This window comes from Lipophrys pholis (assembly GCF_963383615.2).
Source record: "Lipophrys pholis genome assembly, chromosome: 16".
Classification (NCBI taxonomy): Eukaryota; Metazoa; Chordata; class Actinopteri; order Blenniiformes; family Blenniidae; genus Lipophrys; species Lipophrys pholis.
Window position 1 is genome coordinate 23,683,557 of NC_137634.1, and position 144,179 is coordinate 23,827,735.

The 144,179-nt window shown below is 41.8% G+C and overlaps 5 protein-coding genes across 6 annotated transcripts; 2 read left to right on the plus strand and 3 right to left on the minus strand.

Annotated features, from left to right (window-relative positions):
- Window positions 1-15,230: 15,230 nt before the first annotated feature.
- On the plus strand, window positions 15,231-22,056 carry LOC308121709 (gem-associated protein 5-like). The gene is made up of 5 exons (XM_080483119.1): window positions 15,231-16,043; window positions 17,021-17,175; window positions 19,192-19,399; window positions 21,103-21,181; window positions 21,332-22,056. The coding sequence occupies exons 1-3, from the start codon at window positions 15,902-15,904 to the stop codon at window positions 19,318-19,320; spliced, it is 426 nt and encodes a 141-aa protein (XP_080339245.1). The 5' UTR covers window positions 15,231-15,901; the 3' UTR covers window positions 19,321-19,399; window positions 21,103-21,181; window positions 21,332-22,056.
- Window positions 22,057-41,225: 19,169 nt separating this feature from the next.
- Window positions 41,226-49,044, minus strand: LOC308121696 (hepatic and glial cell adhesion molecule-like; the record flags this gene model as incomplete). Its single annotated transcript, XM_080483101.1, is given in 8 exon segments — window positions 41,226-42,017; window positions 43,199-43,272; window positions 43,362-43,435; window positions 43,517-43,610; window positions 45,201-45,482; window positions 46,545-46,886; window positions 48,931-49,014; window positions 49,017-49,044. Coding segments are annotated over 8 exon segments (1,128 nt in total). The 3' UTR covers window positions 41,226-41,867.
- Window positions 49,045-50,493: 1,449 nt separating this feature from the next.
- Window positions 50,494-56,050, minus strand: cnot8 (CCR4-NOT transcription complex, subunit 8). 2 transcript variants are annotated; one of them, XM_080482603.1, is made up of 7 exons: window positions 55,976-56,050; window positions 53,728-53,916; window positions 53,448-53,641; window positions 53,162-53,323; window positions 52,800-52,944; window positions 52,626-52,736; window positions 50,494-51,800 (listed from the first exon to the last, which is right to left on the minus strand). In XM_080482603.1, exons 2-7 carry the CDS (start codon window positions 53,842-53,844, stop codon window positions 51,672-51,674), a joined length of 858 nt encoding a protein of 285 aa, XP_080338729.1. In that variant the 5' UTR covers window positions 53,845-53,916; window positions 55,976-56,050; the 3' UTR covers window positions 50,494-51,671. The 2 variants fall into 2 exon arrangements, with proteins under 2 accessions (XP_080338729.1, XP_080338730.1); XM_080482604.1 differs by having other exon boundaries at window positions 51,044-51,800; window positions 53,728-53,882; window positions 55,976-56,028.
- Window positions 56,051-57,477: 1,427 nt separating this feature from the next.
- On the minus strand, window positions 57,478-67,064 carry fam114a2 (family with sequence similarity 114 member A2). Its single transcript, XM_080483621.1, has 14 exons — window positions 66,826-67,064; window positions 65,146-65,376; window positions 63,778-63,877; window positions 63,589-63,690; window positions 62,948-63,045; window positions 62,731-62,865; window positions 62,491-62,655; window positions 62,282-62,405; window positions 62,126-62,211; window positions 61,790-61,873; window positions 60,971-61,095; window positions 60,811-60,883; window positions 60,674-60,727; window positions 57,478-59,465 (listed from the first exon to the last, which is right to left on the minus strand). Exons 2-14 carry the CDS (start codon window positions 65,350-65,352, stop codon window positions 59,361-59,363), a joined length of 1,458 nt encoding a protein of 485 aa, XP_080339747.1. The 5' UTR covers window positions 65,353-65,376; window positions 66,826-67,064; the 3' UTR covers window positions 57,478-59,360.
- Window positions 67,065-67,827: 763 nt separating this feature from the next.
- On the plus strand, window positions 67,828-76,828 carry LOC308121790 (microfibrillar-associated protein 3-like). The gene is made up of 4 exons (XM_080483269.1): window positions 67,828-67,947; window positions 68,508-68,788; window positions 70,457-71,181; window positions 76,698-76,828. Exons 2-4 carry the CDS (start codon window positions 68,551-68,553, stop codon window positions 76,743-76,745), a joined length of 1,011 nt encoding a protein of 336 aa, XP_080339395.1. The 5' UTR covers window positions 67,828-67,947; window positions 68,508-68,550; the 3' UTR covers window positions 76,746-76,828.
- The last annotated feature ends 67,351 nt before the right edge of the window (window positions 76,829-144,179 follow it).

Sequence of the window (144,179 nt, forward strand, 5' to 3'; positions counted from 1 at the left end):
CTGCTGGGGAGATGCTGAAGGGCACCAGAAAACGCCTTCTTGGACTTAGAACCCCACACTAACTCTGCTGTGATTGTCAGACGTGTGGGGTTTAGGGACAATGCGAGAGATTGAACAGGTGTTTGAATCATCTCGTCCCTCTGCTCTGAATAAAAGGCTCAAAGTTCACTTCTGTCTCCCTTGAGTCTCTACCTTGTTCCAATTTCATGGTGGTTGCTCGAGCTTCAAATGGGATGCTTTTGAGGCATTTTATACTTCTGAAGTTGCAGGTTTCCAATCTGTCCTAGTTTTATAATCTGATGGCATGTGATTGGACCACTGAAGCAGATCTTATTTCACCAATGCTGTCGCTGTCTGGCCTCGCGCCACTCATACCATGCACCTCCCCTTGTCAAGTCGGAACGCTCCTGCCTTGAGCAAATTGGAGCTGCTGGCCTTGTAGAAACCGTTGCGCTTTGGCCGAGATTCCTTTAAATGTCTGGTCTAAACCCAAAGCCTCAATTCCAGTTTACTGTTTTGGTTTAGTTGCCGTCACTGTAGAATATCCTGCTTTGTAAACATGGCATGAAGGAAATGGAAGCTGGGTTTTCAGTGCTTTTGGGATCTTGTAGCTTTGACTTTATTGCAGACTTGACTGTCTCAAACATACTTCTAAGACCATTTGCCATCAAGTAGATTACTTGGCAGTATGTGTTCACTCTTGGAAGAGACCAAGCACTATTTCATTAACCTTAGACTCGTGAATCTGGATTGCTTATGGTGGGGATTCATTAATCCTGAGCAACTGTTCCTTAATGTGCTCTGGTCTTCGACAAATTTGCCTAGTTACGGAAGGAGCCAAAATGGGATCCTTCACTGCAGCCTCTCAAATGATTTTAAGTCCTTGACAAGTAGGATTAGCTCTCCGCCAAACATTAAGGTCTTCGTTGCTTTCGCAATGCAGTTGACCACTAAAAATGAAGCTCTTGGTAAACATGCTGGCCTTCAATAATTGTTTTTCTTTAAGGGCTCATCTATTCAGGAAGGGTGCTTGGTCTCAGTGGGGAAGTAGTTTTGATAGAATTCCCTCCTGAACCTGCCTCGAAGGCAGAGCTCCACCACAAAGGGGAGGCCTGAATCTTGACACAAAGGACCTGTTTTCCTGGGAGTACAGGAGATGGTGGGAAGGAAGAGCTGCTTTTTTAACAGGAACATACCTGCAGTCAGAGGTGGTGAATTTCAGCTGTGATAAAGGAAAGAGGCTCAGTGCAGTAAAGGTCTCCCAGCAGTCTAAACCTACAACAGCTTAACAAGAAAATGATCCAGGGTGTCCCGAACTAGCCCAAACTGTAAGCTTTATGAAATTGACTGTTTACAATATAAATATATTTGACCATATAAACAGAACAAAAAAGAAATCAGGAAAAACCATTGTTTTCGTGTTTGCTCAAATCAAATATCTAACATCTCATATTACACTGGGTAACAAGTTTTGTGTAAATTGTCTTTTTCAACTGATTTATGACAATTTTGCACCGCTGATTCCGAAAATGATGTCCGTTTCTCTCGATCAGGTCAGATTTTTACGCAAAGTTGTTTTGAAGGAAGTCCGATCTCCTGATTGCATCGATTATATTTTTATGTCATCGGTTGATTTTTGTTAATATTTCTCACCAGAAAAAGGTTTTTGAGAAAGACGTGTTTTCCAACACAATGTATTAATTATGTTACAAACTTCGATTTCTATAAATTGAGTAATAGACATTGATAAAGGTCAGTACATGTAATTCAAACATTACGTCATCATTGTGCAAAATTCATGGCATGAACTTCAGTTTATTTGAACTCCTAGAATGTCTGTGGCATTGATCCAGATATCCACTTCTACCAAAATGTTAATATGTCCTGTGAATATTACTCTGAAGAAGAGTTAAATAGTAAAATGAAGGGTTTTTCATTGATCCACTTTAACAGCAGGAGCCTTTACAGTAATTTTGTTATAATTAAAGACTATCTTAAACAGTTCCAAGAAAAGTTTACTGTTGTAGCAGTTTTAGAGACGTGGTTGAATAATGACAAAGAGCTGGAGGATGGACTAGAGGGATATGAAATGTTCTGCCAAAACAGAGTAAACAGAAGGGGAGGCGGTGTTGCTATATTTGTAGTTTTGGGTTTTAAATGTAAAGTTATTAACAACATGACAGCTGCAATTGATAATCTGATGGAATGTTTGACTATTGACATTCAAGTGGAAAAGGCCAAAAACATATCAGTTAGCTGCATTTATCTCACACCAGGATCCTGCATTGATCATTTCAACACAAAGATTTTGGAAATACTTGAAAAACATAAAGAGACGGTGACTTTTGTTTTTGGTGACTTTAACATTGATTTACTAAAGTCAAATGATCATTTGAAAACTGCTGAATTTATCGACACGATGCTTAGTTTTGGTTTCTACCCATTGATCTTAAAGCCCAGCAGGATAACTACGGACAGTGCTACTTTGATTGATAATATTTTTGTAAATATAATTGATGGGAAGATAAATAGTGGACTGTTAATGGCAGATGTGAGTGATCATTTGCCAGTTTTTGCAGTTCTTGAAAGGAACAATAAGCTTAATTTTCCAGAGAAAATGCGGTCTCACTTTTTAAGTAGAGTGAAAACACCAGAAGCAATTGCAGCTCTTAAAATGGGATTGGTAAATCACGACTGGCAGGAAGTTTATGTGGAGGATACCAATGAGGCTTACAATGCATTTTTGGATACATTTATGACTCTTTACGACAGATATTGCCCTGTGAAAAAGTTTACACAAAATTCTAAAAAGAGGAGAAAGTTATGGTTAACAAAGGGACTGGAGAAGGCTTGTAAAAAGAAAAACAAGCTATATAGAGAATTTTTAATGCATAGAACAAAGGAAAAGGAGGATAATTATAAAAGATATAGAAACAAACTGACATCGATTATGCGATGTCAAAAGAAGATGTATTATGAACAATTGCTTCAAAAATATAAAAAAAATATTAAGGCTACCTGGAGTGTATTGAATGAGGTGATCAAGAATCGTAACGACAGGTGTTTTCCAACAAACATTGTTAAAGGTGACAATTCAGTGACTGAGGGTATTGAGAGCATGGTTAATGAGTTCAATGATTACTTTGTTAATGTAGGTCCTAATTTAGCAAAAGAGATTCCCCTTATAGATGGAAAGAAGGAAACCTTTAATTTAACTTTCAATAAATGTAACACAATGTTTCTGGGGGGAGTACTTGAAAGCGACATTTTAGAAATAGTAAAAGAATTTAAGAGCAAAAAATCTACTGATTGCCATGACTTCAATATGTCACTTATAAAAGAGGTTATTTATTGTGTCCTTGAGCCATTAACATATATCTGTGACAAATCCTTTCAAACTGGTGTTTTTCCAGAAAAGATGAAAACAGCCAAAGTGATCCCAATTCATAAAAAAGGAGACAAGCAGTTGGTCTCAAATTACAGACCAGTTTCTTTACTGCCTCAATTTTCTAAAATTCTTGAAAAATTGTTTGTAAAGAGACTTGATTCCTTTATTGAGAAATATGATTTATTGAATGACCATCAGCATGGATTTAGGCGCAATCGCTCAACATCATTAGCGGTGATGGAATTTGTAGAAAACATTGCAACAGTTATAGATAATAAGCAGTTTGGAGTAGGTGTGTTTATTGATTTGCGTAAAGCATTCGATACGATCGATCACTCTTTACTTCTGCAGAAATGTGAACGGTATGGCATAAGAGGGAAAGCCCAACTCTGGTTAAGAAGTTACTTGAATAATAGGCTTCAATATGTGAGCATTGATGATATTAAATCTCATCTTAAACGTGTAACTTGTGGAGTTCCACAAGGCTCAGTGTTGGGACCAAAGTTATTTATACTTTATATAAATGATATTTTTACAGTAAGTAATACATTAAAATATGTTATGTTTGCAGACGATACTAATTTATTTTGTTCAGGAGGGAACATAAAGGAGTTGTTAAAAACTGTAGAAATAGAATTGATGAATTTAAACAAATGGTTTGCTTCAAATAAGCTATCACTAAATGAAAGTAAAACTAAATTCATTTTGTTTGGTGGTAAAAGGCCTAATGTTGAGGTAAAACTGAATTTAAACAACGTTGACATTGAAAGAGTATATGAAACTAAGTTTTGGGGAGTAATAATAGATGATAAAGTTTGTTGGAAGCCTCACATAAAATATGTAAAACAGAAATTATCCAAATCTATTTCTATTCTTTACAGAACAAGACATTTACTGAATAAGAACTGCCTACATTTGCTGTACCTTTCACTTGTGATGCCATACATGACATATTGTGTTGAAATTTGGGGTAATACATATAAAACAAACCTAGATCCAATAATCAAACTGCGAAAAAGAGCTATTAGGATAATAAATGAAGTTGGATATCGTGATTCCACAAATCAGCTGTTTATAAGATCACATACAATAAAATTTTTGGACATTGTATATTCAAAAACATTACAAATTATGTTTAGAGTGGTAAATAAGACAATTCCAGGTTGTATTCAAAAATTGTTTAAACTAAGGCAGGGGATTTATAACCTAAGGGGTTTGCTAATGTTTGACACTCACAAAGTAAGAACTAATATCAGGTACAGATGTGTGTCAGTTTTGGGTGTAAAATTATGGAATGGACTTAATGATGAAATAAAGATGTGTAATTCTATGTATGTTTTCAAGAAGACTTTAAAGTCTAAAATTATCAAAGGTTACAATGAAATTTGATTGAATTTGATTTTTCAGTAGTAATGGAGTATTAGTGATGTTTTGTTGTGAATTATTCAGTTAATCCTATGATGGTACAGGATAGGCACAAATAAGCCTTGAGGCTTCAGCCTATTCCTTTTTTGGTTGCTGTCTGTTTATTTTGTAAAAACATGATTTTGTTTTTATTTTTTATTTTTAACCAAAATAAAGCATTCATTCATTCATTCAATGTTCAGTGGCAGGAATGTCTCTTCAGACTCCAGCAATAATCATCTATCATGACTGCATTTTGTTTTATCCTTGACGTTTTATTTAAAAACACTAATAAACCTTACACAAGTTTCCACGAGTATTTCCACACATGTTTGGATCTGACACACAGACCGTTGTAGTTTGTGAACGTCGTTGCAAAACTGTCGAACAGTTTTACCTTTATTAGGCTGGAATGTTGAGCTGTTCAGTACAGCCAATATTCATTATTATTTTTAATAATTATATTAATTATTGTAATTAGATCAATAATATAATATTTATACATATATTTGTGCAATATGGAACTGTTGTGATGAATGAATTTCCACATGTGGGATGAATAGAGGGTAAGTCTGAATTGTCCCTCCTACAGTTGTGCTCATAAGTTTACATACCCTGGGAGAATCTTTGATTTCTTGGCCATTCTTCAGAGAATATGAATGATAACACAAAAGCCTTTCTTCCACTCATGGTTGGGTGAAGCTATTTATTGGCAAACAACTGTGTTTACTCTTTAAATCAAAATGACAAAAGAAAGCACCCAAATGACCCTGATCAAAAGTTTACACACCCCAGTGACTTTGACCTGATAACATGCACAAAAGTTGACACAAACAGGTTTGAATGGCTAATCAAGGTTCCCATCCTGACCTGTGACCTGTTTCTTTGTAGTTAGTGTGTGTGTATAAAAGGTCAGTGAGTTTCTGGACTTCTGACAGACCATTGCATCTTTCATCTAGTGCTGCACAGACGTTTCTGGATTCTGAGTCATGGGGAAAGCAAAATAATTGTCAAAGGATCTGCGAGAAAAAGGTAATGAACTGCATAAAACAGAAAAGGGGTATAAAAAGATATCCAAGGAATTGAGAATGCCAATCAGCAGTGTTCAAACGCTGATTAAGAAGTAGAAAATTAATTGAAACCAGGTAGACCAGCAAAGATTTCAGCTACGACTGCCAGGAAAGTTGTTCGAGATGCAAAGAAAAATCTACAAATAACTTTAGCTGAAATACAGGACTCTCTGGAAAATTGTGGTGTGGCTGTTTCAAGATGCACAATAAGGAGGCACTTGAAGAAAAATGGGCTGCATGGTCAACTCGCCAGAAGAAAGCCATTTCTGCAAATGTCACAAAATATCCTGCATCCATTACGCCAAACAGCACACAGACAAGCCTCAAAACTTCTGGAACAAAGTCCTTTGGAGTGATGAGACCAAAACTGAACTTTTTGGCCACAATCATAAACATTACATTTGGAGTGGAGTCAACAAGGCCTATGATGAGAGGAACACCATTCCTACTGTGGAACACGGAGGTGCATCCCTGATGTTTTGGGGATCTGTGAGCTTCAGAGGCACATGGAACTTGTCCAAAATTTATGGCAAGATCATTGCAGCATGTTATCAGAAAATACTGGAGGAAAATTTGCACTCATCAGCCTGGAAGCTGCACATGGGACGTTTGTGGACATTCCAATATGACAATGATCCAAAACACGAGGCCAACTCAACCTGTCATTGGCTACAGCAGAACAAAGGGAAGGTTCTGGAGTGGCCATCTTAATCTCCTGACCTCAATATCATTGAGCCACTCTGGGGAGATCTCAAACATGCAGTTCATGCAAAACAGTCCAAGAACTGGAGTCTTTTTGCCAAGAAGAATGGTCAGCTTTGCCATCTGAGAAAATAAAGAACCTTATCCACAACTACCACAAAAGACTTGAAGCTGTCATTGATGATAAAGGGGGCAATGCATGGTATTAACAACTGGGGTATGTAAACCTTTGATCAGGGTCATTTGGGTGCTTTCTTTTGTCATTTTGATTTAAAGAGTAAACACAGTTGTTTGCCAATAAATAGCTTCACCCAACCATGAGTGGAAGAAAGGCTTTTGTGTTATCATTCATATTCTCTGAAGAATGGCCAAGAAATCAAAGATTCTCCCAGGGTATGTAAACTTATGAGCACAACTGTAGGAGGGACAATTCAGACTTACCCTCATTCATCCCACATGTGGAAATTCATTCATCACAACAGTTCCATATTGCACAAATATATGTATAAATATTCTATTATTGATCTAATTACAATAATTAATATAATTATTAAAAATAATAATGAACATTGGCTGTACTGAACAGTTCAACATTCCAGCCTAATAAAGGTAAAACTGTTCGACAATTTTGCAACGACTTTCACAAACTACAACTGTCGGTGTGTCAGATCCAAACATGTGTGGAAATACTCGTGGAAACTTGTGTAAGGTTTATTAGTGTTTCTAAATAAAACGTCAAGGACAAAACAAAATACAGTCATGATAGATGATTATTGCTGGAGTCTGAAGAGACATTCCTGCTGCTGAACATTCTAGGAGTTCAAATAAAGTGAAGATCATGCCATGAATTTTGCACAATGATGACGTAATGTTTGAATTACATGTACTGACCTTTATCAATGTCTATTACTCAATTTATAGAAATCGAAGTTTGTAACATAATTAATACATTGTGTTGGAAAACACGTCTTTCTCAAAAACCTTTTTCTGGTGAGAAATATTAAAAATCAACCGATGACATAAAAATATAATCGATGAAATCAGGAGATCGGACTTCCTTCAAAACAACTTTGCGTAAAAATCTGACCTGATCGAGAGAAACGGACATCATTTTCGGAATCAGCGGTGCAAAATGGTCATAAATCAGTTGAAAAAGACAATTTACACAAAACTTGTTACCCAGTGTAATATGAGATGTTAGACATTTGATTTGAGCAAACATGAAAACAATGGTTTTTCCTGATTTATTATTTTTTGTTCTGTTTATATGGTCAAATATATTTATATTGTAAACAGTCAATTTCATAAAGCTTACAGTTTGGGCTAGTTCGGGACACCCTGGATCATTTTCTTGTTAAGCTGTTGTATGTTTAGACTGCTGGGAGACCTTTACTGCACTGAGCTTCTTTCCTATATCACAGCTGAAATTCACCACCTCTGACTGCAGGTATGTTCCTGTTAAAAAAGCTCTTCCTTCCCACCATCTCCTGTACTCCCAGGAAAACAGGTCCTTTGTGTCAAGATTCAGGCCTCCCCTTTGTGGTGGAGCTCTGCCTTCGAGGCAGGTTCAGGAGGGAATTCTATCAAAACTACTTCCCCACTGAGACCAAGCACCCTTCCTGAATAGATGAGCCCTGAAAGAAAAACAATTATTGAAGGCCAGCATGTTTACCAAGAGCCTCATATTTAGTGGTCAACTGCATTGCGAAAGCAACGAAGACCTTAATGTTTGGCGGAGAGCTAATCCTACTTGTCAAGGACTTAAATCATTTGAAAGGCTGCAGTGAAGGATCCCATTTTGGCTCCTTCCGTAACTAGGCAAATTTGTCGAAGACCAGAGCACATTAAGGAACCGTTGCTCAGGAGGATTAATGAATCCCCACCATAAGCAATCCAGATTCACGAGTCTAAGGTTAATGAAATAGTGCTTGGTCTCTTCCAAGAGTGAACACATACTGCCAAGTAATCTACTTGATGGCAAATGGTCTTAGAAGTCTGTTTGAGACAGTCAAGTCTGCAATAAAGTCAAAGCTACAAGATCCCAAAAGCACTGAAAACCTAGATTCCATTTCCTTCATGCCATGTTTACAAAGCAGGATATTCTACAGTGACGGCAACTAAACCAAGACAGTAAACTGGAATTGAGGCTTTGGGTTTAGACCAGACATTGAAAGGAATCTCGGCCAAAGCGGAACGGTTTCTACAAGGCCAGCAGCTCCAATTTGCTCAAGGCAGGAGCGTTCCGACTTGACAAGGGGAGGTGCATGGTATGAGTGGCGCGAGGCCAGACAGCGACAGCATTGGTGAATTAAGATCTGCTTCAGCGGTTCACATGCCATCAGATTATAAAACTAGGACAGATTGGAAACCTGCAACTTCAGAAGTATAAAATGCCTCAAAAGATTCCCATTTGAAGCTCGAGCAATTACCATGAAAACGCGGTGGCCAAGGTAGAGACTCAAGGGAGACAGAAGTGAACTTTGAGCCTTTTATTTAGAGCAGAGGGACGAGATGATTCAAACACCTGTTCAATCTCTTGCATTGTCCCTAAACCCCACACGTCTGACAATCACAGCAGAGTTAGTGTGGGGTTCTAAGTCCAAGAAGGCGTTTTCTGGTCCCCTTCAGCATCTCCCCAGCAGCTTGATTCTTCATGGGCGGTTTGACGATTTTCACAGGGTCAACTGAAGCTTGAGTCTCTGCAACTGAAGAACGTAATCAGCTTTACAACTCTGAACTGCTTGACCTTTAGTTTTAAATTTGGTTCACCTACCTTTACTCTGAGGGCTGTCGGCTGCCGTCTCGTTGGTGCGACCGCTGTCGGCTGCCGTCTCGTTGGTGCGACCGCTGTCGGCTGCCGTCTCGTTGGTGCGACCGCTGTCGGCTGCCGTCTCGTTGGTGCGACCGCTGTCGGCTGCCGTCTCGTTGGTGCGACCGCTGTCGGCTGCCGTCTCGTTGGTGCGACCGCTGTCGGCTGCCGTCTCGTTGGTGCGACCGCTGTCGGCTGCCGTCTCGTTGGTGCGACCGCTGTCGGCTGCCGTCTCGTTGGTGCGACCGCTGTCGGCTGCCGTCTCGTTGGTGCGACCGCTGTCGGCTGCCGTCTCGTTGGTGCGACCGCTGTCGGCTGCCGTCTCGTTGGTGCGACCGCTGTCGGCTGCCGTCTCGTTGGTGCGACCGCTGTCGGCTGCCGTCTCGTTGGTGCGACCGCTGTCGGCTGCCGTCTCGTTGGTGCGACCGCTGTCGGCTGCCGTCTCGTTGGTGCGACCGCTGTCGGCTGCCGTCTCGTTGGTGCGACCGCTGTCGGCTGCCGTCTCGTTGGTGCGACCGCTGTCGGCTGCCGTCTCGTTGGTGCGACCGCTGTCGGCTGCCGTCTCGTTGGTGCGACCGCTGTCGGCTGCCGTCTCGTTGGTGCGACCGCTGTCGGCTGCCGTCTCGTTGGTGCGACCGCTGTCGGCTGCCGTCTCGTTGGTGCGACCGCTGTCGGCTGCCGTCTCGTTGGTGCGACCGCTGTCGGCTGCCGTCTCGTTGGTGCGACCGCTGTCGGCTGCCGTCTCGTTGGTGCGACCGCTGTCGGCTGCCGTCTCGTTGGTGCGACCGCTGTCGGCTGCCGTCTCGTTGGTGCGACCGCTGTCGGCTGCCGTCTCGTTGGTGCGACCGCTGTCGGCTGCCGTCTCGTTGGTGCGACCGCTGTCGGCTGCCGTCTCGTTGGTGCGACCGCTGTCGGCTGCCGTCTCGTTGGTGCGACCGCTGTCGGCTGCCGTCTCGTTGGTGCGACCGCTGTCGGCTGCCGTCTCGTTGGTGCGACCGCTGTCGGCTGCCGTCTCGTTGGTGCGACCGCTGTCGGCTGCCGTCTCGTTGGTGCGACCGCTGTCGGCTGCCGTCTCGTTGGTGCGACCGCTGTCGGCTGCCGTCTCGTTGGTGCGACCGCTGTCGGCTGCCGTCTCGTTGGTGCGACCGCTGTCGGCTGCCGTCTCGTTGGTGCGACCGCTGTCGGCTGCCGTCTCGTTGGTGCGACCGCTGTCGGCTGCCGTCTCGTTGGTGCGACCGCTGTCGGCTGCCGTCTCGTTGGTGCGACCGCTGTCGGCTGCCGTCTCGTTGGTGCGACCGCTGTCGGCTGCCGTCTCGTTGGTGCGACCGCTGTCGGCTGCCGTCTCGTTGGTGCGACCGCTGTCGGCTGCCGTCTCGTTGGTGCGACCGCTGTCGGCTGCCGTCTCGTTGGTGCGACCGCTGTCGGCTGCCGTCTCGTTGGTGCGACCGCTGTCGGCTGCCGTCTCGTTGGTGCGACCGCTGTCGGCTGCCGTCTCGTTGGTGCGACCGCTGTCGGCTGCCGTCTCGTTGAGTGGAGTTGCGGGCTTCCAGTCTTGCTGCACAAGTTTCACATGACTAATTGTTGCCTCTTCTTCCACTTCTTTGGTTCCTTGTTTAACTGGGGAAAGGAAAACATGAAACTCACGGTAGCCAGCAACACCATTGGCTCAATGTGACGTTATACTGAAGGCCATCTGCCAAGGTATCATTTCCACGACTTTGCTTACCTTGTTTGGCAATTCGCTCAAACATGGATTCCATTGACTGGAGAAGCTTCACCGTCTTGGTCATGGAAATATCACTGGCAGACGGTTCTGAAAACATGATGTTAGCATTAGCATTCAGTCAGAAAGTCACTCCATTAAGATTCTCACTAGTTAGCTTACCGCGCTTTCCCCTCTGCAGTACATTTCCCAGCCCCCAGGATCCTGTTGACATCAAGACGGTTATTATACATTTTAGTACCATAAAGCACAATAGAGCAACTAGAGTCATTAGCAGCAAAGCAAATTGGTGTGATAAGCAAACCTTGTGCCAGCAAGACAAGCAGCGCACAGGCAAGGAAGGCCCAACGTGATCCCATGGCTCCAGGTAGACAGTGATACTACAGACTGCAGGTTCCTGTTTAAATAGTCTGACTAACTGCCACAGGTGCTGCTCATCAGCTGTAATTGACTCTCGGGGGCAGAAGCACCGACTTCCACCAATCAGCTTCTTTCACTTGTGTGACCAAAGCCAACCCACATTGACCCACTTCACTGACAAATAGAATCCTCCAAATTAAAACGTTTCAATTAGGTCTTTTTTAAATCATTTTATTTGGTAAGCTGTGCACACTTCAGACTGTTCTAGAGGAGAACTAAAAATAATAAACTGGGCAGTGTAGAGCATGGTTAAAAGAACATGAGATATCATTGATCACAGCCTATCGATATAATAACTGTAATTCAGATTTCCTTCTTAAAACTTTTCTACAAAGAGTAATTCAATGCAATTATGGAAAATATATACATTTACTAAGAGTGTTAACATAAGTCAGGCCTTCAGAGGTGGATATTTATCCTCTGGAGTCCACAAATGTGCAAAACTAATGAAACCTCAACTGACATTTTATCTTACTGGGATCAGTCTTATCTTTAGGCTCAGAGTCGGTTGTAGGACGACATAGTATCATGAGCTCATCAGTGAGGAGACATCAAAAGAAATCCTCTATTTATATTCAGAAGTTAAAGTGGAATTTACCATCACAACTGGAAAATAATCATAAGAAATGAAGCAACAATTCACACGAGTCTCGTGTACAATTGACAGGAAAAACTTATTTTTCCCTGTACCAAGGTTAAATACCCCCGATATCCTGTTGATCAAGTGCAATTGCCACAGAACCCAATAAACAAGGTAAAAATTAAAAAAGTGTTTATCAAATTGCTGAAAAAAATGTAGAAATTGAAACCATAAACATTGAATATAGTTGGAATGTTCTCTCCAATGCTGCTTTGTTTTAATCATCAACACAATCAGTTGAGTTGAAAAACAAGCAAAGCAACTGAATCTTAAGTAAAGAAAGTGTGTAAAGTGTAGATCTGCTGCCCCCTGCAGGACTGTAAAGATACTGCAATGCAGACAGACATACTAAAGAGAGAGAAAGAGTTCAATTCAATTCAATTCAATTTTATTTGTAAAGCGCTAAATCACATCAACAAACATCTCAAAGCGCTTTTACAATGATAGAGAACAACAGAACCCAACTAAACCTTCCAAAGCAAGCAGGTGTAAACAAGCAACAGTGGCCAGGAAAAACTCCCTCGCATGGAGAAAAGTTCATCAGAACTCCCTCTTCAGGAAGAAAGCGTGGGGCGGACCCTAGACTCTGGAAGGGCGGCCATCCGCCTTGACCGGTTGGGGGGAGAAGTACATGGGATAGGACAGGGAGAGAGAGGAATACAAGAGGGAGAGAGAGAGTGGCAGACAGGCCAGATAAGTACTAATACTAAGAAAAGTCTATGATGAGCGTTGGTCTGATGATGAACCAATCTTAGTCTGGAGTTTAAGGGCCGTGCCGTTGCGGTGGGGTCCCGGTGCTGTGGTGGGGTCGGGTAGTAGGACCGTGGTAACTCCACTCTGGGAGTCTTGGGTCTGATCCCCTGGATCCTGCTCCCCTCCTGTCAGGGAGAAAAACAGACGGCGGCAGTATCTGGTGGCTCCAGTAATGTTGTTACACAGAGAGAAAGAAAGAAAGACAAGAAACAGAAGCTCCAAATGTAGAGTTACTCCCTTTAACGGGAGAGAGAAAATCCCCTCAGCAGTCTAGGCCTAGAGCAGCTCAACTTAGTGCTCCTATTTTATTCCTAATGATAAGATAAGATAAGACTTTGAGTACGTCTGAAAAGTCCCTTCTATCACCTTAACTATCGACTTTACCTTAACCCCGTGGATGACGTCACGGGGTTAAGGAAAGGTGTTGGGAGGCTTCCTGAAGGAGTTAGTGAAAGGCGATCACGTCAGTGTGGCAGTCGGACAGCACTTTCCCTTCGTGACGTCATAATAATGCGACGGCGGCACAAGTTAGTGACATCCGCCATGGTGGGGAAAGAACTAGAATTTCCCGAAAATGGACTACAAACACCGCATTTGAGTTTTATATGATTTGAAGTTGTTCAGGGCAGATTATTGCGTTGATAACTTACATGATCTGTTCCCTTTTTCCGACATCGTGAGTTTCCCTGAACGCTCGGATTAGCGATTCCCTTTAAATATTGTTGCCGCAAGGAATTATGGGGCAGCATGAGCTCGCCTCCTTTGCGAAAGGATGCATCAGTGGTTCCTAGGCTAAACGAGGCTCTAAAGGAAGCAACGAGCCTCATTTCCTTTGCTTATTAAGAATTCGGACAGTCCTTATCATGGCCGCCACACAGAACTCTTCCGGGGTTGAGGAAAATTGATAGATAAGGAGATAGGAGGGACAATTCAGACTTACATTCATCCCACATGGGGAAATTCATTCATCACAACAGTTCCATATTGCACAAATATATATATAAATATTCTATTATTGGTTTAATTATAATAATGAATATAATTATTAAAAATAATAATGAATATTGGCTGTACTGAACAGCTCAACATTCCAGCCTAATAAAGGTAAAACTGTTAGACCGTTGTAGTTTGTGAACGTCGTTGCAAAACTGTCGGCGTGTCAGATCCAAACATGTGTGGAAATACTCGTGGAAACTTGTGTAAGGTTTATTAGTGTTTCTAAATAAAACGTCAAGGACAAAACAAAATACAGTCATGATAGATGATTATTGCTGGAGTCTGAAGAGAGACATTCCTGCTGCTGAACATTCTAGGAGTTCAAATAAAGTGAAGATCATGCCATGAATTTTGCACAATGATGACGTAATGTTTGAATTACATGTACTGACCTTTATCAATGTCTATTACTCAATTGACAGAAATTGAGGTTTGTAACATAGAATTAATACATTGTGTTGGAAAACACGTCTTTCTCAAAAACCTTTTTCTGGTGAGAAATATTAACAAAAATCAACCGATGACATAAAAATATAATCGATGAAATCAGGAGATCGGACTTCCTTCAAAACAACTTTGCGTAAAAATCTGACCTGATCGAGAGAAACGGACATCATTTTCGGAATCAGCGGTGCAAAATGGTCATAAATCAGTTGAAAAAGACAATTTACAAAAAACTTGTTACCCAGTGTAATATGAGATTTTAGATATTTGATTTGAGCAAACATGAAAACAATGGTTTTTCCTTGTTTATTTATTATTTTATGTTCCGTTTATATTGTAAAATATATTTAGATTGTAAATAGGGATGTCCCGATCAGATCGGTAGATATCGGATCGGGGCCGATATTGGTGATATTGGTGATTTGTGAGTGATCGGGAATCGGCAAATCCAGCCGATCACGCCGCCGATCTAAAAAAATGTATTTAAAGTAAATTTAAAAAATAAAATAAAAAATTCACGTCAGCTGCCGTAAAGCGAGCCCCGTTTGCGACCTGTCGTAAACTGCGGTTAGCAGCATAAAGCCATTGAGTGGATAAAATGTCAGCAATCTTGAGGTATTTTAAGGTTGACAACAAAACTAGTCCAGCGGCCAGTTGTACTATTTGCTTCACCACAGTCCCGAGAGGTGGAGCACCAGAGCTTCACCACAGTCCCGAGAGGTGGAGCACCAGAGCTTCGTTTGACAAAACGAATTTGATAAGACATCTAAAAAGTAAACATGTGGCGGAGTACGCTCAGCAAATCTCATTCGTGGAAAAAAGATGACGTAATCGCCCCCCTCTCTTCCACCCACTGCGGTCCGCAACGTCGTCTAATAACCACAACAATCACGGACTACAAGCTCCGGTGGAGGTACCAGATCTGTCTGGGCTACCAGATCTGTCCGGTCGAGCTGCAGAAGCTAGAAGCAGGCGGAGCGGGGCCATAGATCTAAAAAAACTAGAGTAATACATACCGGTTTATGTGTTTTTGTACAGGAGTCAACTTCTAAATTTCTATGTGGTCTGTCTTCTTTTATGTAATGTCCTTTTTTGACCCACTTAATGCTGTAAAGACCTGTGATGGGTGACAGAGACATTCAGTCTGTGTCTCATGTCTCCAGCAGGTGAAACAATAAACTGAGTGTTTTCCAAGACTGAAGATAAATATTGTGGCGACATGAATGAGAAGGAATGTTCAGATATAATGTAGAGATAAGTGACTGTTTTCATTATATTACCAAATACATACACAATATTATAATATTGGACGGAGCGACAAAAGTAGAATTCTTATGAAAAAGTTTATCTATCGATCGATCCAGCCCGTAAACTCCGCCGCTGACAAGCTGGTAGGCTGAGCGCATGCGCAAGCCCCGCCCCGGACAGCTCTGGTAGCCCGGACAGATATGGTACCTACACCGGTCCAGGCAACATGTGAGAAGTCCAGTTTGGACTTTTACAAGACTTTTTATTTACTCAACATTAGGAGTGAAACCCCCCCGGAGGCGACATGCACGAGAGGTCGCTTCCCGCCTCTCCGAACTGGTACTGCTCGCGCTGCAGCGACGTCAGCAGCGGAGGTTTACTGGGAGTCGGAGCCAAAAGCATCATCTATTTGATTGATGTGTCTGCGTCCTCGTGCAGCGTCTCAGGTGGGTCTGGACACGCAGGTGTTTCACTACATGTGACCTTCAGGTACAAACCTGGTGAGATGCTGCCTGGCGGGTCTGATTCTCCTGGACTGAAGGTTTCACTCTGGTGTTCCACTACATGCGGCTTTCAGGCACTGATAGAATAAAAGGCTTGATTACTAACAATACTTAAATAAAACACATCATTTAAAAAATACATACAATCAGAATATTAGATTTGTAAGGTTCGTATTCTGATAAACTTGGTTAGATCTCATTTGTAAAGGTTTTATTTATTGTCATACCGTTCCAGGTGTTTATGTCCTATGACTCAACGAGACGTGAGTCGTAGCCTGAACACTTAATTTAAGTGTGTTTAGACAGACTTTGGGGAATATTGTGTCTTTGCTTTGCTGCTATAAACTTAAAGCATCTCGATTATTGGGTTTAATGCAAGAATTTTCTTTCATGTGAAACTGCTCAGATTTTTTAAATTTATTTTAATTTTTTGGCGTTGTATACGCTTTTCCTTTTGAGGAAAATCATTTCTTATACATTTAACCTCCTATTTCTGGACGCGGAGGGCCACCTGAATGTGGAGCCTGGAGAGCTGCTCAGGGTCAAGGGTCACGCTTGAGGACCCACAGTGGTGACCTGGGTCCTCTGTGGGAGTCAAATCTTTGGATTATGGAAGAAAGACAAATCAATGGTGCAGGTGATCCTGCTGTGAGGCAGCAGTGCTCACCACTGCACCTCTGTAGGGCTGAAGGTTCCGTCCAAGAAGTTTCACTTTACCAGAAGCACTTCTGCATTTGTTTTGTAGACTTTCTGCACACATTGAGAGCTTGTCCAGATTGTTCTCTTATTATCTGATTGGTCACGTTAGAGAAACAAAAGTAACACAATAAACACTCTGTTGATGTAAATTCTTGCATAAAGAAGCTGTTTCTCCCCCGTTTGGGAAACCATGGAGGTTTCACTCTGTGTTTTCTCTCCAGGTGAGCTGGTGGGTCATAAGGATTTCGTATCAGGCTTTTCCTTCTGTCATCACCCGGGACAGAGTCACATCTGCGTCAGCTCCTCCAACGATGGCAGCGTTCGCTTCTGGGACTCGAGCACTGCAGCTCTCATCCGGGAGCATACGGCTCATCAGGTGACTGTCACGTACACACTCAGTACTAGGGCTGAACGATTTTGGAAAATAATCTAATTGCAATTTTTTTGGTTGGATTGACTCACACCAGCCTTAGTGAAGGCCCGCCATTGGTTTGTACTGGTTTGGCCTACATTCTTTATTGTTGTATTTATATCTGACTCACGGTTTTATTATCCAATTTTTGCTATTACTGGTATTTATTTACCTGGTGATGTAGTTGTAGTCTGTTGTTGCACTATTTATCTATTTATTTATTTGTACTGTCTGTCCTATGCAACCTATTAATCGGTGGTGATGTATAATAGTTCCGATTCTTTTTGTGTCACGTGAACGCACCGTTACAGCGAGTTGGCCTGTGATTGGCTGAAAGTGGAAAAGTGGGCGGGTCATGTGAGCGTGCACTGCATGCACTGTGTGTGTGGTGTGTGTGTGTGTGTGTGTGTGTGTGTGTTTGGAGGAGAACGAAGGTTCAGTTTAATATAAAAAAGCTGCTTTACAGACAAGAAACTCGTTTTCCTTTCCAACGTCCTGCGAGACGTTACAATAGTAACGCAGTGACTTGGAGAAGTAACTTTAATCTGATTACGGTTTTGACATAGTGACACGTTAGATTACTCGTTACTGAAAAAAGTGGTCATGTAAGAGTAACGAGTTACTAATTAACGCGTTACCGCCATCACTGCTTATCAACAACTTTTCTCCCTGGCTGCAAGGCTTTTATTTTTCCATTCTGGCTGGGGGAGCGGTGTTATAATTAGCATATGACATCATAAAGCTCTGAAGTTGAAACCTTTATGACATCACATACATTATTATAATTAACATTAACAGCTTCATATCTGCAGCTTTATTTCAGTAATTTCACATCAACTGGTCACTGGATTAGTTTTTTGTGGTTTGAGACAATTTAATGCACAGATACCTTTACTTTGTAATCATTGTGACTCCAAGGACTGACACAGAGGCAACAAGGTTAGTACTTTTTCAACTCCAGAACGCTAACGCTAACGTGGAGGATTTTCTTATTGACATTTGATTGTGTGAATGCTGATTCTGAGAATTATTTGCAGTTTTTAACTTGCTTCGGCTCCTGCAGTCTAACCAATTTGAACCATTCAAGTATCAAAATGTGCAGCTTTTGTAAAACATTCATGCAGTGTTGTAAGTTTTTAATATACTTTCAACTTTATAAAATAGTTAAACTTTTTTAGAATGTTTTTTCCATTTAAACGGATTAGAATTAAAAAAAATGTTTCAATATTCAGCCTACACCTCTTTAAAACCTCCACCAATTTAAATGATTCAACTTTAAAACATTCCAATTTTCATTAATAAAACTTCTTTAAACCTCTTCATGTCTTTTACTTTTTTTTTCTCACTGTGATGCGGAATGACTATATGATAGCTAGAAATTTTGGGAATTAATCCAACTTTAAATCAGGGAATATCATAGTGTTTGGTCATATTCCAATTTTCTAATGCTTTTTATTTTATTATTAATGACAAATCAGGATTGCCTGAGACATTGTGAGTGACATCCTGAAGTGGTCTATTATCAATCTGACATAGATTGGGTTAATTTAATAATTTAATATCTTATTTTAACTTTAATTTAATGATAGCTGTGAATCTCCTTTTAATATCAGTCTGACTTTAGAGGGATAGGAACCCAGATGTGTTATTGTGGAGCACTCTTATTTTGGTTTGCCACATCAGATGTATAGCTTTTAATGGTCACTTGTTGAGAAAACCCAAAAACTTTCAGGCTCTATGACAAAAAAATAAGGTCTTGAATTGAAAACAACTTGAAGTAGTCGCAATTCACAAAGTAGTGTTGTGTTTTTCGTGTTAATGGCATCGACCTTCGAAAAAAAAGGTGGCCATCTTGGATTTTCACGTGCCTAACACCCTTTTTTTTTTTAAAGAATGGTCTCTCTTGAGCCTCTGTGCTGAATTTCATGCCTGCATGATTTAGTAAACTATTTTTGTACTTATCTTCGACACCATTTGCAGTCGGATCGACAAACCCTCGTGCGATTTCTCCAATGGCACAACAGTTTTTCGGTGCCGTGGCTCCGTTCCCACGCTCCATCTGGATTCATCCAAATGCGCCCCTTGACTGCTACGACGCAGTTTGCCTGAACATCTGGAGTGAAGCAAAGAGGGCCAGTGAGCAACTTCTCAGACCTCAGCGTTCACCTCATACATCTGCGAGTCAGAGGTGAGTCCGAGATGAACAGAAATCCCAAGCATGTAAACACACGATCCATTTAAAAAGCTGGTTCATAACGTTGACGTGACACAAAACGCCTTTACGCTGATTTCTCACACTTTTCTTATGAAGCTTTACTGCGTCAAGACGTGATTCATGTATGCATATGAGATGTGAAAAAAAAAAGACTTATCATTTCTTCGCTTTCCTTAAAAGTTGCTGTTTCTAAGAACTCTGTAAAGTCACACTCAAACTGCGAGTGATTCACATGAATTCCACCCACTTACTCATAAACGCACTATTATTCATACCGAATGAACAAACCTTCCACTTTTACAAACTATCATAATCTGCCTTCCATACCCTCAAACCTCATAACTTTACAATATATACCTACTCATTCTGTTATTTACAGTGGAGTGATAGGCCCCTCAGTACAAACTATTTATTATTATTTCTTGAACATAATAATCCAGTGTTCTTACAATGATACGTTTAAGTTATTGACCAATACTGTCAAAACATTCAGAAGTAAAATGTGTTCATCAGTGATGTTTATTGATAAGTAGGTTGTGGGTTCAAATACCGGCCGGTCTGTCTGTGTGGAGTTTGCTTGTTCTCCCTGTGCGTGGGCGTGGGCGTCCTCTGAGTCCTCTGGTTTTACTCCCAAAGTCCAAAAACATGCATGTGAGGTGAACTGGTGTCCATCAATTGCCCCCGAGTGAGAATCTGAGTGGTTCTCTGTGTAATAAACCATATAAAATGTCCCCACGTTCTGAAAATCCATTCTGTCTGTATTCAGAAGTTATAACTTTAGATCATTTCAGACTTCTCATTGCATTTAAACAAGCCTTTTATTTTCCTCGTCTTTAATGTTATTTTGAAAAGAAAAGTGGCCCTTTCATAGAGGTGTGGTTTGTTTTGTCGTTTTCTTTGTAAACGTTGCCGTTTTGAATTATTAGCTGCCTTTTTCTTCATCTCAAAGCCCATGAGCAACAAGCGTAACAGTGGATGGACGATGGGTTAATGAGGAGTTGAGTCTTTTCCTCAGCCGGACGGCACAGAGGGAGACCAAGCGTTTGGTTCTGAACACGCTGTGTGAGCAGGACAGGAAGCAACGCCGTGATGACGTCAGTGTTGATTCAAACAACAAAATTCTGATTTAGTCTTTGTCTTCTGAGTAACACAACATTGTTTGAGTATTTATTTTTAGAGATATATTTTGAAATAGATAGCGTAACATATTTTGACCGGAGCGTCACATGACCTCAGTGACCAGCTCTAAAATGCTTGAAAATGGACTCAGAGGCAGCTGGAGGCAGGTTGAACAGGAATCTGGTGGTGTTCGCTCAAAACAATTACATTTTTTTTTTAATGGACGTTTTAAGCTCTGCCTGTACAGTAAAATATGTACTGGGCGTGATGTAGATGTGTAAGAAGACTCGCTCTGACCCTTCCCAACTTGTCCCACGAGAGCAGCTCTGATTGGCTCCCTTGTCCATTCGTCCCGCCCTAAACATCGTCGTCTCGCTTTATTCCGCTGACTGGCGTCAGTTATGTTTCCTCACAGTCTTTGTCTTACTCTTTAATTTCTTTTTTATTACGATTTCATCCATGGAAAAAGTTTGTTGATATTTTTCGTCATAGTTTTATTTAATGAAATGAACACTGGCTGACTTCATCCTTCTCTTCTCTTCTCTGCCGGGCCTCAGAGACCCCCGCAGTGTCCTGGATGCTCAGGTTCTATGGTCCCAGATGGAAAAGGGACAGACAGACGAGACAGTAAAGTCGGTGAGTTTAACCTGGCTTTACGTGGTGTTCCATCATGTCTTTATTTTTATTTTATTTTTAACTATTCATCTGAAAAAAATAAAAATAAAAATGTGGGAGTTAATGACAGTGATATTTAGTTTTGTTTTCCCTTCACCGTCCCGTCGGCAGAAACAACCAGGAGATGAACAGAGGCACGCAGAAGATTCCCTGAACAGGGTTTGGGCCCCTCTGTTCGGCAGAAGAACCTAACGGGGCTCCGGACCCGAGCCTCAAACTGTGAGGAAAGACCGTGTCTCCCACGTCCCTCATCTGCCGGATGAAGTTCATCCCCCGCTTCCCCTTGAAACCAGCGTGCGTCCCTCGGTGGCAGCGTGGTTTCCCAGGGACAAGAAGAAGAAAATAAAATCCTTCTTAATTTCATGGAACCTGTCAAACGTCCATATGTTTTGTGTTGAAATACTTCAATCTCTTCATGATTTCACCTCGTCAGTCGGTAAACACAATCAGACCAGGACTTACAGATTGGTTAGGAATGTTTAGTTTAGTGAAGGAATAACCAACAAATCAATCAACTTTTCAACAATATTCTGTCTTTGAGATTCACCTGTCCATGTCTCTGGTTTGGTGAGTGAGGGTAAAGCTCTTTTTAACTGATCAACCCGGTTTCTTTTGCCCGGATGTAAAACTTTGTGACGCTGCTTGTGCAGAAACTTTCATCATTCCTTTCTGAGGTTGACTGCAACACTGATATTAATGACACACACCAGGTTTAAATCTTAAAGAGACAAACATCCACAACACACACTAACTGACTACACAGTATTTGAATCTCACTAATCCCTTGATAATTGAGCATTTGGTAACTTTTTAGATGTATTTGTATTTAAACAATGAAGAACAATAAAAGAAAAACAAATAAGCATATGGTGTGTTTACTGTCAAAACATATTTCAAGAAATATTGTGTATTTTTCATAATGATGTTAAATATGAAGAAACTGAGCACGAGTGCTTTGACATGTCTGGCCAGGGGAAAGGACCAATTATTTAAAGGTTTGAATTAAATATCTAAGAATAATGAAAACGTTTGCAGCTTTGTGCTATCACACAATTCAAACTAAACATTTTGTAATATTCAAACCCTGAATTTGCCGTCAAATACAAAACAGTGTCAGCGGTGGCCCCCAGCTCAGCCTCAGTTTGACGTGCCTGGTTGGACCTAGTAAGAGTGAAAAGAGTCCAGAGAGCAACTGGATCAAACTTGATGGGGTCGGGGGTACAGATCATAAACCTCCAGCTCCGCTGTCAGGGATCCTGCAGGACGGTACAGAGACAGGAAAGAGGCACGGATCTGTGAAATGTCATGAACGTCTGTGGGGAGTGACAAGGGGGGAAAGTAGATTTCACACTGAGGTTTTAGGAGAATTCAAATAAGTTTAGTTTTGTTTACGTAGCATTGATTAGAAGATGTTCATCTCAGGTCACTTTAACAGATAAAAACCAGACGATGTGATTTTTAGAAAGCATAAATGACACTGAGGAGGACAAAGTCTCTTTTACTTGGGAACAAAAGAAAAAAAAACAGTTGCAGAAGCAGAATCACAGGTGGAGAAAAGCTCAGTGCAAAAAATATATCGTCCCAGAAATCTAAACCTGGAGCAGCTTAATTAGAAAATAGTTTTAAACTTTGAGTTTTATCAAAGAGGGAATCCTACCGAGGGTTCGGCCTTGAGGAAGACACATGGCCAGAGGGAGATTCCCCATTTAGGCTGCATTCCTATTGTCTTGTTGCCACGTGGCACAAGTGTCCCTGTGCAGGTTTTGGTCCAAATCAATCAAATAAGCAAATTGGGAAAACTTCCAAAACCACCAACGCATTCCCAGTGGTCCCAGCACAGCAGGTGGCCTACGACCAGCGCTGGACTTCCCAGACTGTGGCTCACAATGCAGGCGGATCTCAATAAAGTGATTTTTTTTTTCCACTTAAAATGCATGAAAATTTTACAGTTTGCATTAAATTGAGCTAATTATGCAAATCTAAATATTTCAAGCCCTTTATTATTTCAGCTTGTAAGTCGTGATGATCAAAAACACGATATCTTACATTTGTAGAATATCTGGATCAGATCCTTTTCCAGGTTTTTTAAATCATAAAAAAAAAAATCAAGTCAGAATAATCAGAAAAAAAGATTTATCGATTGGATTTCAATGTTTGTGTAGCCCTACGGTGCTTTTCCTGCTAGTAGGAACTCTTAAGATTCGAAGGTAAGGCTATCTAAATCTAGATTCGATGAGGAGGCTGGTTGTATATACATCTAACAGTTTAATAACTGGTAGATTCCACTCCAAAAGAAGCACATGACAACAGATTTAAGTCTTAGTTTGAATTAGTATTCGTTTTTCCAGTTCTTTTTTTATTTTTTAAGTCAACGTTTCATTTGAAATAACACAACAAATGTACAGATCAGCAACAATATAACCTCTGAGATCTCAGGAAAGAATAAAATAAAAGACAAAAAAATATAAAGGTGGGTACCAAATAAAATTTACCCCTGAGTGCACTCAAATTAGGATCCGTAATACTCAGTGTCCATAAAAAAAGGAAGAGGGGAGGGAGAGGGAGAGGGATACCCCAGTGTGACCGTTGCAGCGCTGTTGGACGAGGAGATGGATCAGGGAACCAGGCACCAGGGCGAACGAAGAGGAATCCAGTTCAGCAGAACCAAGAATCAGATCCAGACGAATCCTCTAAAGAAACCAGTCTGCAGAACGTGCAGAAAATTAACTACTAATCAGTCTTTGTGTTCTTATTCATATTACATAGTCCATTCCTCAACTCAAATTTAGCTTATCAGCTGAGATAAACAAAATAAAACAGTATTACAATCAAAGTTGGCACTCAATTTACACATAATAGTATTTATCTTCAATACAATATAAATCATAGTATTGTAACCATCTTAACATACACAAAACAACTCCAGACACGTGCAACTTCTTGTTCACTGTCATTTCTTCCATGAAAGGTGATTGTCCAGGCGAAAGTAAATAAAAAAAGTAATCACTTCACTCTTTCCGGAGTCAGGTTCAACAATTAACACTCTTCTGACTGGTTTTCCTCGTCAGCAAGGTTCACAATTATGTTTAGAGTCATTTCTTATGTTTTAATCAGCATCCCTCGTATGCTAATACACAGGAAATGTAGTCAGGACTCACCAGGATAACCACGTTTCTAAACGATTTTCTTTTAAGTTTCAAGGAGTTCCAAACATTCACAGGTGCTCTCGGTTTGTCTCTCCACGATGTGCTTAGCTTAGCAAGGTGGATGCCAGAGAAAGAAAACAACGAAGAAGTGTGCAAAGTGTGTTAGTGCACTGCCACCTTTTGGCGAATCTCAGAATTACACTTCATTCATTTTAACAAGTGTTTAAATCAGACTCTATTCTAGGATAAGACAGTGGCAAAATAACAGGGTTACATCTGATTTAGTGAGGGAATAACTGACCATCAATCAACTTCCCAGCACCATTCTTTCTTTGAGATGCACCAGTAGACGCCTCTGCTCACAGGAGTTGGAGTAAGACTAACTTTAACTGATCAACTTTTTTATTTCCAGATGTTAGACTTCGTTCACAACGCAGATCTTGATGCTCGATTTCTGCTGGGATCTAACTGTTTTGCATGATCATTCACGTAACATTTTAAAGGGGACCTCTGCCGGGTGAACGTGATCAGTTTTTGAAACCCCAGAGCTGATGGGCAGAAGACGGTGTGAAGTCACGGTGAGCATGCTGTTAAGGAAAGTAAATGTGTATGGAACGCCAGCCAGCACCAGAGGTTGCCAGATGTGACTCATCAGTTCCAGCCTGAATAACGTGAAACCCAAACGCCTCAATAAAAACCGTCCTAAATCTCAGCCTGTGTAGAAATAATGTTAAAACCCTAACCCTAACCCTACATCAGTTTAATGGGTTCCTGAAGATATTCACAGACGGTTCTAAGGATCCTGTTCCTGGGAAAACTGGGATTGGAGTTTTTGTTGCTGAGCAGAATCTGCTAACCAGCATACACATATCACACAATATGTCTATTTTCTCCTGCTGAACTTTTAGCAATTCAAAGAGCTTTTGACATTTAGAGCGTAATAAACCAAAGAACAATGTCATATGCTGGGATTCTGCTGCTGCTTTGGTGGCATCAGATGAAGGAGCTTCTAGAGCTCGACCTGATCTAGTAAAGGAGATCCTGCACTGCCTTTCAAGAATTGAAACGTCCAGTTCTCATGTTTGTTTTATGTGCAAAGTTAACTTCCTGATAGATTAGCGAAAGAATCTTTGAATAAATAAACAATAGAATTTAATGTTCTAATGGGTAAAGGGGAATGAATTAGCATCTGTAAGCTGGAGACAATGTGAGAACAGGACCGGGATCAGGAGCAGAAAGGTCGACATTTTTATTCTGCGCAACCTTCAGTGAAAAGAGAGAGAGATGACGTTATTTTAACCAGGCTGAGATTGAGGCATTACAGTCTGGCAAGCAGTTTAAAAGTGATTGGAAAACATCTGAATGGTTTGTGTGAGTGTGGGGAATCAGGGATGGTATTTCATGTGTTATTTCGCTGTAAGATAAACTCTTGTCACAGGCACAAGCTGTTTGAAGATCAGTCTGATCTGGGTCTGGAGCTGTCTTCCTTAAAAACAGCTTTAGAGTTATGGGGGGACTCTGACTCCTGGGAAGGCAGGGTTAAAATTCCTCCACGCGTGGTACGAGAGGATTTGAGCTGGTGGAGTAATATCGTGTTTGGACGATGGAGGGCAGCATTATGCCGTACGGCGTACAGCCTGCACGAAAGCCAGAAAAAGAAGCAGCGACTCGCGAGAGCTTTGCGTTTTGGACTAACGAGGCTTCCGTCGCCGGCTGGCTTTACGACACCACGCTGACTTTACGGCAGTGATCGTAGCTAGCATACACATATACACTAGACGCCGCACCGCCTGTGTCCGCCCGCCGCTCCGACACGTCACAGCGGCCGCCATCTTGTGAGTGGCAAGTCTGCCCCGTCAGCCTAAACAAGTCCATGTGACAGCGACGTGTTTTCTGAAGAAAACCACGCAGATATACATTTACATGACTGTGAAGAATCATTGCTTTTGTAACAGGTCTCAGACTGAGCACCTGTAAACAGATAAGGTTTCCTGTAAAACAGGAGAAATGATGAGACAGGCGACCGTTGCTTCTTTACCATTGAACTTCTCTCAGCCGAATTTATTTACAAAGTTACAAGATTCAATTCATGCAATAGGTCTTTTCACACTCAAATATCAGTTTGACAGAGCAACATGCACAATATTCAAAACCAGAACCAAAATACACACTTTGTCCTGGATTCAGTGTATTACTGTACTAACATATTGCCATTCAGTATGTTAACTGAGTCACTATATACTTTATAAATACGAAAACAATAACATGAAACACCAAATGTGTATTTCATCTTACCTAGTGCAAATAAAACTGACATGAGCATATCACATTCCATAACTGTGGGTTTCGGATCAAGGCATGAGCTGAACATTACACAATTTTACACTTTTAACTACTTACGACACACAGACATACACATGAAACTTTAACATCTCATGAATTTACAGGTGAACAATATACTGTCCCTAAGAATCGTTTTTAAACTCAAAATAAAATGTACTGGAGCCAGAAACTGTGACGTGGTTTGGTCACAACAAAATAATAATACCGCGACGCCATCTTGAGCCACACACGACACACGGAAAAAACGTATTTTTCACTTGTTCTGAAAACCACTCAAACATTGACAATACTTTCCCAGAATCGATCTAACATCTTCTTTACATGTATAGCACCCACACGAGTGATTATTAACATTTGTATTACTCCACCAACCTGTAAAACAGGAGAAATGATGAGACAGGCGATCGTTGCTTCTTTACCATTGAACTTCTCAGCCGAATGAGGAAGTCAACGAAAGTCCGCGCACAAGGAGGGTCCCAAAGGAAAAGCACGGCGCAACACTGCCTCCTGCTGGCAACACTGGAAAGCTCTCAGTGCATCAAATAAATAAAGTTTTTGGTGTTCTCAAAACCTAATAATTGGCCATTTGGGCTCATCTTAATACATTTCTTTGACGGAAATAATCTTTCCAAATTAAAACAACCAAAATTTCATAAAATGTGACGATACATTTAATGGGCGTCACACTAACATCTTGTTTTTAGAGCTGTCTGCCAGTGATATTTCCATGACTAAGACGATGAAGCTTCTCCAGTCAATGGAATCCGTGTTTGAGCAAATTGCCAAACCAGGTAAGCAAAGTCGTGGAAACGATACCTTAGCAGATGGCCTTCAGTATAACGTCACATTGAGCCAATGGTGTTGCTGGCTACCATGAGTTTCATGTTTTCCTTTCCCCAGTTAAACAAGGAACCAAGGAAGTGGAAGAAGAGGCAACAATTAGTCATGTGAAACTTGTTCAGCAAGACTGGAAGCCCGCAACTCCGCTCAACGAGACGGCAGCCGACAGAGGTCGCGTCAACGAGACGGCAGCCGACAGCGGTCGCGCCAACGAGACGGCAGCCGACAGGTCTCAAAGTAAAGGTAGGTGAACCAAAAGTTAAAACTAAAGGTCAAGTAGTTCAGAGTTTTAAAGCTGATTACTTTCTTCAGTTGCAGAGACTCAAGCTTCAGTTGACCCTGTGAAAATCGTCAAACCGCCCATGACGAGTCAAGCTGCTGGGCAGACGCTGAAAGGGACCAGAAGACGCCTTCTTGGACTTAGAACCCCACACTAACTATGGAGGTGAAGGGTTTTTAGGCATTAGAATCATCTCATCCCTCTGCTCTGAATAAAAGGCTCCAGTTCACTTCTGTCTACCTTGTTGAATTTCATTGTGGCATCATGGCAATTGCTGGACATTTTAAAGGGATGCTTTTGAGGCATTTTATACTCTATTCCGAAGTTGCGGGCTGTCGGCGGTGGCAAAAAGCTGGTCTGGTTCAAAGCCTGGCCTTGTAGAAACCTTTCCGCTTTGGCAAATTCCTTTGAATGTCTGGTCTAAACCAAAGCCTGCTCCATTCCGGTTTATTCTAGTCTTGGTATAGTTTCCGTCACTGTAGAACGTCCTGCTTCATAAACATGGCATGGAGGAAATGGAAGCTGGGTTTTCAGTGCTTTTGGGATCTTGTAGCTTTGGCTTTATTGCAGACTTGATGGTGTCTCAAACCTACTTCTCACTCCTTTGGAAGAGACCAAACACTATTGCATTAACATTAGACTCCAGAACCTGGATTGCATATGGTGGGGATTCATTCATATGTTCTCTCCAATGCTGCTTTGTTTTAATCATCAACACAATCAGTTATTTTGGAAAAATAAGCAAAGCAACTGACTCTTAAGTAAAGAAAGTGTAGATCTGCTGCCCCCTGCAGGACTGTAAAGATACTGCAACGTAGACAGAAATGCCAAAGAGAGAGAAAGATAAGACTTTGGGTACGTCCGAAAAGTCCCTTCTATCTCCTTAACTATCGACTTTACCTTAACCCCGTGGATGACATCCCGGGATTAAGGAAAGGTGTTGGGAGGCTTCCTGAAGGAGTTAATGAAAGGCGATCACGTCAGTGTGGCAGTCGAACTGCACTTTCACTTTGTGACGTCATAATGCGACGGCAGCGCAAGTTAGTGACATCCGCCATGGTGGGGAAAGAACTAGAATTTCCCGAAAATGGACTACAAACAGCGCATTTGAGTTTTATATGATTTAAAGTTGTTCAAGGCAGATTATTGCGTTGATAACTTACATGATCTGCTCCCATTTTCCGACATCGTGAGTTTCCCTGAACGCTCGGATTAGCGATTCCCTTTAAATATGGTTGCCGCAAGGGATTGTTGGGCAGGATGAGCTCGCCTCCTTTTGCGAAAGAATGCATCAGTGGTTCTTAGGCTAAACGAGGCTCTAAAGGAAGCAACGTTCCTCATTTCCTTTGCTTATTAAGAATTCGGACAGTTCTTATCATGGCCGCCACACAAAACACTTCCGGGGTTGAGGAAAATCGATAGATAAGGAGATATATGGAACTGTTGTGATGAATGAATTTCCACATGTGGGATGAATGAGGGTAAGTCTGAATTGTCCCTCCTACAGTTGTGCTCATAAGTTTACATACCCTGGGAGAATCTTTGATTTCTTGGCCATTCTTCAGAGAATATGAATGGTAACACAAAAGCTTTTCTTCCACTCATGGTTGGGTGAAGCTATTTATTGGCAAACAACTGTGTTGACTCTTTTTAAATCAAAATGACAAAAGAAAGCACCCAAATGACCCTGATCAAAGGTTTACATACCCCAGTTGTTAATACCATGCATTGCCCCCTTTATCATCAATGACAGCTTCAAGTATTTTGTGGTAGTTGTGGATAAGGTTCTTTATTTTCTCAGATGGCAAAGCTGACCATTCTTCTTGGCAAAAAGACTCCAGTTCTTGGACTGTCTTGCATGAACTGCATGTTTGAGATCTCCCCAGAGTGGCTCAATGATATTGAGGTCAGGAGATTAAGATGGCCACTCCAGAACCTTCCCTTTGTTCTGCTGTAGCCAATGACAGGTTGAGTTGGCCTCGTGTTTTGGATCATTGTCATATTGGAATGTCCATAAACGTCCCATGTGCAGCTTCCAGGCTGATGAGTGCAAATTTTCCTCCAGTATTTTCTGATAACATGCTGCAATGATCTTGCCATAAATTTTGGCCAAGTTCCATGTGCCTCTGAAGCTCACAGACCCCCAAAACATCAGGGATGCACCTCCGTGTTCCACAGTAGGAATGGTGTTCCTCTCATCATAGGCCTTGTTGACTCCACTCCAAATGTAATGTTTATGGTTGTGGCCAAAAAGTTCAGTTCTGGTCTCATCACTCCAAAGGACTTTGTTCCAGAAGTTCTGAGGCTTGTCTGTGTGCTGTTTGGCGTAATGGATGCAGGATATTTTGTGACATTTGCAGAAATGGCTTTCTTCTGGCGAGTTGACCATGCAGCCCATTTTTCTTCAAGTGCCTCCTTATTGTGCATCTTGAAACAGCCACACCACAATTTTCCAGAGAGTCCTGTATTTCAGCTAAAGTTATTTTTAGATTTTGCTTTGCATCTCGAACAACTTTCCTGGCAGTCGTAGCTGAAATCTTTGCTGGTCTACCTGGTTTCAATTAATTTTCTACTTCTTAATCAGCGTTTGAACACTGCTGATTGGCATTCTCAATTCCTTGGATATCTTTTTATACCCCTTTTCTGTTTTATGCAGTTCATTACCTTTTTCTCGCAGATCCCTTGACAATTATTTTGCTTTCCCCATGACTCAGAATCCAGAAACGTCTGTGCAGCACTAGATGAAAGATGCAATGGTCTGTCAGAAGTCCAGAAACTCACTGACCTTTTATACACACACACTAACAACAAAGAAACAGGTCACAGGTCAGGATGGGAACCTTGATTAGCCATTCAAACCTGTTTGTGTCAACTTTTGTGCATGTTATCAGGTCAAAGCCACTGGGGTATGTAAACTTTTGATCAGGGTCATTTGGGTGCTTTCTTTTGTCATTTTGATTTAAAGAGTAAACTCAGTTGTTTGCCAATAAATAGCTTCACCCAACCATGAGTGGAAGAAAGGCTTTTGTGTTATCATTCATATTCTGTGAAGAATGGCCAAGAAATCAAAGATTCTCCCAGGGTATGTAAACTTATGAGCACAACTGTAGGAGGGACAATTCAGACTTACCCTCTATTCATCCCACATGTGGAAATTCATTCATCACAACAGTTCCATATTGCACAAATATATGTATAAATATTCTATTATTGATCTAATTACAATAATTAATATAATTATTAAAAATAATAATGAACATTGGCTGTACTGAACAGTTCAACATTCCAGCCTAATAAAGGTAAAACTGTTCGACAATTTTGCAACGACTTTCACAAACTACAACGGTCTGTGTGTCAGATCCAAACAAGTGTGGAAATACTCGTGGAAACTTGTGTAAGGTTTATTAGTGTTTCTAAATAAAACGTCAAGGACAAAACAAAATACAGTCATGATAGCTGATTATTACTGGAGTCTGAAGAGAGACATTCCTGCCGCTGAACATTCTAGGAGTTCAAATAAAGTGAAGATCATGCCATGAATTTTGCACAATGATGACGTAATGTTTGAAATACATGTACTGACCTTTATCAATGTCTATTACTCAATTTACAGAAATCAAAGTTTGTAACATATAATTAATACATTGTGTTGGAAAACACGTCTTTCTCAAAAACCTTTTTCTGGTGAGAAATATTAACAAAAATCAACCGATGCCATAAAAATATAATCGATGCAATCAGGAGATCGGACTTCCTTCAAAACAACTTTGCGTAAAAATCTGACCTGGTCGAGAGAAACGGACATCATTTTCGGAATCAGCGGTGCAAAATTGTCTTAAATCAGTTGAAAAAGACAATTTACACAAAACTTGTTACCCAGTGTAATATGAGATGTTAGATATTTGATTTGAGCAAACATGAAAACAATGGTTTTTCCTGATTTATTATTTTTTGTTCTGTTTATATGGTCAAATATATTTATATTGTAAACAGTCAATTTCATAAAGCTTACAGTTTGGGCTAGTTCGGGACACCCTGGATCATTTTCTTAAGCTGTTGTAGGTTTAGACTGCTGGGAGACCTTTACTGCACTGAGCTTCTTTCCTTTATCACAGCTGAAATTCACCACCTCTGACTGCAGGTATGTTCCTGTTAAAAAAGGAGCTCTTCCTTCCCACCATCTCCTGTACTCCCAGGAAAACAGGTCCTTTGTGCCAAGATTCAGGCCTCCCCTTTGTGGTGGAGCTCTGCCTTCGAGGCAGGTTCAGGAGGGAATTCTATCAAAACTACTTCCCCACTGAGACCAAGCACCCTTCCTGAATAGATGAGCCCTTAAAGAAAAACAATTATTGAAGGCCACCATGTTTACCAAGAGCCTCATTTTTAGTGGTCAACTGCATTGCGACAGCAACGAAGACCTTAATGTTTGGCGGAGAGCTAATCCTACTTGTCAAGGACTAAAAATCATTTGAGAGGCTGCAGTGAAGGATCCATTTTGGCTCCTTCCGTAACTAGGCAAATTTGTCAAAGACCAGAGCACATTAAGGAACCGTTGCTCAGGAGGATTAATGAATCCCCACCATATGCAATCCAGATTCACGAGTCTAAGGTTAATGAAATAGTGCTTGGTCTCTTCCAAGAGTGAACACATACTGCCAAGTAATCTACTTGATGGCAAATGGTCTTAGAAGTATGTTTGAGACAGTCAAGTCTGCAATAAAGTCAAAGCTACAAGATCCCAAAAGCACTGAACCCAGCTTCCATTTCCTTCATGCCATGTTTACAAAGCAGGATATTCTACAGTGACAGCAACTAAACCAAGACAGTAAACTGGAATTGAGGCTTTGGGTTTAGACCAGACATTGAAAGGAATCTCGGCCAAAGCGGAACGGTTTCTACAAGGCCAGCAGCTCCAATTTGCTCAAGGCAGGAGCGTTCCGACTTGACAAAGGGGAGGTGCATGGTATGAGTGGCGCGAGGCCAGACAGCGACAGCTTTAGCATTGGTGAAATAAGATCTGCTTCAATGGTCCAACCACATGCCATCAGATTATACAACTAGGACAGATTGGAAACCTGCAACTTCAGAAGTATAAAATGCCTCAAAAGCTTCCCATTTGAAGCTCGAGCAATCACCATGAAAACGCAAGGTAGAGAATCAAGGGAGACAGAAGTGAACTTTGAGCCTTTTATTCAGAGCAGAGGGACGAGATGATTCAAACACCTGTTCAATCTCTTGCATTGTCCCTAAACCCCACACGTCTGACAATCACAGCAGAGTTAGTGTGGGGTTCTAAGTCCAAGAAGGCGTTTTCTGGTCCCCTTCAGCATCTCCCCAGCAGCTTGATTCTTCATGTGCGGTTTGACAATTTTTACAGGGTCAACTGAAGCTTGAGTCTCTGCAACTGAAGAACGTAATCAGCTTTACAACTCTGAACTGCTTGATCTTTAGATTGAAATTTGGTTTACCTACCTTTACTCTGAGGGCTGTCGGCTGCCGTCTCGTTGGTGCGACCGCTGTCGGCTGCCGTCTCGTTGGTGCGACCGCTGTCGGCTGCCGTCTCGTTGGTGCGACCGCTGTCGGCTGCCGTCTCGTTGGTGCGACCGCTGTCGGCTGCCGTCTCGTTGGTGCGACCGCTGTCGGCTGCCGTCTCGTTGGTGCGACCGCTGTCGGCTGCCGTCTCGTTGGTGCGACCGCTGTCGGCTGCCGTCTCGTTGGTGCGACCGCTGTCGGCTGCCGTCTCGTTGGTGCGACCGCTGTCGGCTGCCGTCTCGTTGGTGCGACCGCTGTCGGCTGCCGTCTCGTTGGTGCGACCGCTGTCGGCTGCCGTCTCGTTGGTGCGACCGCTGTCGGCTGCCGTCTCGTTGGTGCGACCGCTGTCGGCTGCCGTCTCGTTGGTGCGACCGCTGTCGGCTGCCGTCTCGTTGGTGCGACCGCTGTCGGCTGCCGTCTCGTTGGTGCGACCGCTGTCGGCTGCCGTCTCGTTGGTGCGACCGCTGTCGGCTGCCGTCTCGTTGGTGCGACCGCTGTCGGCTGCCGTCTCGTTGGTGCGACCGCTGTCGGCTGCCGTCTCGTTGGTGCGACCGCTGTCGGCTGCCGTCTCGTTGAGTGGAGTTGCGGGCTTCCAGTCTTGCTGCACAAGTTTCACATGACTAATTGTTGCCTCTTCTTCCACTTCTTTGGTTCCTTGTTTAACTGGGGAAAGGAAAACATGAACCTCACGGTAGCTAGCAACACCATTGGCTCAATGTGACGTTATACTGAAGGCCATCTGCCAAGGTATCGTTTCCAGGACTTTGCTTACCTTGTTTGGCAATTTGCTCAAACATGGATTCCATTGACTGGAGAAGATTCACCATCTTGGTCATGGAAATATCACTGGCAGACGGTTCTGAAAACAAGATGTTAGCATTAGCATTAAGTCAGAAAGTCACTCCATTAAGATTTCCTCACTAGTTAGCTTACCGCGCTTTCCCCTCTGCAGTACATTTCCCAGCCCCCAGGATCCTGTGGACATCAAGACAGTTATTATACATTTTAGTACCATAAAGCACAATAGAGCAACTAGAGTCATTAGCATGCCAAGCAAATTGGTGTGATAAGCAAACCTTGTGCCAGCAAGACAAGCAGCGCACAGGCGAGGAAGGCCCAACGTGATCCCATGGCTCCAGGTAGACAGTGATACTACAGACTGCAGGTTCCTGTTTAAATAGTCTCACTAACTGCCACAGGTGCTGCTCATCAGCTGTAATTGACTCTCGGGGGCAGAAGCACCGACTTCAACCAATCAGCTTCTTTCACTTGTGTGACCAAAGCCATCCCACATTGACCCACTTCACTGACAAATAGAATCCTCCAAATTAAAACGTTTCAATTAGGTCTTTTTCTAAATCATTTTATTTGGTAAGCTGTGCACACTTCAGACTGTTCTAGAGGAGAACTAAAAATAATAAACTGGGCAGTGTAGAGCATGGTTAAAAGAACATCAGATATCATTGATCACAGCCTATCGATATAATAACTGTAATTCAGATTTCCTTCTTAAAACTTTTCTACAAAGAGTAATTCAATGCAATTATAGAAAATATATACATTTACTAAGAGTGTTAACATAAGTCAGGCCTTCAGAGGTGGATATTTATCCTCTGGAGTCCACAAATGTGCAAAACTAATGAAACCTCAACTGACATTTTATCTTACTGGGATCAGTCTTATCTTTAGGCTCAGAGTCGGTTGTAGGACGACATAGTATCATGAGCTCATCAGTGAGGAGACATCAAAAGAAATCCTCTATTTATATTCAGAAGTTAAAGTGGAATTTACCATCACAACTGGAAAATAATCATAAGAAATGAAGCAACAATTCACACGAGTCTCGTGTACAATTGACAGGAAAAACTTATTTTTCCCTGTACCAAGGTTAAATACCCCCGGTATCCTGTTGATCAAGTGCAATTGCCACAGAACCCAATAAACAAGGTAAAAATTAAAAAAGTGTTTATCAAATTGCTGAAAATTTTTTAGAAATTGAAACCATAAACATTGAATATAGTTGGAATGTTCTCTCTAATGCTGCTTTGTTTTAATCATCAACACAATCAGTTGAGCTGAAAAACAAGCAAAGCAACTGAATCTTAAGTGAAGAAAGTGTGTAAAGTGTAGATCTGCTGCCCCCTGCAGGACTGTAAAGATACTGCAATGCAGACAGACATACTAAAGAGAGAGAAAGATTTCAATTCAATTCAATTCAATTTTATTTGTAAAGCGGTAAATCACATCAACAAACATCTCAAAGCGCTTTTACAATGATAGAGAACAACAGAACCCAACTAAACCCTTCCAAAGCAAGCAGGTGTAAACAAGCAACAGTGGAAACCAGGAAAAACTCCCTCGCATGGAGAGGAGTTCATAAGAACTCCCTCTTCAGGAAGAAAGCGTGGGGCGGACCCTAGACTCTGGAAGGGCGGCCATCCTCCTTGACCGGTTGGGGGGAGAAGTACATGGGATAGGACAGGGAGAGAGAGGAATAGAAGAGGGAGAGAGAGAGTGGCAGACAGGCCAGATAAGTACTAATACTAAGAAAAGTCTATGATGAGCGTTGGTCTGATGATGAACCAATCTTAGTCTGGTGTTTAAGGGCCGTGCCGTTGCGGTGGGGTCCCGGTGCTGTGGTGGGGTCGGGTAGTAGGACCGTCGTAACTCCACTCTGGGAGTCTTGGGTCTGATCCCCTGGATCCTGCTCTCCTCCTGTCAGGGAGAAAAACAGACGGCGGCAGTATCTGGTGGCTCCAGTAATGTTGTTACACAGAGAGAAAGAAAGAAAGACAAGAAACAGAACCTCCAAATGTAGAGTTACTCCCTTTAACGGGAGAGAGAAAATCCCCTCAGCAGTCTAGGCCTAGAGCAGCTCAACTTAGTGCTCCTATTTTATTCCTAATGATAAGATAAGATAAGACTTTGGGTACGTCTGAAAAGTCCCTTCTATCTCCTTAACTATCGACTTTACCTTAACCCCGTGGATGATGTCACGGGGTTAAGGAAAGGTGTTGGGAGGCTTCCTGAAGGAGTTAGTGAAAAGCGATCACGTCAGTGTGGCAGTCGGACAGCACTTTCCCTTGAAGATGTCATAATAATGCGACGGCGGCACAAGTTAGTGACATCCGCCGTGCTGGGGAAAGAACTAGAATTTCCCAAAAATGGACTACAAACACCGCATTTGAGTTTTATATGATTTGAAGTTGTTCAGGGCAGATTATTGCATTGATAACTTACATGATCTGTTCCCTTTTTCCGACATCGTGAGTTTCCCTGAACGCTCGGATTAGCGATTCCCTTTAAATATTGTTGCCGCAAGGAATTATGGGGCAGCATGAGCTCGCCTCCTTTGCGAAAGGATGCATCAGTGGTTCCTAGGCTAAACGAGGCTCTGGGCAAGACGTTCATTTTTACTGTCATTATTCCGCTCCCAATATCTAGGGGTAGAGGAGTCCACCTGTCAAAATCATCTCTGAGTTGTGTAGAGATCAGGTTGTAGTTTTCATTGTACAATTGAGATATGTCTTTTGTTAATTTAATCCCCAAATAATTGATAGATGTTGATTCCCAGTTAAATGTATATTAATTTTTTAGTTCCAATGGTGGTGTAAAATTGAACACTAAGGCCTGTGTTTTGTTAATATTTAGAGTGTAGCCAGACATTGCTCCATACATCTGCAAAAGATCCATTAATTTAGGGATTCCCAACACAGGATTCTTTAGACTAATAAGAACATCGTCTGCGTACAGACATATCTTATATTCTGTGTCTTTTATAACAATTCCTTCTAATATTGGATCCTGTCTTATGGCTTGTGCAAGCGGTTCAATAAACAAGTTAAAGAGTCCAGGGCTAGCTGGACAACCCTGGCGGCAACCTCGATGCAAGCTTATTTTATCGGAAAGGTCCCCATTAACTTTTACCCTGGCTATTGGGTGTGTGTATAATGTTTTAATGTTATTTATGAATTTCTCATGAAAGCCAAATTTTTCCATAACTTTATAAAGAAAATCCCATCCCACAGAGTCAAATGCTTTTTCTGCAACTAAGCTGAGCAGGATAGCCCCAAATTTCCTTTTTTCTACATGTTCAATGATGTGGAGGGTTCTTCTGACATTGTCCTGGGTCTGCCTGCCTTGGATAAAGCCTTTTTGGTCCTCATCTATTAATAAGGGCATCATTTCCTCCATCCTTTTAGTTAAAATAGCAGCATATAATTTATAATCCTGGTTCAGGACACTGATCGGTCTGTATGCCCCACATTCTTGTAGGTCCTTTCCCTCTTTTGGTATAATTGAAATATTAGCCTCCCTCCATGACGGGGGAAGGATTCCCTCCTTCAAAGTATGGTTGAAGCTCTTATGCAGTATTGGCAATAAGTCCTCTTTTAGTGATTTATATCATTCCCCTGGAAATCCGTCCGTCCCTGGAGATTTACATGGTTTAAGGGCAGAAATAGCTTTGCTTATTTCATCAACTGATATTTCTTTAATTAACTCATCATTATGAATTTTACCGAGACAGGGCAGGTCTAACTGATCCAGAAATTTTTCAACTTTGTATCCATCAAATAGTTTTGGTTGAGTGTAGAGATTTTCATAAAACTTCTCAAATGCCTTTTTAATTCCTTGTAGTTTATATGTGGTCTTTTTGGATATGGGGTCCCTCATTTTGTAAACTGTACTTTCTGAACGTTGTTTTCGCAACCTCCAAGCAAGTATCCTTGTGGCTTTAGAGCCTCGTAGTGTCGTTGTTTTGTAAATCTGAGCTTTTTCTCTATTTCCTCACAATACATCTTGTCAATTTCTTGTTTTATAGGTCTAATTTGTAACAGTAGTTGTGGGTCCTTGTTTTTACTATGTAGTTGTTCAAGATCCAAAAGGTTTTTTTTGCAGGTCCACGAGTTTTCTGGCTTTTACTTTTTTAAGAAAAGCGGATTCTGATATAATTTTACCCCTTAAGACAGCTTTTGCTGCATCCCACAATATCACTGGATTCACATTTCCATTATCGTTATCTGCTAAGTATGTTTTTATCTCGCTCTTCATTTTGTCCTTGAATTCAGGGTTGTTTAGCATACTTAAGTTCAGTCTCCAAGTTGTTGTTTTAAGCCTGCTGTCAAGATGTAATTTTAAGTAAACAGAGGAGTGATCTGATAGATCCCTTTGACTAATATTACATTCCTTTATTCTGTGTCTCTCAGAGGCATGCATAAATAAATAATCAATCCTTGAATAAGCATTATGTCTGCTTGAATAGTATGTGTATTCTCTATCTTGATTATGAAAGTCTCTCCAGACATCCATAAGACCTATATCCTGGACTCTTTTTTTAATCCATCTTTCAGTACAGGTGATTCTCCTTTTCGTATTAGACGTATCAAGTTTTTGATTTAAAATTACATTAAAGTCTCCTGCATAGATCATGACTCCTGCGGTTTGAAATTCAATAAAATCCAGTATTTTTTTTATAGAATGACCTTTTACTGTCTGAGGGGGCATATACATTTAACAAGGTCACCTCTTTGTCTTCTAATCTTCCTTTCACTATAACAAATCTGCCTTCTCTGTCTTTAGTTTCTGACAAAAGCTCAAATTGAACAGAGTTGGGCAATAGAATAGCCACACCCCTTTTTCGTCCAGTTTTAAATGATGAATAATAGGTATGCCTAAAACCCATATTCTTTATTTTTTCATGTTCATGATTCGTTAGATGAGTTTCTTGCAGAAATATAATTTGTGCCTTTTCCTTTTTAACTTTGGATATAATTTTACTTCTTTTAATAGGACTCGTCAGGCCATTCACATTAAGGGTGACAACTTTAAACTCTTTGTTATGCATTTATGAATGGAAGTTCTCTTATGTATGCATTCATGATCCCCAGAAACGAAGGAAAATAACTATGTACAACAAACAAAGCACAGAAAGAACAAAATAAACCATAATAGAACATTGTTTGGTCTTCCAACATTGAGGTGCTCCCTGCACCTCTTGTGTGGGGGATTAATCCCGCCGCTGTGTGGTGGGGCCCCCTAGGGTAACTTGACTGCGTGACTGCCATTTGGGCTGTGCACTGATCTCCACGTCTTCATATTACTAAATTAAATCGTATTGGGCCAAATAAAATAAAACTAGTCTTTATACACTGTATTTTCGGGACATTTAAGTGGTTAGAAAAAAAATAAAGTAATATAAAAAACAACAACAACCGGTACTTATTACTAAAATAGAAGTCAGCTTCAATGAGTTCAGCTTACCGTTGGCGTCCCGGCGTACATAGCGCTACACTCAGGGGTAGTCACCCCGAAATATCTACTTTAATAGAGGTGGGATGAGGTTATTTAGACGCCAGTTGGGTCCGTTTCAGCGGGGCCGGTAAATCCACGGAGTCCCTCCTTGGTCCGGTGTCGGTCCTCTCCTCTGTCTCTGCGCCGCCCGTCCTTCACCTTCTCCCACCGGGGGTTCGGCCTCGTCGCTGCTCTCGGGTTGCCCTCATTTCCCGGCGTGATCGTGAAGCCTTTGGATTTTAAATCCTGAGCGGCCTGGTCTGCGCTCTCGTAAGTGACCGTCCCTGACTCCAGGAATACACGCATCCGGGTCATCGGGGTGTGAAATCTGATGCCCGCCGCCTTCAAAGCCTTCTTGATTGGCAGGTATGCTTTACGTTTATCCATCACTCCGGTCGCATAGTCATGGTCAAAGAATATCCGCTTCCCTTCCACCGTAATGGGCTTTTTCCACGCCGCACTGATGATCTTTTCTTTAGTTGAATATTTCAGAAATCTTACAATAGTGGATCTGGGAGGGGCCGTGTCTGCAGGTTGAGGTCCAAGCGCACGGTGTGCACGCTCAATACCCAGGTCATTCATTACGGCGCTCTCATTCAGTTCCGTTTTTATAAGGTTTTCAATGAAATGGACCATAGAGGTCCCCTCGGCGCCTTCTTTAATACCGGAAATTCGGATGTTGTTGCGGCGGGAGTGTCCTTCGAGCTCTGTTATCTTTGATTTCAATTCGAGCTGAGTCAGGCGCAGCTCGTTTAGAGCCTCATCAACCTCCGTGCCGAGTGATTCCACCTCTTCAATGCGCCCCTCGGCCTCGTCCATTCGGCGTGACACGGTCTCTATTTTCCCCGCGGCCTCCTCCATCCTCCGGTTAATGTCTGCTCTCATCTCACCAAGCTGGTTCTTTACATCCTGTTGAAACTTAAACTGGAACTCCGATAGCTGTTTCGAAATCTTGTTTTCCAGTTTCTGTCATTGCTTTGGTCATCGTCTTAACGGCTAGCGCAGCCGCGCCAGCGCTAGCTACATCCTCCACATCTGTGTCTCTCCTCTCGCTCCTCAACGCCATGTTGCGGCCCTTTTCGTCTCCCCCTGACATTGGAACGTGCCGAGGGACACTTAAAGACAAAATCTCCTGATTTAAAGAGGGATAAGTGGAAGTCCAGTCTGGAGCCGAGCTCTCACGCAGCCATCTTCACCCACACGTGACCGGAAGTCCCCAGAATAAATATCTTTATGACGATTAAAAAAATCCGAGTTCATGTCTCTCCTTCTGCTGCAGCTGCATAAAAGCTTCTGGAGGTTGAGGAGGGTGACAAACGTCAGCTCATGATTAGGCCATAATTGGTCCAGAGGCCATGATTGGGCCGACCCGAAGGGCCAGAGTCCAGAGTCCAGAGTCCAGAGTCCAGACTACGAGGTGCCGATCAAGGCTGCTTGCAGCTTTAATTATTATTATTGGTACATTGAATGCAACTGGTACAGTGAGAGTATCTTCACATGTTGCTTTTATGAGTCATTCAATAGCATTGAATAAGGAAGTGTGCATAAATAACTTAACTACATACATTTTATTCAAAAAAATTGTTATTCCTCAGTCAGTATGTGTCAAATCTTCATAGTCACGCCAATACAGGGGGCTTTGCCACACCCGGCCAGTCACAAGAGCTCCAAGAAGCAACTAAAACAAACAGACCTTAGAGGATTTCACAGTTTATTTATGTATGTATAAAATTGAAACCAGACTTTGTCTTTCCCTTTGCATTGACACTGCTGTTAAACCATCTATTAGAAGTGAAAGAACAATTCATATTATTCCACAAAGAATCTGTTGGATATCACAGAAAAAAAAAAATCACACACATTGCAGAAGTACTAGTAGCAGATCCCAAATGCACATGACATTTGTTATCATCTGGACAGTTCCACTTTTCCTGACCCAACCTTCGTGCACACTGCTCACCTTTTGCAAAACCCTGGCCTCAATGTAATCAACAATGAAACAATGAAAAAGCAGGTTTCTAAGTCACTCATAATCATGATTCTTCCCAAGCTGTGCCACTAATTTTTAAAAATAGCTGATGTTCCCGATCCACTCTAATGAAGAAGAAGAAACAACATTGTAGAAACCTAGAAAGTAGAGGCGAGCTGTTTTTCCCGGTACAGTACATGGCGTTACGTCTTCCCACTGACTCGCAGACTTAAAGTCGACGGACGTTCAGGTGTTGCGATAGGAGGAGCGGGCAGGAGAGCCATTGGACTGGTTGAACGAGCCGGTGTACTTGGAGAAACCGTTGTAGTGTGGCGGGCTGTCGAATTCAGAGGGGGAGCCGTTACTGTTACTGGAGGAGTCGTCCATCGAGGGATCCTGGAAAACACCATGAGAACAGCTCAAATATAAAAATGTTTACACAGTAACGTGTAGTGTGGTAATACAGGAAACCATGATTTCAAGGTCTTGGTCTTGACTAGGTCCTGGGACACTATCTTGGTCTTTACCAGATTAAATGTTTGAAGCAGTAATGTAGTATCTATCCCGATCACTTCAATGGATTAGCGAGAGAATTTAAGAAAGAAAACAGCCACACTGATACATTTTAATCAACAAAACAGAATAAAAACTACAACAGGCACTTGGTAGAGCGCAGACCTTCACCAACACCATATTTGTTTGCGGAACTGAATTAGCATCACCAGCATGTTAGCTGTTAGCTCATGTCGATGCTAACTAGGAAGCTCAGGTAGCGACATCACTCTGTGAAACATGACTTGTCGCTATGGAAACGGCTCAGCTACCAGGTTATGAAGAGGCTGCAGGGCTTTCTGGGAGATGTATTAGTGCTGTTATTACTAGAAAATTTCACAAGGAAATGAAAGGAGATAAATGGGACATTTTGAAGTAGTTTTAAAAATTTGGGGGGATTTATTCAGAAACGGTTTGTCGTTAACGTCCCATAATCTAATCCATTGGTCCTTGGATGATGACAAAATCATCCCTGAAAAGTTCATGCAATTCAGGATGAGTAGTGTTTGCAAAATGTTGGTAATATACACAGAATAGATAAATAGATAGATAGATAGATGGATAGATGGATGGATGGATGGATGGATGGATGGATGGATAGATAGATAGATAGATGATAAATAGGTGAGTGAGTGAGTGAGTGAGTGAGTGAGTGAGTGAGTGAGTAAATAAATAAATAAATAAATAAATAAATAGATAGATAGATGCAGACGAACACATAACCTTCTCAGCCAACAAAGGCAGTACAACATTTTCCTCACAAACGGGCCGTTAGTGACAAACAAATGACGGCCGTGCATGCTCGTCATTCAATGTAGCACTTTTGTGCAAAAGTGTGGTTGATAAATGATAAATTCACAATATCATCCTCTTCCTACAGAAGGAGTCAAAGGCCGTCAGCAGGTCCTCAAGGTCACTATCTACTTGTGTTCATGTCAACATGTGTTGAGTCTGTTTTTAGTGTCTTGTTTTAACAGAGTGTCTGCTCACGATGTGTCGGACCTGACTGTTTGTGAACTGTTTACCTTGTGCTGGAGGATGTAAAGTGACGTGACTGAATTTATCCCGTTGTGCTCTGGAATCTTTGGAAGTCCATCATCTGTGAACAAATCGGCATCAGCGATACAGATCAAACATACGGTACAACATCTTTCACGTTCCATCTTCATAGCTGACATCACACTTCACCTGTGTGATCGATCAGCGAGCGATCCGGCCGGTCATAAAGCCTGGACAGATGTTTCTGAGGTGGATGTTTTGTCCTGAAAAGACAAAAGTAACACTTGACTGCATGTTTGTCTGTGATAAAACTGAGTTGCGACTGTTTTAAAGTTCGGTGATACTTTTTAGAAGGAGTCCAGCAGGCGCATATCGTCACCAGAGCGATGAGAAGGAAGATGCCTCCCGTGGAAAGGATGATGTAGAGAGAACTTCTCCCTGGAAACACACACAAGATTATGAAGTTACAGACGAGAGATTCATTCATTTATTTATCGTTTTAGTGATGCAGAGACTGGAGCCCAGCTCGTGGTGGGAAAAGATCTGGAGGAAAGACGGTACAAGGTCTTGACAGATGGCTGATTACATTCACACCCACAGAATCTGAGAGGCTTTTTTTGTGAAATTTGTAGCTTGAAAAACTTGATTTTACTGCCAAATTGACATAATAAAGCAAATTAAACAGGCCTTAAACCGTGTTTACATGACAATGTTTCAAGTGAAAAATGCATTATAATGATAATCATTTCAGCAGACACAGGTCCATACAGCACAAGAACATACAAGTACATAGAGAATGAAGAAAAAATATAATTTTTTTTTTATGAAAGACACAACATACTAAAGTGTGCATATAAAATGTTCAAATTTTTTGTAAATTGATGCATCTATTATGCAAATATCAAACAAAACTGTGCATGTTAAAACTTATACAGACTATAGCACCAGTGTCGTCTCAGTTTAGAAGTAAATCTGTTGCAGCTTTTCAATGGGCTGACCAGGACTTCTCCAATGTGGTTCTCGGACTCGTCCAGTCGACCCATAAAGCTAAACGTCAGCCGTCTTCGTCGTGCCTCACATGTTGGCACACCAGAGGACTCGAACCTTTGACTGGCACTATGCCACCTTGGAACTCGGAGCAGCAGCCTCAGAGCATCATTGTAGGAGCTTCTGCATGCTCCGCTTCTTGTAGCTAGACCATAAAGGAGCAGTGCATTGATTTGGCATTTTCATTTTAGAAAAGTTCTGCTTCTATGTGGCAACTTTTTGAAAACCATGTCTGTTTATACCGAAACGGCAGAAACTGTGAAAATGATGTCATTAGCACATTGGGCCACGAGTGGGTGCTGTTGGTTGTTTTGTAATGAAACCACACAGCAGAGAACAATAGACTCTAAACATTAACAACGGGAGAACACAGGCATTCTGGTGGACAGACCACCTAGTTGGATTGTTATTACAGTGACTGTCAAAATAAAAGTGCCAAGTCCAGGAGAATATGGACTGGGAGTCATGACACCACGGAGGAAAGGTTGTTCAGATTGTCTCTACTGAGCATGTGCAGAACAACTAGTTACAACGGCCGTGTTGTGCAGAAGCAGAGTTTCTTCATCGTTGCCGTTTTCTCCGTTTCCATGGAGACAGAGTCGGGGCGTTATCAAAATTTTCCACCTTGGGGACTGTTTTCAAAAAGTGGCTCCGAGCACCATTATTGTGTAAACAGACGCCCAAAATGCAACGAAAGTTTTGCGTTTTTACTTGAAAACATTAACTTGGCGAACAACTTTTTTTTGTGAGACGTTGAACAATAACTACTGACTCAAACGAATTAAGCCGTCTGATGCAATAAATAATCCCACAATAAAATTGGTGCAAAAGTTTATATCGAGAGAAGACATTGAGTTTTTCTAGAATCTCTGTGCAATATTGTAATCGCAATTTTCTATTGGTGAATAAAAGATCAACGTTTATCTGTCTGTCACGCTCTTTCATATTCTGTTCCTCAGACTGACGGTCAGCGTCACTCACTGTAGACGGTCAGTCGGAGAGGCAGGCTGCTCATGTTGCCCACGGGATTCTCCACGCTGCAGCTGTACAGGTCGTCGTCGGCCATCACCACCCGCGTGATGGTCAAGAACTTCTGGTCGGGCGACAACATGAACCTCGTGACGTTGCTCAGCGGCTTCCCGCCTTTGAACCACCTGTACGTGGTCCTGGTCCCGTTGTCGTGGGAACAGTTGAGGATGACGTTTTCACTCAGCTCCAGTATCGACGACGCGTCCATGTGGATGAAGGGCTTGGAGATCGACTCTGGAGGAGTGGACAGTAGACACACTTGCTGTTCAGCTGGAAACAATAGCAAAGTTATTTAATCTACCAAAGCAAAACCGTTTCCACTACTAGTATAGTATTACTAGTACTAGATTTGATTTTGTTGAAACGAGGAGGTAAAAGTCGACTCATGAACTCAGTTACTGAAGTAAATGTAAGAAAGCAACTGTTCTGAAATGATTAAGCTTTTTCGTTTACGAAAAGTTTCTCGTTTACATGGCAGCGCTTTGAACAACTGTCCGCTTCCACAGGAACTGCAAAAAAAGTATTTACTACAGTGGTGGTGATGCATGTCGGAGACGTTTTCAAAAGGTTTTCAGTGACTCCGAGCACCAAACGCAACGAAAGTTTTCTGTTTTGTCGTGGAAACGGGGGCCTGAGACCTTTGTCTTTGTCCTTTAACCCGACGGAGACAAACTGACTGCAAAGTCTGAGTAATAGAGTCGGAGGACTTCACATGATTCCCAGCATAGTTTCATCCACCCACTAGCCTCATTAACAGACCATGATACACCTCTGCACATGTGTTAAACCATCCATCATCCACGTTTGGAAAAGACCACAATTGTCCAGTTGGAGTGAAAACCTATCCAGTCCTACAGAATCATAAAGACGTGCAGCCGCGACAATCAGAGGACTGTCCTGCTCTTGTGATGCTTATTTCCCTCGTTCAATTTCACTGTCCTGGATGGACTCACTTCTTGTTGGCTCATTTACTGACTGCTGTTTGTAGTTCTGTCCATTGGTTTCCTGTGAATACTCACCCCAGTCAGACTCTAAAGGCCCCGTTTACACAAAAATTTCAATTTGAACCTTTAATTTACACGTAAATGAAGCTATAAGTAAGAGAAAAAGATTATATCTGAAAGCTCAAAGCCACAGTGGAGATTTGGGAAAACTCTCTTCGTTGCATCAGAAATGCATCAGAATTATGAGGAAATTGTTAAAAGATTTGCAAGGAAGCCAGGGAATATGTGTGAGAAATTGCTTCAATATGGCTAAAATCCTGACTTCAGTGTCACGCCTGGAGCATGCTCCTACCATCCACAGTCAGCGTGATGCTGCCCTCTCCTGGAAACGTGTCGTCAGTGATGGAGATCTCCACGTCGTACGTCCCTTCGTCGGACAGCCTGAGGTTGTGCAGGAGCAGAGTCCCGTTCTCAAACACCAGGATCCGGTCCCGGTACTCGGGCCTCGGGGTCCCGATGATGTCGGTCCCGATGGACTGCACCACCGTGACGGACTTCTCCCTCTTCAGCTGCCACTTGATGACGGGCGGGTCCAGGCTGAAGCTGTTGTAGCGGACGGACAGGAGGGCCTCTCCGCCTGCCGTTCCTCTCAGGAGACTGTTCGGGATGGTCATGTTCACTGCCAGCACTCCTCCTGCACAGACGCAGCCAAAACACACAGTGTTGCTTCAGTTCCACTACTCCTACAAACATACATCTTCTATAACCTGAGCCGGGGCGCTGGAGTCGATCCCAGCTCACTGCGGTCGAGGGCAGGATACACCTGGACAGCTCACCAGTCCATCACAGGGGAAACACACGCTCACATTCACCCCCAGGGGCAGTCTAGAGTCACCAGTTAACCTCACATGCATGTTTTTGTACTATTGGAGGAAACTGGTTGAACATGCAAACTCCACACGGAAAGGCCTGGCTGGAATTGGAAGCCACAACTTTCTTACCGTGAGGTGAAATCAGAAGACTGCAGCTCTGGAGTCTGTTGTGTACTCCATGAAACTTCCAGTGAATAAACGTTTAACTCATTTTGATTATATTTACAAACCAGCATCATTTTCAAAAGGACTCTTAACTCTTGGCTAAAAAGGGGATTTTAAAAAGGTGCAAGTAAAATGAAGTGAAGTGAAAAATAAATCCTCAAATGACTAGGATTTCAAAAAGAAAAATTATTAAATGGGGAAAAAAACAAACATGCAAAACTACTTTAAAATAGTTTAAATAGCTCAACAAGTCAAATTTGTTTAATAAACAATGCTGAAAGAGTGAAACTGCTAAGATCATGTCAAATGTAATGAAACGTTCGCCATCCTGAATTTGAATTAAAACCCCATAAATGCAGCATAAGATAGATTTTTTGTATGAAAATGAAACTTTAGGCGGTGTCGGCCTCATTTTAAAGGTTCAACTTATTTTTGCGGCTCCAGGAAAATTAGTTTTGGTGGAAAATCACAAAAAAACATCTCTTTGGTCCGAAAGCTTGCAGATCACTGATGTAGAGTGTTAACCACCGTTCCAGCATGCGGCCCGGCGTCAGAGCCTCACTGCCGTCCACAGTGTGGACATATTCAGCTTCAGTGTGCTGCACATGTTGGAGGAACTCCTTATTCATGCAGGTTTAAGAGAAACTGAGCTCTTTGTTGCTGTACGACTGTAAACAATCATGACCCGTCTGTGCACAAAGGCAAGATGTAAACGACCTTTAATGCGTTTCCTCATTCAAACATATCCATAACATGAGCGCCACACCCCATCGCTGCAGGAACACTGGGCCCACTGGCCTGGCAGAGCCGCATTTCCATGGCAGCAGCTGTCAGTCTCAGGGACGGCCCGGTTTTAAACCAACAAAAGTGAGGATTGTTTGTTCAACTTTGCTTCTTGGCAGTTCATGAAAAGGACACTGGGGGCAATCTAGACGCCATGCTGGCTCTGGAGAAACAGAGCGTCTCAGTGACTCGCCGCTGTAACAACAGCGGGTCAGCGATGACACGCAGCTGAAAGCATCTGAAGACAGCAGTGGTTCTGGTACAGCCCGTTGGCACAGTCGCAGTGATACTTGCGTGGGGTGGGCACGAGACTGTGAAAAACACCCACACAGTCCAAACTCGGTCTCAAATCCCGGGCAACACACAAACAGCGCCTTTGTGACGGTTCAATTTTTATAGGATTTATTCATACTGACCTCATATTTTCTGCCCACACACTTTGCTGCGGCAGCTAAAGATGATGCAATGTTATATAGCAATACATAACCTTCTATAAAATGATGTAATATTGTTCAAGATAAGCTGAGATGATCCAACCATGATGTGTTTAACCATCTGCATCTTCTGATTCCCCTGAAGAAAGACTGAAAGTGTAAAATCAACATGAACTGACTTTGTTTTCCAGGAAATCGTGCAAAAGCATCTCATCAGTTGCAGGTTTTATTAGTCTTTTTCCAGTGTTTGCATCGTCTGATTGTTTTTTTTTTTTTTTCTTTAACTAAACAGCTCGAGCTCAACAAGAGGGCAAAGGTCAGAAAGAAAAGTTATTTTCATTATTCAATAGATATTCCTAGATAATCAGCATCAATGTAAATGGTGTATAAAGTAAATTGCAATCAGATCTGCGCATGAAATCTTTCTTCGTTCGTCCACTCGTGCGGCGCATTAAACATCCGCAGAAAGTCAAAGGTCACATACCTGAATCGAAGAAACCAAAACACAGAAGCATTAAAATGTGGCGAAATGCTTTGGCTTCCTTCTCCGCCTTCATCTTGGGTCTGAAGCGTTGTTTTCGTCCCAGACGAGCAGCATGATTTGCGACTCTGGGCAGGACGGGAGGACACAGTCATTCATTCAGGCTCTGCTGGGACTGAGTACATGTTGTTCTCACAAAGCCTGCTGGACAAGCAGGACAAAAGTGTGTGTGTCTGGATATCTGTTACGTGTGTGTTTAGCAAGAGCTACTGTATATTTTCTACAGGAAAAAAAAACAAAAACAAAACAAAAAAGGAAAACAATCACGTTATACATCAGTGTGTGGTGTTTTTTTTTTTTTTTTTTTCAAACTTTGTCAAAGTGATAACGTAGGTTTATCATCTGGGAAGCATGATTTCATCCACACATATAAATGGTCTGCATGTTTGTCTTATGGAGAAAAGGAATGTCTGTCTCATATGTAACGACGACCAGAATTGTTATAGAACTTAACGTAATAAAACCCGAAATTAGGGAAGCACCGATCCACGTTTTTTCACTTCCGATCCCGATACCTCAATTTGGATATCTGCCGATACCAATACTGTTCTGATACCAGAGCTGTTTGCTTTAACATTATTATTATTGTTAAACTCCTCTCTACAGGAAAGTATGAATTGTACTAATGTATGCATGTATTCTCTCAAAAGACAACTTGAGGTTAGTATCAGGTCAGAAAAGGAAACAGGACAAACTATGTTTGTTCCATTGGGACAATGTTTGGGTCTGTGTGACGTCATCATCTCATAATAAACTAGTTTTATCTTTAAAACCTCAGAATCACTCGAGCAGTGATGCCAGTAACGTGTTAATTAGTAACGCGTTACTCTCATATGACGAGTAAAGTTACTTCTCCAAGTCACCGTGCGTCACTATAGTAGCGGCGAGTTTCTTGTCTGCAAAGCCGCTTTATTATCAAACAGAACCGGGTCAGTCCTTCGTTCTCCTCCGGACACACACACACACGCACACGCACACGCACACGCACACGCACACGCACGCACACACACACACACACACAGTGCACGCCGTCATCTGACCCGCCCCCTTCTCCACTCTCAGCCAATCACAGGCCAACTCACGCTGACGGTCGTAAAGTGGGTCAATGACTTATGGTTTGGAGTTGAACAGCTCAATTTGAAGAACACTGAAAGAAAGAGTTCTAAAACTCTGGACAATTTGTTTATACGTCTATCGATATACAGTTTGACATTTAGGTATAATTGCTGTTGCCCGAGTCATTAATAGTCGTCTGTTCTCTATAATCTGTAATCTACTTCTCTAATCATCAGTACAAAATAATGTATAATCATTAATCATATTAACATCACATTTAAATTCTTAAATCTTTTTACGTTGTTGACCAGTCACTACATTTTTGGTTTCATGACATTATATTTGATAACAATTGTGGTTGTTACAGCTCGGGCTCCACCAAAGTCCATAATGAGGATTGTGACCAGGAAGCGGCTCAAACACCAACCAGACTCAACAGACGCACTTATTAACGCTGGTGAGAAATTTTAATTGGCACACCGAAGTAAAAACTATTTTGATCGGCTGATTTGAAAGCAGTAACTGGTATTTGTTGATGGTTGTTTATCCTCTATGTACTTCTTAAAACATATATATTTTTTAAATCTGATCCCACCGTCATAAATGAATATATAGTCTGAGGTTATTCTCTATGCAGGTGAAAACTTTAAATCTACATAATGAAGACAAGGATATTAAGTAGAACAACTGCACTGGTTGTATTCACATTTATGAAATGTTCCGAGTCTCCTCTGCGTTTTAATCAACATTCATTTAAATGTTTCTGACGGCCTGAAATTAGCTGATGAGGATCAGATTTCTTAAAACCAGGAGTGTCGAAAACATCTGAGTTCAGGGGCCACAAACAGTCCCATTTCATCTCGAGTGAGTTGGACGGGTAAAATTGTATAAAGGTTATTATGGCACTAAGTCTTTGTTGTTGTTGTGGAGCAGAGTATACGTGATGAAAATGTCAATATTTTCACAATTCCGATGGAAAATTGATTGTATCTCAACATAAACGCTGAAGACGATCATTTAGTAAAAGGAAAACAAAAGATCCAATGCTTAAATCTTCACATTGAAAATACAAAACAATTTAATATACAACAGTTTTAAAACATGTCGGATGTAAAAACAACAGCAACGACAACGAGCGTGAACCTGGACTGTGTTTGGGAGGATGAACAGCACGACGGTGGCCTCACCTCACCTCACCTCGCCGAGGGCAGGTCGGGGGCTGCTGTTAAAAGTTTCCGGAAGTGGGGGGGAGAAAAAAAAAAAAAAAGAGCTAAAACATTTTTTATTTTCATCAAAATAATACATTTGGAATTTACAGGCCCTTCCAGCATGAACAGAGAGAGGAGTCCCTCCTGCAAGAAGAAGAGGTGATGAATCTGAGGGTTGTGGTCTAAAAGTCGCAGTACGATACGAGCTGGTCCCATGCCGTGGAGAGGAAATTTAAAAAAAAAAAAAAAAAAAAAAAGGTTGTGAATATTTGGCCGTGTATTCGGTAAAACACAACAAAAAAAAAAAAAAAAAGGAGCGGTCGGTTTTCACTGCGAGTCCGTCTGACAGTCACTCAGAGGGGGAGGGGCTGCTGGTTGGGTTTTAAAACAAGTGTTTCCTCCACTTGAAGATGAAGACGATCAGTGTTTGTTGTTGGTCTCCTCCTGGCCCGAGCTGGAGATGCCGTTCTGCGGCTGGCTGGAGCCCGAGCCCAGGCCGTACAGTCTCCCACAATACTTGGCGTCGTCGATGTTGTCCTCGAAGAAGAGCTGCACACGGAGACAACGCAGAGCTTAAACCAAGAATCCGCTTTGTGTTTTAGTTTCTCCTTCACAAGCCCCCAAAAGGACATTTCAACCTTTACAGCTGTTTTTTTGCTCAATGGTTCACGGTGGCTGGATGGACATGGAGTCTTCTGCTTCAATATGTTGAAAGAATTAAGTTCCGTCAGTGACCGAGATATTTGAAGTGAAGGTGTTCGACAGGTGGGCTTCACATAATCCCCCTTTTCTTTTTTCTTTTAATGACTAATGTGCTTTTTACCCCATTTTATTCTTTCGTTTTGCTCTATTGTTGTTGTCCTTTGACTGCGATTAGAATTGACTGACTACATAGAATAGAAATACTCGATTATTCTTCGTAGTGTTGCTCCACACAGAGTAATTACAATAGTAGTACAGGTATGTTTTGACAATATGCTGATGTGTTTGAACATGGTCAGATAGGGAAAAACCTAATAAACAAAGTTAAACAAAAGTAATAGTGAGAGCTGAGACTTTGCAGGGTTCATACAGAGGACAGAGGGAAGAAGAAGACGCCCTGAGACGAAACGAGGGGGAAGTAAAAAAACAACGAGGGAGAAGGAGAAGAAACGGAAGACAGAATAAAGAGAAAACTAAAAGGGAAAACCAGAGCTACAAAACGCAGTAACTGATGGTTCCAGAGTAATAACGGTAGACTCAGAAATAGATTTTATTTCGTTCCAGTTTCCTGAAAGTTGAATTGTTTTCTATCCACTCTGCATGAAGCCCCAGTCCTGAACGACCCGACTCCACCTGAACTGAAGTTGAGAGGATAGAAGAACTTCCTGTTACCTCTTTCATCCTGAAGAAAGCCATTCCTGTCAGCAGCGAGTCGGAGCCGGCCTGGTGCTGCCGGCCGATCCTCTTCAGCTCCAGCTGGTCGGCCACTTCCTGCAGGCCTCCCTGCAGACACACGGCAGATTAAAGACCGGCTCACCGGCTGATGGAACCTCTGGGCCGCCGTACCTTCAGGTTCTTGCAGCTCTTCATCAGGTACTTCACGTCGTAGATTGCGGGAAAAAACAGGTTGAGGATCTGGAAGAAGTCGTGTTCGTCTTCGGGGAGCCGAGCGTCCGTCAGGAGCTTCACCAGGTAGCCGAAGTCGTAGCCGCTGGAGAGCGAAGAGGAAGAGGAGGAGGAGGAGGAGGATTCAGCTCAGGATGCAAAGTGATTCTAAATCTCTTTTCTTTCCTCCAAATATCTATGATGACTTTACATGTTAATACTTTCCACTCTAAACATATAAATCATTTACATGATCTTTAGCTACGGCCAATTAAAGCACTTTTCATGTTTTGTTTTGTTTAAAGACTTTAAGCCGTCTGAACCTGTGGAAGGAGAGCCACTTGACGTTTTCACACAGCACCAGACCGGACGTCATGAGCAGCTCAGCGAAGTACAGAGTGTCGATTCCTTCCTCTTCGTGCTTTTTAAACTGCAGGCCCGAGTTCTGCAGCAGGTCTATGGAGTCCTGCGAGTACATATCTTCTCTGGAGGGAGGGAGGGAGGGAGGGAGGGAGGGAGGGAGGGAGGGAGGGAGGGAGGAAGGGAGAGCGATCAACACCAGAAACCTCAGTCACTCAGTAAACCACGGACTTCTTTAAAAGCACCTACGTTAAGTTGAACTTGAAATTGAACTGCCACGTGGTGGTGCCTGGGGGATAATCTCCGTCCTCGTTCATGAAGGTGAGGCCGAGCTGGATGATCTTCAGGAGGTCCACGTTGCAGCGGAGCAGCTGGTACTGGTAATCCACCGTGCTGCGAAACTCCCCGATGGGCCGGACGACCACCCCGGGGAACTCTGTGTCCTGGAGAACATTGGAGAAGTCCAGTCGAGTGTGAGGAACGTCTTTAAAACACCGAGCAGACAGATAGAACCTCCGTCCTCTCTCACCATAGCGATGTAGTTGTAGCTCTGAATAATCAGACGAATCTTCCTCATCTCTTCCTCCACATTGCTGGCCCAGACTTCACAGATTATCTGACTGGAATCTGTAAGTGCGGCTGGCATGTTGGCAGGTCGGGTGAAGAGCTCAAAGCTCAACGGTCCTGCAGGTGATCGGGCAGCGTGATGAACAAAACACTGGAAAGTATTAAAAAAAACAACAACAAACAGCATGTTAAAGCATTTTAAGGCTTGCAAACAACTTCTCAAGATATCAAGTAGTAAATTAATGACAACAACAAACTGTCAGCTGGAAAAAGTAAATGTATATTTTATCAGCAATACTATTAGTTGAATAATCTTAATTATGTCTACAAACAGTCAAATACATCAAGTTCTTCCCAGTCGAGACAGAGGTTTGAGTCATTTTGTCATCTGTGTGTGGAGAAAAGCATGAGCGAGTCCACAAAAAACTAAAAAACAAAACCAAGAGTTACAAAAGTTCAAAACTAATCAGAAATTCAGAAGCAAACACCACCTCACAGTAATCACATATAGATTTGTTTTTGGGGTTGGAGAGCATGTTTTCCTGAGCTGCGATAAGGAGTGTGTGTATGTGTGTGTTATGATACAAACAAGCACAGCTGGTTTAGTCCTGACTTAGTCGATAAGGAGAAAACAAAAACATATGAATGAAGTCAAGAGTCACTGATGACTGGAATCAAAGGTCACAAGTGTCTAAACATTTTAGAGAAATTCTTTAAACAAGTGACTAAATGTTTTCTGTTCAAACACTCGTAGCGGTTGTATTGAGTACGGGTGAGGGCAGTAGAATATAGGGGAGAAAAGGGGCTCTGGTCCTGCAGCAGTTACAGAGAACTACATTACAACATACTTTTATTCCATCAAAACAGACCGATGACCACAATGTTCAGTGTGAGCAGAGAATTTCTTCTGCTTTATTAACAGGCATTACTAATCTTTGAATTTTACACATTAAAGAACTGCAGGTCATACTGTTATTGTTGTTATCATGTGATTTCTGTCCTTCTCTTTCCACTCCGGTCCAATATGATGGCCTCGCCAATACATCAATGATATATCAATAAACCAGGAATTGAAATCTTATCATCAATTTCTGTTATCTATTCCTATCTCACTGGCAACTTTGCCAATATGCCACATTAATGGATGTTATCATCCTGTTGGATGAATTAACTGTGGAACCAGCAAATGCACAATAACATCAAGCATGCTGAAAATGAGAAAATCAGTAGTGACACATTTACTTTACATTAAATCAGGGTTTTCCTTCCATTCGACATGTTTGTGACAATATGAAGGCAAAAACATCCAGGTGAGGCTCTGTGTTTAAGGTCTTATAGCACATTACTCTGCATCGAGCTCAGTCAGAGGTTTTAACTCCAATTTATACATGGAAATAATCAAATATCCAGGTATTTGAGACATGTACAAAACAAGGGAACATACTCACTCCCTGCACATGCCAATCAAATAACTGTAAAGCTGCTTTTTCAGTGATTCTCACTACTTTTAAATATCTTTATTATGTTATTATTACAAACAGAAAACTGGAATATTACTACAATCCATGGAAGCAGCTCCTCCACATGTTCTGCCTCATAAATGTGACTTTTGAGACCATGTCTGTGGTTTTGAAGAGGCCTGGAACTACAACTGCATTTTGTTCAAAAGTTTCTAACTCAAAACAAGAAATCCACCTCCCACTGCAATCCAGCACAACACTTTAAAAAGACATAAAGAGTTGAAATGAAATATCTATAAGCATCCCCAATAATCTAATGAAGCGAGTTACACATTTTTCCAAACAATGACATGATTCTATTTTGTAAATAATCCAAAAACACATTTAAATTACTTTATTCGTAAAGTAAGTCTGAGTTATAAACACATCACCTTTGCTGCTGGAGGATTGTTTACTATCTCATGTTATCTAAAAAATCCCGCGACACACATGACAAGGGCTGCAAACGTTAAAATTGCAGCGTATTCTAACAGTTTTAACTCTTTATTGAGTACGCACTTTAAAATAACGAGGGACTTTAGCATTTAGCTTAGCACAAGCGGCTAACACGCTAACCACCACATAGGGAGAAAGCGACTCTCACAGAAGGATAAAAAACCCTCGTTTCAGTCCTTCTTATACCGATACAGCTCCGGGACCAGAAAACGCACTTAATAAAGAGAGAGGGGGGAACAAAGAGAGAAGTTTTACCGGAGACGAAACCAGCCGGGTTGGTGCTGCTTCTCTTCTTCTTCGCTTCCTTTTTGCTCACGCTTCTTCTTCTTCGTTAGTTTTATTTGTGACGTCATAAATGCCTACAACGCCACTTATGGATGACTGTGGGAATTGCAGCAACGGCAGCCCCAGAATTAGGGGTTACAGTTGATGACAGAACAGCAATATCACTATTGAAATGGTAAAGATTATTATCATTATTATTATTATTATTGTCAGTGCATAGAACCCTATTGAAACCGTAGAGATTATTATTGTTATTCTTGACCCAAAACAAACACGTTCTTAAGGGCCTTAAGTCAAATAGATGTTATGTTGAACAATCCATAAAAAACTTTGGTCAATACTTTTACAGATACTCACGAGAAGCACACATCAGAACTTTGCGGAGGTGAATTTTGAGTTTTTAAACAAACGGTGAATTCCAGTATGCCTGCGATATAATAAGAGAACAAATCCTTTTCAAAATGGAATTTATACGGGATAAATATTCGTGAGGATCCTGGATATTTTTTCAGTCCAGCAGGTATAAATGAAGGAATTGTCTTTAAATGAAAAATTGCTATACCAACTAACATTTGGGTTGCATTCATGAAGTGTCACAGTCACCATTTAGCTAAATGTTACTACGCTTTTTGCTGTTTTTTTATTGGTTTTTCCTAATTTTGATGGATTTTCCTGCTTTAGCTACTTTATGCATCTTTGGCTATTTTAGCTCCTTTCTGCTATTTGCAGCCATTATTTCCCTTCTTTGCCCCATTTTGTCTTTTTCACCATACCTGCTTTGCTTTTTTCTTTTCCTGAAAAAAAAAAATCTCCTCTGTAACTATAAATCTTTTGAATTCAACCATTTGTACTGTATTTTCTGTGTATTATTTGAGTAGTTTTAGCAATTTTATCTGCAATTTCATCCACGCTGGCCGTTTCACTTAATGTAGCTGGTATTTGACCCTTTTTGAAATACAGCGTGTGATGCAAAGAAAATAAAAATGTAAACAAAACGTTTATTTCCACAGGTGGCTCCAGAGTTGTAGGTTAACTGATTTCTCTTTTTATTGTCTCACTTCAGAGCTACAGAACCTGATCTTTTAAAAAGATGTTCTTGATAATAATAATTCTATATTAGCAATTATTTAGTGAGAAAGGGTTAAAATGAATTTATCTCTTAAAGATGTAAGAGCAACTTACTTGATTTATTTGAATTTCTTAGTATATTTGAAAGAAACGATCGTCCTTTGAAGATTTGCTGCTCTATAATATAGTTTGTTTACACGGATTAAAGTGGGAAATGTTTTGGTAAACATGAATAAAAATTTGTAATTCCCACAAAATTAAGACTCAATGAGAATTAATCCGTCACGATGAGTCTTTTAAACGCTCTTTGAGGAGTCGGGGAATAAAAATAGAATGACGATTGACTTCTGGTGGAGTTGAAATGTCGCTCAGTAAAAACACAAAGTGAAGCCGTGACGCAAACATATGAAAGAAGATTTATTCCAATCAGGGCATTGCTCAACACGTCCCCCCCCCCCCCAACAACAATATGACTCTTACAACACAACTGTGAGCATTTCTTTCTCTTCATGGCGGACGGCAGCTTCTTCAGAAGAGAACACCTGAGGTTACGCAGCGGTTCCGAACACGAGGTCTGAAGGCTCGGGCCCGGGGGAAACGGTCCGCCGTCTCAACGGGGACGAGTGGATCCGCAGCGGCGAGTTTGTGAACGCGAGCAGAGAACGACACACCGTTTTGTCGGTCGTTTCAAAAGCAGCAGGTTTTGTTTTTTTTCCAGCTACGAGAAACAGACTGAAGCTGGTCGTTGACTCCGTTACTTTTTTTTTTAAACCGAGATAAAGACGAGCCGCCGTTTCAGTCCAGGAGCCGCCGACAGAGCGGGTTTCACCCTGAGTGGGCCGAACCACTAAAATAAGGGTCATAATCACCTTTAAATTTAACCTTTGAAAGGTTTTCTTTGTTGTGGCGCTGAGTATACGTGATGAAAGTATTTTCACAATTACGACGGAAAATGGCAACGATCTCGACTTAAAGTCAATTTCAATGATGCCCAAACACACTAAACCAAAAGCTGTTGCATTGTGGGTGTTTTTACACCCCGACAGCGCGGCGTCCAGGCTAATGCTTTCATGGCAGCATGAGGAGTTCTCAGCTCGGGTCTCAGTGTCGCGTTGCTGGAAAAAAAAAATCAGTTTTCTTTGGAATTTGTTTGCTGGTTTGAGCGATCGGAGCCTCTTGCGGGACGTCTCCGGGCTCCCGGGCCCCCGGGCCCCCGGGCCTGATGTTTGTCACCCGAAGTAGAGGAACGAGCAGATCAAGACAGAAGCACGAAAAGAAAAATGACAAGAATCCAAGAAATAGCCACACATACGTGAAGAAAAGGCTGATTGTACACACAAGATTGAACCATTTGGTGGTAATAAAGGAGGTCTGGGCTTCCTTTTCCAGGACAGAGTCACTAAACATCAGGCTGCATATCGAGAAGGAGACAGAAAGTCTTAAACAACCTTCACACCATTTAAAACCGATGATCTGCACACGATCTGACCATGTTACCAATGCTGAGAGTTCAAGAAAAAACAAAACTGCATTCCAGAGAACCTGAAGTCATTGAAAGGTCCTGGAATCTGCAGTTTGTCACAGACCGACTCTCCTCATTGAATATTTGAATTCCTATGATTTTACCTTCTGAAGTGACGACCAGTATTGAGGTTGTAAACAGTCGATCTTTCTTATTTTATGACGTTTTCCTTAATAAATCTCTTTCTTTATTTATTCGCCTTTTATGCAGTTTTTTTTTTAAAGTCCTGTTTCATATGCGTTCCTTTGTAAAGCACTAAACTGTAGAAGTGTACTGGGTCATGTTTTTTGTTGTTCGGTTATTCAACAGAAACACGGGAGAAACGCTGCAGCAAACTTCTGTTTTCACAACACGAGAACTTTATATCTGATCTCGATCACACAGATTACTTCAGATCCTGATGGAATTCTAAGATAATTCGTCGGGTTTCATTTTTTTGTCACCTGTTGCGGGAGATTTCACTTTTTTACCGTCTCCTTGATGGTTTTGATCTCGCGATCCTTCGGTCGGAGCGAGGGAGAACCGTCGCCTCCGCTTGACGTCCGGCTTCGCGTTTTCAGGAGGTTGTGATGCGGACGCGTCGTCGGGAGCGTCTGTGAATCGGGGTTTTAAGCGAAGCGGCGACGCCTCCTCTTTCCCCCTCCACCTTTAACCGAGCGATGTTTCGGGCGCCAGACGAGTCGACGCACGGATCAGCACCAGGCGTTCCCGTTCGGAGCCGGTGGATCTTCTGCGGGCGAGCTCACTCACTCTGCTCGGGATCCGTTAGGACTGCCGCTCTGCCTCGGCTCGGCACTGGATGTGAGCGATCTCCACGATCGGCATGAGCAGCTGGAACGCATCCTGGACGTACGAGGCGCTGTTGGACGCCTGCGAGGAAACGGGAGATATTTAGTTTTATTCAAATTAATTTTATTTATACATTTCTTGACTGTTGTAGGAGTGGTTTTTTTTTTTATATCCGTGTGTTTTAAGGCATCGCTCAGTTCTCTTTTAAATCTTCTACCTCTTTTTATATCTCTTGCACAGTTTTCATGCAGTTTAATATTCAACCTCTTATATTTATAATTTGGCAGAAGCATGGATGGAAATCAGTTTTGTGGTTTTTAACAATAATAAAGACGAAGCTTCAAGTCTATTGAACATGTTTGTCCTAATTATGTTTTATTTATATATTTGAACTTTTTAAATTGCTTTCATAGTAAAGATATAAAAAAATATCTAATATAAAAAAAAAAATCTGTTTTTTTAAAATAGAAAAACATTTCAATAATTAAAAAAAAAACGTTTTCATTGATTTAGTTATTCATTTATTTTGATATTAATTCTCAGTTTCCTAATAATTAATATTCTTATTTATTAATTTTTTAATCAGATTTTTTAAAATTGTTTAAGAGCAGTTTATGTTTTAGTTTTTATTGGAAAATGATTAATTTAATTTATTCATACATCCATTATTAAATAAAAACGATGCATATTTACAGCCGATTTCTGTATGAATATAAAGAAAATGATTTAAAGTTCTTTAATATGTATCCAGGGTCTTCTCAAGTATTTTTGATCTAAATTCCTGACCGGTATTTTTAAAAAAAAACTATGTTCTCAACTCTTTTAAGCAACATGTTAATGTTTTTTCTTTTTACTATTACTACTGTTTTTACTTGATTTTAACTGCATTTTTAACCTGTATTGTGAAGTGACTTGATTCAAAGGCACTGACAAATAAAATGTATACTTATCAGTATTGTTACTCATTAAACAATTGAGTACCTTTGAAGCAACATCTCAAATATTACTAATTTCAGTCTGAACAGTGCAAGAATCTTCTGTTCTCCATGTATTACATGACACATGCAGCATATTCCAGCACGTTTTGTACATCTGAAACCTACAACAATATCTAGTTTTTACATTTTATACAATAATTTAAATCCGCCTCAGAAACAACCACCAGACTTTACCCTTGTGTGGAAATCAGAAAGCTTTACAAACACTTTATAGATATATATAAAAGAGCTGAAAGTGTCATGAGGTGCAGCAGATCGGACGTATGTTTGTGGCAGTGATGCGACACAAACCTCCAAAAAGACTCCGGTGATGAGCGGGTTGAGGACGTCGCCCTTCTCCTTGGACTGGAACGGTTTGGAACAGGGATTAGTGATCGGCTCGTCATTGACATGCAGAGGAAAGTGTGCGTGAGGAGAAGCTCGCTCACCCCGGCTGCTGTGAGGCAGGACGTGAACTTCTTCGACAGCAGGGAGATTTCTTTACAGAGGACCACAGTTAACCTGAACACAGGCGACAAGGAGAACGCCGAGTGAGTGACGGCTTCACAACAGCAGCCCGTCTCCACGATTGTTCCGCGGCGGTCTTACTGCGAGAGGACGCCGGCGTCGGCGCCGCCGCCGGAGAAGAGGATGGCCTCGGCCAGTTTGTGGAAGAGTTCGATGGATCGAGCCGTCAGCTGGGCCAGACTCCTGATGGCTGCAGCATGAACCTCCTGGAGACAGAATCCACACAAACACTCCTGAATATCAGCGAGGAGGGGGACAACAGGCTGCACGAGACGCGTCGGGACACGAGACACGTCGGGACACGAGACACGTCGGGACTGGAGTCGGATCGACTGAAACCGGATTCATAAGAACACAAACGGCCTCCGCAGGAACTAAACTCAATCCTCTGCTTCACTGCAGTTCCAACCACTCGTCTCCATATTTATCCTTCTCTAAAGAAGTTCAACCATAATATTTTTATTATATTTATTATTAAGTTTCTCTTTTTCTCTTCTTAATTATGAGGAAGCCTTACACAATGCCATTTATACATTATTAAATATTTAAAGATAAAGCAGCACCACTGCTGTCACTTCCTTCAGGATGAGGGAGGAGAATCTGAGCCAGGTCAGCTTCATTATTTAAATTCAATCTGTTGTGATTGCTCTGTATCTCGAGGCGAAATATGTCAATAACGTATGTTGTTTACATAAACCTAATTCAAAGACATCCAGTTCGGTTTTATTCAATCACTTGGTCATAATTTGTCTCTCTGAGTAAAAATAACAGATTTGTGGCCCTCAGAAACGCTGAAATGTCGAAATTGACTGATGTCCCAGACGCATTTGTTGCTTTGTGGATTGAACTAAGAGTGGTAACAACAACAACAACAAAAAAATAAAAAAAAAGAGCACAGACGTCCACAGAGTGCGTCTTCTGTTCGTCCTCCTCTTCCTGCTGTTTGCTCAACTCGCTGATCAGGCTGCAGCTGCTCTTACAGGCCTGTTGGGCGAGAAGGAAACACACTTCATCCACTGGCAGAGCAAAAAACTAATAAAATAAAAAAAAGGTCAGATCTCAACAACACGTGTCTTTTGGTCGTACTGAACATCGTCGGGCTTTGGGATCTGGAAAAGTTGCCATAACTGTACATTTTTTCTGGAGTTTTTAAACTCTGCTTCCTTAATGAGCCCATAACTACTTGTCCAGTGCTTCTCCAGTTTATTTCTGCTTCCTGCTTCATGGAACTCGTACCGTGCTGAGCTTGTCAACTGTTGCAGAGACTCTCAGACCCTCCATGGCCTCCATCAGATCCTTCTCGAACTCTGAGCCGTCTTCATCTGGAAACCAGTAACTCGTTAATTGACGGCGCGCATTGGCGTTTCGTTTAATTCCAGAGATTTTCCTCACCTTTCTTCTCGTCCACGTCCTCCTCGTCGAAGTCCATCAGGGAGAAGGAGTCCTTGATGTGGTCCAGTTCCTCTTTGAGCTGCAGCAGCTCGTCTCCCGACAGAGTCGTCAGCACCGACTTCACCTGCGATGAAAAGAAACATCAGGCGCCGACACGTTCGTTTCTCCACAGCAGGCGTCATATTTCACAGAGCAAAACGGCGTCGCACCTTTGACTCGCTCTCCCGGGACAGAATCTCCAGAGCCTCCAGGTGCGACAGACCTTGAAACTCATCAAACAGCATGCCGTAGTGAGCGACCGCCTTCCTGTCTGAGAGCGACGGGTCTTTCTCTGCCGTCTGCAGCTCCTCGCGCTCCTTCGCCTCCCTCAGAACCTGCGAGACGGCGGAGGACGGCGCGTCAGAAGGTCAGCGACAAGTCCGGGTCGGACCGGATCTGCCGAGAATCACCTGGGACAGCGTGGCGTTCCTGATCATCAGTCCTTTGGTCTTCTTAAAGCCCGGATCGCTTTCTGCAATCACGTCCATCGTCTTCTTGCCGATGAACTCCAGGGCGTCCAGACCGCCGGTGATCACCGTCTTCCCCTGCGGGGTCAGTTCAGCGGGATGAGTCAATGCTGCGTTCAGGCACGGGGGCTTCCTGCCCTCCGACGTCTGATCTACTCACGGTGCTCTGGACGACGCTGGAGAGCGATGAAAACATTCCCATGGCACTTCCCACTGCGCCGTCTGTGTCACTGCTGGCTTCGCCCACAGGAGCAGAATCTGACGGATAAAACATGTCGTATCGCGGTTACTCACGCTCACTCGGTTTGTCTGATAGATGCTTTTAATTCTCAATGGAACGGATAAACTGAAATACAGAGGCAGAATATATAAATCAATCTTCTTTCTGCTCCCTTTCATTCAGGAATTTGAAAACTTTTGTTCTGTATTGTATTGCTTTATTTTCTTTTTTTTACAATGAATGAAATTAATAAAGTAACTTTAAATTTGAAATTTTAACACTTTTCTTTGCAGTGAATATGTGAGGAAAATGCCAAAATTGTCACATAACCAAACATTTACTACTGAACATTACAGTCTCAACATAAAGCCAATTTTAATGAAACCTTCTGGTGCAAAATACAGTGAAATGTCCAGAAATCTTCTCCTGAAGCTGTTGCTCAATGCATATTTATTACTACCTCACCCTGACGCCATGGCTTTGAGGCTCGTTTGATAGCAGCTTCACCGTTACCTCTTTATGTGAAAGCGCTCAGACGGGAGGATCTCGTCTGTGCTTAAGTACAACAGTGGACGTCTCACCTGCCTGCTTCTGCTCTTCCTCCACCTGAGTGGACAGCTCGGTGGGACTGGGGATTCCCAGTGACGTCTCGGCCTTCTCCATGACCTGAGTGAGGCCTTGACCTGGATAGACACCAGAAAAGTTTGGCACAAAACAAAAAAACATGATCCACGATAACATGTTCAGGTAATGTGTTGGTGAATACTGACCCACAGTGGCGACGGTGGCGGTTGCTGTTGACAAGATGGATTTGCCCCAGCTGCCCCAGTAGCCCCACCCGCCCGGAGCCACCGTGGACTCGCTGGACGTCTGCGAGGCAGGAAATGGAAGGAGAGATCAATAAACAGGTTTTAAACAGAAAGAGAGCAGCTGTTATCTCCACACACTCAAAGTGACGGCTCAGCTTTTAGAATCAATAAGAACCGACGCCAGACAAATCTTATCACCAGTGTTGTGCAAGCCGCTGAAAACTAGGCCCCGTTTACACAACAGCCACCTGGAAAGTTCAACTTTTACAGAGACGGAGCATTTTTCAAAAAAGTTTGTCTCCGGAACCTGTTTTCAATGAAAATAAAATGCTACGGAAAGCTACTTTTCTAATTAAAACTACATGAATAACTACTTATCTAAGAAGTGACTTAGGCCTCGTTCACACTGCAGGGAAATGCGACCCAATTCAGTTTTTTTGCTCTGAGTAGTGACTCGTATCCGACCTGTTTCGTGGCCGAGTTAAACCTCCAATTCTGATGTTTTCACACCAGACCCAGGCCTCGTTCCCATGTGGTACCAATTCAGATATTTTTCTACATGCGACTGTTTCGTCATTGACGTTTGACTGACGTCACGGTAAAGCGCCGGAGGACGCGGCTCCGCCAAAATGTTAAAAGCTGTGCTCTCTTTTCCTCATTCTCTCCTTCGTCTTTCCCTCGTCACGTTGTCTCGAGTTTGTCGGCTCGTTTTTAACAACCACCTGAAAATGGATCTATATGCTGACCAGTGTTGCCAGATAGGGCGGTATCCCCCAATTGGGCAGCCAAACGCTCTTACTTTTTAACTTTGTTTGATGCATTTGTGTGTTTATGGTGTGTTCATTATCACACATTTAATAATTTTTATGGTTTTAACATGATTCCTACACAGGCTGAGATTTGTGCTGGTTTTTTAATGAGGTGCGGATTTTACGTTGTTTGGGCTGGACACAGTGAGTCACATCTGGCAACCCGGGTGCTGACCGGCGTGCCGTGTGCGTTAATGGTGTTCTCTGTGTGACTTCACGTCGTCTTCTGCGCTCTGAGGCCCGAAAACACCCGGTCCGACTACGTTCACACGGTGGGTCGCGTTTGAAATGATCACGCGAAAAAATGGGATCCCAGCAAAAGAAATCGGAATTGAGCTCAAAGCAGCAGAACATTATTATTAACATAATAACATATTTATTGTTGCTGTGACACATTAAGTGAGCTGTGAGCACTGATCCATAATGTGGATGTTTGTTGTAAGAAGATAAAACAAGTCACTGAGTCAATAACTACATAAATATGTTGTGAAATGAGTCGTTTCCATGGCCTCTTCCTCACCGTTGCTGGTTGCTCCTCTGCTTTTGGCGTCTCTTGTTCTTCTGCTGCAGGTTTTGGTTCGGGCCTCCTCCTGGCTCTCCTCGTCGGAGCCACGTCTGTCGAGACGTCGGTTGTGACGGGGGGTGAGGAGCTGTCCGGGCTCTCAGAGGGAGGGACCTCCACCTCCGGACCCTCGGCCGGGGAGCAGGAAGCTTCACTGTCTGACATCTTATCAAGCGTCCCGGTGCATGGCTGCAGATTAAAGAGGATTAATAGGCGTTCAACACGTCGCTGATATCACAACAGTCATGACTAAACGGTGCAGTTTGGTACAGAATTATAATTTAAATTCTGATTTGGTGTGGGCTTTAAACACACCGAGGGAAGGAGATGATATCAGCTTTCTGTATTTGTACCTGCTACTTCTTCATCACCCAACTGTCTCAATACAACATCCACGCTCGTTCGATGGCTCGTTTTTGGCTCGGCTCACAGATTTTCTTATGTGTTGTGTAATTCAGCTTCATTAGATGCTTGGGTTTTTTTTATTTTTTTCATGCATGGGCTACCTTTGAATCCATTTGTGAAAATTTGCAGGCTGGTCGGGGATTTGAAACAGGGACACTTGATGTGTCACCCTAAAGAGAAAAGAGTTGAAACTGCTTCACTGGCAGGGGAGTTAAGTCATCTGTCCAAAGTACAAATTTCAACACCACCCAAGAAAACAGCAGCCTATGTTTCAGGGGATCATTATCAGTACAGCAGGAGACAGAGGGATGAGGTTGCATGACAAAGAAGTCACTAAATTATGTCTTGCAAATACACAGTGGCTTGTGAAAGTCTTCAAACCCCTTGAACTTTTCCATATTTTGTCCCATTACAATCACAAAAAGTGGCAAAATGAAAGACATTGTTGAAACAAAGCCAGAAGAAGTCCTGCTGGCAGTTTGCCACAAGCCATCAGAGGAGGAGACCAAAACATCCAGAACACACCAACCCGCTGAGAAACATGGTGGTGGCAGCATCATGCAGTGGGGAGGCTGCCCAGAGATGATGGAAGTTGGATGGAACCAAAAACAGGACAGTCTTTGAGGAAAACCTGTTTAAAGTCTACAAAAGAGTCTTTTGCACGCCACACTTTTCAGTTTTTTATTTGTAAAATTCCAACGTTTGCAGTATTCTGTGTACAGAAACGTCTAAGTTTAACAGACTTATTTAGTGTAGAGACATTACATTAGATCTGTGGACTACATGGCTTTTGACTTTATCTAAAATAAAATAAAAACACAAAATAAGTAATAAAAAAATAAATCCTCATCGGATTAGATTAACAGGAAAGAGTCATCAAGACTGATCCATGTAGGAATAATACACTATTTAGAAGGAATTTATTAGGGAATTAAAGGACACTTATTCTTGTTTGATGAACCTGATGACAGGACATAAACGTAATAAAGAAGAGCTTAAACTTTGATCCAAATCAAGGTAAACAACAACATGAATCCATGCTGGTTTGTCTCCGTATTGTTATTATTATCGTGTTATTACCAGCTTTGCAGCGATTAGGAGCCAATTATGAGGCGCTTCACCTCCTCGTCTTTGATATCAGTTCGCTCACAGACTTGTTGGTTGTGATTCAAGCATTTTAAACTAATAATTTTATAAGAAAAAAAGGCAGATATTGTTTTGCTCTAAACTCACCTTTCCTTCGGTCCAGCTGTTGGATGCTAACAGCTAACGACTCTTCTCTCCGCCTTTTCCTTCAATATTCAACTCTCTGTTCAATGTCAGCTTTGTATTTCAGCTCCTTCACGTAAACCTAATCTGAGTTTACCACTAAAAGCTTTAACACTCCCAGTTTTCTGTCTGTTTTTGTGTCTCGGGATTAGCCACGTCACATTTTATCTTAACGAGCAAGCGAGGCTAACCGGACGTCGACCGCGGGCCTTTTCGCAATAAGAAGACTCGTGAGCCCACGTCGTCGTTAAAGTCAAGAAAATTAATGATACAGCAAATATGTGAATATGAAACAATTTATACGACCTGGAAATGTTCGATGCATGTTTTTAAAAGGGCCTAACCCAAGACTCACAGACTTTGATTTTTTATTTTGAAAATAGTACCTCTTGCAAACAACCGGAAATAGAAAATGAGTAAACGCCATGGCAATTCCAATAAAAAAAATAATAGGAAAAATACTGAACACGACAGCATTCGAAGTTTGCAATAAAGCAACTAAATCAATAAATGAATTATCTAGACCAAAGCAAACGTCGTAGACAAGGGTGGTGCATGTAAATACATTTTATACTCTCTTAAAATCTCTTAGGGCCTAAATACTTCTCAGATTTACTAGTAGAATATGAAACGCCCAGATCCCCGAGGTCCTTGGGGAGATGTTTACTAAATGTCCACAGACTCAGAGGAAATAGTATAAAATAATAGAATAGAAATACTTTAAGAACCCCCAGGGGGAAATTCATTGTGGTGCTGCTCCACACAGAATATCAATCAGACAAAATTAAAATTTAGAAAGAAAGAAAGAAAGAAAGAAAGAAAGAAAGAAAGAAAGAAAGAAAGAAAGAATATAATAATATAATATATAATAATAATATTAATAATAATAATAATGCAGCCTGCTGAAGGAGTCACGTGATCTCCCACTCCGCAACACTTAGCCACGCCCACTAATTCACCTGATCCAGGAAGAGAATGGATTGTACCGTTTGTACAGTTTATCTATGAAGGAGAAATGATCCATACGTCGTAGTTTCGTTGAAAAAAAACGTAGTTTCATGTGGATTTGGTTGCTTTCTGCTGCAGGTGAGACTAACACTTGACTTAAACCTCGTTATTGTGCCATAAATGTTTGGTTTTAATGCTCATTTAATAGAAGAAAGCACATTTCAATTCATACAGCACACACAATGTTGAGTTTATAGATCTCTTTTATAGTGTTGTATTATCTTGTACTATCTCTGTGTCTTCCTTTCACAGCAGTGTTTCTACTGATTTTAATTCAACATCTTTGTAATTAAAGTGTTCTTTCCAGACATGTCATTTTTAGTTTTAATCATCTGTGGATTTATCACTTTTCTTTCCTTTTCCTGCTTTTAACAGACTGCTAGTCAGCAAAGCAATAAGAAACCCACGAGTTATGAAAAGTGTTACGTGAGTAGAACAAAAAATGCAATAGAAGAGTGTTAAAAGAAAAAAAAGAACATTAAATTAGACCGTGACATTTCAGATTATTCCCCAAACAAGTGCTCGACATAGAAAGAAGCAAATCTTTTAGGATTGTTAGGAGCACAGATGTTGCATGACAATTAAAACTGTGGCTCGCCCTGCACAAATCCGTCCTGCTGACTCTTCCTGTTTTACAGGTTTGTCTCGTCTTGGTTGTGAGCTGAACACTCCTCTGTCAATATGTCACTGCGCCTGTCACACCTGGTACTCGCCGTGCTGCTGCTGAGGGCAGAGGGAGCTCACAACCGGTCCGAGGAGGCGGCGTCACCCAGCATCCCGGAGACCAGCAACAGGAACACCAGCAGCCACATGGTGGTGAAGGAGGGCTCCAGCGTCCTCATCCAGTGCAACGTGACCGGGAGCCATGAGGACATCAAGTGGTACAACCCTAAAGGAGCTCTGCTGGATGAAGAAGCAGGTGAGCAAAGAGACTAGGACATTCACCGTGCTTCACTTGGACATAAAGGAAAGATATTAAAACAACACTTCCTTCCTCCCTCCCTCCTTGCAACATGAAATATTTAAATAAAACTGTGAATCATCCAAACAAAAACAGGATTATAGTCAAGAGAAACCATAAATGGATTTCCCTAGCACCGTTCAGACGGAAGGAAATTCACAGTGTTTTAATAGGAGATAAAAGAAATGCATTAGAACAGGGAGATGAAAATCTAAATCCATTAGATTATGAAAAACATTACAACAAAGTGATTAAGAACAGTATTAAAATGAGAATAAATGACTATTACAATGAGAGTAATAAAATAAGTAAAATGCATTGTTTATTGGAAAGCCTGGACAAATAATGGTGTTTTAAGTCCTGACTTGAAAGAAGTGATTGTGTCAGCACGGAGTTTGTTCCACAGGTGAAAAGCGTAGAAAGTAAAAGCTGTTTTAACTTGTTTCTTCTGATTCTGGTAACTCTGAGTAACCCTCTGCGGTTTGGATGTTTCATATTCTAAAAGTAAATCTGAGGTTTATTCTAGCCCGCTGAAAATCAATGCATGAACAAGTTTCTCTGAATCTTTTCCAGTCGGGTTTTTTTGTTTGTGTGACCTGGTTTTTCGTGGCTTTAATAATGATCTCTTCTTCTTCTTCTTTTGGGTTTAGCGGCAGTTTGCATCCAGAAAGTTATCACTGCCATCTGCTGGCTCTATCGATCTACTTTACTTTTCCCACCGCTCAAACTACATGTCAAATCATCACATTTGCCCCTAGTTTTCTAAATCAACAATTATATAATGCATCTACACAAAAGATAAGTAAGGAGCAGTCTAACCATATAGTTTCTTAACTAGAAAATGGTCTGAATATAGTACTTGACAATACTAAGACTATTTCTACTGGGGTCATGTGATCACTTCCATGGCTACTTGTTCTTCCTTTTCATGAAGGTAGTTTCTAAAGACGTTCTTACATTGCCCAGTTTGATTAGGACCGAGGTTCTCTTCAAGAAAAATGTTTTTGTTTGGATGACGTGAACACACCCACAAACGCTGAACCGTAGCTAACAAGCGATATCTGACCCCCTTGAAATGCTAGGTCTCGCTTCGCTTGCAAGCAAACTTTCTAGCGGGTGGCGGGAAAGGACATGACATAGTGCACAATGCAGTCTGGGTAGTAAATTAAAGTAAACTGAAGTTGGAAAATATCTCGCGTTCAGACTTGGAGTAATGAGAAAGAAGTAGTGAAAAAAGTGTTAATTGATATCTGGTCTCAGGACTTTATATCGCAGTTGTTTGTGGCTACCAATTAGCCACGAGCTAACTAGCCTAGCCACCACGGGCTAAAGTGGCGCGACTTCCGCTTTCGGTCCAGACCAATCAATGGGCCGTGTTTTTTCTTTACATCCTCTCTGGTCAGTGGTTCTTTCAGGTGACAGCGCCCCCAATGAGCAGCTGTTGTCATTGCGTGTTTGATCCGCTCTTTAAAGTGAATGTGAACGCCACCTGAACCACATGAAGGTGTGAAAATTCTCGGCTCCCCTCCCTTCAAGTGAATTGAGTCCTGGAGTATCCCAATGTGAAAGGCCCTTAATAAAAACTGGCTGGATGAATAACTTTCACTTTACGTGCTGTAACTGCAGGTGGGAAGTGGCTGACTGCGGAGAAAGGCATCCTGAACATCACCACCGTCTCCTTCCAGGACCGCGGCCGCTACACCTGTGTGGTCTCCAGCGGCGGCGGCGTCTTCAGAAACCACACCATCACTCTGCGTGTGGCCCACACCGTGAGCGGCCTGGGCTTGTACTTCGTCATTGTGTGCCTGGTGGCCTTCACCATCACCATGATCCTGAACGTGGCGCGGCTGTGCATGGTCAGCAGCCACCTGAAGGAGACCGAGCGGGCCATCAACGAGTTCTTCCGCACCGAGGGCGCCGAGAAGCTGCAGAAGGCGCTTGAGGTCGCCAAGCGGATCCCCATCATCACGTCGGCCAAAACCGTGGAGTTTGCCAAGGTCACGCAGTACAAGACGCTGGAGTTCGCCCGTCACATGGAGGAGCTGGCGCGCAGCGTGCCTCTGCCGCCGCTCATCCTCAACTGCCGCGTGTTTGCAGAGGAGACGGCAGATCAACCGAACGCTACGTGTGACCCGACGGCGCCGGAGGGGGCGGCGCTGCCGGGAAACAGACCGGCTATCGGCCCGCCGGACTCCAACAGAAGAGCAGAGGAACAGGCGCTGTTACCGGGTGACAAGCAAAGGCGAGACAGTGTCGACGTCAAAGTGTCGGTGCACACGGTTTCTGAGAAGGTTCCCGGCGAAGGCAACGAGGCCGAGATGAACCTAACTGAGCTTCCGTCCGGCTCGCCGGCAAGTCCGTCTCCTGAAAGCAACGTGTAGCGTCCTCTCAGCTACACATTTTATGGTGTCTCAAACCTTTTTTTGTTTTGTTTTGACAAATGTTAGGCCCCCGATTACTCGACAACGTTTTCAAGTGAAAACGTAAAAACCTTTGCTGCGTTTTGGCCACTGAAAAAACTTTCTGAAAGCGACTCCCAAGGTGGATCCTGTTTGAAAATGCTCCGTCTCTTTAGAAACAGGGGATAATGCTCCTGCGCACCACGGCCATAGTAAATAGTTCTTCTGCACATGCTCAGTAGAGACAATCAGAACAATGTTTCCTCCGTGGCGTCACGACCCCCAGTCCATATTCTCCTCGACTTGGTAGTTTTATTTTGACAGTCGCCGTAATAACAATCCAACTTGGTCGTCTGCCTACTAGATCGTCCCTGTACTCCCATTGTTAATGTTTATAGTTTAAAACAATTGACATGAGTGTGCGCTTTCAGTACACAAACAAACAACTGCACCCACTAGTGGTCCTACATGAAAATTACATCTTTTTTCTTTTTTTTAACTCTTGTCCTGTTTTGCAGTTTGGGCAAACAATATCATATGATTGAGAGCCGTCCAGTGTCAGAACAGTTTTTGCTCTTGCAACAGGAAGAGACCTGGAGTCTCCTCCTGTTGCTGCCTTTATTAGAAGTTGGCATGGCTGCCGTACACGACCTGTCGTACACGCCATCATTTTTAGCGTTTCAGCCGTTGCCATGTAAATGGACATCGTTTTCAGAAACTTTCCTGAAACGAAAACACAAAAAGGATTTTTACTTGAAAGTTTGTCATATAAACGAGGCCTCAAGTGACTTTACTTGCTGGGAGTTGGAAGTTAACCGCTGCACCACTCCAGCTGTTTACACATTAACACACATGCACTGACATTTAAGCAACAGATTCAGATTTTCTTTCATGAATCTGACTCTTTTCTGTATTTTTAATTTTTTTTCCTTTTTGGGGAAAAAATGCATTGATTTAATTTAAATGAGGATAATGTTGCAAGTCTGTGAGCAAAGTCGGCCCCTGCAATGTCCCACAAATCCAATTCGAGATCCAGTCATCGCTCTGCTAATGATGGAAGCTCAGGATTGGTTTCATTTTTTTTCCTTGTTCAATGAAATGCAGGTACGGTGGGTTCTCCTTACTTGCCCATTGTAGCAGCAGATATAAGAGCTCATTATCCTCCTTCATGTGTCATTTGCTGCTCTTCTCTTCGGCTGACAGTCTGTCAGCTTCCACAGAGCAAAATGTTGCAATGAAATCTCCTACTTTTCATCACTCCCGTTGTGTTCCCGTCAGTGCGTCCTGTCACTCAGATGAAATAATCTCTGCAATGCCTGATTGCCATCTTACCGTCTTGCTTGTGAAGGTTTTGCTTTGTTTATAGGGACTGTACTCAGCTGGAGGTTCGATTTTTGCCGTAAACACAGGAAAATAGAAAATAATGCACATGAATTTGATAGAAATGGTGGAATATTAAGCTACATGTTTTACATTAGAGCTGTCGAACAAGACATGAGATCGAAAATGTTCTTAAATTTAGTATAAATATGAAGATCCATGTGTTATTTTGGTGTGTTGATATTTCATTCAGATGGTGAATGAGCTCTGTCGTAATAATGACACTTGGCAATCAGACACCGACCTCACAAATGGTTAAATTGCAATTATTAGTTATTAATTCATACATTTTGCGTTTCAAACATGCACAGATGTAAATATATATAGGTTGTGTATATTCTGGAAATGTGATCCCCAAAGCTGAAACGCTATAAATTTAAGATCTTGAAAAGAATACAACACAATAATTGTTTTTTCCTGTAGAAAAGTGTTGCATTTGGCGCTATACAAATAAAATTGAATTGAATACGAAAGTAGTATGTTGCTTCAATGGTGTGAAACTCGTTTTAGTTTAGGAGCCACATACAGCCCAGTAGTGGTAAAAAATGGTGCCTTAATAAGTTTTTCTTTGTTGTGGTGCCGAGGATAAGTTTTTGAAAAAAATCTGTTAATTATTGGAAAATGACTACAATCGAAACCTTCTGGTACAAAATACAATGAAATGTAAAAAAACCCAAAACTTTTCCTTTAGCTGTTGCATTATGGGTGTTTGATCCCCCGGTTCAAGAGCCAAGAACAGAAAGAATTGAGGTCACACGGCTTAAACTGTTTCTCAGAAGAAGGAAATCACATCATATAAGATGTGTAAACTTGTGATTTGGGCGATTTGAATGGGGCTCATGGGTGGAAGTGGGTTCACTTTTAAAAGTGTTCCAGGATAATTAAATACCACGAGGAGGAACGCAGTTACATAAGATAAAACCTGGAAATGTTTGGTATTTCTGCCCTCAGAGGTAAGAATGGCGGCGAGCCACAGAGTGGAGCTGTTGGCTCAAACATGCCCCACACACGTCCTCTCTTTTTACTGCTGCTGCTGCCTCCAGCCGTCCCGAGAGGTCGCAGTTCACATTAGAAGGTGCAGATGAAGGCTGGAAACCAACCGGGAGGGATTTACTGCTGAAAGCTGAAGTGGAGGGCTTTCAGCTCCACATTTCAGCGCCACGCTCGGATGAAATATGGAAAAGAGTTGTGAGAAGCAGCTCCACTTGTTACCGCAAACCCAAGAAAAACCTTGAAAATGAACCAGAGTCATATTCAAAAACACTTCTGTGATATATTATGAATCAATACAACACCTCTGCGATGAATTTGCCTTTTTAAGCATAATCATGTAAAAAGTCAGTTATTTTTAACTAGTTTATCTATTTTAATAAAGGTTTTTTACTGTATTGACTGTTATTTTTTTTTCCCTTCTGTCTCCGTGGAAACAAAGGAAAATACTTCCGTTCTTCAATTACATCTCAATGGGGGTAAACACAACTTTTTAAATACACTCTGACTCCGACTCTATGGAAACCGAGTGTTTTGAACAAGTTGCGTTTTCCTCCAACTCCGTCTCCATGGAAATGGGGAAAATGCAACTTTTTAAAAATGCGCTGACTCTACATATTGCAATGTGTTTGAATAACATTTAACCTAACATTGTAATTCTCTGAACTTTGCTCACATTTCTCATTGTGCAGAATGAGGCATCGTCGAGCTTCGCCTGCACGCGCCGTTTTTTTTCTGAAGTTAATCTGCTTGAACGCAGCCACCTGTGAAATATCAGGTGGGCGAGCATCCCAAATAACAATAACCTTGGGCCTCCGTGTTGAATAAGTCGAAAAATCCATCCTTCTTCCTTTTCCTGTCCTCTCTGGAGGCGAGCTTATCTAAATAGAATTGATTGGCCCGAGTGATCATTCATCATGGCGAGCCAAAGCAGACATTTAGAGAGAGGGGAGGGGAGCGCAGGAAGATTTTAAGGATAGGATATTTCCAGAAGGCTCCCGTGTCATTGAAGTACACTAAATGGATTGATCGGCTGGGAAACGGAGGGACGGTGCATGTGGTGCATGTGCAGCTCGTTCACAGACTGGAGCATGTCTGATTGTGCACACTCACATGAATGACTGAAGCGGGAACGTGCGATAAATTGGCGCCTCTTGCATTTAAATTGCTTGTAAAAATAGAGCCAGAGGAATATTGTTCCTAATTGTATTTTGTTTCCAATCAGCCGGAAGGAACATGACGGAGAAGGAAAGAGCCAAGGGCAATGAGACACAATGAGAGAAGTCTTAAGTACATCCATAGTGCATTCTTGTAATCTAAGCACAGAGAATCTATTCCTGCACTCCGTCATGTGTCCACCTATACGACTTGCCTTATTCCCGACGTTAATCACGGTATTAGAACAGTAACTTCACGAGGGAATCAGTCCTCTAAGTAGCTTTCTTAGTCCTTTTGCTTGCCCTCAGTTTGTCACATAAAATCAAGATTTGCACAATCAACCTTTTGCTGCCAATAACTCCTGGTTATTATGCTGCATCCTTGACCACAGGCTCAGGTTGTAACATTAATTTTCACAGCAAATTATGAACTGATTGGCCTCAAATTTTACACGGCATGCAGAGCCACATTAGCGTCATAGTAGACTTTCAGACTGTATTTCTTTCTTTCACTTTCAGTTTCCTTGTTTTTTTTTTTGTTTTTTTTGCATTGAAGACACATTTTTCATGTCTAAGTTTTAGCAGGTTTCTAGATCTTGCCACATTTTCACGTAGGTTCTAAAGTAAAACGACTTTAAATTCACCTCCAAATGAAATATGCACATGGGAATTGTCCGGGAAAGGTCGCAGCCTCATGCTGGAGTCCAGCACATGTGCCATCAAAGAGACGGGGAACTACAGCTGACCCCATTCCGTACCGGGTCCGACTGATACAAACGGCCCCGGCTGTCAGGGACTAATGGGAAATAATGGCCAAGGCAACTTCGTGGAGGGTCGCGAGGGACTGGGGTGAAGGTACCGAGGTCAGTGTCTTCCAAGGACTCCTCGCTTTGTTTGACAGATACATACAACATGAAATGAAAACATCTGGAGCGAAGGTGTGAGAGTGTGGAGCGATGGCGTTGGCCAAACAAGGTCAAGCTCAAGGACGATAACTAGGAGGAGATCAGTCGGACCGACTGTGGGCTCACGAAGCTTTAAGGGAGTCAGTCATCCATGCATGTGGAGCTAATCCCTGCTGACGATGGGAGAATTCATTCTGGACAGGTCAGCAGCCCATCAAAGGGCAAAGTGACAGAGACAATCACACACTCACATGGTCCGAGACGTCTACGTTTTCTGGAAGTGAAGCGGTTTTCACTCACGACTACTTTGTCAAGTGAAAATGGAAAACTTTCGTTGTGTTTTGGGGGGTCTGTTTATACAACAATCGTGATCACAGTCACTGAAAACGATTTGTCACAGTGGAAACGGGAAAATTGTACTTTTTGAAAATGCTGTCATTCATTCTCGTGGAAATGGAGAAAATGCAACTTTTCTGAAATGTTGATACCGGTCCTGGTCACCACGGCTGTAGCAGATAGTTGTTCTGCACATGCTCAGTAGATGGACAATAAGAACAAAATTTAGTCCGTGGTGTCATGACTCCCAGTCCATATTCTCCTGGGACTCGGTACTTTTATTTTGACAGTCACTGTAATAACAATCAAACTTGGTGGTCTGTCCACTATAATGTCCATGTTGTTACGTTCTGCAGGTGTATTCTGCTGGGTTGGTTTTTGTGTGTGCGTGTGTGCGTGTGTGCGTGTGTGTGTGTGTGTGTGTGTGTGTGTGTGTGTGTGTGTGTGTGTGTGTGTGTGTGTGTGTGTGTGTGTGTGTGTGTGTGTGGGCGTGTGTGCGTAGGTGGAGTGGACGGAGCAGGATGCACATCTGACACCGATGAGTGAGGCCACCCAGTATTTACGAACCGGGTTTCCAGGCTCTCATCGTTTACCCCCGCGGTACTTTGACTCGGCCCCTCGAGCTTTTTGTGTGACCGTTTGTTACTTCGTGTTCACAGATAGTTGGAGTGATCTATCTGTCTTCTACTCTCCTGTGCAGTCCCGGTGTGCTCCGCTCTGTCCTGCTCGGGAGATCGCTTCCCGGTGACGTCGAACCTCCGCTTCCACGCCACTCTCCGAAGATTACCAATCCGCTGGAAAGATCAACTCAATAAACCCCTTTTCCAACTTACCTTCCTCGTCCTGTCGGCGCTTCAATCCTCCACACACCACACCTGACACTTGTTCTCACATTATTAATGTTCAGAGCCTATTGTTCTCTGCTGCATGTGTGTGTGGTTTCATTACAAAAACATATAACAGCACCAATTAGTGGCCCAACAGGATAACTACATCGTTTTCAGGGTTTCTGCCTTTTCTGTCGAAACCAACATCCTTTTCAAAATGTTGCTGTATAAATGCAAAACATTTCCGAAACGAAATTGCATGGTTTTTGCTTTTTAGTTTTGGAATTGTGTCTCCCACTTGAAACGTTGTTTAAACGGGGCCTTAGAGTACCCATTGCAATACCAAGTTTCTTTGCTAGATGGTGTATTGAGTCACGTTAGTCTATATTCAGTCCAGAAACAGTAGAAGAAGCAGCAGGTAGTAAACAACAGTGGATAAATAATAAAGTCATTAGTACTGCTCCATTAGTCATGAGAACTGAACTGTGCTAAAGATAACATTAACTCATCGCTGCCACCACTTACACAAAGCTGGCATTACATAAATCCTACATATTGTATCTTCAAATTAAAACTTCATGACTCAATGATGGATGTAAAGAATTAGCCAATTTCAATAAAGTTGTGTGGCAAGTATACACTAAAAACAGAACATGTTGAATTCACACATTGTACTTTAATGCTGGACTGGTTTTTCCACAGCGGACTCTCTGCAGTTGCACTTTTAAAACATTCCCATTAATCAGCTGGATTCATACCAGCTGAATATTTTCTCTCTCAGCCACTTGTTCATTTGAAACCTGCAGGTCAACCATCACTCTGGGATAATTCAGATCACAACAGTACATTCTGAACTTGCCCACAGTCTGACTCATTCTGACTCCTAAAAGACAAGTGATGACTTAATTTTTCTGGAGAAGACAAGAAGCTGTTGGTCCAAATCTCATCTGTAGTTTATGTATTTCAGTGTGAGTCATTTATAAAGTCTATAACCTCAAACTCCTCATTTTAGAAACAACAGGGCTGGAGAAAATGAGATGGGTCTGTTCTATTTACTCAACTGATGATATGAGATACTGTTCTTTTATCTCTATAGTGCTCAACCTTGGTCATTCCATCCATCCATCCATCCATCCATCCATTTTATGTACAGTACAAACTAGACCAGGGGTCTCAACCCCGGTCCTCGAGAGCCTCCGTCCTGCATCTTTTAGTTCTCTCCCGGCTTCAGCGTACCCGAATCTAATGATGATGTCATCACCAAGGTTGTGAAAAAGCCCAATAACGAGCCACTCATTGCAGTCAGGTGAGTTGCAACTGGGAGAGAGCTAAAAAAAAGGCAGGACAGGGGCCCCTCGAGGACCGAGGTTGGACACCCCTGAACTAGACCAACGCAAAGTGCCGCATAATTGTGAAGTGGAAGGAAAATCAGCAAAAGTAAGTAAGTAAAATGCATTGATATAGCACCTTTCACGGATAAAGATCACAAAGAAAGATAAAAACAGAAATGAAGTCAGCAAAATCGTAAGTATATGTAGTAAAACTGATCAAACAGGAGAAACAGCTCGGGCTACATTCACACTGCGGGCAAATTATTTCTTCCGTAAACAGTGTAAACAGCGTTCTTGGCGTGACGTTGCGCCTTCTTCTGCATGCAGGTCAAGTTGGGTAACGACCACACCGCAGTCTGACGGAGATCGTGTTTAAAATGTAGTGTGAATGATCACGCAAAGAAATCATGTCTCAGCTAGGAATTGGAAGCAAGAAATACGTATTGCTTTTGTTCATGTATGTAGTGAGAAGTGAGAAGTTTGTACTTTGTTGAGCCTCTTAAACTGCAATCACAGCTGCAAGTCGTGTCGTGTCCGATGCACCTTCTCTCACTTCTAGTCTCTTGTGACTTTGTCGTCCGTTCTTCCTCTCTCTGGCTGCATTTACACAGCAAGTCTTGATGTCTGGATTATATTTGCTTCCTATAGTGTCATGCTGATGCCATGCCTAAGAAGTTTTCCAAACATTGGCAGGATTTTTAGGCAGAGAAAAAAAGAAAAAGGACTATAATTCATATGCTCCAATAATTTCCTACAGACGTCATGTGACCGTCGTGCCAGAGTGTCCTTCATACCTCTCGTTTTTTTACCGCGTGTTCACCATGCGACAAAATATGCTTGAAGGTTGCATATCTGATGGTGTTAGAGACGTGAATCAGATTCTTCCAGGAGAATTCCCCCCAGATTCTTGACTTTGTAAAAAAAAACAAAAAACCTTTGTTAACAGAGAGAGAGAGAGTGTGTGTGTGTGTGTGTGTGTGTGTGTGTGTGTGTGTGTGTGTGTGTGGCCCCTTGACCAGTGTGTGTGAGGGAGCTAGTCTAACAAGAAGCTGTACATAAAACTAACTGGCAATTAAATACAACAAGTGTTCCTCTCAGAAACTGAGCTCCATGTCCTGCTTTCCTCCGGCTGTGAGGCGAGGGAGGTAACCCTGAAGGTGAGGACAACTTCGGCCCCGGAGTAGAAGTTGGTCTCCGTTGTGTCGTCCGCCCACGGTCTGGAGACCGGAGCAGGAAGGGTTAACACTTTGTCGTAAACTGAGAACTAACATTTAACAAAAGTGCTTTCAATAAAATTTTATCAGAAACCGCAGGGTTTCCTCTCCATTCATTTAGCAGCCGCCCGGGGTGGGGGAGGGGTGCGCTCAGTGGACCAGCCATGTATTTTGGCTGCTAAAGCCAGTTTGAGCAGCAGCAACTCCATTTCACTGAACTGTTTTAGGCAGCGAGCCTCCAAACGTCATTTGGAAGGTCAATTTTAGAAAAAGACGGCCGAAAAAATTGCGCTTTGAACTCCTCACTGCCGGCCCGCACCTTGCAGTGAAGTGCCGTAAACTGCGTGCTGCCGTAAAGTGGTATTGGTGTTATGGTATCGAGTTGCAGTTTTATGAGTACGATTACGAGTACTTATGCCTGGTCTCGAACCGATACCCGTGGACAGACGACCAAGTTGGATTGTTATTATGGTGACTGTCAAAATAAAACTACCAAGTCAAGGAGAATATTGACTGGGAGTCATGACACCAAGGAGGAAACATTGTTGTGATTGTCCAGCTACTGAGCATGTGCAGAAGAAATATTGACTATGACCGATGTGTGCATTCGCGGTAGCAGCGTTTCCACCATCAGCAAGGAGACGGAGAACCAGCGTTTCCAGTAAGTGTCGTTTTCGTCCGTCAACACGGCGACGGAGCTGCACCGTTTTTAAAAATGTGCCTCTTAGTTGTGTTTTCAGTGACTACGAGCAGCGTTGTCGTGGAAACAGACACTCAAAACGCTGCGAAAGTTTTGCATTTTCACTGGAAATCCATTGCATTTAGCTCCAGCAGATTCCCTCCTGATTATTTATGAGTGCAGCGAGGAGAGACGGCGTTTCATGTCATCTTCCGACCTGCACCTTCAGAGTTCAGTTTTATTTTTCTTCTTTTCTTCTCCCACTGCACAGAGATGACAACCAAAACTCATTTACAAAGTCCCCCTTCCCTCCAGTCAGACTTCACACTGCAGCGGATCAGCTAACAACGCTCGCGCCCTTGTCGTCATTATGCTGGCGGTAACGGCCGTGCAGGACGGGTGCACTCCACGGCTCGGCCTCCCCTGCGCTGCGCGGCTCCACTGCGCGGCGGTCGGGTTAAAGATTGTTTCTCGGCACTGGCTCAGGCAGATTTACTGAGTGGCAGTCACACTATAAATATGCAATAAAGAAACTTATGAAATATTTATTGACCATCTTCTTCCTCCATCTTTTCCCAGACAGGTGGGATGTGCTCCTCAGTGAAATAAGACTCTGGAACCGACTGGATGACATTAATGTAATGACTGTGAGTTACTATTCAAGCCACTGTTCAAATGGAGGATTTTAGCTCGGGTTATATTTACATAAATCAGTCTAAGCCAAAGGCTTCACAGGCAGTCCTGGGCAAGAGAGCATTAATTTAGAGCTTGCCAACACGGGCTTCATATGAGCTGCGTGGCGGTACCGTTCTGTCATATTTAGGTCATGGCAATACAGTCTGTGCTCAATCTTCAAATATACTGCGACTGCAAACATGTTTACTATGCATGGGTGAGAGCGTGCGCTGGCATCAAAGACATAGAGAAGTCGCATTTACGATGTGTTGTTTTATTGAAGAAGGCTTTGGGGAAGCTATGGCTCAGTACAGTCAGTAAAGTTTTAGAGCTGCAGTAGCTTTTTAGCGGTTTTGCTGTCTGCATCGCGGGGGCGAAACGTAAGGCCCGCGGGCCAAAAGCGGCCCGCAAGAGGCTCCAATCCAGCCGAACCAGCAAGCAAATTGTTAGAATTTCAAAGAAAACGTTATTTATTTATTTATTTTTAAACAAAAGCTTAGTTAACATATTGTGGGATGTTTGACATCTGTTTCAGACACTCCCGGGGATTTTACATTTGCATTGGATGCGGAAACAGAAAAGTCTACCCTTGTTTTTGTGATGAGACATCTGCTCACACTATTGGGTGATGCATTCACTTGCCGTCTCATTCCAAAAGCATCATGACAAAACACTGAAAAACACTACATTTATTGCAGGTTTGACTGTTATTCCTGCACCAGCCTAACCCCCACACCCTTTGCGTCTCTCCTCACTTCATTAAGTGAAACTAGATGCTGACATTTAATTGAAAATTCTCATTTCTTTTGCAAGATTTTTGCCTGAAGTTGCAAGAACTTCCTCGAAAAGTTGCTGGAGCCTCTTTTCAGAAGTCACCTGAGATTAATACATGAATATGTTAATATTTAGCCGCTGATGAGCTGCAAATTAAAGGAAAGGCCCCAAACTATAAACTGGGGGCCATAATTAATGTGTCTGTCTTCAGCAGGGCAGGAAAGGTCATTCCATATTTTATACTGGCCTCTGCAGACTAGTGTCTCTTTGAATGAATATCAACTGAATTATTTGGAGAGAAAGTTAGACAGTGAACCACACAGTGGTGATGCGGTTTGCAAAACATGTCATAGCGCGAACACATGTGGTTTGATTTCAATTTTTTTTCTTCTAAGTGTGTGCATGTTTTCTTTCTCCTAAAAATCCGATCTCCTCCCACAACCAAAAGACATACATGTTAATAAATTGCTTTAAGCTGCTGTTCACATGGCAACGTTTTGAAAATACAGAGAACAGTATGCTGTCAACATTGAAGCTCCTTTCAACTGTTTTTCTTCATCGTTTTGGTCCACTCAGTATCGGTTTGTAAAAAATAAAGTGTCTCCACATGTGATGATGGTGTAGTAAATGTTCACTATGTTAGTGAAGCACTGTTAAATAGAGTTAAGAGCACACACTGCAGTTATTGTTATGAATAGAACCTCTCCACAAAGGGGCAGAACGATTTACTATGAGTGGAGTACACACACGCAGCAGCAGTGTTTCAGAAAAGTTTTCCCAATTTCCACGGAGACGAGGCATTTTCAAATAGCTCCATTTGTTTCTGTTTCCACAGATACAGAGTCAGTGCATTTTCAAAAAGTTGGATTTCCCCCCTTTTCCACAGAGTTGGATCTTTTTCAAAACATTGCGTTTCCCCCCATTTTTACGAAGACAGAGTCAGAGCACTGTCAAAAAAGTTTCATTTTTCCACGGAGAGGGAGTCGAAGCATTTTTGAAAAGTTGCGCTTTCCCCCGTTTTCACAGAGCGTTTCAGAAAGTTTCGTGTCGGAGCATTTTCAAAAAGATCCACTTTGGAAGCAGTTTTTAAAAAGTTACATTTTCATTGGCTCCACGCACCAATTTCATGTAAACCGATCCCCAAAACACAGTGAAAGTTTTCCGTTTGCACTTGAAAACGTCTTTGTTGCACAGCTTTCAAAATGCTGTATAAAGTGAAACTTTTGTGAAACAGAAATGATGCAGTTTTCAGCTGAACGTCGACTTTCCCCATTTCTCTTCTGTGGCCGTTGTGGAAATTGTGCTCGTCACCTGATCAACTTAGAGAAATAAAAGAGTCCCCGACAGAGCTGGTGTTTGTTTTTATTGAAGCTTCATTTTTTTCAAGAGGTGTGAAACTTGTACTCCAAACTTTTTATTTTATTTTACTATGCAACATAAATACAAGACAATGACAACAAAGACAACAGTGTAAGATGCCGAAAACACATTTGAACTGACATTTACAAATATTTACAAATCCTGTGTGTGTGTGTGTGTGTGTGTGTGTGTGTGTGTGTGTGTGTGTGTGTGTGTGTGTGTGTGTGTGTGTGTGTGTGTGTGTGTGTGTAAAATAACTGGAAGGTGTGGGAGAAGAAGAAATGCAGAAAAGAAATCTCAGCTAAGCACCGCCTTTTTGTCCATCGACCGAACGCACAGGTCTATTTCACCAGATATCTCAGCTGAGAGCCGCGATGTGTGATTTGTAGTTCTGTGACTCGTGTGGAAGAACGTCACATCGATACAGGTACACAAATATGTTTTTCACCAGATTTACTGCAACGATTGGAGGAAAAATATCAGCATGACTATTTTTTTTATCTGTGACTTGTAAAACAGGATTTGTGTACCTGTAATCAAGAAGCTGTGACTTTGTAAGTGTGGTGTTGTATTTGTGGAGCGAAAATAATTCTACAGGCACACAACTACAAATTCACTTTTACAAGTACACAAACCTTTTTCACCAATAATACCTCCATAGCCCGGGCTGTGAGTAGTATTTCATTGTGCTGTGGGGTCAAATTTAAGTTTGACATGTCACCTAGTAAACAGAGGGACGGGGATGAGGGGATGTTTCAGCTCAATGCGGTGGAGAGTGATCCTGTGACTTTATCCCAACACTGATTAACGGGTGTGAATGTAAATGTTTGGAGTGTTTTGTGCGCAGTGTGACAATTTCCCAGTGTAAAACCCATTTTAAACACTTTTTGACCTGTGTAGTGATACCGATGGAGAGTTTTATATTGAATTAGCTGTAAATTGGTAGTTTTAGTCATTGAGTAAACGTTTTTACCGATTCGGGTCCAGAAGTCAGCGTCGGGAGTGATTGCCATTGTGTGGATGGAATGTAAGTTGTTCGGTCTGAGTGGGTTATTAGTTTGAATATTTTGGAGAGAAGTTTCTTTTTTGTTGTGGGGATATTTAATAACTCTGAGGATTTAGATGGGAGGTCGGGGTTTATGGTTTTATTTCTTAGCTTTGATTGGGTGCATGATGGGAGCTGCAGATCTTTGACCCTGATGAACCTCTGGAAAAGGCCAGAGAACGGGACCAGTGTGTTGATGTGACAGATGTGCTCCAGGTGAGTGATGCCTTTTTCTGACCAAGGTGGGAAATTGATGTGTTTCTAATTCATGAGGAAATCAGGGTTATTCCAGATGGGGGTGAATTTGGATGATCCTAAGGGGGAGTTAGTGATTTTGTGGTATTTCCTCCAGGCTGGCAGAGTTTCTCATATTGTTCTGGCTCTGAAACATGGAGGCCGTTCGCTGTTTTCACTGAAGCTTCAAGGCGCAGGTCATACAAAGAACAAAGGTTTCTGCAAGATTGCGGGCAGATGAAATTCTCGCGTTGCAATTATCAACTTTCCAGAGTAAGGGAGTGCAGGAGGGAGGGGTCGAAGACACCCACAAGTTACTATTTGATTTTTCTAATGAACACATATGGTTCATCTTGACATTGCTCTTCTGAACATTCTGTCTCAACCAGGTTCTTTGAAACAGGTCATTGTTAAACCAGGGTGAGCAAGAATCTTTGTGCACACTTTACTCTTCGGCAATACATTTCATATTTGCCATTACATGATGCCGATGAAGTTCTGGTTTAGTTGGGTTCTGTTGTCCTCTATCATTGTAAAAGCGCTTTGAGATGTCTGTTGATGTGATTTAGCGCTTTACAAATACAATTTAATTGAATTGAATGTTGTCCAACTCCATATCAGTGTGTGAAATCTCAATGTGTCGTAAACCACAGCTGATCACATCTGGATATCATGTTATATATACTTTGTCCTACATCGCAAACTTTCAAATCTAAAAGTTTAGCTTTAGAAATTGTTGGAGAGTTTAGAAATACTTCAGTACTGGAACTAGCACAAGCCCGAAACGTACTTCTGGCATACATCCACATTTCTGCCAAAGTTTGATCGAATGAAACGCTTCAGCTTTTTCTTTTTTTTTCTTTTTTAAAGAAATGAAAAGAGCTGGCTGCTTTATCCAACATGGCACGGCTATTTGAGTGGACTCATGCAGAGACGATGGCGACTGATGAGTCGGATATGAAAGTTGAGTTTTGGGATTAAAGGAGGGTGTCCTTGTGTTACTCACAGAGCTGAAAGAAAGCTGTCTTTTCCTCTTTATGCTCATGAGACATCCTATCATTTTAATGCCTCATTTCTCCACCGTCGACAGCCTTGGGTTCATTTCTCTGATGTTCCCATTAGGCTCCCCTGAGTGGCTGCTCTTGTATGACATTGACAATTTGCGTAATGTCTCATTTCATGTATACCGCTCTGGAAAACCTGGAAGGATTCGGTCTGTTCGGGGCCATTTAGTCGTGTGGCGGTATACAGGAGTGACCACAACTGTTCAGGAGAACAGACAAACACCAGACATTTTTCCTGCTCAGTTTTGGGCTTTTTGCTGTTGAGACATTACTTTTACTTGAAGTTTACGTCTGACTAGGCTCCAGTGTCCCCCCCCCCCCCCCCCCCCCCACCAACGAATGAGGAAAAATTGCACCCTCAAAACTGAAATGGATGTTGGTGCGGACGAGGCGGCCACCGCATTTGTCATAATGGCTTTGTTTTATGGTTGGAGTCCCCGCAGCTCGGCCGGCGTGGCAGACGAGCGCCCGTCGGCGTCTGTTTGCTCATTTGGCAGCACTTTTAACGCTGCCAAGTTTTTCCACGAAGCTTTTACACCAGGAAAGAAAACCAAAAAAAAAAAAAAAAAAAAAAAAAAAAGCCACATGGGAACAACAGCTTGTGTAAACAAAATCTTAAGCGAAACCACCCACCCGTAAACAGCAGACAGCCACACACACGGATCCCAAACACAATTCCTCTGCCCCTCCACCTCTTAAGGCATTTCACAAGAAAAACACTTTTCTCCCTTGAAGAGCTCAGGAGCTCTCCGGAGCCGACGCACCGCGGGCGGAGGAGGTATCATTAACGGACGACTGAGCTGCCGAGATAGTAGAAGCAATTAGGAGTGTGAGTGCGCTCGTCTAATGGAGACACAAAGAGACGAAGCTGCTGAGGCCTGTCAACATGCAACGACTCACAAAGATTAGGTGTGAGATAATGAGATTACATAACAATATACGCTGAGTGGATTAAATACATTTTTCAAGACTTTAAGAACTACTGAAAGGCCACAATTCTGTCGGCAGCAGGAAGCACATTAAAGGCTCAGTGGTATTGGTTCGCACTCTCTTGCTTGGTCATTACACTCGTACAAACTCCTATTTTCAGCATTTAAATTTGGCGGAACATCCCCGGGTTTGTTGATATCTTGCGGTCACGGAAACACGAGGCATTGCGTCACAAAATCCCGTTTGTACACTCGATCTGGCAGGATCTCGATTTGCACTGGAAAGACGATCTACGATCAGATTCACAACATTTAAGACTTTTCTCGTGGCTTGAAGACTCTTTCTTTGAGAAAGTCTATTCATGTAAAGCACTTTGGCTTCAGCTGCAGTTTTTTTTTAAAGTGCTCTAAAAATACAGATGACTTGACTTGGATTAAATGACCCATGTCAGCACTTTAGTCCGATTACGTTGGACCACACTGAGTTTGATGGAATTTAAACTATTGCAAGATCGTTTTGTCTTTTTGAACTTAAGCCGCTATCTCAGCAGGTTCACAATTAAAGCATTATGTGTGTGTGTTTTTGTTTTTTTTGGGGGAGGGGGGGGGTGTTCCTCTGGGTATTACAATTTCCCTCCCACAGTCCAAAAAAACTGGGCAAAAGCCTGTCCAGGTGAATCCTGCCCTGCACAAAATAAAGAGGTATTGATGGATGAAGTGATTGTTTGATACACAAATTAGCATCAGTGATCACTAAAATCACATTAATTCATACTGAAATCGTATTTGGAGTATTTTGTACAAACTTCCGACATAATCTGGGTCACAATTTGAGAAAAGTTTGCACGCAGGTTGCGACTGTGTTGCAAAAGCCATCATGCAACAGTGAAGCAACAGTTATCCAGGAGAGACCCCCAGGACAACCAGGGGACTATTTTACAAAAAAAAAAAAAAATTTTAATAATCAAGATTTAAGTACTGCACTGTTGCTCACTCAATAGAAATATGCATTTTATTTTATTTTGTTAAATTCACCCTCCTTTCTAAAAAACAAATAAAAAAACAAATCATAAATTACAAACAACAGGAAGAAGTCAAGCTGGTAAAAACACCCTCCAGATATTATTCATGCTAATTTGTCGATAAAGGCTGTTGTTCACTTGATTACAGCGAGTTAAATTTAAAGACAGTTTTAAATCACTGGCCCAATGGGGAAGGTTTGATATGATTAAAACAAACTTGTGCAGTCAGAGGAGCTGATTTGTAGACGCTGGAATCCCCTTGATGAGGGAGTTTATTTGAACGAATAAAGCATGTCTGAATGGGGTGAATACATCGTATTGCTGCGTATCTTTGGCGGTGTACACCAGAGGATTTCCTGCTGACTTGTTTATACTTTTTATAAGCTCTGGATGAGCTGTCAGCTCGCTGGTAAAAAAAAATACCACCACAATAATCCTGCAAGTGCATTCAGCCAAGTGCACATTACTGTTGTGGAGGTGCTCTTGCATTACGTGTCATAAAAGTGTCAGATATATTGTCTGTTTACATCTTTCTGGACCAATGTGAGAAAAAAAATGGAATGGGATTCTCTTTTCCTGGCCTACAGACCGAAACTACAGACTGCAAATATAAACAGAGTTTAACCTGAAATGTCAACGGACACACATGAACTCGCACCCCTTTTCCGTATGTCAAGTTATATATGCAAGTTGTTCACAATGAATAATTCATCAGGGTTACTTCTTAAGAAACGGGTTTACTGCATACAGAAAGTAACGACTTACTAGGAAAGGAAATAGTTGCTCTCCGCAGTCCAGAAGTCGTTTTATCGGGACCGTTCTGCAACTTTTCATGTCAAAAGATAAAACTTTGGTTGCGTTTTGGGAGTTCGTTTCTGCAGTGCTTAAGGTCTGAAACAAAGAGATATCCCCTGTTTTGATACTTGGCTCCTTGACTTTTTTCGAGTACTTTATATATGGAAATAATCCGATATGAGATTTCTGGGAAAGCAAAGAAGTTTTAACTGATATGGCAGTCTTTCCTTGACTATATTGCAGACCAGAAGGATCCATTTTCAGACAAACATTTGTCCCTGTTTTTTGAAAACAATATGACTGTATAGACGGAGAACCATATATACCTGTGTAGTTTTTTTAATTTTGTTTTGTTTTGTTTCTGGGGGTTTCCTTTTTTGTTTTAGTTTTTCCTTTTTCCTTATAATATTAGTATACATGGTGTATCTGTGTATGTATGAATATGTGTCTGTGTATGTTTATATACATGTATTTTGCAGATTGTACATATTGTGATCACACCCCTGTATGTGAAGAGTGGTAGGCAGATCATGTTTTTGTTTGTCGCCTACCTCAATGTTTGGTTTTGCTTCAAACACAAAAACTCATAAATAAATAAAAACACCACAACGGCGCCCGGAGTCACTTGAAAACACATCTTTTTGAAAATGGCTCCAGAGGTGGAACTTTTTGAAAATACTCAGATTCCATGGGAATGGGGGAAAATGCAAAAACATTCATGTGAGGTTAATTTGTTGGCATTTCTGACTAGAAAAACGACTCATGTATGTAAATCAGCCTGTATAGGATTGGGGATTCTTGTATATAAACATATATTTTCAGAAAAATATACTTTCAATTATTTATTTAGATTAACAACAAAGGTTTTTTTTAATCATGGATATTTATGTGTATGTTTATGTTTATATGTGAATCACTGTGCGTATGTACTTGCACACAGGTTTTGGACGTGTCTGAAATAAACAAAAAAAAAAAAGGATGCTCTAATACAGCTTGTAGGTGAATATACAACTTTCGTTGACACAGAAATCTGTCATGTTTCTGTCAGTAGGTTCAATTCATACTTTATGAGGCGATACGCTGGAGTTTGTTGAAACTGTAACCATGAGACAACAACTGTGGCTAGAGAGTAACAAGCACGCAAATATTTCCACTCAAACTGATGCAACACGTAATAAAATGCAGAAGAGTTAAATAATAATGAAGTGTATCTTTCTTTTGCTTGATGAGACCACTCCTGTTTTTTCGCTGCTCACGGTGGTGGAAGTGTCTCTAATATGGTAAACACGGCCCCCTCCCTCCCTCGCCGACTCCCACTCCGACACGCTCCATATCGATTTCCTGACCATCCGGGTTCCCTTCTCTTCCCAATCTGTGAGCATCCCGAGGAGTCAGCTAATGGTGCGTTACTAACTCCGGCCCAGTCATCCTTTACATGCTGCTCTCACAAGAACCCCTTCGCCCTGAATATCCATCACTGCCGGACTGTATAGTAGCAGCGGGCCCGGCTCATAATGTATTTATGAATGCGGCCTGCGGGAGGCTCGTGCTCTGAATACTGATACCATCTTCAGATGTTGCATTTTTATCAGTTTATCACGTTATTCCCTCTCCGCCCTTTTAAGCCACTGTGCTGATATTCTTGTATTGAATCGTATCTGGGGTTTTTTTCTCCCCAAACTGCACTTGTTGCAAGTCGCAAGCTAAAAACGCTGACCCGGGAGCAAAGCAGTGTTAAAACGATAAGGGGAGTAAACATCTCGTCCACGAGGAAAATGTGTTTAAACTCTGTAAAGCTGATGCTCCTTTGATAAAGAAAAAGCTGTATCTTCTGGATTTTAGTCACACTATACATTGGGAGTAAAATGGCCAGAAGTAACCCCTGACACATAAAGTACCTTCTGGTAGTAATGCAGTGGTAATGTGATTAGGGGGGTAGGCGGATATTTACATCACACTTGGTGACATTGTGTTTTTTTCCAGGATTCTGATTGGCTATCATGGCATGATTCTCGTTACACTGCCCCCTACAGGTTTGGCTGCCCATAGTAGCTCTGAACCAGGTTTAGTTATTTCCATGTCAATGAAGATAATTTTTTTTAAACGTAGAGGGGGAAATATTTTTTTTAAACCTGGGTACCTATAAACGCGGCCTTAATGTTAATAACAGTAGGTGACAATCAACAGTTGTCCACCTTTTCTGCATTTATCGTCATTAGTTGTTAATCTTCTTCTTCTTCTTCTGGGTTTAACAACAGTTTGAGTCCATATATTTACATTACCACCATCTGCCGGTTCTATCTATCTTGTTTCCCACCGTTTTCTTCGTCCTTGATGACTAGGGCCTTTTTCCAATTCTTAGAACGCCAGTGTGTATTCGCATACGTCATGAGTAACTACTTGCATGGTGTCCTCGGAAGTATGGATCTCCTCCAGCATCCCTTGCCAAATGCATTTTGGGTAATTTGTCTTTCCAAGCCTACACAGGTACAGTGTCGATGCACCCCAGACAAAGTGGGTGGAGCGAGAATACATCCGGGTATTCCATGCATACTCTGTGACAAATGGCCTAAGAATTGGGTCAGTACTTGGTCTCCCACTGATGATGTGTCACGGGTACACGAGAACACAAGTATGGGCATTGGAAAACGGGCTGTTTCCCTTCTTCTTCTTCTTCTTCTTCTTCTTCTTCTTCTTCTTCTTCTTCTTCTTCTTCTTCTTCTTGACTTGGGTTCAACGGCAGTTTGGCATCTGTGAAGTTGCACTACTGTTATCAGCTGGTTCCAGCTAGTCCATACCATTCCCACTGCTCAAAAACAAGAAAGAAAGAAAGAAAGAAAGAAAGAAAGAAAGAAAAAAAGAAAAAAAGGTCGCAGTGTCACCATCAATCATTATCATAAAAGTATTTTTTACTTATTTCACGTTCTATAGGTCATCGATTGGTCATTTTAAACTCAGATATACATTTTACAATAGAGAAAAGAGACATGAACACCCCAGAAGGAAAGAAACTGATGAGAACATTTCCTCTTTTACCTCCTTCATGAAAAAGACTCTATTCATCATGATGTTGGAATTAAATTGTTCCACATTACATTCCTCCATGCTATGTCGATGTCAACATTATTAAAAATGGCAGTAATGAGGTTTGGTGCCCAACGTAGTTATTTCCAAATTGAAAATATGTAAACTGAAGCTCTCTTTATGAATCAGGGATGAGGTCCCCTGAAGAGACGGAGTATCAAAAGGCTGCAAGTTACACGCTGATGAAAGGACAGCAGGTCTGTCTTGTGTGTGCGGCTCTGACTTAATCAAAGTGGGCGAGTTCCCCTTTGATCAGAGCATGTGGCATTTCGTTTTTTAGATCCGCACCAGAAGTGTCAGTTTGAACAGCGATTCGGCCGCGATGAACGGAAACATGCTCTCAACAGGAACCGAATCGTTTGATGTTCCAATTTACTGCTTTTTTTTTTTTTTTTGTTCTCAGGCATGAACATGGCAAACATTTGCACCTGCGAGATTCCCTTTGACAGGTCCTTGATGAATCGATGGGGGGGGGGGGGGGGTAAAGGGGAGGATAATGGGGGGTGATCAGGGGATTGGAGTCAGGGGGTTTGGAATTCTTGTGGTCTTATGGCGAGGGGAAAGAAACCGTGAAGGAATCTGGTGGTTCTGCACGTGATGCTGCTCCTCACCGCACCATTTACTATGACTCTTTCAGGCCCCTTAAATGATCGAATGATCAATTTGCGAGTGAAAATGCATTGTTGTTGCATTTTGTTTTGGAAAAGTTTTGCATTCACACTGCAGTGTTTTGAAAATGACGTGTGTTTACATGTAAAATGCAGAAACACTGAAAATAATGTAATTTTCATATTAAGCCATTAGTGGATGCTGTTCTTTGTTTTTGTAATGAAACTGCACACAGAACAATACGCTAGAAACATTAATAATGGAAGAACACAGACATTCTAGAGGACAGACGACCAAGTTGGGTTGTTATTACAGTGACTGTCAACTATTAAACTACCAGGTACATCTTTTTTTTTTTTTTTAACAAAATAAAGGTTACACAAAAACATGAAACTTGATCTAAAAGAATAAAACCAAAACACATAAACCATTAATTTAGCAAAAGGTTGGGAATGTGGGGTAGCTAAGTGCTTTTATAATTTTCAGTAGTAATCAAGTCTCGTTTGTTTGTCATGGTTTTATGCATGTAAATGAGCCATTTGTCCCATTTTCTGGTAAAGTTGGATTCTAGCATTTTGAACTTGTATGTGAGCTTCTGCATAATAAGAATATCCTCTATTATTGACACCCAGTTTTTATGAATTGCTGCCATGAGCCTGTTGTTTTGTGATGGCTTTCTTGGCTGCTGCCAAGAGAAAAGTACATTGTTTCTGTAATTTCCATGGAAGCGGACATCGTTTTCAAAACGCTGCTGTGTAAAACTTTTTTTTCAAACGAAAACGCCAAAAAGATGCATTTTCATGTGAAACGTCATGTAATCGCTACTTAAAGCTCTTTGGTGCCCCTGAATAGGACCTGGCAACCACTCTGAAGTAAAATCCCTTGAGAAACGTCTCCCATTTGGAAAAAGAAAATCAAACGAGTGGCAACCGCGGGATGGATTGTCAAGTATTTCAATAGCGCTTTATAAAGTGTTGCTAAATATGCAACCGGATGGTTTATATTCTAGGAAGTTCAAAATGCTTCCTGAGAATTTACTCTCAAAACCATTTAAAACTCAGCAAGGTTGGATATAACCTTTTATGTTAGAACATCAGCGGCGCTCCAAGTACATCTTTATGTATTGACCAGATCTAAAAACTTTCTATGTTCTGATTGATTGATCACAGCCATTATGAGAGGCTTTCAGTACAGTTGCATTGTGTTCTGCAGCTGTAGGGTTTCTGATGCCTTCACTGGAGGAAACAAACATATAAAAGAAGCAGTAAATTAATCTCCTTATGTTGCGCCAGCTGCGCCTGATACACGGCGACATCAGGCAGCATCACACCTCACAAACAGAGACATGTGCCGAGAGAAACTTCCAAGACGTTCCATCTGATGCTCAGTTACTGGGGGGGTTAATGTTTAATTAATGCCATGAAGGACTTTCTTTAAAAGGGATGGAGGTTGTCGCTCATGTTGCGTCTGGAGGGAAACAGTCAGAGAGGGAAAAAAGCTTTGCAGCCTTGTCATCTTGATCTCCGGAGTCTCTTTGCGTCTGTATTGCACTCCACTCTCGGCCATCCTTCACTGAACCGAGCACCATGTGTTCATCTGTTCGAACCCTCGCTGTTGATTCAGGGGTTCATGATGAAAACATAACTGCTCTCCCTTGCCACCGCAAATGCCGTGAAATGCGTCTGCTGATGCGTGTGACCGCGTTTAGGAGTGGATGGGTTCATTGTCTTGTCTGCGAGCGCCGGGAATACGAGGTTGCATGCCTCAACACATAAGCCTGCGTGCATTAAGACGAATGCTCGAAGCTGCGTGTGTGTTTTGCAACATATGGCACCGAGGTAAACACAAGCTCGCAGCCCGTCTGACTTATTGCGGGCGCAGCTCATTAGCGAAGTGTTTGAAATCTGCCCGATGTCATGTGACTTCTGCGAGGGTATTTATTCTCGCCGTGGCGCAAACAGTGATGGGGTACTTCATTTTTAAGAGGGGTCACGCTTTTGCGAAGGTGAATCAACATGTTTACCGATCTGCAGAGAACCGAGTGTAGGTGGATTTATTTGTAGTCACACTACATACAAGTACAAAAGAAACTGTTAAAACACCTGAGAAATGCTTTGCCTGCGCTCACCCGCATATCAATCAGTCGTGAGCTATTTCTTCCCCCCTACTGGTCTCAGTTTTTCAGCGCCTGGCCTTGTCTCTCCCTGTGCACATGCCCTTTCAAAAAATCACTCAGCACACTATTGTGCTCCACTCCACAGCCTCTCTCAAACACACACAAGCTTTCTCTTACAACTCCTCACCTGCCACAAGCAAAACACTTCACAGTGTGAACGTGAAGCCAATCCCGACCCGGGATGAAAACTGCAGGGCAGACTGCAGTTGTTGGGCTCATAAATCTACTCAGACTTTGCTTTTATGACAAACTTTCTGTTAGTTACAGCAAACATTGGAGACTTTTGTGTGCTGGTCTCAGTCGTCGTTTTGCTTCATTGGGAAGTTTCGGCAATACAGACATGACAGGGGATCCACAGCCTTTCTTAAAAGGAATCTGAGTGGACTTTAAAGGAGTCATATCGCACAACTTTTCAACACTTTCTCATGGTTCCTATTGGTCCAAAAACATCGCATTCAAAGTTTTTTGCCCCAAATCCAGCTTGTCCTTGATTTTCAGCAAGTTGAACATTTGAACATTTGAGCCGCATTCAGAATCTGCGGGGTTTCGGGGAGCTGGACTGGCTCCGCCCCACATGCCCATCTTGGGAAGAGGAGGAAGTGCTTCCTCTCCTTATGCCATGTGCTATTGTTTACATTCTATCTGTCGCTACGTTACGGAGAAACGCCGTTCAACCAAACCAGTATGAACCAGAATGTGAGCCAGAAGGAGAAGCTCCTGAAGATGTTCCGCCTCTGCTGCTGCAGCAGGACGTTTCAGAAGGTTAGTAAAGCATATTGTGTGCAGGGTTGGGAAGGTTACTTGAAAACTGTAATCCGTTACAATTACAAGTTACCTGTCCAAAAAAGGAATCAGTCACTGACTCCAAGTACTAAAATAAAAAAGTAACATACCAGAGTACTTTTAGTTACTTTTGGATTACTTCACCAGCAAACATAAAAAATAAAGACAAGAAAGAATAGAATGTGTCATCTGCTCAGCGTATTGACAAATCTTATACACAGCTTTCTCTCTCGTTGGTTTTAATGTTGTTGGGTTTTTTTTTCGGACTCCATATAAATGTTTGAGAGGTTTGAGAGGTTTGAGAGGTTGTATCTGGCAGCATAAATCACTGATTGATAATAACTGAACAACCCGCTGGACCCGCGACTGAGTCAATGAGCAGACTTAAAAAAGTCTTAAAAGGCGCGTTTAGCCCCAATTAATACCTAAAACATGAGCTCCTCTAAGCGTTTTGAGAATGGCTGACTACCATCCACACAAGTAATGGTATTGACAGGTTACTGACAGGTTAGTGTGCTAATAAAACTAGTTGACAAGAGTCCAGGTGTGTATCAGTAAAAGTGAGCAGGTTGTTTCCTTCCTGTAGATGTTTCTTCAGGTTAGACGTTGACACACTTTCACGGCTGGGAGGCATCATTTGCATTGTACAGAGAGGATAAGAACCTTCTCCGGCTTCAAAACAAAATGATGTTGTAGTTTCCAGCCGGAAAATGCGTTTCTTTCCCCGGGAGCAGCCATGACCAGAGCAGCTGCTGGCAGTATCCATGGCAACGCGTCGTTTCAGGCGTGGGTTTGTTGTGGCAGTCTGCCTGAAAGTGTCGGGAAGTGTCGCAATGCCAGTGGACGGCACATGTGTCAGCTGCATTTCTCGTTTATGCGATCTGATTTTCTATTGAAATCCCGCCAAGTAATCCCAGTTTTTATCTAATATACCTGTAACGAGATTACACATTTTTTTATGTACTGTAAAGGATTACAGTTAAATTTTTATGTATCCTAATTACGTAACGCCGTTACATGTAGTGCGTTACTCCCCAACCCCGATTGTGAGTCTGACTATGTTAATTAGCTGCACTGAATATTTTCTTTACAAAGAAATGTGCTGTTTTAACAGCAAATAAATTACTATTCAGACCAACCTGAGTGACTATGCACTTATCTAACTATGTGCATGCCACACTGACATTGAATAATTTAATTATATTTTACGAATGATCATAATTAGTAGCAGACAGGAGAATATCCTGAGCCCCGATGAATCATAGAAATAAATAAGAAGATCACCTCACAGTCATCAAGCCCATACGCACACCTCAGACTCTGGAAAGCCTACATTTGATCTACAGTCTTAATCAGCATAACTTTGCAGACATGAACAATACCTCATAATAAACAAACAAAAAAAAAAAAAAAAAAAAAACTGGCCTCAGCTGTTGCACACTAACCAGCCAGTTGCTTCGAAAAGTAATATAAAAGCATGTAAATCAGAATATTTTACTTACAGTCACATTTGCAGTAGAGTCACGGATACTTGGTACAGATCCATGCTTTATTAGAAGTTTTGCAGCGAATCCAGCATCGTTCTGGCCAATGTTATGAAAACACTTGTCGATGAAGTGCTGGGAGTGACATAAAAACTTTGGGAGGTCTTGTTGATAGATTCCCTTAAAAAATAAAATTAATCCACTGGGTCCTCACAGGCTCAGACGAAGGCAGTAAAAATCGACTACTCTGCTCGTTGATACAATGAATAATGGTGCATCTGGCGTGTTTTGCTCGTATCTTCGCCATGTTTGTTTACCTGCAGCGGTAGTGAGGGTAATAAATGGAGCGCTCGCAGAGCTGCCTGGTTGTGGGCGGGTCAAAGGGAGTGTCATTCCCAGGCATGGGGACGCATATTACTATAGGAAAACCATTAGAAACTGAATTTTGTGTGATATGTCCCTTTTAAACAAAGATGATCAGGGAGCATTTATTAAGAGTGTGTATAAGTTAGTCTACCCGAGAACAGTGAAAGAAATTCTTAAACAAGGCTCTAACAGATTTACAACAAACATGTTTCATATACAACAGCTCTTCTGCTATGCTGATGACACCCAATTATAACCATGATCAGTGGCGACTGGTCATTAGGGGCAGGTGGGGCTGCCTTTAATTCTTTAAAGATTATCTACAATATTTTCTTGTCTGTGAATAAAACTTCCTCTTATAGAGCACATTATTACTGTGTGAGGACTGTACTCCCTGGTTATTGATCTCCTCTTGCTGTTTCAGGCTGTTTCCTCCTGATGCACACTGATGGTTAAATTAGTGTAGCTCGCCCCTCTCTCACCATTCAGTGTGTATTAGATGCAGTAAAGTGTAAGTGTTCATGCTCAGGATGTGGCTCCGTTCATTCAGATGCTGATTGGCTGGCGCTGATTTAGGCTCTGCTTCACAGAACCGGAGCGTGTCTCACGAATACCAGCTTGTTAGCAGCTGAAGCTAACTGAGCTGAGAAACTGAAGATAATAAGGGGTAAATTGAGTGATGTGGTGATGAAATCTTTCTAAGAATCCCTAATGCTGTAGCTTTATCGGTGGTCAAGCGGTAGAACTTCCATCCATCTTCTCCCACTTATCTGTTCCCAGGTTGCGGGGGTGGCAGTCTGAGCACTGTCACCCAGATCACGTTGCACTGATAAAGAACCTTTCCTGCAGGTGGTGAGCCCGCAGGAAGGTGGCGCCTGGCGTGGGACATGAACCCACTACCTTGAGATTGTGAGGCTCATGCTCTACCAACTGAGGTAGCCGGGGGCTGTGTTGGAACTTTCCCCTTTGAAACTGTGTGACGTGGTTGGATTCCTATTCTGAATTTTTTTTTTTTTATTTGATCTGCTATCTCCAAGGCTCAACATTTTTAATGGATCAGCACCTACATGGTTGTTATAATGTTGTGCGTAAAAGGTTGTTCACCCACTTTACTTTGGAATTCAGTGCTGTCACTACACCTGAAATAAAATCTTTGTTTTTTCTAGACCCTGAAAAATCAAAGCGAAGTTGTTAAAATCTACCCTGCAACTGAGGAAGGACTCAGTTTACCGCTGATTGAAATCCTCTTCATCATTTAAAAGTGACACAATATGCGTGTCATCGGCAAATTTAATAATATGAAAAAAAATTTAATTCCATGTATGTGTATATAAAATTAACATAAAATAGCAAAGATGAAACAGCCACTAGAAGAGTAAAGGATATTTGATAAAATGCTCATTAACTCACCAGCCAGCAAACTGAACCAGAGTCAATGTTCAAAGTGTTCACTAAAATAGCTGCTACAATACGTGGCTAGGTACAATTAAAAGCAGAAAAAAAGTCAAGAAAAAGCAGCCATACTAAGCATATTTATGGATGTCCTCTGTGTGAATGTGGTTGAAGAGTTAAAATGACATAATTCACACCTCTGTTAGCTCAGGAGGCAAACTGGAGGGGATCTCAGATACACACTACGGCCATACTAACTAGTTATTCCGCACACGCGGGAAGAGATGGACAATTAGAATAACGTTTCCCCCGTCGTGGGATGACTTGTCCATATTTTCCTGGGACCTGGTAGTTTTATTTTGACAGTCACCGTAATAACAATCCAACTTGGTCGTCTGTCCACTAGAATGTCCGTGTTCTCCCACTGATAATGTTGATAGCGTGTTGTTCTGTGTGTGTGGTTTCATTACACAACGACTGCTCCAACTAACTACATCGTTTTCAGCGTTTCTGCCGTTTCTATCTAAGGCCCTGTTTACACGATGTTTTTGCTTTTTAATTTCAGCAAGGTTTTTTGCATTTACATGGCAACATTTTGAAAATGATGTAGATAGCCTGTTGGGCCACTAGCAGGTGCTGTTTATTTTTGTAATGAAACCACTTACACATGTGCCTACAGAACAATACCCTCATGTCATGAGGTCATGACAAACATTCTTCTTATTGTCCATCTACTGAGCAAGTGCAGAAGAACTATTTACTACGGCTGTGGTGTGCATGCAAGGTAGCAGTGCTTCGGCCGTCTACAAGACGATGGAGTCAGAACATTTTCAAAAAGTTGTATTTTCAGTGTCTCCAACCACCATTATTCTGTAAACGGCCCCAAAAAATGGAATGAAAGCTTTGTGTTTTCACTTGAAAACATTGTCATGTAAATGGGGACTAATTCAAAATTAGCTCAATTACTTATTGACAATATAAAACCACACCAACATTCTCCAAAATAGGTGGCTTCTCCTCCCGTTTACAGCAAACAGCCTGTCGATTAGAAGATGAAGAAAAGTCTCATAGGCAGAAATTCCACAAACAGACAGCTGAGGTCAAGACAGGCCAACAACCCGATATGAGAGATATGATGTGTCAGCCCCAAAAGGCCGAGCGTCAGGATTCAGGTCAGTTCGGGGCAGATTCACCTCTCATCAGTGTGCAGGGAGAGAGACGCATCATCCTGCAGAGGTCAACGCTGAAAAGGTGAGTGGTCCTAATTGGTGGTGAAGTGCAAAGCAAAGTGCTGTGACTTATAATAAAACATGTCGGATTCAATCAGCTCAGTTTCACTGCAGCAGAGCGACACTATGTCGTACTTGAGTGGTTTTGATTGATCTCCCAATACAAGCTCACACTTACTCCCACTACCCTTTGCTCTTGGATGCTCACTCATCCCATAAGTGCAGAGACAATACTTACTGCTGTCATCACTCCTATGCGCCGTTGTGGACAAAACCGAAGCAACATACATGGAAGAAATACAGAAAACATATTTATATTGAACACAATAAACTAGAGTGAGGCAAAGTAAGTTTTGTTCATTGAATCTATAAAGTCTGACCAGACTAATTAAAGACATTTCCACCTTGAATACCACAACAATACTATATCATATCAATGCATCTTTAGTAACAGGCAATGTACCACAGGCCTTTAACCTTCTCAAGTATCACATTTCCCTCCGGCAACAAACCACAATAGCTGGCCCTGACACTCTCCTTTTCAATTGTTTTTGTCTTTATATCTTTTTATAATGGCAAAGCATGTTTCTGTCCAAGAAAATCCATTTGAATTGGACTTTGTTGGAGGTTTAGACATTTCACGAAGAGACGCTGCGTGTGACATAGTGACGGCAAAATGTAAGATTCAAACTACTTTTCTACGTTGTCTAATGGAAAAAAATCTTGTGGAAACAACATGTGGCGACGCATGGACATGGAAAGAAACATATGTGATGGTTTAAATATCTTTTTTATATTTGTTTGTAAACTACAAATGTGTTGTTTTTTTCCATATGACTCTTCAGCTCAGATTAAAGTTAACCATGGAGTCCCACAGGGTTCTGTGTTAGGACCTATACTTTTCAAATTATACATGCTTCCTGCGGGGAATCTTATCAGGAAAAATGCCATTAACTTCAGATGATACACAAACTCATGAAACGAGAAATCTTTTTTGGTGGTGGTTGGGGTGGGGGGCTGCCCCCTTGGCTCGCTCATCCTGGGTGGGCGTCGGGGCCTCGGGGGAGGCGGCCGCTGTGTCTCTGGGTCTCCTGGCTTGTGGTCGTTCTCTGTGGTCATTCGAGTGTCTGGGCATTGCGTCCTGTGGCCCGGGGTGGTGATGGTCTGCTGGACTCCGCCACGCCTGGACCAGACCTCAGGAGTCTTTTGGTAGCCCCACCTGCATGGGTGAAAATCACTCCGACTCTTGACAAGACCCACGACATGCAGAATCCTCCCTGGACTCACTGGGCAGAGCTGGAAAACACTGGTTAGTTTTATCTGTCATCTTGGTGGATCGAGACCACTGGCGCCATTGTAGACCAAACAGTAACAAAAACACACACACACACACACACACACTGAGGTATGACACTACCTTCCCTGATCCATAGTAAGTAATGATACAACCTTCAGCACTCACCAACACAAAGAGGGTGGAGCACATTACACCAACACAAAGATACAAAGAGGGTGGAGCACATTACACCCGGGCTCCACCCTCTCCACTGGCTGCCTGTGTGTCAAAGGATTGACTTCAAAATCTTCCTTGTGGTCTATAAAGCTTTGAATGGTCTCGGGCCTCAATCCATCGCAGATTGACTTGTAGAATATCAAACCTCCAGACCTCTGAGGTCCTCAGGAAGAGGTTTACTCAGTGGTCCTACAGTCAGAAACAAACAAGGTGAAGCAGCTTTTAGTTCCTTCGGCCGTGCTGAACAGGGACAGCAGCAGCGTTTCAGAAAAGTTGCGCTTTACCCCGTTTACATGGAGAATGAACCAGAATGTTTTCAAAAGTTGCGTCTTCAGTGGCTCCGAGCACCGCTGTCACGTAAACGGACACCCAAAACGCGACAAAAGTTTAACGTTTTGACTCCAAAATTTTGTAAAAAAAAACCCAAAGAACCTAAATCAGGTGAGACCCTGAACCAGCTGACTGTCCATCACAGAGAAAACAAGGTGAAACAGGCACTCACATATAAGGGCAACCTAAAGTAATCAATTAGCTTCAAATTTGTGTTTGAGGACTGTGGGAGAAAACCAAAGTGCCCAGAGAAAACCACACAGAAAAGCAACTTCAAATCCACAACCTTCAGCACAAGAGTGCTGACCAACACACTGTGCCACCTTGTTTCTTCAATCTGGCACCTTATCAAGTGATTTAAGCTTTCATTAATTTAATTTATTTCCATTTGAATAATGCATAGCATTGTGTTTCCCATTTAATAAGAGTTCAACAGTTGAGATTTTGAGTATTTGTTGATGTCATCCTCCGTGCAAAATGAATAAAAAGTTCCTTTGCTAAATAAAATGGGTTTCTGCATCTATTAATTCTGCTCTATCCCACTTCGGGTCTTGGTCAGGCCAAAGTCAGCACACCGTAAATCCTAGTTTTGTTTATTGGACTGTTTACTTTATGTTATAATCCATACCAGCGATTTAAGCTCTGCTCTGCTTCACATTTCAAGTCGCGTAATCAACAATTAATGCAAATCTAATGAAGTCCGTTTGGAACTTTTACTTCAAATTAATTCATGTGTGTGATTCCATTTCAGAGGGAATGCATAAAACAAAAATGCTAGCCTCATATCATGTACGGTACAGACAGGAATGACTCAGATTTGCTGCGCACGCACGCACGCACGCACGCACGCACGCACGCACGCACGCACGCACGCACGCACGCACGCACGCACGCACGCACGCACGCACGGTGCTTGATGGACAGTCTACCATCCACCTTCACAGTGATCGGTAGGAACCGTTTGTTGCTGCCGTAGAAAGCCGTCATGCAGAACAGCTCATTTGGGGCCTTGATCAAATTACAACCCGGCTGATTTAACCTGCCAGCAGCTTTTGTGCTGTTTGAGAAATCATCTGTACTCCGTCCCACATACGGATGAGTTCCTGGAAACGAGCTCCGTGGAGAGACAGCCTTGACGTCTCACGTCGACTGTCATCACTTGATGATGAAAGCAACTTACTCTCACTTTCACTCCCAAAAAAAAAAAAAAAAACCCCCCAAAAAAACCTTGTTTACAAGTCGTTATCTGGGAAGGAAATTACAAGCAACTAAAAGACATTTGTCATACGTTTGTGGCTGGCGCCTGTTAATATTCGTTTTCGTATTCGTCTCTGATGCCGACCATCTGTGTGTCAGTATGCCTCAAATGATCTGACTAATTCTCGCATCGAGTTTGATTTTACTTTCATTGTTGGACCTGCTGTTGTCTTCACTTGAACTCCCTGGGAAATATCGCCTGACGGATGAAAGCGAGGCTCGAAACATCTGTCACATCTGATTCTGATCCATAAGTGTGTTAGTGACACACGTAATTACGTCCGCCAAGGACCTAGCCAAATCGTCAACGGATATTTATCTGTTTGTTTGTATGTCTGTTAGCAAGATTACATCAAAACTACTGCACAGATTTTGTTGACATTTTTACCACCGATAGATCTTAGGTCATGGAAGATTCCATTCAATTTTGGAGCTGGATCGGGATTTCATATTATTGGCTTTTAAGGTTTACGTCAAAACTACATGACAGATGTTCACTAAATTTCACCACTCGCAGAGGTTTGGCCGGCGAAAACCCCTTTACAAGATAGGGGTGATCCAGATCCATTATATTTTCTGAGTCAACCTTCGGCGGACGTCAGAAATCTCTGATTGATCTTCTTACATGTATGTGTTTCACCACATTTCATGTGTTCTTTCTCTTCCATGTCATTTAGGAAACTATTGTTTGACGTGTTAAGAAGAAAATGTTTCAAGTGAAAACACATCTTTTTTGTGTTTTCATTTCAGTTTCACGTTTTCATGGCAGCGTTTAGTTTCGTTGAAAATGATGTCCGTTTACATGGAAACAGTAGAAAAGCTGAAAATAATAGTTAGCATGTTTGTCTTTGTAATATGATAATTATAAGAAATCTCTCCTGGATTACATAACTGTTGCATGTTGGCTTTTGCACAGTTGCAACCTGCGACTGTCATTGGTTTTTCTGGGATGTGCTGCCAATCTGTCCAAGGTATATACAGTTGAGTATATCCTGACTTTGTTTATGGTCATCTGGGATCGGCCCCTTGACCATGAGTTAGATAGAATATGGACGAATGGCTCGTCAATGGATTTTTAATACAGTCAAACCTCTAATGTAGGGGCGCCCTAAAATCCAAGGGCAAGTGTCCCTTGAAGACCGGTGTCCTCTCTTCGGAGGGACGGGTCAGGAGGACAAATGGTAGGACCAGTTGATATTGAACGAACCAAACACCAAATATGTTATGGTTATATAAAAGCACATAACTGAACCAATACAAAGATGTATACAATATAAATACATATATACACATGTATATAAGATAGGGATGTCCCGATCCTATCGGTAGATTTCGGCCCGGGGCCGATATTTGTGATTTGTGACTGATCGGGAATCGGCAAATCCAGCCGATCACCCCGCCGATCTAAAAACCCCCCAAAAAACCCCAAAACTTGTTCACATCAGCTGCCGTAAAGCGAGCCCCGTTTGTGACCTGCGGTAAACTGCCGTTAGCAGCCTAAAGCCATTGAGTGGATAAAATGTCAGCAGTCTGGAGGTATTTTAAGGTTGACAACAAAACCAGTCCAGCGACCAGTTGTACTATTTGCTTCTCCACGGTCCTGAGAGGTGGAGCACCAGAGCTTCGTTTAACACAACTAATTTGATAAGACATCTAAAAAGTAAACATGCGGCGGAGTACGCTCAGCAAAGACGATCATCTGTGGAAAAAAAGATGACGTAATCGCCCCCCTCTTCCCCCCACCGTGTACCGCAACGTCACCTAATAACAATCACGGACTACGAGCTCCGGTCGAGCTGCAGAAGCTCGATGCAGGCGGAGCGGGGCCATAGACCTATAAAACTAGAGTTATAATAGTGGTTTATGTGCAGAAGTGTACTTCTAAATTTCTATGTGGTCCGTCTTCTTCTGCGTTTTTGTTGTGTTTGGTGAGTCACAGCGCCCCTAAAGGCAGTTGGGAATTGGGTTCTTCTGATTGGTTTTACTGAATACTGTTTATGTTGTAGTTTTTTATAGTTTATATGTTAGTCAAACTGATTCACTGGGTTTCATTTAAATTTTTTTTTTTGTTTGCCACAAAATCCAGGTGAACTTGTTTAGGTTAACATAAATAAGAGATACAAGACTGCAGAGTGTAATTGTTGTTTTTTTAGTTACGACTGAATAAAGTTTAAATAAGTTCTTAAGTCATTCTGAGAAGAATTTTGATTCAAAACGTGAGTTTTACAATAATTTCTAGCTAAACAAAGCTTCTGCCAATAGTGCTTTTAGCTTCAGACATCTTAGTTGCTCCAAAAATAGACTATTGAGTATCTTTGCAATAGCAATGTAACTATCGGATCGAGAAAGTATCGGTATCGGCCAATTCATTTCTGAAAAATCGGATCGGTATCGGGGGCAAAAAGTGTCATCGGGACATCCCTAATATAAGATGTATACAAAATGATTATAACGTAAGATTTAATTTACTTCAGGGACTACATACAGTCCAGTTTCATTTTGAGTGGACCACACTGGTAAAATGCTGATATAATAACTTTTAAATTTACACTTCAAAGTTTTTCTTTGTTGTGGTCACAGTGGATGTAATGAAATTGTCTATATTTTTGCAAGATCAAACAGTTAGCACTGAAAATGATTACAATTTCAAGATAATGTAAATTTTTATGAAACATTCAGGTGCAAAATACTTTGAAATGTAAACATTTGTTTCCCAACTTTTAGAAATCCTATATAAGCACTTTGCTTGGTGGGACCAGATTGGAGCCTCTCGGTCGGTTTTTGCCCACGGGCCTCATGATCTCTGCTGTAAAGGCAAAGTGAAACTTTCGTGTTTGCAGAGAATGCGTGACGTCAAAATTGTCATCCACCCTGTGCGCTCGGCTCCGACCCTCTGCGATCGACCTGTGCGCGGACTGCGCATGTGCCAGAGCGACTAGACGCTTGTATGAGGAGATCCTCCGTCTCTGAACAATCACAATTTAAAAGCAATTAAAGAGCCAGACGGCTCAGAACTCCTGAAGTGAAACATAAACTACTTAAGGAAAAGGTGGAGAACGCCGGGCAGCAGAAGTGGAGATATTTTCAGGACCATCACGTTACGTTATGGAACGTTAAGGACGGGAACCAGGAGTGTAGTATGGACGCAATCGTGTATCACCCGCAGCCTGAATATTCCAATAATCGGGTCCAGCCCAAGTATTTTGGCCATCTTAGTGTCGCTCAGCTTGAAATTTACCAGGAAAACCTGTCCGTTGTCCACCTTCGGCAGGTTTTCCGCTCATTAAGGTGTGTTAACAGTTAAATGTGTGTTTGTGCACAGTGATGTGTCCGCCCAGTACAGGGTGTCCGCTCTTACCGGGTCCGCTCCTCAGAGGTTCTCCTGTATATGTCTTTTTTTGTTAGGTGGGAGTTTAAAAAGCTTGCTCCATTATCATAGCACACTTAATCTGATACGCAGAGTAAAAATCTAATTTCATCTTTCGTGATTTAATTGTGTACTGTATAACCAGGGGCGGACGTGATTTAGTTCCCACCACCAATAAAAGTAACTCAGCAGAAAGATTGATATCCAGATCAGGACAAAGAGCAGACCCTTCATTCTGCATGGATAATAATACCCTTTGTATTACATCAAAAAATTGGCACAAACCTAATCTCTGCAACAGCTGTGATTGATATCTCGTTGCAGGTTGAGCTTTTTGTAAACTCAGCACCTCTTGTACTGAAGGCATTGAATATATTAAACATAAAATATGAAGGTTATAATGACATTTTAGAGAGATGTGTGTTCGCCAAAGTCAGTCTAAAAAGTTGGCAATTTGATCCTGGCAGTTAGTCAGTATGTCAAGTTGTGTTTTGGGATCTATCCGTTTCCTTGGAAACGGACATCATTTTTTTGAAACACTGCCATGTAAACGCGAAACTTTTCTGAAACAAAAACCGAGGCGTTTTCACTTGAAACATTGCTGCACAATCACACACGCCCATCAATGGTAGCCTGCTCAAATCACATCCTAAAATCGTCAGTGTCACGCTCTTCCAGTGAATGTATATCGACATCCATTCCAATTAGCGTATTGATCTGATTGTTGACGGGATAAGAGGCTTCTTGTGGTGCTGACTCCGTTTGATATTATATTCACTAATAACCACCATTTATAACCTGTGTGGGGCAGAAAAACACACTATCGATCACCGCTCCCCACGGTCTAAAAACGAGTTTGGAGTTCAGTGATTAGACAGATGTCGTATGTTAAAGTGTTTTTCTCGCCGCCAGCCGGGATGCTGATTACACTCAGAGGTGAGCCGTGAGCCTTGCTGCTGATACAACTCATTTAATAGCACACTCTACGCTTTCACGGCCCCATTTAGATGATTGATTCTGGGCATCTCAACCAGCTCAGTTATGCATTAGTGATGAATGGCAGTGTGATTTAATATTCCCTGGTGGAGGTGCTCGGCTCTGTAAACAACACAACACCTGTAGTTTCTCCATCAGGGGAAAGGAATAGCTGATGTCAAAATAAACACAGAAGAATTTAAATAATGTCACTCCAGATAAATCTATGTTGTTGTTTGCAACAATCTGGGCACAGCACGCTGGTGCCAACTCATGCGTTTCTCTCCTGACTCACACTCGCATGCCTCATATGGCTTTTCTCACAATAAGCTGCAGTGTTTACACGTTTACAGAACTTCCTTTGTTTCAAATTAAAAGATACTGTTTCGATGACAGTATAGTTGACAATTAAGCCAATCAAACACTTGTGTCAAACAATATAAACTTCAAAATCTGAAGACAAAATCTAAATATTATTGATGTCAAGGTTAAACAGTAGTGGTCCTACTTGAATTGTCGTTTTTATCGGCTGGACGGTCACCTGATAAAACTACACGTCCTCACATGTCAACTGAAGCTCTGAGGAAGACTGCAGACACAGTTAAAACTAAACAATATCCTAAAGTACTCGTCCTAGCAATGAGCCCTGTGGTACTCAGAGGTGGAGATTTTCTGCTGTTCCAGTTTGGGAACTTGTTCAGGAGAGAAAAGGATTGGACGGAGACAGAGAGCAACAAATAGACAGACATGATGCCACTGCAGATGAATCGAGGCCGGAGGCTCAGACCACGAGTTTCCAGTTCAACTGTAAGCAATCTTTGGGGCGGGGCAGGCGGGATCTTGAATATAAGGATTTTTGCATGATCCGTGTCTCCTTCTTCATTTTTGGACTATTTCTGTGGCAGAGTTACAGCACCACCTATAAGCCTGGCAGATGTACTTCATAATTTTGAGTTGTTTTCATGGTGCCGTTTGGACTGGAAACTCTTTAAGAACGATGCAGGGAAGAAAGATTGTTTTGAGTCATGTGGACGGGGCATCAGACTGCAGGAGAGAGACAAGTTTGTCACATGTAAGAGTGAAACATGGAGTGAGAAGGGAAAGAAGCTCGTTGTTGGGCTCCCAGCGGTGTAAACCTAAAGCACCTTAACAAGAAAATGGTCCAGGGTGTCCTGAACCAGCCCTCACTGTAATCTGTATTAAATAGAAATGTCTTAAACCTTCAAAGTTTAGCTTCTAACTGAAACTGGGAGCTGGTGCCACGTGAAGGAGCCTGATAGCTGAAACCTCCCATCCCAACCACTACGGAACTATGGGGAATATTCCATACAGTTCTAATATTGTTATATATTCTGTGGATGAATAATCTAAAGGTTTACCCCCTTTTTCTACTCCGCTGTCATGCAGCAGAAAACGTAATCTCGAATGTCACACTTGAAGGTTTACGTCACGGCTGGTTGTCACGTAGACTGTAAGTTTTCCTCTTCATGTGAAGTATTTGTGGGTTAAACAGCTACATGCTTGAAGGAGATTCCTCTAATCTCCTTGAATTATACAAATAAGATGCAGGGAGAAATCACAAAAACCCCCCAGAGGGTACAATCACACAAATCCCCTGTAGCCTCAGCTGGAGCACAATCTGTGCTTCAACCATGATGGAGGTCATCTTGTTGCACGCTCTGTCAACATTATTTTTTATTATTTGGGTCTAAATACATATTTTCTTTAAGAAAAGGGATAATTTACCCCCGTTTGCTTAGAGAAGAATTTCTGATGAAACCTGCAACTGTCTGGCAGCACCGGCGAGCGCTTAACACCGTGCTGGAAATTAATTGTTTGGCTCATCTGCTCAAGTCTGGCGAGAAAATCTAAATCTCTCACTTTGAAGTGATTTCTTGGCAGGTAATGAGAGCAAAAGAAAACACTTACAGATTTCTTAACCATATGTGATGAGAGTTTAAAAAGCTCCCTCCTAAATGATGAGTCGTCCGCCTGTAGTGATGTTGAATAAAGAATCAGCGTTTTATCTTTTAATCCATATTTTAAAAACATCTTTGGATTGAAGCGCACAGATATTTGATGTGTTGCCACCATATCTTGTTAATTAAGAGCAGCTTTTGTTCATGCGGTGCTTTGTGTCTCTCGATGATACTGGATTTTATTCAAGTGAACGCTGTTAATACCCGGTAAAATGAATATCCTGAAAAATGATGGAGTACTCATACGGCTCTAATTATATCTTTTAACTTTCTCTCACTAACATTTTGGAAATATGGACCTTTAATCGTGAGCAAAGGATTTATAAAGTGATGGTTATTTGGGTTTTGGCCAAACTTTCTGCTTACTCTCCCTGGCCTCGTGTGAATTAGAGATGAGTCAGCGAACGAGTTAGTCTTAAGTTTGCCACTGGTATGTGCAATTTAGAATTTTCAATTTATGTGAACCACCAATGACATCTGAAGAGTTTGAGTCGTTCCACAGCACGCTCCATTCACGTGACCACAGCTTTAATACACACAGCTAACCTCGGCTACATCCACACTGCAGGTCTTGATGCTCTGTACCGATTTCTTGCTGAAGATAAATACGGATGCGACACCGGTCAGCGTGTGTCGATCCATTTTCAAGTGGCAGCGCGATTTGAGCCGACAAAATGACGAGACAAAATGACGAGAGAAAATGACGAGAGAAAGAAGGAGGAGATTGAGGTTAAAAAAAGGAGAGCACAGCTTTTAACATTATTGGCGAAGCCGCTTCCTCCGGCGCAGATTTGTGACTCAGTCTCACGTCAATTACGTGGAGGTTGCATACAAGAGACATGACCGTTCAGACGGCGATCGCATTGAAAAACATTAGATAGATATTTGGTACCACATATGATCGAGGCCTGGGTCTGGCGTGCAAGAATCAGAACTGCAACGTTCACATTGTCACAAATGGGTCGACTTTGCCAGCAGTGGTGAACGTAGCACAAACATTTAAGTACAATTTACGTGCACCGATTGATTTGACATGGCTTGTCTTTATATTGTAAGGGAGGAGACTCACACACACAAAGAGCAAATAAACCTCATGCAGAGTGAAGCCTTTGAGAGTGCAAACCATGAACAATCATGTAAACATGACAAAGTCCTGTAAAGGTGATACAGCTGCCTTAAACAACTCAGAATATAACAGTGTGTCACTAAGTTTGAAGAAGAGGACGTCTCCAGTCACTTGTCGCTTGAGGACTGAAGCATATTTTGTCATTTCAGCATGGACGTCGATTATTTTGCCTCACGGTGAACTTTTGACGCTTGCATAAAGTTACACCCGGAGCCGTCTCCTGTCTTTTGACTGACTGAATCAGGTATTCTCTGCATTAATGAAATCATTAGCATTATGCTGATCCTGTAATACCTGCGCTGGTACAGAACCCGAGTACACACTGAGATCACTGATCCCTGCGAGACAAAGACAGGCAGCAAGGTCGTCATCAAAGTTACGAGCCAGATTTATGGCTGGTAATTAATGCAACTTTTCAAGCAATCTTTGGCAAGAACACACAAGGCTCTGTCTATTATCCCAGGGCATTTTGGGAATATATCAGCATATTAAGTGGTTGACATTACAATTTATTATCAACACTGATTAGCTCCTGAATCTAATTACGCATTGGGAAGTCATGAGAGATGTCATTTAAGTACAATTTGAATGAAGAGAGAAACTAAAAAAAAAAAGACTCGAGGAAGGTGCGGGATTAAAATGAATCTCTTCCAGCAAAAAAAAAAGAACACTTATTTTATGAAATCCTTGTTCGTCTTGAAATGAAGGTTTTTAGAAACCTGTGTAGCTTAAGATATGACCCATGTGCTTGTGAAATGCCTCCAGGCTGAGCTGCATTTAGCTCCTTTGGTTGTATGTTGTAGGAACACAAAAAAAACCCAAACAACAAACAAAGCTGGATATCTCCAGCAAGCAACGCTTTTGAATAATTTGTTCGATGCTTCTATGTGGCGAGCAAATAACTGCAAAGATTAAGCAGTGAGTTTAAACTGTGTGTTCAAAGATCTACGGCTGAGTTTGGCCGTGCGTTTCACTTGTTTGATGCAAATTGTGAACCACTTGGGCGACGATATGAATATTAATGATGAGATTAGCAGATTGCTTAGAGCTGAAATGTGTCACGGTTTTTCATTAATATTCTTAATATCTCCATCAAACAAAGACTGATAGATTGTCAATGGTGCCTCGGTATCGTGTTACGCAGTGGTGTCGTTTTTCCTGGCGATGTACGGCAATACGTTAGAGTTTTTCTTTAAAGGGGTCATACTATCCAGCTTTTCAACACTTTCATATGGTCTTGTCAGTTGATTAACGTTATAGTCAATGTTTATTGCCCCAAATCCAGTTTTTCCTTGGTTTTCCCCTATTTGAATATTGGCTCATAGGAGCTGCATTCAGAATCTGCTGTGTCTGTGTGAGCTGGACTGGCTCCGCCCACACATGCCCATCTTGAGAAGAAGAGGAAGTTCTTCATCTCGTGGTGCCATGTGCCAGAGCAGGGGTGATTCGGAATAGTCCCTCCTATCTCCTTTCCTATCCACTTTTCTTTAACCCTCTGCAGTGTTTCAGCGGCGGCCATGTTAACGAATGTTCAAATTTTCTTCTAAAAAACATTTAAAGGGATCCGCTCATCCGAGCGTTCACGGAAACTCACGATGACTCAACGCAGATCATGTAAGTTACCAACTCAATAATCTGCTTTGAACAACTTTAAATAATCTAAAACTATATCCCAACTATGAATGTTATGCGGACGTTGTAAAAGGAACACAGTAAAGTAAACTTTTTTGTGCAGCCTATTCTCACTTTGATTGGTTTTTTTATTCACCTGGCAGCCTCTTTTCCTTTCATTTCAATTCAAACCTTGTGATATTTTAGATTATATCAGTGGTTAGAGACACAGCGGAAAGTTTTAGAAATGCGTTTTTTGTAGTCCATTTTTCAAAATTTGTAGTTTTTTAACCACGGCTGACATCACTAACCTGTGTCAGATTATTATTACATCACCTAGTGGAAGTGCGGTCTGATTGTCACAACAACGTGATCGCCTTTCACTAACTCCTTTAGGAAGCCTCCGAACACCTTTCCTTAACCCTGTGACATCATAAACGGGGTTAAGGAAAACCGGATTGGGAAGGAGAAAGGAGGGACTATTTGGAAGCACCCCAGGGCTGCCTAATTGTGGGAGGGGCAAAGGGAGGGCCTATCTTAATTGGGATTGGCCAAACCGCTGATGCCACTATATAGGGTTTGATTTCTGATTGGCTCATTGGAACAACACACTTTTAAAAAATTGAAACAAGCCAGAGAATGAGATGACAGACTTTCTTCACATCTGGGGCATCATTCCAAGTACGGGGACGATTATTGCTGTTGGTAAACCATTAGAAAGTTAATTTTGCATGATATGACCCTTTTAAAAAACAGCCTAGAAACACCTTTTTTTTTTTATTTGAAACAGTGGCAATGACAGATGACTAATTTGTGAAAATCCCTCCATAGTTTTTGCTCACATGATTTCAGTTTAATTTATTGGTTAGCAAGAGTTGCCTCGCCATGACCCGCCCAACTCTGCCTCTGATTGGCTCGTCAGCCCTCATGCTGCATGGTAAACATAGGCATTAACCAATCAAATCAGTGAACGCAGCGAGTAATAACCAATTAAGAAGCTGAGTATAGCAGGTCATTCTTTCATCATCTTAGGAAATAAATACGCAATTTGGTTCGTAGATACTGCTGAGTGGTGCATCATGGGGGATTTGGAAGACAGTGTACACAATGTTGACTGAAAAATAAGTCGCTGTACGTCGTATGCCTGCATGTACGCTGGAATACACCACTGATGTTATACATTAAGAGTGCAGGTAAGAGAAAAGTAGCTTGATTAAGTTTTAAAGGGCTTCAGTTGCTCTCATTTACAGCTTCATTCTTTATGGTTCTGCTCCGTCAATTCATCCTGTCTAAAAGAGTGAACTGCATAATGCTATGGTATAATAATAATGACATACCATACTGGTCTGAATATATATTTCTGTCAAAGCGAAAAGTGAGGTCGTCTTATATTCAGAGTCTAAGGAAAAAGAGCTATCTACTCTGTTAGCAACCTGAACCTAAAAAATGGAGCCATGCAGCGATCAGCTGGAGAAAAGTGGCTCCAAAAGTCAAATTAATCATCTCCACAGGAGGAGTTGTGAGTGTAATTTTAATCTGATGGTGATCAATGCAGCCGAGACTTCTAATAACTGTCCAAAATACAGAGTCACTGAAGATGGAGAGCACAAGAAGAGTCAGAGGAGATTGTACCGGGGTCCTCAAGGTGGTCGAGAGAGACAGATATAGGAGAAGGAATGACTACTGGGTGAGAACCATAAAGACACAACAAACATAATGACAATAACATGTGATTCAGCTGAAGGCATTGAAAGTCTCCAAAGAGCTCAACATCCCTGATACTTGACAACAAAACATGCAAGTGAGGTAAACTGGTGGAAAAGTAGTTGGTGTGACTGTTGGTGTCTCTGTGTTGGTCCAGTCATGGACTTTCTCACTGATGCAACCAAACTTCTCCCATAGCCTGGCCCAGTGTAGAAGATGGGTCGACATACACATGTCTGACTCACAAAAGGTTCTGAGACAACAGTGTTGATGTTTTCAATGTTGATTGTTTACAGCAGCGATGTCAAATACATTTGAGTTCAGGGGTCATATTCGCTCCAATTTCATCTTCAGGGGATCGGACGGGTAAAATAGTGCCATAATAACCTTTATATTTAAACTTTAAAGGTTTTCTTTTGTTGTGCAGAGTATACGTGATGGAAATGTGGATATTTTCACAAAACCAAACCATTAGTATTGAAAATGACTACAATCTCAACATAAAACCAATTTTAATGAAACATGTTGGTGTGGCATACAGTGAAAACTTATTCTATAACTGTTGCATTATGGGTGTTTTTACAAACTCTAACACTAACAGCATGTCTTTGAGGCTAATGCTAGTTTCTTTCATGGCAGCATCACCGATATCTCAGCTGCTGTGTCGCTACTTTTAAGAAATTTAAAATAATAAATATTATCTTTGAAACACTTACAATTGGCTTAGTGGTTAGTGGTTGGGCCGCTTCGGCCCACAGGCCTTATGTTTGACAAGTAGAAGGAGCAGAGGACACACTGATAGGATTGGTATTAAGCTGAATATGAAAGATAAATGGAGCGTTACGTGATTAAAGTACACAGTTCACTCATTCTGCTTATGTAACAAAAACATGCAGTTTGAATCAACACCATGATTTCTCACATGTTGCTGAGATTAAAGCCCCTTTCCTATAACAAATGGTCTCTGTTCACTGAATCAATAACGCATAAGACGTGTGCTGATTTAGCAGATTTTTTTTTCTATCTAAATTATCAGCCGAGCACACCATCTGCGTTTCATTAGGCTCTATGAAACCACTTTGATGGCAATATGTAAAAGATGAAAGAAAGTTAAATCAACACGCGCTCATGTGACATGCAGGATTGAAAGCGGCTATTTGCGCCGTGCCTCTTGTTCACGGGGGCGTAGAAATTGATTGGATTTGTCTTGCAGCGTGCTGCCAAAACAAAAGCTGCCAGTTGCTTTGGGGACCCACCGTGCCTCCGAACATCAATCAGCCACATACATGCAGATGTGCTTTGATCCGCTGAATTTCAGTAATAAGATGAACCTCCCCACCATAAAGCTACAGAGCTTCTCGAGTGAAAACGTATTTTGCATTTTCGTTTCAGACAGGTTTTGTGTTTACACAGCAATGTTTTGAAAATGATGTCCATTTTTAAGGAAACGACAAATATAGTTAGCATTCCCGGCCACTAGTTGGCGCTGTTGTTTCTTTTTGTAATGAAACCACACACGCATGCAGCAGAGAACAATTTGCTATAAGCATTAACAACGGGAGAACATGAACACTCTATTGGACAGACGACCAAGTTGGATTGCTATTATGGTGACTGTCAAAATAAAACTACCAAGTGCCAGGAGAACATGGACTGGGAGTCATGACACCACGGAGGAAAACACTGTTGTTATCCAGCTACTGAGCATGTGCAGAAGAACCAGTCACTCCGGTACAGTGCTAGTACTAGTGTTTCAGAAAAGTTGTGTTTTCTCCTGTTTCCATGGAGACGGAGTGTTAAGGAACAGTTGCATTTACCCCCATTTCCATGGAAACAGAGTGGGAGCACTTTTCAAAAGTTACGTTTTCTTGCGTGTCCATTCAGACAGAGTCGGAGTGCTTTCAAAAAGTCGCGTTTTCTCTCGTTGCCATGGAGATGTAGTCAGAGCTTTTTTAAAAAGTAGCTTTTTACCCTATATCCATGGGGACTGAGTGGCAGCCTTTTCAAATTAATTGTGTTTTCTCCTGCTGCCATGTTTTCAGAAAGTTGCGTTTACACGGACATGGACTCAAAGCATTTTAAAAACTTGCGTTTTCTCCTGTTTCCACAGAGTCAGAGCATTTTTGAAAAGTTCCACCTTGATGGCAGTGTTCGAAAAGTTGCATTTTTAGTGGCTCCAAGCAACATTGTCATGTACAGGAACGCCCAAAATGCTACGGAAGTTTTGCATTTTCACTTGAAAAAATTGCCTCAGACTGTAAATTCTTGCGAGTGACAAAGGTCATTTCTAACAGGCCGCATGAATATGACGTTCATTAGGCTGCCATCAGGTCGTCTCCGCAGCTCTGCAAAGATCTTTACTCAGCAAGAAAGAAAAAAAATCCCATACGAAGTCCCATTTATAGCATCTGCAGTCATCACAGTCACACTCCACTGCAATCACAGCTCACATCTCTGCCAATTTTCCCCACTGCTCTTTCCACTTTCCTCGCCCACATGAACTGTCCGTCCGTCCGTCTGTCTGTCTGTCTACCTGAAAGCAGCATCACGACGAGCGGTGACTTCCTCCACACCCATTGTGAAGAAGCACTTTATCATCCCACACACACTAATGGACTAAAAAGAACTGCTAGACGAGGACCAATTAGCATTTCTGTGCCAGACTTAAGCCCCTGAGAGTCCCGGGTCGTTTCAGGGTTTCCATTATGAAGGGAGATCCGATTCTTTTCATAGAATTTGCTTGAGCTCAGTGCATGGAAGCTCGGAACTTTGTCAAAGTGAGAAGAAAATGAAACCAATCCAAATATGTTAATACGTTATTAGTTGGTGGGAAAACCTTCACTGGCAGTGAATCCTGAGTAAAACTGGGAGCCACTTGTTCCTCCCATCGGTTTCAGTGGGTTTCTACGGTGGCGGTTCCTCGAGATCAGCCGGTCCTCCGACCTTCTCTGTGGTCAGCCAGGCAGCTCTGGGCCTCGGGGTCAGTCAAACCAATAGGATCCAACCAGAAGCACCTGTGTTTGTCTTTCTATCAATAGAACTCACACATTTTTGATGACTAACCCTTTATTTCCTAGGCCCTGTTTACACGACAGCAATTCCAAGTGAAAACGCAAAACTTTCGTTTAGCGGGTCCTTTTAGAGGACAGTGGTGCTGGGAGCCACTGGAAATGAAATCTTTTGAAAATAGCTCAGAAAATGAAACTTTTTAAAAATGCTCCAAGTGTGTCTCCGTGCAAACAGGGAAAACACACATTTTCTGAAAAGCTGCTGCTGCTGCTCTCTTAGCACCTTAGGCTTCGTTTACTCAACAACGAAAACAAGTGTATCACAAACCTTTCTCCACTTTTCACTGGTGTTTTTTTTTTACCGGCTCCCAAGGTGGAACTTTTCTTTCACGAGTGCGATTCCCCCCTGCAGGGATTGGCTATAGAGTGCTGTTACTGCGCATCCTCCCCCATGGTAAATAGTTCCTTCTGCTCGTGCACCAGTAAACAAAAATGGCGGCCCCATAGTGGTTTGACTCCCAGTCGGTATTCTAGTTTTATCATCCATATTGGAAGTTTAATAGTTGAGACTCACCCCTGATAGCATCCGATTCGTCATCAGTCCATACAAATGTTGGGTTCTCTCGATTTTGTTCACGTTTATTGCGTATTGTTCTCTGCATACATCTGTGTGGTTTTATTACAAAAAACAAGCAATAGCGCCCTCCCATGCCCGCCATACTAACCACATTGTTGTCTGGGTGTAGGCTGCTGCAGCGTAAACGCACCACGGTCAGGGTGTTGCCACATGAAACAATACCGTTTAAACAGGGACTAAAACTCCTCAGACACAAAGAGACGCTGCTGCTAAGATAGAAATCATTTCTTATTTTGTCTTGTGTCTGATGATCAATAACCAAACAAGAGAGGAATGTCAAGCAGCTCAGGAGCGTCATTTGGATCATGGCCCCTTCACACGACAACATTTTCAAGTGAAAACTGAAACTCTTGTCCGTTTACATGACAAGTGTTGGAAAATGGCTGTGTCGCTGTGGTAACAGGGGGAAAGCAACTTTTCGAAAATGCTCGGGCTCTGTCTCCGTGTAAATGGTGGAAAATCTGCTACTGATCATGCGTCTCTCTGCCGTCGTAACGATTTCTTCTGCACGTGCTCAATAGATGTACAATAACAACAGAGTTGTTCCTTCCTGCAGCCGGCCAGCATTCCAAGAAGAGGAGCCAGATAACACAGTCATGTTTTCTGATCACATACAAAAGTAGAAGAATATATAAAAATACATAATAAAAGTATATGGAAATTCACATCACTTCCAGTCCATATTCTTCTGGGACTTGGGAGTTTTATTTTGACAGTCTCCATAATAACAATCCAACTTTGTCGTCTGTCCATAGAATGAACAAGTTGGACATTTGTATGGAGTCCATACAAATGTCCATGTGCTCTCATTGCTAATGTTTATAGCGTATTGTTCTCTGCACGCATGTGTGGTTTCGTTATAAAAATAACCGAGAGCGTCAACTTGTGGACAGCGTTTCTGCCATTTCCATATAAACGGACATTGTTTTCAAAACGTTGCTATGTAAACACCAAACTGAAATCAAAACGCAAAGACATTTTTTCTTTTCACTTGAAATGTCATGTAAATGAAGCTCAATGGAAAAAGGTTAGATGAACATGGAGTCTACATGAATGCTCATTAACTTTTAGATCATGCACGCCCACATGGAGTTCTGCAGACATGGCGGGACACAATTGGCCATTAAACATGGCGCCTCACACGACCCTGTTTAAGAACTTGACAGTAATAGCTGCAGGTCTTTCAAGCAGCGACATTCAAATACAATATTCATTTATTAGTCATTCTTCTCAGAACCACAAACCATTCCTCCCAGCCCAGCAGCGTTCATACATATTTTAAAGAGCGGAGAAATGAAAACAAGAAGTGGCAAAAAGAAATAAGAGCAGCTGAGGTGAAAACAAATGGAGAATAGTCGAGTTATTTTATAAGCCGTGAATATTTGAATAAATAAATATATAAAGAGGCAAAAAGTAAAAGCAGCAAGTTTATACAGAGTCAAAGTGGTTTTCAAAGAAGTGCCTTGTGTTTTTGTGATGCTCTGCAGAAAGGGGCTGTTGTGTTGCCTGAAGGTGTGAACAGAGGACAGAGTGTGGAGGAGATGTGAGCTGCTGGAAGCTCTGCAGACGCAAAGCTGATGGTAGATGTCGAACAACAGAAGGGCACCAACGCTGCTCCCGGCTCTTTTGCCGAGTCTAATTGCTGGCATTCAAACTCGTACGAGGACAGTGACGCCGTTCGTTAATGAAATCGAAGAAGTGCTCTCACAGCGGGGGAATCGGCTGAGGTGAATGGATGAGCCTCGTCTCATCACATCATTTCCCCAGCTTGAGTCTGAGGCTCCGTCTGTTTACATGACAATGGTGCTCGGAGTCATTGACGTATGGAATCACAGGAGTGCCAAAATTAAAAGGAAATAAATGAGGAATGTATGACTACTCACCCTGAACATAAAGACCCCCCCCCCCCACACACACACACACACAGCCCTTGCTGACTTGCATTGTTTTGCTTTTGTCTTTTCCAGACGGCTTGACTCATCCAGTAAATGCAATGACAAAAAGCAAATGGAAAAGACAAAGCAGGAGAAGCATTGACAAGATGGAATAAGCAAAGACAAGATAGAAAAAGAATATGACTACCTCTGAATATTTTTTGTATTATTAATTCTCTTTATATTTCCACATTTATTTCCTTTTAATTTTGGCACTCCTGTGATTCCATACTGACAATGCAACCTTTTGAAAACGCTTCAACTCTGACTCCATAGAAACATCTGTTGCAAATACTTCTTCTGCACATGCTCAGTAGAGACAATCAGAACAATGTTTCCTCTGTGGTGTCATGACTCCTGGTCCATATTCTCCTGGGAGTTGGTACTTTTATTTTGACAGTCACCGTAATAACAATCCAACTTGGTGGTCTGTCCACTAGAATGTCTGTGTTCTCCCGTTGTAAATGTTTAGAGCTCGTTGGTCTCTGCTGCAAGTGTGTGTGGTTTCATTACGAAAACAAACAACAACATCAACCCATGGCCTGGCAACTGTGGCTAATTGTTTTCAGCATTTCTGTTGTTGCCCTGGAAACTGGAAAACGCTCTGTAAATGAAACACTTTTCTGAGATGAAAACGTGAAAGCGGTGAGTTTTAATTTGAAAAGCTGCTGTGTAAACAGGACCTTAAAATGTTTAAAAATGACCACATGCACGGTGCAAATAACATTAGTGCAAGCATACAGTTTAAAAAAGACTGGAGACTTCCATCTGGTGGAACTTTTAGTAAAATATCATTGTTGCTGATTTTTTAGAGGAATCCAGTGGAAGATCTCAAACCTAATAAATGTGAAGAAACCTCTAAACTTGCAGGAAAAATGGATGAGCACTAGATGAAACTGATTTAATTCAATGTTTTTCGAAGCATGCTGGATAATTATTTGCCTCGGTTCAATGAATATAGATTTCTAATCAAACCGACACAAAAGGCCACCTTGAACATTTTCAGATTAAAAAAATGCATGCTGTGAAAATGATTCACAATAATGTAACTAAATTGGTTTAAAGAGAATTAAAAAAATGTCAGGAAGGTCATTTATTTATCTGTTTTGTTTGATTTATGACCATAATCACGTAGTTGGACCCATCTGCATCTATAAGCAACTATTTGTTGAGCAAAGGGATGACAGTAAAAGCTTTGTTTCTTAACAAATACCACAAGTTGCACCGCGCTGTGTTGCTCTAACGCCAAAGTCTTCGGCACGTCAGGTGATTGTTTCCTCACGACAGCAGAGAATAATGTCATAAAAATAGAAAGCACGGCAGGTAAACCAGCTGAGCCGCAGCTGCTGATGCTGCTCAGATAGAATTGTTGAAAAGGTTAGAGGGCTGTTTATCACACACCCACAGAGACTGCAGAAAGAGAATAAAGCCAAACTCTTCCTCTCCCCGGTCCCCGAGCTGAAAACAAACGATTGTGTGGGGGAATAAATAAAGATGCCATCTCAGTAAATGTTTCCATTTATCAGTCAGCGATGAGGTTTGGCAACGTTTTCACAGTTGATCATTCTTAGCATGATGATGATGATGATGATGATGATTATGATGATGATGATGATCTGCTATCCCTGTAACGGGGATTCTCAAAAAGTAACTAGAAAATTCCCGGAAATTTTCTGTGCCTCTCCCATCCGCTTTGCATGGGACGTTGTGTCACAGTTTGTTTGCAATTTTTTTCCAGAAACAGCCGAATTGTTAATAAAAGTGTAGCAACCTATTCCAGAACATTACGCACATTTTCATTTTTAAACTTTCTTTTTTTTTTGGCTTTATTCCAATATTTACATTAATTAATATGAATTTATTTTGAGACCTTTCAAAGACAAATTTCTGACACCCTTTGGGCCAGACAATAAAAGTCTATCTATCTATCTATCTATCTATCTATCTATCTATCTATCTATCTATCTATCTATCTATCTATCTATCTATCTATCTATCTATCTGACATACAAAACATTTGAGGGCAAAGATTTTTCCAGTATAAAATAAAAATACCGTATCATCAGACAAGAGCAATGCACAAGTTGCGCAAGATTATTCAGTCTAATATACGGAGTCCTTAAGAGTTTTTGTGGCTATCCCATTGTTCCCAGTATTCTTCTCCTTTTTTTTTGTAGTCGTCGCGTAAAAGTCAAAATCTCCATCCTGTGAATCAGGTTTATGATGTTTTGAGGCAGTTTCATGGTGGCTGGGTCCTTCTACAGCAGCATTTGTTATTGCCTTTTTGCTCGCAACCATGATGATTCTCAGAAGGTTTGATGAGTCTCCTTTACTCAGACCTTTCGGAAGATTTCCCTCGTACATTGATATGAAAGAGAAATCCAGTACGATACCTCGGGTTTCTGATATTAGTTCCTCTACCTCCTTCCAGAATTATTTTTGAATTTAGGCAAGACCAGAATATATGAAAGCAGTTTACAGAAGCTGTTCCACACGGCCTCCAGCAGGACGCTGCTGAACATTTAGATCTCTGGTTTAGGGTAATAAAAAATCCAAAAAGATTCTTCCAACTAAAATCCCGCCATAGTAAGGAGCTTGTTGTTAAAGAGCCATTGTTCCAGAGTTGTAGTCATACGTCTTCTGAAATTACAATACAGCTTCTTTCTCCCAGCACTGTCTGATAAAATCTGTTGAATTCTTATTGTTGGACATAAAATGTTTGTATAACTTCCCAATAATGCATTATGTGTTTTTAGATTCATATGCGTCATTGAATATTTGAAATATAGATTATTTTTATTTACATCCATGAGTCTTAAAGTCTTCTTTAGACAAATGATTTTTCGCACGTTTTGATGTGCTTTTTGTGTCCGTGCTCCCAACAGAGCGGGACTAGTTACTCGTAGAAAAAAACGCCAGAAAAAATGTAACAAAATTAAACGGCCACCTAGGATAGTAATCTTGGCGCCTCGACACTTTGGCAGGAACAAAGTTAATGCCTTAATGGCAAATTTATGTTTTTCCTCATTCTGATAAGAACAAAAGATTCTGAAAACCTTTGTGTCGTCAGGTGAGTAGTGTTGTAGTACTCAAGAGTATTATAGCACTTTGGTAGTCCTAAGATGCTCTGGTCTTGGTCTTGGTCTCTTGGTCTCTTGGTCTCTTGGTCTCTTGGTCTCTTGGCCTCTTGGTCTTATTCTCTTGGCCTTGGCCTCTTGGTCTTGATCTTGGTGTCTTGGTCTTGGACTAGGTGGTCTTGGTCTTGGACTAGATGGTCTTGGTCTTGGCATTGGTCTTGGACTAGGTGGTCTTGGTCTTGGTCTTGGACTAGGTGGTCTTGGTCTTGGACTAGGTGGTCTTGATTGCAACACAATAGGTGAGTCACATGCTACATTATTCCTCCACAGCAGAGCATTGCCCTTCGGCTACCACCCACATTTCTCACCCCGACATTGTCTCTTTCAATTTATTTGCCTTAATATATATTTGAATCGTTGCAGAATATGTTTCTGAGTTTCTGAGTTTACAATGAATAAAGGACTGTATTGCAGGTTTTGCCTCTTTGGGAAGCAGAGCTGCAGGTGACATTGCCCTGATCAATGTTTGGAGACGTGCTTGACTGGAATATGAGCAACATACTCGATGATTTTGATGTACAATCTACTATCAAGTATAGGAAATTGTCAACTGTCTATTAAATTTACTAGAAAACATCAGTTGACTAAACGAAATCACAAGGGAGAGAGAATACAATGATATCCACTGTTAGTCATCAATCCAAATAGTTCAGGAGCAGCAAAGTTCCCAGCAGAGTCTCAGCTGGTAAAAGCTTTACTGCATTTCCGACGGACCGTCTGGTGTTTCTGAATGACTCTGGTTCTGCACAGCGCAGACTGCTGGCTTCTTCCAGACACCTTCTGACTGATTGTTCACCTGGGGTGCATCCTAATAGTCCCTCCTATCTCCTTTCCTATCTACTTTTCCTTAACCCTTGAAGTGTTTAAGTGGTGTCCATGATAATGAGCGTTTGAATTCTCAATAATCTAAGGAAAGGAGGCTCAGTGCTTCCTTTATAACCTCCTTCAGCCGAGGAAACACTGATGCTTCCTTTACCAAAGGAGACCAGATCATGCTGACCCACAATTCCTTGCAGCGACAACATTTAAAGGGACCCGCTCATCCGAGCGTTCAGGGAAACTCACGATGACTCAATGCAGATCATGTTAAGTTACCAAAGCAATAATCTGCCTTGAACAACTTTAAATAATCTAAAACTATATCCCAACCATGGATGTTAAGCAGATGTTGTAAAACGAACACAGTAAAGTTTGGTGATTTATTCACACGGCAGCCATTTCACTTTAGTTCCTCTTTTCCTTTCATTTCAATTCAAACCTTATAATATTTCAGATTATATCAGTTGTTAGAGACACAGGGGAAAGTGTTAGAAATGCACTTTTTGTGGTCCATTTTTGTGGAAATTTGTCGTTTTTTCACCACGGCTGACATCACTAACCTTCACATACGTCTGATTATTAATTTTTATTATTAATGCAGTACGTCTGTAACAACAATGTGATCGCCTTTCCCAAACTCCTTTAGGAAGTCTGCTAACACCTTTCCTTAACCCTGGGACCTCACGGACAGGGTTAAAGAAAAGTGGATAGGGAAGGAGAAAGAAGGGACGATTCGAAAGCACCCTTGGTCTGCTGCTGTGTCGCTCCCTCCCTCTCCCTGTAGCACAGGCGACTGCAGAAAGGTTCCTCCTCCACCAGTTTGTGGCTGAATGATGTTTGTCTCCTCTTCTGCATTTAGATTGACTCAGGACATTCTTCTCTCATTATTCTAATGACAAATCAAGAATGATTAGCAATAGCAGCTGAGAGAGCACAAGAGAAGTCGTCTGACTCCTTCAATCGCTGGGGGACACAAAGACTGCTTCATTAGTGGGAACCCTAAAGCCCCAGATAAGTTATATCTAACCTTTTCACCCTCTAGAATAAAAAGCCTAAACACCATAGAGGGTTAAGTGATGTCTTTTCACCATCCAAACACATTTTATTGTATCATTCTGGTCAAAAGTTATATTTGTAAAACAAAACATGAAAAGCAAAAAAACAACTTTACCTTTAAAAGTGCATCACATGCATCAGAAGGTAGTCACTCCAGAGGAGCGCAGTTATTTGTTTTTCTTCACATGATTCTCAGTGTTTTCTGTCCACAGTCGCACTGAACCAGGCACGTCATGCTTTAAATGAGCAAATACATATTCTCTGAAGGAGTCAGCTGTGAAGTTTGATCATCTTCCAGGATGCAACAACAACAACAACAACAACAACCAGTGAAGACAAAGATCTGTGGCTGGTCGTAATATCCATGACTTGGTTTAACTCAGGTTGGTCAGTCGACACCAGTTTCCCTCCGTCTGTCCTCCGGCTCCCGAAGACATTTTTAGCAGCCTTGGTGTGGATTGCATGAACCGGGTCAACAGCAAGGTTGACTGCACAACGAGGCTCTCCACTGAATCGGTCATGACAACTGCAACCAAAGTGCTTCGGTATGTAAGAATAACAGCTTCATGTACACTACTGGTGCCTTCGGGGTAAACATAAATAAATTAAGAAAACTATGGATGCCCCTTCCGCTCGAGTAGCATTTATTTGCAGGTTACGAGTTGAAGCAGACAGAATGTGGAAGTGGTCCAGGATATGACCTATTTCAGAATGAGTCATTGTTTCGGCGCAGCGCTGAGGCATTTTTGTTTCAGAAAAGTTTCCCCCTTTACACGCCAACATTTTGAAAACGAGATCGTTTGTACAGAAACGACGTAGTTTAACATGTTGGGCTATGCAAAGTACATCTCCGATGAAAAATGTGCAGCTATCGCTTTATCGGGAGGTAAAATATTGAGAGATGAATACAATCTAATTGAATTCAATTCAACTCAAAGAAGAAAGTGTTGCTTTGTGCACAAATTTCAAAATGTTGTACTTTGTGCGCTCCTTCCAAACTCCTCACACACTAAACAAGTGTTTGGCCAAACTGTGACAACATTTGTAGTAATTTCAGACAGAACGCATTCAGTGTCAAAAAAAGAAAAAAAAAAAGAATCCAGAACAGTCTTCACACTGAGATACAGACAACAAACAAAGCTGTGGAGCTGCAGCCAACTTCTCCAATGTTCACACTCCAAAACACTTTCAATTCAATTCAGGCTGAAAGTCACATTCATGTGGACAGTGATTCACCAGATCACGACATCAGGCATCCACATTTACTCATTTTAACCACCACCACCACAGAGTCTTGTCATTTGTTTTAACTTGAAACCTGGAAACTGGGATGTTGTTGCTTTTACTGTTACTCCGTCTTAGTCCAAACAGAGAAGAAAGTGGAGGCTCTGCTTGGATCCCAAAAGGTGTTCCACTGCCATCAGACAGGCTAGAGGCAGGAAGCACTGAGCTGCATTTTATGTTTTTATTGTTGTCTAGTTGAGGCAATTTTGTCATATTATAAGATAAGATAAGATAAGATATCCCTTTATTTATCTCACATGTGGAGAAATTTGCAGTGGTACAACAGACAGGATAGTAAAAAAGAAAAGAAACACACATAGCAGAACCTAAAAAAACAGATAAAAATACAATATTGCATATAAGGGTGGACATGTACAGAATATGGGGGTGGATGTATTGCACATTATAAATACGTTTTTATAAATTATTATTGTTATTGCACCACTTATTGCACAGTTGGAGTGGAGTGATATTGTCCGGTTGTGGTGTGTCAGTGGTCTACTGTCTGTGTCAGTTATTACCGATTTTTCTTGGTTTACAAATGAATTACCTGAAAAATTCCAAAGCTGTTATTGATAATGTTGTAGTCAAGTTTACGCAATCCGAGACCGAGTCAAGACCAAGACTAGACTTTAAGGTGCAGAGAACGGTCTCGAGTGCTACAGCACTCATGAATGGTGGAATTCTTTTTTTTGTTTGCTCCCTTTTCAACCACTTCATAAAGAAGCCTTTATTGGGCAAAAGAACAGACCATCCATCCGTCCGTCCGTCCATCCATCCATCCATCCATCCATCCATCCATCCAGTTGACCTGTCAGCGAAACACCTTGCACGCACAGGGACAACATGTAAACGGCAAAGTAAAGATTCAATCCTGGATTCAAACCAGGGTTCTTTTTACTGTGAGGTGAGAGCAACACCACCGTGTGGCACAACTCTGAATTGTGGGACAAAGCTGAAATACAGAGAAAACCAACACACGAGCTGCAGCTGCACAAAGTGCAATGTTGTAAATTGTCAAGGTTTTTAATCTATTGTTATTTATATGAAGGAAGAAGAAGAAGGTCAAGCTTTCTACAGCACCCAGTCACATTTTAATTCGTTCTCTCTGCGATTCCATTTTTGCCTGTCTTCAATTTACTGCTGAAGATCAGTTGTTCTGCACAATGGGAGAGTAAATAGTTTCGTTTTAACGATGCAAACAGCTGAACGGCAATACAATGAGCCTGTGTTTGGCCCTGAAAAGACCTGTGAGCCTGGAATCGAATCAGGGTCTTGTCCCTGTGAGGTGATAATGCTAACCACTACACCACCACTGACATTAAACAAAGATTTATTCAACACCGTCATATATTTTCTTACAAATTGCTTCATAAAACACCCAATCATTGTGGTGGTAGTGTTTCTAATAAAAAAAACACTACCAGGATTTTAAACAATAAGGATTTTAAAGTTTAATTTGATCGCACAGAGAGAATCAGCATCCGTAGGTGGAAGTATAATAACCGTGTTCGTGCATCAAACCTGTGGAACGCTCCGCTGTGTTGTGGAACACAAATAATTGACGGATCGTGTCAGTAACAAGATCCAACATCCATCATGGAAAAAGCAGCACAGTGCCTGTAAACACAGCCCCAAAGTATTTCATTATTCTCTGATTTCACTGCTGTGCCGAGAAGTTCAGGAGAAGATTCACCAGAAACAGAGACGGGAGCTAAAAATGGATCCTGAGTGACTCACATCATCATCTAGTCAGACAAGACGAGCAGCGAGTAAACCAGGATCTAAAATGATCAAAATGAAACTCAGATGTTTCTCACAGTGTTTATTTCCAATATTACCTCCAGAAATCCTTCAGTTTGCTTACTTTTTATCCACTTTACTACTTTATTTTTATTTTTTATTTTTTTTACCATTTTCCTTCTGTCAATGAATTCTTTTTCTTCACTACATTTGCTTTTCCATACAATATATTTATTGTCCCATTAGAAAAGATTGTTCATTAGTTTTTTGGTAGACTTCCATGTTATTGTCTTCATTTTATTAGATTTTGTAACTCAGCTTGTAAGTAGTATTGCCAGTCAGCTTCTTCAGCCAGTATGTATGGATCGTATTGGGCTATATACAGAATATTCATAACAATTGTGCATTTTGTGATAAAAGCACAAAAACTGGCACAAATGTACCTTAAGATGTAACGAACAAATTCAGATCGCGAGCCACTTCAAATTTGATCAGGTGCAGCCATTTTCCAAAATGGCCACCAGGATAGTTGATCCGTTTTCAGGACTGCCAACTATAGAACACCTGGATAATTTCTGATGGGAATAGCTTATATCCAAAATATTAGGAGGTTGTGTAAAGTGATTGACAAGGGTTATTGACAACTCTTGATCATTTTGATTGATCCATCCAGGATAAAGGGACATATTTACACACAAAATGTACAATTTATTGAATTTTGAATTATCATTTTTAATCTTTGAGAATAAATGCAAAGTCAAATACTTCATTAGGCTTATTACTCTAAAGATTGCATGAAATAAAGTTTAATATTGTAATAAAAATAACTAAAACGATAAGAAACCAACACTGTAGTAATATGACTCCAAATTGCAATAAGTATATGTACTGTATATTCATCCAGATTTAGTCTCTATTACAATATGAGAATGAGGATGCGGTATTGGTCATTGTCAAGGTCAATTAATTTGGTGAGCACTCTTCTTCACACACACAAGGCTGTACAGACAAGTGCAGCCTTTTTGCACCTTGTTCACTTGCATGTCGTCAGTTCAGGGCACGTTTTGGCTGCAATGAATTTCAAGTCTGTGCATCTAAATAGCAGTTTGTTGTGGTTAATTTTCATTTGTTTCAGTTCAGAGGCCACACACCGTTTTCTCCATCATTTTTCTCCTTGTTTTTTAGTATTCATATAGAGTAGATTGTTCATTGAGGTGTTTTTTGGGGATGGGAGACTTTTTAGGAACGACGGAGAGATTAAAGAAAAAAGATTGTTCTGACTCCTGTGGACCGGACTTCAATCTCTCCTGCTAAGCTCGTCAACTCTTAGCATTAGCAGTTATCTGCGCTTGTTTTCAGAACACAACGCAGTAATTCGAATTCAGGTAGAAAGTCTGTTTCTTATTGCTTATACCAGCAATCAGTCACTGTTGCATGAATGAAAATGTTTTTCTGTGTATTCCCGTAAAATGGACATCTGTGCAGTGTATAATTAACAATTTGATTTCAATAGACCCTACAGTTGCATTTACAGGCGACCCAACCATATAATCCCTCTGCTTTTGAAACAGTCTGTATAACAGTGAAGTGGCTTTTTTTCTGTTCAGTTTTTATATTCAGGTCATAAAAGCATAATGTAGCAAAACAATCCTACATAATGTTGTTGTGAAATAAATTCATCACAATAATGCGACGCGTTGTGTTGGTCTATCACATAAAAATCCCAATGAAACACATTTACATTTGTGGTTGCAATGTGACAAAATGTGGAAAAGTTCAAAGGGTTTGAATACTTTTGCCAAGAACTGTATTTTCTTTTTTCCACAGCACGTGCTTTTGGACATGCAATTAATCTAGATCTGGAATAACTGAAACAAAGGCCTGATCTCTCTCCTGCACGTACACAATACCATATTGAACCCTCGGTGTAATAAATCATAGCTTTTACATATTTATGACCTGGAGGAGACCATCCTTTTTGCACTGTTTTGCTATTTATGTGACTGCATTGCTGCATAAGAAAAACTGTCCCTCTTCTTATTCTCCTTGTAAAACTTTACCAAGAGTTTACTTCAAGCATGAGAGGACGTCGGGTTTTTCATCCTGTGAACGTGTCGCAAAAATCCAAAACGATTAGCGACCGTAAAAGAGGCTAAAAACCCACTCAGATTGTCACTTATTCCATGTGAAAATATTTGACGAGTGGGATGTGATTTAACACAGGAAGAAACACAAAGCTCTTCAACAGGCAGACTCTTCACACCTTCAACCGTCTCAGTCTGTCCTTTCAAATCAGCTTAACTTTGGAGAACATTTTTTTTTCATGCACTACGATGAGGACTTTTAGGCCGTGTTTGCACGATGTTTCGAGAGAAAATGCATAATTTTTTGCATTTTCATTTCATGTGACAAATTTCGGAAAACGATGTCAGATAATCCATCTATCTATATCTATCTATCTTTACATAAAAATGGCAGAAACGCTGAAAACAACGTAGTTATCATACCAGGCGACGGTTTGGCACAAGTTGGAAACCACACACAGCATTAACAAAACCTGAGGACCATCTGGCAGTGGGATCTGGAATGTGAATCGGGCAAGGAAGAACAGGCAAAAATTACATCAAACACATGAGAAATACACAACAGAAGCAAAAGGAAGATATATTTGGTACAAAATAATACAAAATTACGCTCCTTCTAAACCTCACAGAATGGGGTTATCAACCAGTGATAAATGCTGGAATTGTGGCCATGGAGAGGGACTTTCTGTTGGCCTCAAAGAGGTTCTGGGGCACCATCCGGAGGCTCAGGAAGATTCAGAGGGGTCTATGTCAAGCTGTGCGCAGCAAGAGTGGACATCCTCTGACCTCGAATGAGGATATCCTCCGGAAGTGGAAGGAACACTTTGAGGATCTCCTGAACCCAGGGGACATGCCTTCCTTACAGGAGGCGGAGCCTGAGGCTTCAGGTGTGACCTCGTCCTTTTCCCTGGTGGAAGTCACCAAGGTACAGTACCATCCAACTGGCAGACCGGGGTTGGTGGTCCCCATTCTCAAAAAGGGGGACTGGAGAGTGTGTGCCAACGTCACACTTCTCAGCCTCTCTGGGAAAGTCTATGCGGGGGCACTGGAGAGGACACTCCGACCGATAGTCGAACCTCAGATACAAGAGGAACAATGCAGATTCCGGCCTGGCCGTGGAACAATGGACGAGCTCTTCACCCCCTCACAGATTATCGAGGGGACATGGGAGTTTGCCAATCCAGTCTACGTGTGTTCTGTAACATCTCTGCTCTCTGCGGATGACGTCGTCCTTCTGGCGGCCTCCAGCGTTCACTGGAACAGTTCGCAGCTGAGTGTGAAGCGGTTGGGATGTGGATCAGCACCTCCAAATCTGAGTCCATGGTCTTCTCCTGGAACAGGGTGGCATGCCCTCTCCAGGTAGGGGGGCTGGACCTTCCCCAGGTGGTGGAGTTTAAGTATGTCATTGTCTTATTCGCAAGTGATAGAGTGAGGAGCTCAGTCATCCCGGAGTCGAGTCAAAGTCGAGCCGCTACTCCTCCACATTGAGAGGAGCCAGCTGAGGTGTTTCTGGAAAATCTGATTAGGACGCCCCACGGTCGCCTCCCTTTAGAGGTCTACCAGGCACGTCCAGCTGGAAGGAGACCTAGAGGTCGGCCCAGGACTCGCTGGAGAGATTATGTCTCTGGCTTGGCCTCGGAGCGTCTCGGGGTCCCCCCAGAAGAGTTGGAAAAAGTTGCAGGGGACAGGGACACCTGGGCTTCTCTGCTCTCTATACTGCCACTGCAGCTCCAGGTGGGATGGATGGATGGATGGATGGATGGATGGATGGATGGATGGATGGATGGATGGATGGATGGATGGTTCAATATGAGCTACTGTTAGTTTATGCCTGCCTGTTTTATACAGTTTAATCAGAACATGTTGGCCTTTCTATGTCAATTCTTTCAGGATTTTTTCTCAAAGTCCATGTTTACAAAACAAGTCTCTCTAAACAAGGCCAAATGAATGAGCTACCGTAACAACATGCTACGTTGTGATATCAATGCATTTCAATTGGACAGCACTTTGGGTGGCCGTCCTCTGTTACTGGACTAACAGATGTGCAGACCATGATGATATATGGTTAAAATGTGGAAATAAACATTGAATTTAATAAAATGTGAGTGACTTGCATTGTTTCTTTCCACTGTGATGTGTTTATGAGAATTGGTCAGCACTGTTGTCTCACTGTAGTGTTCCTTGTTTGGATCGATGAGATGTTTCTGTGTGACGTTTGTTCATTCTGTGTATTGTGCCTTTTTCCTACGATCCAATGACATGCTTACAAAGTTGATAGCACTGAATTTCACTGTGAATGTGTGTTTCTAGTTTTTTATGAGGTGTTTACAGGTGAACAGCTTGCACTATTCAGTTTAGTTCTGTAAATAATGTACTTTTACACCATTCAATTTGAAATTACTTCAGATGTATTTACATGTGTGCTAAAGCACAGTTGTGAAATTGGTTCAACAGAAGTAAGGTTTTTCCTATTTAATCTTGTAGAAAAGTGGTGCTACAGTGTTTGGATGCCGACATGTTTTTTCTTTTATTTTGGTGGCTTTGGTAGTGGTGATTTGGGTGAGTTGGGGGTAGGAGCCAGGTGTATTAGAGCCCAATATGTAATGACGACCCAAAATGAACCCGAATTGTTATAACCTACTATCTAATAAACCCTGAAATGTAATAACTGGTCAATAATGTAATATGACCCTGAGCCCAAAACAAATAAAAAATAAGTAAAAAAATGTCTGCTATTGAAAATAAAAACATTTCAATGTTACATTATGTGGCGGGCAAAATATGTTTCCCTTAATATTGTAATAATTTTATTACATCATAAGGTGAATCTTTGATTTGTGGTTTGGACTTGAACTTGTCTTCCATCAATTTGAATAAAACTGAAAGAATGAGTTCAAACACTTTGAACTATTTGTTTATACAGGGACGTGCGTAGGGTTTTCAAATTAAAATGAGCTTTTTCCCTTCATCAACAAACTGCCTGTCGTAGGCATTCATGTTTTTGATTGAAGATTTTACACTGGAAGGTAAACAATCATTAAGCTCAACAACTTTACACATGATGTTGAATACTTGTACACACACTTACTTGCGGCGGTGGCTTTGTGGATCGAGATGACTCAATGTAATAAATGGAAGCAAAAGGATGTCTTCTGGTGTGAACCTTTTGACGGGATCCGGGTGGAGAATCTTTGCCAGCAAATCAATGAGGAATAACCAGTCCCTTTCCAAAGCTTGGTAGTCGTCTGTTTGGACTGGAACTGGACAGAAAATCAAGCCAAAACAATTTAGCAAAATAAGAAAGTACAGTTGTTCAGTAACAAATGTTTTCCAAAAGACTTCACAGACCCCAAACCACTCCCATTGGGGTGGCGGCGCCCTGCAGGCTCCATTGGTGTGTGTGAATGGGTGAATGTGATGTACTTCAAATTTGTCCTCTGTGGTGGACATTTGTAAACCTGGCAATCTCCCACCCACTGCATACTACTGAAAGAACTGACATTGGTATCTGTAGAGGACATTTAAGGCTTTTCAATGATACCAAATGTGAAGGGGTGGGGCTTAGGTACCTTTGTCTTCCTCACTCAAGAAAATGGCCTCCATCAGTGGAAGCACATTTTATGGGAAGAGGAAGAGTACATATTACTTTTTATTGAGCAAATTTTGGCTTGAAATGTTGTTGGCATATTTCATATAAGTCTCTTAACAACAAATTTAAACATTGTCTGAATTATTTCAACTGTATTTTGGTATGGTATCTACCGTGGCCATCAAAAGTCTACGCACCCCTGTTCAAAGGCCAGGTTTTTGTGATGTAAAAAAATGACCTTCGGGGCTTCTGTTAGAAAGCTGAAGGTGAAGAGGAACTTCATCTTTCAGCATGACAATGACCCAAAGCACACAGCCAAATCAACAAAAGAATGGCTTCACCAGAATAAGATTGAGATTTTAGAATGGCCCAGCCAGATTCCAGACCTGAATCCGATCGAACATCTGTGGGGTGATCGGAAGAGGGCTGTGCACAGGAGCTGCCCTCGCAATCTGTCAGAACTGGAGCAGTTTTACAAAGAAGAGTGGGCAAATATTGCCACATCAAGCTGTGCCACACTGATAGACTCCTCCCCAAAAAGACTGGGTGCTGTAATAAAAGCCAAAGGTGCTGCAACAAAGTATTAGTTTAAGGGTCTGCATATTTATGCAACCAGGTTATTTTACATTTTTTATTTTACATTTTTCCCCTTTAAAGGTTTCAGTTTGTTTTTCAATTGCATTGTACAGGTTATAGGTCACATTAAAGGTGGAAAAAGTTGTGAAATTATTTATCATGGTGTTATTTTTTTACATCACAAAAACCTGGCCTTTGAACAGGGGTGTGTAGAATTTTTATATCCACTGTAGGTGTTTAAAAAATGTCCTCCGTAGTGGACATTTGTAGTTAATTGATCCATTTTCTTCGTTTTTTTTTCAAATGACAAGAAATTGAGTCATTCTTAGAAGCAGAGAGAATTTCATTGGAAACTATTGATAGAAACTCAGTCATTAAGTTGTCTGATGAAGGACAGGAAAATTGCGCCTCAACGGCCAAACGGTTCCATTTACTGTCTGATGCCCAGTGCACCAGTATGTGGCGGACAAACCATACCCAACTGGAAGGAAGATGTTTGTCTTGGCTGCGCCAACCGTTCTAGTTGTTTTTGTCATTGTTGTCTTGCCATTTTGCTATTTTATTTTATTATTATTGTTTCAAGTTTCTTGTTGTAGGACCCCCTCGCAAACGGGATGTTACATTTCAAGGGGTAATCCTGTTAAATAAATAAATAGATAGATAGATAGATAGATAGATAGATAGATAGATAGATAGATAGATAGATAGATAGATAGATAGATAGATAGATAGATAGATAGATAGATAGATAGATAGATAGATAGATAGATAGATAGATAGATAGATAGATAGATAGATAGATAGATAGATAGATAGATAGATAAATGTGACTACCAAGTCCCCAGAATATAGACTGGGCGTCATGACACTCTGGATGCAAACACTGTTGTTGTGGTTGTTGTTGTTTTTATGGTCCGTCTACTGGCATGGTTCCACATGGAGTGTGGCCTGAGTGTTTTCAGAAAGTTGTTTATTCCCCGGTTTCCACGGAAATGGAGTCGGACCATTTTCAAAAAGCTCCACCTTGGAAGCTATTTTCCAAAAGTTGTGTTTTCAGTGGCTCCGAGCACTGTTGCCCTATAAATGAGCCCTTAGGAAAGATTTTTCTTCTTTGTTCACGCCTCCCCAGCATGCAGAAGCCTTCTCTAACGTCCAACTCTATAGGTGTCTCTATATTTCCCTGGTGGATGACTTGCTTCTCTCAGTTTTATATCCTACTTTTTAAAAACGACAGCACAGCAAGAATTAGAGGACGCACCGATAGAGGTCTATACGCAGGATCTTCTACCTGTGAATACTGCAGGCAGCTGGTGGATGAGACACACTCCCATGTGCAGGGAAACTGTCCAAATCTCAACACTGTGACAACAGTACGGAGCGAATCTTAGAGTTTTAGGACAAAGGCTGCATTTCTGCAGCCCCAGTGAATTAGAAGGTACTGATGTGGAACGTGTAAACAGACTCAGGACGTCAACTCAACCACACTCGGTCAGGAAATACAGCCAGGAAACCACAACATGCCAAGGTCCCCGAAGAAGGAGGGCGAGAGCCAAGAAAACCTGAAACCGGAGAATTTATCGAGTTGTTTGTGTGTTTGACGAGTTGCTGCCAGGGGCGGGGCCACATCGAGACATCAATCGGAATTAGGTTATAAAGAACGGGGGTGGGGGGGGGGGGGGGGGATGGGTTTTGAACTAATGACTATTAGTTGTGTCATGACCTGGCTCAAACCCACGACAAAAATGAAAAGAACACCAGAAAGTAGTTAAAATGATGGATGAGTTTAGACGGTGTATGCCTTGTCGCAAAATTGAAACCCCCACAAATAAAGGTGGGAGTGACAGGAGTCCAGGAAAGAAAGGCAGCACACCTGCCAGAGATTTTACAACCCGCTGCAGCACCAGGTGCTCCGGGTCTCATGAGAGGCGATCAGCCGCCTGGAAGACACAGGAGTTAATGGGCCGACTGCAGGCGCAGCCTGGGAACGGCACAGGCGGCGCCAGTTGTCTTGTAGAAGAGATTCTGTCTGCAAAAGCTCAAGTGAGTTGGCCGATGTGCTGAAACACAGAAAAACCTCAGTGTGACATAGAATAAAAAGATAATGGAGGCTATGTTATAGTGGATTGATTTCACTTCTATAGAGCTTTTCCCTCACGTGGGCAGTTTCAACTGGATTCTGTCGTCTTCATCAGAGACGCCAGCCGGTGGATGATGTGTCCTTTTATCAGCTGGTGTAACTGAAGAAAAAGAAAAACTTATCAACAAACTAAAAGCATATTGAACTTAATTAAACGATGGAGATACTTAGTTTAGAATCATCTAACACCATCTTGAGGTCGTCTGTTTTTGCGTAGCGACTGACATTGAAGAGAAAATTAGATATTGGTGACTTTTTCTTTGGGAGCGGCTAATAAAGTCCTGACCAACCGAAAGTCCTCTGATCACTGAGGTGATCGCAGGACGTTACATTCCGGTCGGATTACTGTAACGCACTTTATGTTGGAGTCAGCCAGTCCTCCCTCGCTCGTCTCCAGTCAGTCCAGAACGCTGCAGCCCGCCTTCTAACTGGAGCTTCTGTCCACTGGCTGCCTGTGCACTTTAGAATTCATTTTAAGATTCTTTTATTTCTTTTGAAATCTCTGAATGGCGCCGCCCTGCCTCTCTGAGCTGCTCCACCCCAACACCCCTGCTCGGTGCCCCCCCGGTCAGCTGATCAGCTGCTTCTGGAGGTACAGAGGTCCAAACCAGAGTCTTTTCTGTTGCAGCTCCTCTGTTGTGGAAGGAGCTCCACTTGCTCATCAGATAACCCCCCCACTGTCCACTTTTAAAACTAATCTTAAAACCCATTTCTATTCCTTGGCTTTTAACCATGTTTGAGACGCTCTGTCCGGTTTTATTGTTGCCAATCTTATTGTTTGTTTTACTGTTTTTCACGGTTTTTACTCTTCTATTGTAATCTTTACTTTGTCTTTTATGTGAAGCACTTTGGCTTCAGCCACAGCCGTTTTAAAGTGTCTATAAATAAAGTTGACTTGACTTGACTTGATCCACTGTGTGGCACCAACCAACCAAGGGATCCTTTTCATTTCTGAAAACTTTTGCATTTCTACAGTGTGAATTTATTAATTAGAAAATATTCAAGTGCTTGTTGTGTCAGTTTGTTTAACATATATATATATATATATATATATATATATTGAACAATTTGGGTTGTTGTTACATATCGGCCTCTAACAAGCCTTTTAAAAAACATTGGATTCATGAGTTAAATCAGTTTCATCCAGTGTCCTTCGGTATGTTTAGAGGTTTGTTCATGCTTATAAGATTTGGTAAGAATAGCGTTTTAAAAGGCACTCATCACAATACTTAGAAATAGAAATTTCAGTCCGAGAGTGATGAAAGCATATGTAAAGACCAAAGACTTTAAAGCCAAACAAAAGCATCACAATCAGATCTTCTCCTGGATTTCTCTAAAAGATTAGCAACAATTGAATTTTTGTTTCAGTAAAGAAACACGGTGGTATTTAGAACCATTTACTACCGGCGTGGTGCGCAGGGGCAGCGTTTCAGAAAGGTTCAGTTCCCCCTCATTTCCATGGAGAAAGAGTCGGAGCGCTTTCAAAAAGTTGCGTTTTCAGCGACTTGGAGCACCGACACTCAAAAGGCAACAAAAGTTTTCCCTTCTCATTTGAAAACGTTTATTGTGTAAATGTGGCTGTGTGAACTTCTGGCAATGGCATGCTGTTCTGTTTGTGTTTAGCTACCTTGTTTTGGATAAATGTGTGCTATAGCCATGTGTATAAAATCTGATTTCTCATTGTTTTGATTTCTTTGCATAATTCGATCTTAATTAAAAACTTTGCGAACTCTAGAAACTTTGTGCTTTAAGCCAAATGGAGTGAAGCCACAGGCCCGGTTCCTCCCGTCACTCTGTAATGTGTGAAGCAGACTGGATATGCTCCAATGCCCTCTACCCCCCCCCCCCCCCCCCCTCGCCCCCAAACCCCATCTGTTAGTCAGATGAAACATGGGAGAAACATTGTTCTCAACATTTCCATAACCCAAAATAGCCCTGCCCTACTAAAATGGCCCCAGCTTCACCTTCCCGTTGGAATTGAGCCAAGAGTATCTCCTCAGGACCAGGAAAACTTCTTTTTTAAAAAAATCTATATTTAATGGCTTCTACTTGCTGTGAAGGCTTTTGAGACTAATTTAACAGAAGGTGTTCATTTTTTTATTGTCTCATTATATTTCAATATGTAGAATAAATTGTGAGTAAAACTCAACTAACTGTCAGTGTAACAACTTGCCTGAAGTACTCCCTCTAAATCAAACCTCTCAATCATCTGGCTCTGAATATCGGTGACTCAGTCCTGAACCCGCGCAGTGAGGAAAACAAATATATGAAAGTCACATTATGCAATATTTAATACTAAACATCAAATCTGTGCTGCTGTAGAACTCGTTTGTTATGCATTGTGGTGAGATGTTTTCTGTCTTGTTCACTTTTATTTTGAAGTCTGATGCTGTCTCTGGCTTCAGGCTCCTTGACTCCCCTCCTGTCTGATTGCCGGTCCCTGCCCTGATATGTTTCACCCGTGTCTGAGGCCTCGTTTACACATAAAAAAATGCAAAAAAATGTGTTTTCACTTGAAATGTTGTCGCGTAAACGAGGCCCAAGACAGAAGATTGTCAATTGTGACAAGATTTGGAAATGTACCTGAAAACATGTGGTCTGGAGTCACAGGATGTCGCGGACGGAGTTTAAATAATAGAGGCACAACTGTGTGTGTGTGTGTGTGTGTGTGTGTGTGTGTGTGTGTGTGTGTGTGTGTGTGTGTGTGTGTGTGTGTGTGTGTGTGTGTGTGTGTGTGGGTGTGTGTGTGTGTGTGTGTTTTATATTGAAACACCTCTTTAACACACTAAAATGTACAGCTGATTACATTTGCACGGTAAAACATCCACCTTGGAATATAAAGAACAATTCTGAAAATTTGAAACAATCAAGAGAAATGGATTCGGTTTAACCCCCCGAATAGATGTGGTCCCTTGGAAAAAGCACTCAATTCATTTTTCGCCATTAGAGCGCATTATTACGCACCCTCGGGGTGACCTTAATTCCACAGTCAGCCCCATTTGCAATTCAGAGATAAAAGTCCATGCCTTTTCACAGAGAAGATACAGAGTGACCTTCATTACTCAGCAAGCCTATTTAGAAACCACCAAATAACCTCGCGTCTCCAGTCCAAACCATCTGAGCTGAGCTGATAGAACTCCATTCTTTTAAAAACGGAACAAACCTCCATTCTGGACCGACACCACGACCTTCACTTTGCATTAAAACCCCTGCAGAGAGAAATCGGTTCCGCTTTTTTTTTTTTTTTTTTTTTTTAACAGATGAACAACTAACCAGCCAGAACAAAAGAGAAGTGAAGTCATTTGCGTGTCGAGGCGACGACCTCCCTCCAAAATGTCATGCATGCATCTTTCATGGCGTGTTGCAGGTAACAGTATGAGCAAGAGATTAGGGCCGATGCATCTTTGCAGACGCTGCAGGTGGTGAATATGTATGAGTGCCCAGTCAGACTCTGCATGTATATTTGGATTTACATTTAGAAGCGGAGCAGTTTTTTTTTTTTTCCCTCTTTCTGGAAGCTGTTTAGTTCAGAAAACGGTTGGGTCAATAATGGCAGTAGATTTTCACATTTTGCACTAAATTATATAAATGTCATAAGTTAACAGGAAACAGTAAAAGCTGAGAACACAAATCAGGTTTTTTTGTGCACAAATTATAATTAATTAAGAAACTTAAACAGCTTTTTGTACTTTTACAGTCTTTCTAATGTACTTTTCAGTCCAAAATAATGAGGCCGAGGTAATCACTTGTATTTTTGTCGCTTTGATAGATGATTCTCTCACGAAGGTCAGCTGAAGTTGCATCAGACAGCTGGAGAAACATGTCGCAAAATGTGGATGTCAGCAATCCCTCAACAAAAAGAACATTTTATGAACTACTGTGGGCAAAAGAGAAACAAACTTTAAAAATCTAAAGTTGCTAATGCGTCACATATTATCTTAATGGCAATTATAGACTGAGGCGGCAGCGTTTACACAACATTTCAAGTGAAAACGCAGTTTGTTTTCGTGATCACGTGGTAGACAAAAAGAAATACATCTAAATACAAACAAAAAAATACAACCAGAAAAAAAACCCAACAACAAGGACAATAGAGTTTGCTGGTATTATTTACATTTTCCAAGGAGGGGAGTTTCTTTCTAGTTTCTTTCCTTTATCATATGTTCCGTCTTCATGGTTGTAATCTATAACAGAGTATATTGTATCATTGAAGTAGTCATTCGGGCCGGTATTCATGTAACATATATATATAAGTTAATATACCATGTATCCATATTGTTACAAGACATTCTTTATCATTTACCGTCTTTATTTTTTTAGTAGGTCAGTGCATCAAAATAAATCATCCATTCATGCCAGTGTTTAGGGTTCCTTGTTATATTTTCTTTTAGTGGCTGCCAACATTATTTCAATCAGATATTTGTCAGTGGCTTTACTCGTGGCTGGGACGTTATCAAGATATAATGGGCAGAAATCATGTTTAATGTCAAAACCCATTATCTCACTCATCACCGTTGTTATTTCTGTCCAGAAGCATCGTTTTGGTTTTTGCTTTGGAAGAGTCACGTTCCTCCCCGTTTCCATGGAGACAGAATCAGATCTTTTGCAAAAAAGTTGCATTTTCAGCTTCCCTGAGCGTCACAAAAACACAAGCGAACACAAAACCTGGAATCCAAGGCAAAAGAAGCATTTTGATAACAAGAAGACAAAATAATATCATAGCTCCTTTATGATTGTCAACATTGGTGTGTCAGAGCTGTGTGTCAAACTAATTTTAGTCACGTACACCTCAATCTGACCTCAATCACGGCATAATAACCGGTAAATAATGGCAATTTCAACTATTTTCCTTTGTTTGAGAGTAAATAAGTCAAAGTGCATTCTGAAAATGATCAGACATTATGGAACAGTGCGACACTGCTTGAGAAACACATGTTTAAACTCAACTATACACTGCCTCCGTCATCCTTTACGCATGTGCAACACAACCTACACAGTGGATCTACAAAGGTGTCTGGACCTGAACAATGTAATATTGGACCTTTTGATTCGAACATACAAACATATAAATATATATATATATAAATGCACACATTAAAAAAATACATAAAAGTGCAAGAAGCAACGGCGTTCCACCAAACCAAACTCTTTCGTCCTGCTCTTCTGTCGCACAACGTTCATACAACATATTTTCACAGTATTATTTACTTTCAAGAATATCTATGTTAGATAAACCTCAAGAAAACACCGCTGGGTTTCCCTCATTCTTACCAAAGCAAATGAGTCAATACCTCATTTCCTGTTCGCTTTTAAAGACAACGTTAACAATTTATGAATTTAATGAGCCTTCGCACCGTTTCCTGTCCTGCCTCTCGCTCCATGCTTGGCGCTCGGCCAGCCTCCGCCCCACGGCACTCTAAAAGGATAAGCTAATGGATGGATGGATGGATTAGCGTCGCCCCGCCGGTGAAACGCACATGCCACATGTTGACAAGGGGATTGATGTCACGATGATAACAAAGCAAAATTAAATGCACGAAACTCCCAGAATGGGGGAAATATAAAGGAATCGCATGCTGAAACAACAGGATCAGCTCGTTACGGATCCACCAATCGAAGGCCGGAACCCGGGAAGCTGAATACTCAGCAGCACATTGTGCCCATCAGTGAAATTACAGTTTTTACATGGCAGCTACCATCAGCCAGAAAACGGCAACCGCTTCAACACAGCAATCTGATGACTCTGAAATGACACACACGCCCACTCATACATCTCGCTATGATGGCCCAATTAAAGTAATGCTCCAGAGCTTTATGTGCCGCCTTTTGCTATTTTGCAAAAGTAAACAATAAAAAATAAATAAATAAAAAAAATCTGATGGGTTCTTTTTTTTCATGCTCAACAAACAAATCTTTTTCTTGGCTCTCCTCCGAACTGATACAGCTCAGCCAAGTCTTGTGAACTGCCAGTGGATTTGTAGCTGCAGGGCCAATGTAAATCTCAATCTCCAAACCCTGAACTCACCAGCTTGTAACATTTACAGTCCAGAATCCTGGCTGGAAGAATGAAGAGTAATAAATGTCTGGCAGCAGCTGTTATCCAGTCTCTGTTTTTATTCTGTGTCTGAAGATTTGCTTCCTCTTTTCTGGTGCTATTAGGTGGCAATGATCGCTTCTCGTGCTGCGAATCACCTGCTATGAAATATCACATGACTGATGTAACTTCAGACGAAATCTAGATTATAGAGCATCTTCCTCTCACTAACATTTTGAATATAGAGCATCGTCCCCTGTTAACATCCAGATTATAGGGCATCTTCCTCCCATTAACATCCAGATTATAGAGCATCTTCCCCCCACTAACATCCAGATTATAGAGCATCTTCCTCCCATTTACATCCAGATTATAAAGCATCTTCCTCCTTTAACACCCAGATTATAGAGCATCTTCCTCCCACTAACATCCAGAATATAGAGCATTGTCCCCTATTAACATCCAGATTATAGAGCACCTTCCTCCTTTAAAGTCCAGATTATGGAGCACCTTCCTCCTAATATCCAGATTAAAGAGCATCGTCCTCCTTCAACATCCAGATTATAGAGCATCTTCCTCCCACTAAAATACAGATTATATAGCATCTTCCTCCACTAACATCCACATTTATAGAACTTCTTCCCCCATTAACATCCAGATTATAGACCATCTTGAAAGAAATAATGAACCAAAGTCATATTTAAAAGTAGCAGCATCGTTGATGCATTCGTCCGTCATTGAGCCGCCGCAGTTTGTCCTCTACAAGACCGTCATGTGCTTCACAGGCTTTAATGATTCACCCTGAAAACGTTTAACTCAGTCGGGCATTCAGACAATTAGCCGTGGGAGGAATGCTGAAAACCCAAAACACATCCATTAAATGAGAGGAAATCGATAAACATGATGCTACCTGAATGCCCCATTATTCTAATTGTTTGCTCAGAAGTCGCTGCAGCTCGTGTTCACGCGGCTGCGGTCGATGCACAACTTTCATCGACACGGTGGCTAATGCTGCATGTCACTGCAGATATGTTGTAACCGTACTAATGGCAGAGCTGTCACCCTAATGGGAATAGGCACGACAAACTTTTTTTTTTTTTTTTTTTTAACCCTTAAATTGTGTAAATGAGACCACACAGTGATGCACCAGTGTACAATTGATTGTGGTAATTATCAGCATATCTGTCGTGGTTCCTGCTTGTCTCCATATATTTCAGAGCTGCAGTCATGTGACCTCACCATAAACAAAGTGTTTTCCCCTAATTGGAAACATCTCCAGTTCACAAGGATGCATCTACTTCCCGGTTTTCCAGCACTCAGGGCTAATTTGCTCTAATTTCTATGTTTGCACTGACTTCATGTTCCTATTGGCTCTGTGTTGACGTGAACTCAGTGTCCCTCTGGACAAAAGCTCAATGTGTGTTTGTGTGAAAGCCCGGAACACTTTGGTTCTTGGCATTATTCATCCAGAATTATTAGATTTGGATTAATGATGAGGTTTTATGTATTTTCTACACTGCATATGCAGGATTTAATGATGCTGGATTGGCTGATAGTGGTTAATACGAGGGCCGACAGTTAAGTCATCTTTTCGCTAAATACATGGCATCAATTGTTTAAACGGGTTTGTTACTCAACTAGTTTTGAAATTCCTTTGAGAGCCTGAATCAAGGTCTAAGTTTGTCTTGTTCAGCCACTCCTGGACAGAAGGTCCACGAATACATCAGGTACACAGATTAATCCATTTATCTACACAAAGAATTCCTGCTGGAATTTATCATGGAAACAATATGGCAGCCAAATCAACTGCAGGGATCTTTCTGCGTTGACAGTAATGAAGTTTGCTCTCACTGTGTGTAAAATAATTAAGCATTTCCTTCGGAGTCATAAAAATAAGACTGTGGACTCCTGCCACCTATAAATCCGCTTTCTCTGTTCCCACAGTATCAAACATCTCTGTATTTGTGTATTTACAGCTTCGGCTGTGTAGTCCCTTCTGCTCGGGGGCTGCCAGGCGGTCGTATACTCGTCGCTCCACGAGTAACTTGTGTTTTTTGGAACCAAATCCCAGCTGTCGGACAACGGATGGTCCCCGTCAGCCCAGCATTCGTACTGCCCGCCGCGCACATTCTCAGCCTCTGTTTGTCTGTCGTCGCTCTCTCCGGTGTGTCACTTCAGAGTCCCTGGTCATTTATAATCTGCTTTTCTTGCTGCAATTTTGCAGATTTGTGGTTTGTTTATTTTTTCCTGTGTGTACATCTCTGAAGCCCTTTTTTTTATCCCCTTTGCCTAATAAAGACACACGATGTCTTTCCGGAGCTCGCAGGCTTCAGGCGCCTCAGCTCGTCTGCTCTGCACACAATTATTCCCATTTTTGCAAAAGAAAAAAAAGAAGAAGTGTCAAATCAGATCCTTGCTCATGTTTAGAAATCATAGCTGTCTGTTTTCCGCATGGCAAATTTGTCTATGAAATCATTGTTTTTGAAACAAAGACCTCGGCGTTCTCAGGCAGGTGATAAAAGAAACAAAACAACTTCAGCTAATGATGCAGCTTTTTTCTGGACTCTATTTCCTGATCCAGATGCAGCCTTGTTTATGAGTGCCTTGTAGGTAAATTATTTACGAGCAGCGTGTCCGCTGGTTGTACACGAGGCGTCACTTCTGATTCCAGCTGCACAATCCCGAAAAAACCCCCAAAAATAAACTTTGCTGCCCACATTGCATCTTTTTTCTTTACAAATACGGTTGATAATTACCTGGAAGTGATTGAATCCCGAGCAGTTTGTTCAACACCCTTCACCAGGACGAATAACACGTCAGGTTAATATTATCCAACAGGGGAGATGATAACGAGGAACATTTTCAACAGTGTGCGGCAAAGGTTTGATCAAACCAGTGACTCCTTACTTGGAATTCATCGACTTAAAAATGTGCCCCGCTGTTGGGTTGAACCAAAGCAATCCCTCACAACCGTTCTCATTATAGGCACTCATTTCTTGTTTTCAGAAGAAAACTTTGGGCTGAGCCACTTTCAGCTGGAATCACGTACAACTCATCACCACTGGTGGGTCTTTAGGTCAGGGGCTCTCAACGGTTTTCTTGAAGGACCAAAATATTTGCCTTTGTAAACCGATTCGGCTTTATCTTTCACCTGCTGCGCCGCCATTTTGTCCTCCTGCTGCTTACTTTGCAAGCTTAACTTTGTGTATAT

What these genes read in the sequence shown, in the direction of transcription:
- LOC308121790 (XM_080483269.1), top strand. Translation starts at nt 68,551, where the DNA reads ATGTCACTGCGCCTGTCACACCTGGTACTCGCCGTGCTGCTGCTGAGG. An exon ending in TCTGCTGGATGAAGAAGCAG is followed by an intron (nt 68,789 to 70,456) that starts GTGAGCAAAGAG and finishes CTGTAACTGCAG; the next exon opens with GTGGGAAGTGGCTGACTGCG. An exon ending in AGCTTCCGTCCGGCTCGCCG is followed by an intron (nt 71,182 to 76,697) that starts GCAAGTCCGTCT and finishes TCTCCTGTGCAG; the next exon opens with TCCCGGTGTGCTCCGCTCTG.
- cnot8 (XM_080482603.1), bottom strand. Translation starts at nt 53,844, where the DNA reads ATGCCAGCCGCACTTACAGATTCCAGTCAGATAATCTGTGAAGTCTGG. An exon ending in GCTACAACTACATCGCTATG is followed by an intron (nt 53,642 to 53,727) that starts GTGAGAGAGGAC and finishes AATGTTCTCCAG; the next exon opens with GACACAGAGTTCCCCGGGGT. An exon ending in AATTTCAAGTTCAACTTAAC is followed by an intron (nt 53,324 to 53,447) that starts GTAGGTGCTTTT and finishes CCCTCCCTCCAG; the next exon opens with AGAAGATATGTACTCGCAGG.
- LOC308121709 (XM_080483119.1), top strand. Translation starts at nt 15,902, where the DNA reads ATGCACGAGAGGTCGCTTCCCGCCTCTCCGAACTGGTACTGCTCGCGC. An exon ending in GTCCTCGTGCAGCGTCTCAG is followed by an intron (nt 16,044 to 17,020) that starts GTGGGTCTGGAC and finishes TTTTCTCTCCAG; the next exon opens with GTGAGCTGGTGGGTCATAAG. An exon ending in GGGAGCATACGGCTCATCAG is followed by an intron (nt 17,176 to 19,191) that starts GTGACTGTCACG and finishes CACCATTTGCAG; the next exon opens with TCGGATCGACAAACCCTCGT.
- fam114a2 (XM_080483621.1), bottom strand. Translation starts at nt 65,352, where the DNA reads ATGTCAGACAGTGAAGCTTCCTGCTCCCCGGCCGAGGGTCCGGAGGTG. An exon ending in GGACGTGGACGAGAAGAAAG is followed by an intron (nt 62,212 to 62,281) that starts GTGAGGAAAATC and finishes ACTGGTTTCCAG; the next exon opens with ATGAAGACGGCTCAGAGTTC. An exon ending in TCACCGGAGTCTTTTTGGAG is followed by an intron (nt 59,466 to 60,673) that starts GTTTGTGTCGCA and finishes GTTTCCTCGCAG; the next exon opens with GCGTCCAACAGCGCCTCGTA.